Source organism: Canis lupus, chromosome 6, assembly GCF_011100685.1.
Source record: "Canis lupus familiaris isolate Mischka breed German Shepherd chromosome 6, alternate assembly UU_Cfam_GSD_1.0, whole genome shotgun sequence".
Lineage (NCBI taxonomy): Eukaryota > Metazoa > Chordata > Mammalia > Carnivora > Canidae > Canis > Canis lupus.
The window spans coordinates 69262418-69381115 of NC_049227.1; the positions used below are offsets into that span (position 1 = coordinate 69262418).

Genomic DNA, 118698 nt, shown 5'->3' on the forward strand with positions numbered 1-118698 from the left:
CCAAAATCTCAAAACTTCTTAAATTTTTCATATAATTTTTACTTGTAATAAGATTTTCTAAGTAAATATTAATTTACTGAGGATAAGTTTTAATATTAATTACTCTTTGAAATATGATTATCAATAAAAATAATATAAATTGTTTGAAATGTTCTGTGTTATTACAAAGATTACATTAATGGAATAGCCTCCACCCAAACCTATTGGCCTCAAGGTAACCACCATTAAATTGAGAAGGAAGGGCATGGCGACAAGAAAGTAAATAAGTAAGACTTGAGAAGGACATCTAAGCAAAACTTTGGATATATTTATTGGCACCTGGAACTAAGTAGACCCTACCAGATCAAAAGCCTTCTAAGTTTCTGAGTGAATTGTACTGCCAGATAAACATAATCCCAACCTGAAAAAAGCCTCAGATTATTTGAGCAGTAAAACAATCATTAGGACCTCACACATACACAAGCAGGAAGCAGGCTGTGCGAGTTGTATAGCCCTCGAGAAAAATATGCTCTGAAATGTCCTCTTCAGGTGTGGCCATGGAAAACAGGACATAGAAGACCCTCCCAGAGGATGTACCGAGGGCCTAGACAAGGGAGTTCCACCAGGAGGACAAAATTAGAATTAACTAAGGAATTCCCTACCCCACCTTATGAAAACAGAATACCTTCACAATGCCTGTTCAGGATTTCATATATACTAGCAACTAGAAATTGCTGAGTGTCTTCCGTTCTTCTGTTTTCCAAAAGAGAGCTTCGACAGCAGAGGGGAGAGGGCATTTTGGTGTTTTGCATTATCCTGTACCTGATTCACGACTGTACCTTGAACAGGAGAAAGGATGAATAACCTTTTCATTGACAGATCACCACGAGAGGCCCCATCCTGAAACCATGTCCATCATCTGATGATCTGAACTTCATGCCACTTCAATGATTTCATAGGTCTTTGGGTTGCCTCCTATGAGAAATAGGAATGGTCTATGAAAGAAAAGAGAAATGGAATAATTTGCTACCAGAAGGAAGGACTGGAGGATACTGGTTGGCAAGTCATCAAAAACCATTTCCTTTTTCTCCTGGGACACTGCTAGCTTATGCTTACCAATCTCCCTTGTGGCTAGACATGGCCATGTGTCAATTCTGACCAATAAAACGTGACAAGTAACATCTGTGGCTTCCAGGCCTGGCCTCTTTGGACCCCTGACTCATGATCCTCATGCCTTTTGCTGCCAGCAGGCTAGACTGGAGATGATAAGGACAACCTTGGGAGTCATGGTATGAACATGGTGGGGGAGGGGGTTGCCCAGGATAGAAGAAACTTGGATGCCTGAACACATGTGGAGAAAGGACACCCTCTAGGAGTGATTGTACTCTACGCTTACCTGAGCAAAAATAAATATACATTAATCCTATTAAGCCCCTGAGGTTGAGAAGTTTACTAATATACATACAGCAGAAGGAACAGCACAAAGATAGGAGGATTGAAAAAAATGACAGAGCCTGAGGAGGCTGAGGGCTTCTCTTTAGCTAAAATGCAGGCACATGAAGGAGAACAGCAAGAAACAAGAAGATCCTTTGAGCATATTGCTATGGGCCTTAGATGTCATACATTTATGATATAATGTCATTTATGAAGTCCATAAAACATGGACTTCATTCTGTAGAAATGGAGACGACCCCAAGTGGAGATATATATATATATATATCTTCTGTTTTAAATTTTTAGAGTGAATGCTGCCAGTAATCTGTCTTTTCTGAGGTAACTGAGAATCCAAATCTTTCACACACTGCTGCCCCCCAAAATTGAGAATATAAAATATATCACCAAGCTGACAACAGCTCTTCTAGTCTGTTAAAAACGGCAACTCCTATCAAAATGGATCCTGCCAAGTTCAGTGAGGAAATCGAGAATCAATAACCTTCAGAGGAAAAAGTCAACTTTCAAAATCTGCTTCTTTATGAAAGTAAAGGGGAGGGCGGACAGAGAAGGAGGGAGAAGTCTTCCAGGTAATGAATGATACTCCCACAGCAAAACAAAACTTAGGATGGGATTCAATCAATTCCACATGTACTAAGCTCCTTCCATGTGGCAGGTGTCCTGCTAGGTGTCTACAATAAAAAGATAAATGACTCACAGAATAATACAATTAGTAGGCATATAAACATTAACCATATACATTAGTACACATGCTATGAGAAAAATAAGATCCAACAGAACTACAGGGCTTGGGGAAGAATCAAGGGTCACAGAACTTTCTTAGCCTCATATAAAGATTCTTTTTTTTTTTTTTAAGATTTTATTTATTCATGAGAGACACAGAGAGAGAGACAGAGACATAGGCAGAGGAAGAAGCAGGCTCCCTGTGAGGGAACCTGATGTGGGACTCGATCCCAGGACCCCGGGATCACGCCCTGAGCCAAAGGCAGATGCTCAACCATTGAGCCACCCAGGTGCCCCTGAAGATCCTTCTTGATGAGACTCAACCTACCATTGCAGACTGAAATTTCAGTATTTTTTTTCACCCAGTCACTCTCATAGCTATCCTCCACCTTCCCACCTCCATACCTTGCCTTCTGCCTCAAATCTCTACCTGATCCACTGCTTCCACTGCTGGCCACTGTGTGAGGTGCTGCTATCTCTATTCATGAAGCCTCCTGGTTCCAGTGGGGTGGGTTCTCCCCCTTTTCAGAGTCCCCTCCCCGCCCCCCCGCCATGCCCTCTGTCTCTCAGGTTACCACTCTGCTTTGCATCGTAGCTGTTTTCTGACTGCTGCTCTTGTCTGATCTCACCTAAACTATAAGCCCCCTGAGGACCAGCAGTGTTGCTGGTATATATAGTACCTCGTATGTACACAATGGATGTTCAATAAGTATTATCTGAATATCAGAAGTTTAAACCCAAAACCCACTCCCTGCAGATGCTGCCCCTGCACACCCCAGCAATCACTGCATTCTTTGGTCCAGAGCTAAACTGTGGGGTATACGGTGTTTTCTCATGGGAGGAGAACAGTCTTGAAAGGTTCAGTGAGGACAAATAGAGGAAATAAAAATAGCACTTATACCCCTGATTCTAACTAGTGCCTAGTTATGTCACAAAAATTAAGATTGTCCAATGGGCCAAAATTTTTGCTTACTGATTAGGAGGGATTGAAATCTCCAACTTTTCTTTATGGTAAAACAATCTTTTATAGAAGAATCTCTATTAACTTTTAAAATGTCATGTCGGCATTTTCTCCCAAAACAATCCAAAGAGGAGAAAGCGGTTGCCTCCCTTTCTAATATCAATACCATTAGCAAATGGTATTGACATGAGGACAACTGGAAATATTGACTGTCTATAATATTCCCACACTGGTACCGTAAGAGAGCTGGAAGCTAAAATATGGGGACAAATCAGCACTATTCAGGATGGAATGGTCAAAGCCAAAAGTAGAAAAGATCAATGTCTATAAGATATTGAAGTATACTTAATGTGTTCACTAAGACCTGGAATGTAATAAAGGAAACATGCTTATTGTTTAAGTGGGGACAAATTTAGAGTAAATAGAAATATGTATAAGTTTTTTTAAGATTTTATTTATTTATTCATGAGAGACACAGAGAGAGAGGCAGAGACATAGACAGAGGGAGATTCTAATGAAATCTTTGCTTCTGTGTTTGCTTTGTCTTTTTGTTTTAAGAATTTTTTTTTTTAAGTAATCTCCACATCCAGAGTAGAGCTCAAACTCACAATCCCCAAGAGTTGCATGCTCTACCGTCTGAGCCAGCCAGGTACTCCTGTATTTGCTTTTTTTTTTTTTTTTTTTTTTTTCCTTTCCTCCTTTTTTGAGAAGTATTTTTTAATTTATTTATTTTTTACATTTTTTTATTTAAATTCAATTCACCAACATATAGTATAACACCCAGTATTTGCTTTCTAATGAGCTGACTCTGTGTCCACATGATTGCTGTGCCTATTCACTCAGATGGAGTACTGGAATTGGGAGGATCTCAAGGCGCTTTTCTCAGATGTAAAGCTCTGGACCCTGTGTTAATTTAGGCCAGACGTTCTAGTCTTGCTCTGAAAGCTTTGAGACAAGAGCTTTGTTGAACAGGAGCTTTACCAACTTTTATGGTTTATGAAACTTTTGGATTTCTTCCCAGGACATGTACTATACAAAGTGAAAAAGATTTTAGATAACCCTATATATATCTATGAAAGAATTCTCGTGGCTTTGAAGAATGTCTGACCTCTGATTGCATTGGAATTCCCATAATGCTGTACCTAAAGTAAAGCTGACTTTGCATTTCTAATCAGAACTGAGATTGACATAAATCCTAGTGTGTGTGTGTTTCAAAAAAAGATTTTTTAAGCTGAAAAGCAAAGCCCAAATATTTGAAGGTAGAAAGATTAGAAAGGAGAATTGGAAATGAAGATTCTTTTTTCCTAAGTAACCTACAGAAGTTACTAGCTTTTTAAGAAAAATATAAAATTTTAAAAAAAGGTCAGGTAGGTGGGGGTGTAGTGGATATTTTTAAATGACTAAGGTTTGATATGTTTTATTGCCACAAGGAAGAATGTAAGTATTTCTTGAACTAAGTAAGCATATCAGGTCTTGGGAATGTGTCTTCATGTAAATCCTATTCCTTGGATAATCCAAAGAGGTCTTGGAATCTCAGCCTTTTTACCTAATAAGCCTATAACCAAACCACATCACATGCTTGGATAGCACATGCCCTTCTTTTTTCTTTTATTCCCTTCCGCTAAATTACTTTTCTCCAAATATCTTTCTTTTTTAACTTCAAAAGATTATTGAGCACCTATTATGCAAGGCCTGTATTACACGTCATGGTGGGTGGAGGGGGAGACATAAAGAGAGTATTCCTGCCCTAGGGAACCCTAATAGTGAGACCTAGCCCTGACCCTAGCCCTAATGCTGATTTCTGCACAGCAAGAGGTAGGACTCACTGTTGGTTCTAGATATCTTTCTCATAGCTCTGAAGATTTTTTTTTAAACCAGGCATTCTATTAATTGTTGTTTGTAATTTTGTCACTTCCTGATTTAAATCACCCTTTCTGCCTCCTGAGAACTTGTTTCCCTGACTGAGCCTTTCTTCCCCCTTATCTTTATCTCTGTAGTAAGTATGCAAAATAATAAAATTTACTTAAGTAAGATTTTTACCAGAAAGGAACTTAATTCTGAAAGCATTAATTTTGAATATGTGTTTTATTAAGTTTAGGAGCTCCCTGAGGACATAGCAATTGAAAGTCTACATTTAAAATCTAATTGAAAGCTTAAAAATAAGAGATACAAATGTAAATTATATCCCTAATTGCTATAAAGGGAATTGTGGATTCTTAAGTATTTGAGAGACTAAAAAGTACTTCTATTAAATTCCAGAATAATAAAGTATGTAAATTATAAAGGTACTTTAAGGATAAGAAAGGGTTGACAGAAAGTTCATTTTGAATTTAATTGTGATGGTTAATTTTATGTGTCAATGTGATCAGGCCACAGGGTGCCCAGAATTTGGTCAAACATTATTTTGAGTGTTTCTGCAAAGGTATTTTTTTATGAGATTAACATTTTAAGAGGTAAAGCTGGTTGCCTTCTATAATGTGGGTATCATCCAATGAGTCAAAGGTCTAAATAGAATAACAAGATTGATTTTCCCTGGAGTAAGAGGAAAAAATCTCCAGTAGCCGGACTTTGGCCTTCAGACTTCATCTGGACCATCAGCTTTTCTGGGCTTGCACCTGTTTCGGACTGGAACTACACTGTTGTCTCTCTTGGATTTCAAGATCACTGCAGATTTAGACTTGTCACCCTCCATACTTATGTGAACCAATCCCTATAATCTGTGTGTGTGTGTGTGTGTGTGTGTGTACACACACATCCTACTGGTTCTGTTTCTCTGGAGAACCCTAATACAGTAAAGTACATAAAATTTGCCAATTATATGCTTATTTTAGCACTTTGCACGGTGTAGATGTCCAATAAGTAGCTAATTATTATGCTTACAGCTTTCACAGCCAAAAAGATTTGGACTCTGGCTCTGCTATTTATTAGCTGTATGACCTTGGTCAATTCTGTGCCTCGATTTCTTCATCTTTAATATTAGGATAATAATGTTCACTTCCATGTAAGATTGTTATGTGGATTAAAGAAGATAGAGCAAGGAACGGAAAGCAGAAGGTTTCCTGTTTCCTGTGACCAGCATTTCTATTTATTAAACAGTACATGGAACTGGGATGTGGTCTGTAGGTGCTTTCAGAAAAGACAAGTGGCCTACGTGGCATTTCAGGGTTCCCCAGTGGACCCCGTTCAGCTTTCCCTCTGAAAAGCTTTTTCAGAGGGATCCTCTGTCAGCTTTTTCTCTGGTAAAGCTAACAACCTCATGTTCCTCTTGGCTTCCGTCATAACAGACCAGTACTCCGAAAACAGTGGGTCTGAACTCCTGTAGTGTATTTTTTTTTAATGGAAGACTTTTCTTTTCATTATTCCATTAACCAGGGAAACACATAATGATGAAAAGCTTCTAAGTAGGGCACCTGGATGGCTCAGTGGTGGAGCATCTGCCTTTGGCTCAGGTCATAGTCCTGGGGTCCTGGGACCAAGTGCCTGCTTCTCTCTCTTCCTATGTCTCTATCTCTCTCTGTGTGTCTCTCATGAATAAATAAAATCGAAAGAAAGAAAGAAAGAAAGAAAGAAAGAAAGAAAGGAGGGAGGGAGGGAGGGAGGGAGGGAGGGAAGAAGGAAGGAAGGAAGGAAGGAAGGAAGGAATTACTGGACGGAAGGAGGAAGTACCTTAATGCTTTCCTCCTCCTTCACCCTCTCTCCTCCCTAATCCTCTCCCTCCAATCCCTCATCCCCCCTCCCGCCCTCCCTCCCTCCCCCCTCCCTCCCACTCCCTACACGACCAACAGAACAGAATCTTCTAGGGATTCAGGAACACTTTTAAGTGAATTTACGTAAGAAACTCAGATACTGCCCAAGGCCTCCACACCAGATTACATTAGGCTTGAGCTCCATTGTAGGGCCTGTAACAGGCACAGTGCTGCTCCTGTTTCCTTGAATTTCCCACTCTTTAATTCCTCAGGCATCCCTTTGTTTCCATTATTTGGCTATTTGGGATGAGCCCTGGGTCAAATCCAGAAGTTCAACCTCTTGACCATTTGCCACAAAAAAGTTTAACCATACAGAGTTTTATGAATGTGGTAATTTTCATGAAAATCTGGGAGGTTCCTTTACTTGCTACACAGCCTACACCATCTTGCTGGCTCTGCCCTCTGTTTTCTGCTCAGGGCCTTTCAAAGTCCGTACTGTTGCCAGGATCCTTCCCAATGGTCATGTGCCCTGCCTCCATGAGTAGAGTTTTCCCTCCCTCTGACAGCTCTTCTCACAAGAGAGTGTCCCTACCAGATCAGCCTGCCTCGCTTTCCCCACCTGACATTTTGTTATTCGTCACTAAAAACATCTTTGTGGTTGTGTCATATGGTCATACATATGTGTTAGGCATATTGTTTATACAATACACAGATTGGGCTTGCAGTGTGTGTGTATTTAAGGTCTCCCTGGACTAATTACAGTGGCCAAGGGGCCCCAGCACCCAACAGACTGGGGACCACTGTCACAAACATCTACTATTAATATTTTATGGAGATAGTGCCCAAGGATTTATTTATATTTTCATTCTTATCTGCTCTTGTTTCTTAAAAAAAAAAAAAAAAAAAAGAAAAAAAACTAAATATATTCTGCTTAAAAAAAAACTTGTGGGACACCTGGATGGCTCAGCTGGTTGAGCGGCTGCCTTGGGCTCAGGTCATGATCCCAGGGTGCTCAGATCAAGTCCTGCATTGGGCTCCCTGCATAGAGCCTGCTTCTCTCTATCTCTGCCTCTCTCTGTCTCCCATAAATAAATAAATAAAATATTTTTTAAAAAAGAATGGAGGTGTGGTCAGAGAAGAATGAAAATTATTAACCCAAGTGTTAAAAGTCACACATTAATTTTTTAATCACTCTTATGAAATTATAGAATCTCTAGGATAGGAGAAGGTGTTAATATATGATCTAGAGTTCAGATAAAACACTGCATCAGACATATGACTACCCATACTTTACTAATTCAATTCTTATGCTTTGTGAAATGTATTTGGAAACAAGCAAAAAAAAAAAAAAACGAACTTACTACTTTTTAAGTTATTGGCAATTTTACTTGCAAAAAAACAAAAAAAAAATTTACTTGCAGCTTGAATTTAAAAAGAATGGCCTGCCAAAGGCCAATAAAGTATGAAATATTTAGCAAGATGGTTATTTAAATTTTTTAAGTTTTAACTATTTTTAGACTGATTTTAGACAACAGAGAAAAAGGCAAGATTAAAAATTGTAAGGAAGAAGGCTGAAAAAACTTTGTGTACGACTTCTGTATTAAATGTGAAAACGTAGGGGATCCCTGGGTGGCTCAGTGGTTTAGCACCTGCCTTTGGCCCAGGGTGTGATTCTGAAGTCCCAGGATTGAGTCCCATGTCAGGCTCCTGGCATGGAGCCTGCTTCTCCCTCTGCCTGTGTCTCTGCCTCTCTCTCTTTCTATGTCTATCGTGAATACATAAATAAAATCTTTAAAAAATAATAAAAATAAATGTGAAAACATGGTCATGACATATGTCCCTGCTGCTTCTAGTGCCCACAATAGGATCTCTCTCCTACTGACATAGGTCAGCTGCTTGATCCTTCAAGTTCTGCTAAGGCCAACAAATACAGTATTTTATTATAACATTTCTGCATTTCTTTACAATAGCTATATTTCAAACAATGACTTGCTTTTCCCCTGCAGTCCAACTAAGGCTTTGTTTAAATGAGGAGGTCATAGATGTTTAACACTTCTTAAACTTATTTCCACTAGACAGTCACTGGGTTCAATTATCTCAGCTTTTTTGTTTAACACTGGACAGAAATGGCCCTGATGAGATCTTTTGGAGAATAATGTGCTGTTTGCCCAGGAGAACTAGCTTTAAAAATTATGACCCCCTTTAGCTCTGAAAATTTATCACTTATGTCTCTGCAATAAAGCACAGCATGAAACAAAACACAAATGCTATCCATATAACCTAGATTTTCTGGGATAATCGAAATTTCATGTATTAAAATATAGTATTAAGTGTCAATAGAGGTTTGGTTAAATAATTTGTAATATATCATACAATGAGCAACTATATAGACATTTAAAAGATGTGTGGAAGAATAAGAAATGGAAAACATAATATGTGTTTAGGTTAGAAACTAGATTATAAAACATTATTAAAGTATTGTCCCAATTTTGTAGAGGAGACAAAGGAGAGGAGAGGACCAAAAACCGTACACCAAAATAATAATTATAGTTCTATTGGGAATGATAAATTTATGTGTGATTTTTACTTTTTCTTTGAACCTTTCCATATTTGCTAACTTTTCTTTAGAAAATGTTGTCTTATTGAATAGCTTAAAAATAATTGTAAAAAGAAAACACAGTCACTATTATCCAGTCACTAAAAGATATCCAAAACAGTAAAAGTTGCAGTACTTTCTATTATCTTAAGATCTGCATCTTTTCCATGATCTTTGAATTTATTCCTGCCCCTTCTTTCTAATTAAATTTGTATTACTTTCTAATGCTATGTAACAACTTGCCCCCAAACTAAGAAGTTTGCAACAATCCACATTTACTATCTCACAGTTTCTGTGGGTCATGAGTGTGGGCACCGCTTATCTGGATCCTGTGCTTCATGGTCTCTCAGTCAAGGGGCTGGCCCAGGATCTAGTCTCATCTGAAGGTTCAACTGGGAAAGCATCAACTTGCCAAGCTCATTCCGTGCTTGTGGGCAGCACCCAGTTCCTCACAGGCTGTTGGGCTAAAGGCCTCATTACCTTGCTGGCTGTTGGCCAGAGATTTCTTATTTCCTTGTCACATGTGCCTCTCCCACACTGCAGCTTACTTCATCAAAGTATGCATGCCAAGAAGACAACAAAAAGGATCTTCTAGCAAGATGGAAGTCACATATTTTGTAACTAAATCACAGAAATGACAGTGCACATCTTTGCCATAGCTGTTGCTTAGAACCAAGTTATTAAGTCCAGCCCCCACTCAGGGAGAGATTATACAAGGACATGAATACCAATAGGTGGGAATCATTGAAAATCAACTTAGAAGTCTGCTACCACATTATTCTAATTAACCTGTTTGCAGTTTCTCTAATATACCTTAGAATCAGTTCTCTCAAATATCTTCCTTCACAGACTATAAATTTATAAAAATATAACAAAAATCAAGTTTTCTCTTTTACAACTTAAGGTTCTTAGAGAAAATTTAAAAATCATATTTTTCTAATGATAAATTCATGGATTTTTTTTGTATGTGTTTGTCTTTCAGGGATTTTATATTCCTTTAACAGGAAAAAGAAAAACTCTATCACCATGTTATTTATAATACTGATAAGCTATATTAAAAACCTCAATTTTCAGTGTATATAAATTATGACACGGTGATCAGAAGGAGAAATACTTAATTATTAGGACCATGTTGTGGAAAAATATTAATGACATTAGAAACACCTAGAAGGTGATATGGGATTGAGCCCTATATCAAGCTCCCCACTCAGCAGGGAGTCTGCTTCTCCCTCTGTCTGCTGCTCCCCCTGCTTGTACCACCCCCGTCTCTCTCTCTCTCTCCCTGTCAAATAAATAAATAAAATCTTAAAAAAAAGAAATGTAAAAAACACCTTCTATATTGTTAAATTAAAAAAATCAAGATCTAAAGCAATATAGAGAGCATGATCACAATTATTAAAATATATAAGTAAACACATTGGAATACTACTGGAAGTATGTACAATAAAATGTTAATGATGTTTATCTTTGAACATTAAAATCTCATTATTTTCCCTTTACAATATTTTCAGAATCTGAATATTTTATTAATGAATTTTATATTTATTAAACATTATTTAAAAGTAATAGTGTTTTCTTCTTCCCTCTCAACAAAGCAAACCCCAAAATTAATGTTTATTCCTAGTATTCAATACATGTGACCAATAGTATCCACTAATTCCTAACAGAATCTTTGAATAATCCTATAATATCAATCCTTATAATACCAAATTTTGAAACTCAAGTAATATAGATTTTTTTGAGAGAGAGAGAACAGGGTGGGTTGAGGCAGAGGGAGAGAGAAAGAGAAAATTTTTTTAAGATTTTTATTTATTTGAGGGCAGCCCAGGTGGCTCAGTGGTTTAGCGCCACGTTCAGCCCAGGGTGTGATCCTAGAGACGCAGGATCGAGTCCCACATCGGTCTCACTGCATGGAGCCTGCTTCTCTCTCTGCCTGTCTCTCTCTCTCTCTCTCTCTCTGTGTGTGTGTGTGTGTCTCATGAATAAATAAATAAAATCTTTTTTAAAAAATTTTTTATTTATTTGAGAGACAGTTCAGACAATGTGAGTAGGGGAAGGGACGGAGGTGGAGGGAGGGAGAGAGAGAACCTCAAGCAGACTCTGCATTGAGCACAAAGCCCCAGCACAGGGCTCAATCTCATTACCCTGAGATCATAACCTGAGCTGAAAGCAATAGTCAGATGCTTAACCAATTGAGCCACCCAGGTGCCCCTGGGAGAGGGAGAATCAGAGCAGGCTGTGCCCAATGAGGAACCCTACAAGGGGCTCAATATTGCAACCCTGAGACTGTGACCTGAGCTCAATCAACAGTTAGATACTTAACCAACTGAGGTGCCCTTCAAATAATATAGATTTTAAAAGTTGTAGAATACTGAAAAAGTTACAATGATCTTACACAGTAGAGAGAATGTTATCTGTTAATACTAAGAACAAAAAGGACAATAAATACTCTAGAATTCTTATGGATTAAATCTCTGGAGCATCAGGTAAATGGAGTACAAATTAATATAGCTCTCAAACAAAATTTTTTCATGTACTATTTGAGTGTCTACCATGTGCAAGCAGATACCTCTATAGCTCTATATTCAATTTGCTAGCTCAGAAACATAAAATCCAAGTTACATAAGAATTTTCTTGTTTGCTATATTAAATAATTTTAAATGTCTAACAATATATCCTAATTCAATTATTGAATGTATGTTCCTACCTAAAACTTTTGATAGAAGTTATTTGCTTTTCAATTTTAAATAAACCAGCCTTCTTCCTTTTTTGTCACTTTATGGGAAGCAGACCAAAAAATTAAAACAGAAAGCCCACTCATCACCTAGAGAACACTGTCAAATTCCAAATTCAGTTCCTCCACAACTTCAAACAGATCTGATTCATTTGCTTAAAAAATTCTTTTTAGGGGCGCCTGGGTGGCTAATCAGTTAAGCATTGGCCTTCGGCACAGGTCATAATCCCAGGGTCCTGGGATTGAGCCCCATGTGGGGCTCCCTGCTTCTCCATCTCCCTTTGCCACTCCTCCTGCTTGTGCTCTTTCTCTGTCAAATAAATATATAAATTCTTTTTTTAATTTTTTTTTAATTTTTTAAGGTGCTAAATAGAAAATGAAGAAAAAAAATTAAAAGAGAAACCTCCCAAAGCTCTATGAGGACAAAGTTAACCATGTCAAATGTCCAACCAATCTTTCATAAATATTATCAGTTTTATTATATCTCTTATGATATTTTTATATAGCCACTGACTTCTTTTTAAATAATGTTCCTTTTCTAACTATATAAATATTACATAATCATTGTTAAGATTTGGAAAATAGACAAAGGTACAAGAAAGAACAACAAAATCACTCACACTTGTATTACCCAGAGTTTACTATTATTATTATTTATATTATTACCTTTGTTTTATATTTTTGCTCTCTGTAGCAACTTTTTTCTAGATATGTCTCCTGAGGCAAGAGAAACAAAAGCAAAAATAAACTATTGGGACTTCATCATAGAAGGAAACAATTAACAAAACTAAAAGGCAGCCTATGGAATGGGAGGAGATATTTGCAAATAACATATCTGTTAAAGAGTTAGTATCCAAAATTTATAAAGACCGTATAAAACTCAACACCCAAAAAACAAATAATCCAATTTAAAAATTGACAGAAGACATGAATAGACATTTATCCAAAGAAGACATACAGACACATGAAAAGATGCTCAACATCACTCATCATCAGGAAAATACAAATCAAAACCACTGTGAGATACTATCTCACACCTGTTAGAATGGCTAAAATTAATGACACAAGAAACAACAGGTATTGGCAAGGACATGGAGAAAGGGGTACCTTCTTGTACTGTTAATGGGAATGCAAACTGGTACAGCCACTGTGGAAAACAGTCTGGAGGTTTCTTAAAAATTAAAAATAGAACTACCCTATGACCCAGCAATTCCACAACTGGGGGTTTACCCAATGAATACAAAATCACTAATTCAAAGGGATACATGCACCCCAACATGTAACAGCATTATCTACAATAGCCAAGATATGGAAGCAGCCCAAACATCCATCGATTAATGAATGGATAAAAAAGATGTGGTGTATACACACAATGGAATATTATTCAGCCATAAAAGAGAATGAAATCTTGCCATTTGCAACAACATGGATGGACCTAGAGAGTATTATGCTAAGCAAAATAAGAGAAAGACAAATACCAGAGACAGAGGAGCAGGGTCCTCACCCCACCCAGCCCCACCAACTTACCTGAATAACTTTCAAACCATCCTGAAAACCTACAAATTTGACCTGAAATTTAAAGAGAGAACAACTGGAATGCTACAGAGAGAAGGGTTTTCACTTCTAACAAGGTTGGAAGGCGGAAAAAAAGAAAATAAAAAAGAATCCAGCGGGGAGGTCCTAACAACAAGGGTTAATGAGGCAGAAGAAAGAGTGAGTGGCATAGAAGAGAAATTGATGGCAAGGAAGGAAACTGAGGAAAAAAAGAGAAAAACAAAAGATCATGAGGAAAGGTTAAGGGAAATAAATGACAGCCTCAGAAGGAAAAAATCTACATTTAATTGGGGTTCCAGAGGGCGCCAAAAGGGACAGAGGACCAGAAAGTGTATTTGAACGAATCTTAGCTGAGAACTTCCCTAATTTGGAGAGGGAAACAGGCATTCAGATCCAAGAGATAGAGAGGTTCCCCCCCCCTAAAATCAATAAAAACTGTTCAACACCTCAACATTTAATAGTGAAACTTGCAAATTCCAAAGATAAAGAGAAAATCCTTAAAGCAGCAAGAGACAAGAGATTCCTAACTTATATGGGGAGAAGCATTAGACTAAGAGCAGACCTCTCCACAGAGACCAGGCAGGCCAGAAAGGGCTGGCAGGATATATTCAGGGTCCTAAATGAGAAGAACATGCAGCCAAGAATACTTTATCCAGCAAGGCTCTCATTCAGAATAGAAGGAGAGATAAAGAGCTTCCAAAATAGGCAGAAACTGAAAGAATTTGTGACCAACAAACCCGCTTTGCAAGAAAATATTAAGGGGGACCCTGTAAAAGAAAAACGAAGCCCAAAGAAATAATCCACAAAACAGGGACTGAATAAATATTACAATGACACTAAATTCATATCCTTCAATAGTAACTCTGAATGTGAATGAGCTAAATGATCCCATCAAAAGACGCAGGGTTTCAGATTGGATAAAAAAGCAAGACCCATCTATTTGCTGTCTACAAGAGACTCATTTTAGACCTAAGGACACCTTAGATTTCAGACCTTTTCCAGCCTGAAAATGAAAGGTTGGAGAACCATTTACCATTCAAATGGTCCTCAAAAGAAAGCTGGGGTAGCAATCCTCATATCAGATAAATTAAAGTTTATCCCAAAGACTGCAGTAAGAGATGAAGAGGGACACCAGATCATACTTAAAGGGTCTATACAACAAGAAGACCTAAGAATCATGCATATTTATGCCCCTAATGTGGGAGCTGCCAAGTATATCAATTAATAACCAAAGTAAAGACATACTTAGATAATAATACATTAATAGTAAGAGACTTCAACATGGCGCTTTCTTTAAATGACAGATCTTCTAGCACAACATCACCAAAGAATCAAGGGCTTTAAATGATACACTGGACCAAATGGATTTCCCAGATATATACAGAACTTTCCATCTGAACGCAACTAAATACACATTCTTCTCAAGCGCACATAGAACTTTCTCCAGAATAGACCACATACAGGTCTCAACCAATACAAATCAGGTCATAAATCAGGTCTCAACTGATACAATAGATTGGGATTGTCCACTGCATATTTTCAGACCACAGTGCTTTGAAACTAGAACTCAATCACAAGAAGAAATTTGGAAGAAACTCAAACATGTGGAGGTTAAAGAGCATCCTACTAAAAGATGAATGAATCAACCAGGAAATTAGAAAAGAATTTAAAAGATTCATGAAAACTAATGAAAATGAAGATACAACTATTCAAAATCTTTGGGATACAGCAAAAGCTGTTCTAAGAGGGAAGTACATCTCAATACAAGCCTCCCTCAAAAAATAGGAAAAAACTCAAATACACAAGCTAACCTCGCACCTAAAGGAACTGGAGAAAGAACAGCAAATAAAAGCTACACCAAGCAGAAGAAGAGAGATAATAAAGATTCGAGCAGAACTCAATGAAATAGAGACCAGAAGAACTGTAGAACAGCAACAAAACCAGGAGTTGGTGCTTTGAAAGAATTAATAAGATTGATAAGCCATTAGCCAGCCTTATTAAAAAGAAAAAAAGACTCAAATTAATAAAATCATGAATGAAAAAGGAGAGATCACAACCAATACCAAGGAAATACAAATGATTTTAAAAATGTATTATGAGCAGCTATACGCCAATAAATTAGGCAATCTAGGAGAAATGGAGCATTTCTGGAAAGCCACAAATTACCAAAACTGAAACAGGAAGAAATAGAAAACCTGAATAGGCCAATAACCAGGGAGGAAATTGAAGCAGTCATCAAAAACCTCCCAAGACACAAAAGTTAAGGGCCAGATGGCTTCCCAGGGAACTCTATCAAAGGTTTAAAGAAGAAACAATACCTATTCTACTAAAGCTGTTCCAAAGGATAGAAAAGGACAAAATACTGCCAAACTCATTTTATGAGGTCAGCATCACCTTAATTCCAAAACCAGACATAGACCCCACCAAAAAAGGAGAATTTAGACCAATATCCCTGATGAACACTGATGCCAAAATTCTCAACAAGATACTAGCCCAATAGGATCCAACCTGTACATTAAGAAGATTATTCACCATGACCAAGTGGTGATCCCCAGGATGCAAGGTTGGTTCAACACTCATAAAACAATCAATGGGATAGATCATACCAACAAGAGAAAAGACAAGAACCATATGATCCTCTCAATAGATGCAGAGAAAGCATTTGACAAAATATACCATCCATTCCTGATCAACTCTTCAGAGTGTAGGGATAGAGGGAACATTCCTCAGCATCTTAAAAGCCATCTACAAAAAGCCCACAGCAAATATCATTCTCAATGGGGAAACACTGGGAGCCTTTCCCCTAAGATCAGGAACAAGACAGGGATGTCCACTCTCACCATTGCTATTCAACATAGTACTAGAAGTCCTAGCCTCAGCAATCAGGCAACAAAAAGAAATAAAAGGCATTCGAATTGGCAGAGAAGAAGTCAAACTCTCCTTCTTCACAGATGACATGATACTCTACATAGAAAACCCAAAAGACTCCACCCCAAGATTGCTAGAACTCATACAGCAATTCGGCAGTGTGGCAGGATACAAAATCAATGCCCAGAAGTCAGTGGCATTTCTATACACTAACAATGAGACTGAAGAAAGGGAAATTAAGGACTCAATCCCATTTACAATTGCACCCAAAAGCACCTAGGAATAAACCTAACCAAAGTGGTAAAGGATCTATACCCTAAAAACTACAGAACACTTCTGAAAGAAATTGAGGAAGACACAAAGAGATGGAAAAATATTCCATGCTCATGGATTGGAAGAATTAATACTGTGAGAGTGTCAATGCTACCCAGGGCAATTTACACACTCAATGCAATCCATATCAAAATACCATGGACTTTCTTCAGAGAGTTGGAACAAATCATCTTAAGATTTGTGTGGAATCAGAAAAGACCTCGAATAGCTAGGGGAATATTGAAAAAGAAAACCAGAGCCGAGGGCATCACAATGCCGGATTTCAGGTTGTACTACAAAGCTGTGATCATCAAGACAGTGTGGTCCTGGCACAAAAACAGACACATAGATCAATGGAACAGAATAGAGAACCCAGAAATGGGCCCTCAACTCTATGGTCAACTAATATTCGACAAAATAGGAAAGAATATCCACTGGAAAAAGGACAGTCTCTTCAATAAATGGTGCTGGGAAAATTGGACAGCCACGCGCAGAAGAATGAAACTAGACCATTCTCTTACACCAGACACAAAGATAAACTCAAAATGGATGAAAGATCTAAATGTGAGACAAGAATCCATCAAAATCCTAGAGGAGAACACAGGCAACACCCTTTTTGAACTTGGCCACAGCAACTTCTTGCAAGATACATCTGTGAAGGCAAGGGAAACAAAAGCAAAAATGAACTATTGGGACTTCATCAAGATAAAAAAAACTTCTGCCTGGCAAAAGAAACAGTCAACAAAACTAAAAGACAACCTTCAGAATGGGAGAAGATATTTGCAAATGACCTATCAGATAAAGGGCTAGTATCCAAGATCTATCAAGAACTTATTAAACTCAACACCCAAGAAACAAACAATTCAGTCATGAAATGGGCAGAAGACATGAACAGAAATTTCTCCAAGAAAGACATACACATGGCCAACAAGCACATGAGAAAATTCTCCACATCACTTGCCATCAGGGATATACATCAAAACCACAATGAGATACCACCTCACACCAGTGAGAATGTGGAAAATTAACAAGACAGGAAACAACAAATGCTGGAGACGATGTGGAGGGAATGCACTGTTGGTGGGAATGTGAACTGGTGCAGCCACTCCGGAAAACTGTGTGGAGATTCTCACAGAGTTAAAAATTAGGGCTACCCTATGACCCAGCAATTTCACTACTGGGGATTTACCCCAAAGATACAGATGCAGTGAAAAACCAAGACACCTGCACCCTAATGTTTATAGCAGCAATGTCCACAATAGCCAAATTATGGTAGAAGCCACAATGTCCTTTGACAGATGAATGGATAAAGAAGATGTGGTCTATATATACGCTGGAATATTCCTCAGCCATTAGAAACGACAAATACCCTCCATTTGCTTCGACATGGATAAAACTGGAGGGTATTATGCTGAGGGAAGTAAGTCAATCAGAGAAGGACAAACATATGGTTTCACTCATATGGGGAATATATAAATTAATGAAAGGGATTACAGGGGAAAGGAGAGAAAATCAGTGGAAAAAATCAGAGAGGGAGATAACAAAACATGAGAGACTCCTAACTCTGGGAAATGAACACGGAGTAGTGGAAGGGAAGGTGGGGGGAGCAGTATGGGTGACTGGGTGATGGGCACTGACGGGGGCACTTGATGGGATGAGCACTGGGTATTATACTATATGTTGGCAAATCGAACTCCAATAAAAAAATATACCAAAAAAAAGACAAATACCATATAATTTCACTCATATTTGGAATTTAACAAACAAAACAAATGCACAAAGCAAGAATGAGAGAGACACAAACCAAGAAACAGACTTTTAACTGTAGAGAACAAACTGACAGTTACAGTGGGGGTGGGTGCCGAGGGGCTGGGTGAAATAGGTGATAGGTGTTAAGGAGTGCACCTGTTGTGATGAACACCAGGTATTGTATGGAATTGTTGAGTCACTGTATTGTACACCTGAAACTAATATAACACTGTATTTTAACTGGAATTAAAACAAAAACTTAAGCTAAAATATGTATTTTTTAACAAAATGGATCCTGTTGAATATAAAGTTATGTGCCCTCCCTTTTAAATAAACATTTTATATTTTCTCATGACATTGCCTTTTGAATACAGTCTTTTAATGATATCCCATCTTTGTATCTAAATCTCTGTTCAAGTTCAAATCTTACCAAGTTTTGTACCAGCATTATGCTACACTTGTAACTGATAAAAATTTTAGCATGTCTCTATGCTCTGCAGTAGTTTCTATAAAATAGAAATTATCTTTTTCTAAAACAAAAAAAAAAAAACTCGCTTTTCTGTCTGCACAGAGTCATTTAGTAGGTGAAGAAAATTCCTCCAGAGTTATTGGACTATTCAGGTTTTCCACTCACATTGAATCAATCTGGGTAATTTCGTTTTCAGGAAATTATATATTTTATCTATGGTAGAAATTCCTTCTCAAGTAGAGATTGTTGCTGAATGTGCTGTTTTTCTTCCACATTCTTCAAGATCTAAATGGGAAGGTAGGAGAGGGCAAATCAGGCACTTCTAACCAGCTCCTATCTATTCAGATACTCTCCACCAGGCTTGTGAAAACTCTGCCTGGAGGTACAATAATAAGTTAATTATTAAATATTTACTGTGTTCCAGATTATACGCTAAGCAACTTAGGTATATTATCTAATGTAATCCTTACAACAACCTCACAACAAGTATTATTATTCCCATTTAATACATGAAGAAACAGAATGTTAGAGAAGTAATTTATCCAACCTATAAGTAGTGGAGCTAGTCTAGCAATCCAAGTCTATAAGACTTCAACCCATTTCCTTCTGGAATATTTCATTATGCAATATTGTCTCCTGTTATGAGCCATTTTCCTCTACTGTTCTTTAATATGTTGCTTAATTTGATATCTTTACAAGTATTAACTATTTCTCTATGTTACAGATGGTGAAAGAATCTGAACTGGAAAAGAAGGAAAAAGAATCTGATGCTATTAGATCCAAAAGATTCACCACCATGTTGCAAGAAGGATAGGCTTAGAAAACCCCAGACTTTTCTAAAAACTGAAAATGTTATACATTCTAAACATTTTCTAGCCAAAATTAAATTCTAAGTGCAGGGCTTGTTTGTAGCACATTAAAAGATATAATGATTATATTTTCTTTTTTTTTTAATTTTTATTTATTTATGATAGTCACAGAGAGAGAGAGGCAGAGACACAGGCTCCATGCACCGGGAGCCTGACGTGGGATTCGATCCCGGGTCTCCAGGATCGCGCCCTGGGCCAAAGGCAGGCGCCAAACCGCTGCGCCACCCAGGGATCCCTAATGATTATATTTTCACTCACCTTTGTATCTCAGAGCCAAGAGATTTCCAGCAGCATGAACTTCTCAGTGTTGGGAACATTTAAAACATTAATCATCTACAATTTTTTCTAAAAATTGATTTATTCATTCTAGAGACAGAGGGGGAGAGAGAGAGAGGGAAGAGGGGCAGAAGGAGAGGGAGAGAGAATTTCAAGCAGACACTGTGTCAAGTGTGGAGCCAGACACAGGGCTGATCTCATGACTCTGAGACCAGGACCTGAGCCAAAATCAAGAGTCAGATGCTTAACCAATTGAGGCACCCAGTGCCCCTAATTATCTACAATTTTTAAAGCAAAAGTAAAAATACATATTATGAGAATGGCTGACCTAGTACCTCAACAACCAATCAGGGATGGAATTATACTAATTAAGAGCCAGTGACTAAAATAATTATAGGAGAATAAGCATTCACTTAGATCAGTACTTAGCACAAATAAAAGAAAAATCACTAGAGTTTAACATTGCTTATAAATCCAATTTGGAAAGAAATATGTAATTCATTGAAAAAATGCTTTACATAGACAAGAGGGAGGCAAAAAAGCCGTTTGCTCATTTAGATCCATTAACAGTCTATTAGTTCCTTAATATGATTTGTCTATATCCTTTGCACTGAATTACTATAATAATGAAGTAAGACTAATAAAATTCTTTCAAGGGAACTGCCGTTTGTGTAGGAACAAAGGATTTTTTTAAAGGAGAAAGAAAACTGGAATATTCCAATCACTCAGTAAGAAAAGTAAAATATGAATGAAATAAAAACACAGTGGATAGTTGCCCACTGAGTCCCAGACTAATAAACAGCCATGAAATAAGCTATATCACCAAAGAGAAATGCAGAGAAAGGAGTGTACCACCAAGTTCCCTCACGCAAAACAACTCAACAATTAATCTACAAAACTCACTTTTACTTCATGTCTTTAAGAACAAAACCTTCGAACAGATTATTTTGTCTTAAGGTAATGGGACCTGCTGGGTGGTTTTATCCCGTATCAAATATTTCACCAACTTTCACAGAAACCTCAACATAAGATGTTAGCTATTTCTTATTCATTAAACTACTGATTTTATTTTTTAAAGACAAGATAGATTTTTTTAAAAAATAGTTTACCAATCTATGTAAATATTTTTCTGGCTATCTGCTTGCTATGCATCATGTCAAAAAAGGCTGGCTGTTTTTTTACCAATTAGGAAAGTAAGTTGTACTGCTTAAATAGAAGTCTGATTTAAATATAGACTATTGGTGGGGACACCTGGGTGGCTCAGTGGTTGAGCGTCTGCCTTCCTCCCAGAGTGCGATCCTGGAGACCCAGGATCGAGTCCCACATCAGGCTCCCTGCATGGATCCTGCTTCTCCCTCTGTCTGTGTCTCTGCCTCTCTCTTGTGTGTCTCTCATGGATAAATAAATAAAAGGAAGGAAGGAAGGAAGGAAGACAATTGGTAAAAGCAAATATCGTGGATTGGCTTGCTCAACATCCATTCCAATCTTATTGTGTTATCCTTCTGACTCTATAATGGATGGAGAACTTTCTCCCCGTGAGTCCCTTGCAGCTACAGATTCTGAATACGATTCAAGTTCTGCCAAGCACATGCACTCAAGATTTGAATTCAGAAGCAGGTTACCTGTAAGAGCGGCTGGGCATGTGGCATCATTTATGCTGGTGCAGATACAGCAGAGGTGGTATGGTCCTAGAGTTGTTACAGGTTTAGCAGAAATAGCTTCTGACCATGGCAGCGGCTCCATGAGCAACCCAGTTGGGGAGCAAGGCTTTGGGAATTCATTCTTGTGTCTGCCTCCAACGCTTAGAGACTTCTCTTGAGTTCTAACAATTCTGGGGCCTATCTTATAACCTACATTACATCACTTTCTGCCTAAAACAGCAGATTGTGTTCTCTGCAACTGAATCCTGACTAATAGGATGATTTACATAAAACTCAACTTAGAGAGACCCAGGGACAATGAGAGGTCCCAGGTCATCAATCAGGAGAGGCACACTCTCTTCAAGGCAATTGAGACTGAAGCTCAAAGTGGAGATTGTGCCCTTGAAGAGATGAACCACAACCCTCCAGATCTGCAGAAAATGAGGCACATAGATAGATTCCTATGAATGTCAATCAGAGACATGGTCTTTCACAGGCTAGTGAAATCCAAGTCCAACATTTGGTTTGGATATTTGGTTCCAACAATGTGGAACATGCCATATTAATAAAACACTGTGGACAGCGGAAATAAACAGAAGTGCAAAAATGAGCCACAAATCAGCTATGTTAAGGAATCTAACAATAGATGAATGGCTGACATTCACCACCTAATTGTCTGTGCTTTTCCTAGAATCAATTACTAAGCTTCAGAGATTATGAAATCCTTATTATCCAAAGCAACATGAAGAATTCGGACATTTAAAATAAGACTTATGCTTATAACAGGGCTTTTCAGGAAGTCTAATAAAGGGAAATTCTCTAGAAGCCACAGATTCCTTCCAACTTCCCCTTTGCTTTTTGACATCTCTGCTATTCCCTGTGAGCCTCTATTTTATTGTGGCCAGTTATAAAGCCCAGATAAAATATTTTGAATTGAGGGTGTTGATTTGTGATTCAGCTGCTTCTTTCATGGGCAGCTCTACTTCATACAGCAGCAGGAAATCATTCATACAGACCCTGGACCTGAATTGACAAGTATGGTCTAAGTAAGCAATTTTATATTATTATAATTATAGGAAAATTTACAATTCCAGCTTTAAAAACTCTTGTTTCTAACAAATGTCACTTAACTACAGCCAATAGGGACGCCTGGGTGGCTCAGCGGTTGAGTGTCTGTCTGCCTTTGGCTCAAGGTGCGATCCCAAATTCCGAGGATCTAGTCCTGCATGACGCTTCTTGCATGGAACCTGCTTCTCCTCCCTCTGCCTGTGTCTCTGCCTCTCTTTCTGTGTCTCTCATGAATAAATAAAATCTTTTAAAAATAATAATAATAACTATAGCCAATGAGTGTCCCGAATGACATCAGTTGATGTCATTGATAGGATTGTCATTGATAGGATGTCATTGATAGGATATACAATTAATAAGGGGTAAATATCCTGTGATAAGTACAAAGTACTGTACCTCACAAGTATTGGCAAATTACTTAAATGTAAAAAACATTAGAAAGAAGAAGTTAGTTCAAATGACAGCTGTTGAAACAGTCGTATATGAATCAATACCTGGCCAGGTTCTATCCTACTGGAAAGAAGACTTTTTCATGAGGTGAGTCATCCACACAATATTAATTGCTAAATGCAAAGAAGCTCAACCTGCTTTATTGATTCAGGCAAAAAAACAAATTTACAATTAACTGTTTGCTTGAACCTAGTTTAAAAGTTTTGAAGTCATAAATACGCTTTAAAGTTTTAAATGTGCCTATTTAATTTTATGCTTGGTATGAAGCTGTCTATAACTTTCACAGGATATTAACCATAATCACCTTCTACAAAAAAATAATAATAATAATCACCTTCTACAGTACTTCGGTGCTCAGTCATTTCTTCGCCTCTCAGATCTAGAGGAGCCTTGGTTGGTTTTGTACAATTAGTCATTTGCTCTCAACACTCCTCCAGACCACATCATATAATCCCCAGGGTTCTGAGGCGAAGCTATCCAGGTATCAAAGACACTTCCAAAGGTTATCCTTAGTGAAGTCACAAATGAGCTCAAAAATCAGGCTGGACAAGTCAGAACAGGTACAAGAAGAATATTAAAATCCCTGACTTGGCATTGAGGGTTGCAGAAAAGGCAGATAGACTAGCGGAAGCCACAAGGGAGGCAATGCCACCTACTGGTCAGAACGTGAATTTTTTTTAATTACCTAGTAAATGTCCTTCTGCCATCAGGTGACAGGATGGCAGAGAGCTGGGAGGTCTCCTTCTAAGCTCTAGATCACCTGGAGGAATATTTCTGAAGCTAATTAATTTATTTTAAAAGAATACACTAAGGTTACTAACATTGTTTATAAAAAAAGTCAGAAAGGAGAGTCGCAACACAGCCCACAGAATTTTACAATGTTCAGTACTGAAATGTCACCTATCTCTATCTCAGTCAGTACACCCTCTTCAGAATTTCCTTGGACTGCATTTTCCTTCTAAAGAAGGCTCAACAGAGGGCTTAGACTCACACCCCTCAGATCCAAACCTCAGCTGGTATCAACAGTGGATGCTTAACTGAGTCACACAGGCGCCCTATCCTTGGGCCTCATTTAAAAAGGAATTCAAAAAAAATAAAATAAAATAAAATAAAATAAAATACAATAAATTAAAAAATAAAAAGGAATTCAATAAACCTGTTCCAATTACAAATGTATATTTGATCCTCTGGAAAGGTACATGATTGATTTCATTTTTTTTAAATTACCACAGTTACAAAAGTCTTACTTTGGGTTTAATATTGAGGGAAGCTTCACAAATATTCATCAACTCATAAGTTAATATGTTGAAACCGATCACTCGTATGTATAGAAAAGAACTGAGTAGGGAATATATTCAAGGAATTTATAATCATCTCTGTAAACTCACCCCTTTGGCATACAAATTATAATTTCTGCCCAGAAATGGACCTTCTGAGCAAAATAACTTTCCAATTCATTTCTCAGAACTCAAGTATCTCAATCTTAAAAATGGTTAATGATGAGATTCCATGCTCCATGAAACCTCAATATTTTCATACAGTAAATGGTACACAGAGCATTTGATAACTAGCTGCTACTTTTTTTAAATTTGTTTAACGACATTTTTTTAAAAACTAAAGAACATAGTAATCACCCCTTAGTAGTTTTCTGAAACATAAGTAATAATGATTCCAAAAGCAAAATGCCCACAACCCAAGTCAAAACAATTAAACCGGGACATCACTCTAATCAGATTCGAAGGATTTCTAAGGCCAGAAATAGTCTAAGAAATGGTCAAGAACTTTCTTAATCTTTTTTTCTTTAGTTACACCAGCAAAAACTTATTATGCCAGTGACTAAGATCTTCTTTTTAATTCAGACTTAACCATTACCAGTTATAATTTTTTTAATCTAAAGAACAACTAAAATCTTTTAGCATATGGTTTCTAACCTAAAATCTGTCACTTAATCATTTAAGTCCCCTTCTGGGCCTGAGCTCTGAGTATCTGAGTAGCTATTCCCCTACTCAGGCAGCTAACTGAATCCATAACCTTATTCTCCAGGCTTTAATCCACTCACAGTTTTCTTCAGTTGAGTGACTCAGAACATTGCTCTGTAAAGTATTAACAGGATCAATTTGAGAGCGAGCTTAGGACCTAAACCTGAGTTCAAATCCTGTCATTGCCACTAGCCAAACATGTGCCTCAGAGCAAGTTGAATTTCTCTAGGCCTATTTCATCTTAAAAAAAAAAAAAGACTTTTATTTACTTATTCATGAGAGACAGAGACATAGGCAGAGGGAGAAGCAGGCTCCTCGCAGAGAGCCCAATACAAGACTCAATCCTGGACCTCAGGATCACGCCCTGAGCCAAAGGCAGAGGCTCAACCACTGAGCCACCCAGGCGTTCCTATTTCTTCATCTTTAAAATGAAAATAAGCATTACCTTCCTCAGAGAGTTGCTGAAGATTACGTGAATTGATCTACTTCCAGCAACTGAGCACACAGTAGGCACTCAACAGATATTCATTGAAGTTCCTCATTAACAATTATTTTGTTAGTATTTTTTTTAAAGATTTTATTTATTTATTCATGAGAGATATATAGAGAGAGAAGCAGAGACACAGGCAGAGGGAGAAGCAGGCTCCACACAGGGAGCCTGACGTGGGACTCGATCCCGGGACTCCAGGATCACACCCTGGGCCGAAGGCAGGCGCTAAACCGCTGAGCCACCCAGGGATCCCCTGTTAGTATTTAATATATACCAGGTTCCATGCCAAGTGCTCAGGATATAACAATGAGAGATATAAACAATCCCACCCCCCTCCCCAAGAAACTGATATTCCAATGGGGAATATGGAAAAAAAAACTAATAAAATAATTTAAAATAATGCTGAGTTAGGATGGAAACAAATAAGGGCTGAAATTAAAGTCAAAAATATCTTCACCAAAGAAGTGGCATTTATATTAATAACTAAAGGATGACAAGGACCTGGCCATGCAAATCAGAGGAAGGGTGTTCATGGCAGAGAAAAAAAGTGAAAAAACTCTAAGAAAGGAAGAACTTGGAAGTGAAAAACAAGTTCAATGTAACGAGAGCACAGAGTTAGGAGGAGTCTGGTGATGATGTGGCTTTGGAGGCCACTGTAAAGCTTGAAGGGGAGTGGTATGATCCCATTAGCATGTAGCAAAATGCCCATGTCTCCGTCAAAGGTCTCATGCTGGTTCAGTTCAGCTTTCCAAGTGCAAAAGCAAAGGTTACCCCCAATATTCCACTAGACATGTGCAAGGGACCACCTCTCTTTTCTAAAGTTTATATGTAGGTCATTTCATTGCCCAAACAAACAAAAAAAGGAGCCAAGATGATGGCATCTACAGGAATAAGCCAGAGGTTTGGGTTGATGTGGTAACTCTCCTTCTAGAAAATAATAAGCAAAACTGTGGACAAAAATCCTCACCACACATTGATGATAGAAACAAATAAGGCATGGGAAGTGCTATGAAGGCTGGTGGGCTCTGTTCAATGACTCAAGCGTCCACAAGGGTACTCAAGCGTCAAACACCTCCTCTCACTGTGGGTCTCACTGCCTTTGCAATGAAACACCAGGAATCTTTGGAAGGCTCTTGTTCCTGTTAGTCTAAACACTCCATATAGCCATAATGAGCCTGCAGGAAAACAAGGCACAATCTTCTTCTGTTTGGAGCTTTAAAGACATCTCTCTCCCTTTCCCAAACACACACACATACACACACACACACATACACACACACACACACACACACACACACCATAAAACCTTTAATCTCTGTGAGCCCTTTAGCAGAAGCTGAATCACCTAAACCTAGTGCCCCTTCCCTCAAAGACAAAAACAAGCATAAGGTCAAGCCCCTCCAAAGGAAAAAAAAATGAGACCCTGACATTTTCAAGAAAGCTGAACATTCATGTACTGTACAATGTTTTCAGAGCACTCCCATTACCAGGTAAAACCTAAATTGGAGGAGGGCAGGAGTGGAAGATGGGAGAGCAGTGCAGAGCCTGAAGCAGCAGCCCGGATGGAAATGAGGTATGGATTTAACAGGTGACAGCGAAACTAGAAACAAGTAGATATTTGGGAGATGTTTTCAGAGACACAACAAAAAGGACTTGCTGCTGAATTAGACGCAGTAGTTGAAGAAAGAACAGTGAGGTGAATTATGATGCCACTTCCTGTCAAAGAAAATTGAGGAAAATAAGACTTTAAAAAAAATTTTAGGGGCACCTGTGTGGTTCAGTCAAGTGAGCATCCAACTCTTGATTTCAGCTCAGGACATGATCTCAAGGCCATGAGATCAAGCCCCACATCAGGCTCCTCACTGGGAATAGAGACTGCTTAAGATTTTCTTTCTCTCCTTCTGTACCTCTCCCTGACTCCGACCCCAAAAATTTAAGTTTCATCCTGGACATGCTAAAGTTCTGACACACAAGTGGAGACGTCAAGGAAGCAGTTGAGTATCTGAGTATAGAGCTCAGAAGAGATCCAAACTGGAGATATATATTTGGGAGTTGTAACTATAAAGATACTAAAAGCCATGGGAAGAGATGAGTCATCTAAGAAGACAGAGTTGGGGACAGAACCCATGTCTGAGGCCTGAGGAACCCCATGGATGGAGGATGGTGGAGAAGAGCAAGCCAGGAAGGGATGAATGGAGAGGAGGGAAGGACATTGCAGGAAGATGGCTGCCATGTTCCCATTTTCCCCTTCCCAAAGCTAACATATCTCATGGTTCTTCCACCATTCTTTAACTTCAAAGGATTTTATTTTATTTTTCTCCAGTGCCACTGCAGAAGAGAAAGCTTTCTCTTTACTTTATGGGGAAGAAAGAGTTTGGTTTTTTTCATGTTTATATTTCTACTTACTTCTTACTGGAAAGCTATAAAAATAAAATTTAAATTATATCAAATTATTTTTATAATAATATCTGAATGAAGGGGTAGAAATTCTAACATAGAGAAACCACTTTTTCACAGCTAAATTAATTCATCAGGTCTACACTTTTTTAATCACATTATTTCCAACGTATTTTTAGATGACACATAAGGAATGAAGCATGAATCATATTCACTCGACCCCCTACATGAAGGAACCTCACTAAGAGAAAAATTCAGATGGAGACTTGAAGCAGCATTTTTACAAGCTTGGCTTCTCCATAATCAAAACCACAGTATCCCCTGAGGCTACTCCCATTGAAAAAGATTAATTTTATCATGCATGTCAATTCCACTCTAAAAACCATCCTCTAAGAGGATCCTCATCTACAAAACTAGAAGAGAATACCTAATAAGGGCAGGATAAATAGCCAATATTTATTTGTATCAATGGTAAACATCAAATATTGCCTGCAGAGGTAAAACTGTCACATGGATTAATCCATAATGCACCCATTGGGAAGTCTACTTCTCCAAGAACAAATCCTTCTAGCATACCAATTTACATTTAGAAAATCATCCACTTGGTGAAGTTAAAAGAAATCTTACTATCTTATATTGCTTCTTCCCATACTATTTTACATCCATTTTAACACTTACCTAATCATATTAGCTCTTTTAGGCTTCAGTCTACCTCGACAGATGGTGAGTTCTTGAAGTCATATCTATTGTTCCTGCCCAGTGCTAGTCCTGATTGTCGAGGACCTCTAAGTGAAAGTCTATGATTCACTTCCATTGGAATCATCTGGAAGATGTCAAAATGCAGATTCCTGGACCCCTTCCCCCAAAACATACGGAATTAGAGTATTTTTAAGAATTTCTAACAGCTCTTATAGGGCCTTCAAAATGTATCAAGGAGATAATGAATCCAAAAGGCATAACCACGTAAGAGCTATGGGCTGATATTTCTTCTACTTACACTATTGTTTGGAAACTACTGCCAATAAATTTGGTTAAATAAAGAAGAAAATCACTCTCGGTAAACCTCTATTTTATAAACAGAAACAGCTTATGACTATTTTACCTTACAGTACCCTGGCAGTACATCTCCCATGTGTTTTTACTGAATCAAAGTACATAATTTTGGAATTTTAAGACTAAGAGACCTTAGAGGTTACACCTCATACAAAATACACTGAGAAAAAATATATACCGAAGATGTATTAAAAACATAAAGAGGGATCCCTGGGTGGCGCAGCGGTTTGGCGCCTGCCTTTGGCCCGGGGCGCGATCCTGGAGACCCGGGATCAAATCCCACGTCGGGCTCCTGGTGCATGGAGCCTGCTTCTCCCTCTGCCTGTGTCTCTGCCTCTCTCTCTCTCTCTCTCTCTCTGTGACTATCATGAATAAATAAATAAAATCTTAATAAAATAAAATAATAAAATAAAATAAAATAAAATAAACATAAAGAGTAGGGCACCAGGGTGACTTAGTTAAGTGTCTGCCTTCCGCTGCAGTCATGATCAAACCCCAGGTTGGGCTCCCTGCTCAGCGGGGAGCCTACTTTTCCCTCTCCCTCTGGCCCTCCCCTGTTCCCTGCTCCCCATTCATGAGCTCTCTCTCAAATAAATAAATAAATAACCTTTAAAAATTTTTTTAAAAAGGCCTAAACAATTACATGTGTTATCCCTTGAATCATTTATTTAAACAAAACTAAAAAGTCTAACATTTAAAACCCCAAATCTTTATTTTTTCATGATAAAAACATCATTTTTTTCATGAAAAGTTTATTTTAAGAAGCGGTATTTTAAATATTATAAATTATACCTTTAAAATAATTCACTCTTTAATCAATACATAAACATTTGTACATCTATAAGTAGAAATACAGTACATAAATTTTAAATAAAATATAAGTTATAATTTCACAAATTAATAAATTTCCAAAATTCAATCTCAAAAAACATTTTAAAGTATATGCTGATTTACAAAAGACAAAAGTTTTTTTCCCCAAAAAACACAGAATATTTTATCTGCATATAGTCAATACCATTGCATAGCACAAACAGTTCAAAATACAAAGTGTTTATTTAAAACTATCAGAAAACTTTTTTAATTTCTCTTTGTCATTGATTTAAACATATCTATGGCTATACTTAAGTTTTATAGAGTCTTAATGTCTCAAATTGAAATTAAAGATGTCATATTCAATTTTTACCCTCTCAGCAGATATTAGCCATGAGTCATTTCTTAGAACTAGGTTTCCAGGTAATAAGTAGGGACAGGCTGTGCCATTTGTACACTTCACAATCTTAGAAACATTTTATAACCATGATATGATAGTATAAGGACCTGTAATTACTCTGATGTCCCTTTCAATCTGTGTCAAGAAGATAATAAATGTACGTTTTACACAGAACACTAATTCTTGGGGCTGAAAGCTGAACAGCACCTCTTATCTCTTTATTCACTCATAGCCTGAGGAAAATACAAGACTGTCCTTCTAACTCATCACCTCCACCAGAATAATAACAATGTTATTGTTATCCATATATTTTTAGATTTATCAGAGGGTGAAAAGAGTCATTATATGATCGATCTTTTACACCTTTGGCAGATAACTGTGCCTTATTGAAAAGAACCATTATTTTGAAAACTGTATTTGCAGATGAAATTCATTTTGCTACTATGCCAGATAGGCAATGATAACTGAAGGACACCAGAAAGGTTCTCTCTAGACTTGATGAAGGTCTAGCAATAACATAGACCTAAAGAAGGTGTGCTTTACTCGGAAAATCTCTATTTATTAAAGTTATGGGGGGAAATACAGCAAATTAATCATTTGGCAAAATTATCTCTCATTATCTGTTCACATTACAATATAGGATATAGCAGCCCCAATTAGAGGTTAACTGTTTATTGCTTTTATAATGGAATTCTTTTTAAAAGAGATTCACATCTTATAATTATATAATTCTTTTTTTTTTGAAACATCACAGAAACCCAAAATGTACATATTTGTAATCATCAGAAAGTGTACATGATCAGGAGCAAGCTGTGTTCAAGGCCTCAGCGAGCCCAACACTCGGTCACCACCTGCATCCTCTGCCACAAAGAAAACACAGTGTGATCTTAGTGGCTCCTGAGAGATGCAGTTTTGCATGGAGGAAAATCAAGAATAAAATAATCTTCCACTGGAGGAGAAAACTAAACAAAAGAAAACAACAGAAGTGTTCTGGAAAAGTTTAGTGGTAACGATGAAATAGCATCACTATTTCATTTAAATGAAAAGAAAAAAAGACTGGTCTTAGCACAGTAGGAGAAGGGCAGCCCACACTGTAGACAGTGACCACTAAAACGAGACTCTGATCTTTTTGTGCACTGAGAGTTACCAAAACGTACAAAGTTCACACACAAATATACATCCAGGTTAGGGAAGAAGATGACATAAAGAAACTATCCTTGTCAACAGCTTAGCAATAGAAGTGAGAGATAAAGACATTTCAAGGAAACACCTAGCGTTTTAAAGTACCTGTGCCCAGTTAAAATGATGATAACTACCAATTAACTCAACAAACGAGTCACCGCTATACATGGACATTGTTACCTTGCACATCAAAATTCTAGAAAAATCACAGTGAGCACAACTCACTTTGTGAATATGAGATTCCATAAATCACAGGAAATCAGTGTCAATCTCCCTGCATGTCCTAAACAGACGGAGAAACAGACATCCATCAACAATAAGCAGTGACTCATCATTTCAAATCTAACATCTAGTACCAAGAAATTTTGTTTAAATTAAAGTGCTCCTATGGACCTCAACTTTCCCATCTTTAAAAATATCAACTCTTTCTTTGTGTATCCTTCTGAGAGGTGTTGTTAAGAATTACTAGATATCTTAAAATAAAAATTTTGAATTTTTTAAAAACTAAAAAAAAAAAAAATTAAAAAGATATTTGGAGAGCTCCAAAAGAAATCCATGAGAAAAGTAACAACAAATTACAGCCTGAACTAGGTCCAATTTTCAAATGATGGGCAAGTCCGTTAATACAATCCATGTTCCATAAACTCCTCTAGTTACGCATTAGTGACTAAAACAGGGCTTCTGTACAGGTCTCAGATTAATGAGACAGAGTATCTGCTTCAAAGCATTAAACTTAATGTGAAAGAAGAGTGATGTCAGTAAAAGTAAAGTTGCACCAGAAAACAACAGTTATCTAAGCATTAACTCAGCATGAAAAGGGAATTACTTCTGATTTCCTGGAATACAACCCTCTCGGGTTATTATTTCTGATTACCATGGCAGCACACAGCATTTTCCATCTAACGCTTTAGAAGAATGCTTGGTCACACCATCCTCTGCCTTATTAAATGATCTATGTTGAAACCATTCATTTCCATTCTCTTACATCCATAAAATGTCAAAAAAGAGAGATAAGACAGTCATTTGCCCTCAATTTTCTCAATAATGTAAGGTTTTAGAGAAAGTATGTTAGAACTCTAAAATAATAGACTAATATATTTTCTCAATTCCTCCCATCATCCTTTATTTCCACTGGGGGAAATCGATTTCTGATTGTATCTCCTCTAAAGTTTAGGGGGCTTAAAAGCGTTGCTCTTTCACCCCCCAAAAAATGTTCTCAAACATAGTTATTTTCTGAGTAAATATCTTTCAAAAGAAAACTTCTACAAAGACTATAAAAACCTTCCCTGGAGGGCTTATAAAGGGTAACATAAAAGTGGTATCAGTGAAAAGAGAAATAATGGTCTAAGAACTGCTTTAAAAAAATCAAATATAAGAGGTTTCTACCCTTCTTCCACACAAGCAAACACATACACAGTACAATTGATTTTAACAAATTTTTTAAAAGTATTTACAAAGACGCAAAAAATAAAAGTCAATGAATCCTTGTTCTATGATTAAAGAAAGTAGGCCATAGATGTCAAGAGGCTATAGGAATCATCTTCTCCTTATTCAGTGGATTGAAAAAAACAATGCTTTCTAGACCCATAGTAGGCATAATTCAAACTTCATTTCCTGAACATATCAGGCTGGTATAACAAAATGAAGATGTTAGGAGGGAAATCATACTCTAATCCCAGTTTCACTGCATTGAGATTTTGAAAATGAGCTACAGAGCTATTGCAATCAGCTACTTATATGTGGAAAGGAAAATATGGATGTTAGTGAGGAGCAAAACTTCTCTAGAAATATTCCCTAAAACTTACTTTAAAAAGATCCTTAAATGAGTATTAAAATTGGTCATAATTTAGGTGATTTATCTCAAGCATACCACATCTGCAACTGCATTTAAAAGGGACCCAGAAACCAAAATTATATTTCAAAGAATGTATTCCATACACATAATACCAAACCAATCTGTAACAGTGTCTAAAAACAGATCTTATGGATTTTTTTTTTAAAAAGGAAGAACGGTTCATTTCTCCAGAGACGGATCATCCACGTCATAATCATTCTCGTTTCGCATCACTGATGGCTCCCCAAACATCAAAGACAAATTCGTCGGGGAATGCAAAGTCTCCAAGAGTTTCGTCAAGTGCCACAGCAAATTCATCTGGATTAACCTTGTCCTTTCCAGCTTCAAACATCGTGGTAGCTATCAAAAACAATTTTTAAAAATTAATGATACATGAGACAGCATCAGGGAATTGAGAAAAACGGCACTAGGAAAAATTACTTCCTAAATTTAACATGCATAGATATACTTCTAGTACATGTTATAATAATAACATACTATCGTATGTCAGGGTAGCAAATACATTTTTAAACAATCTGCTCACTGCACCCAGATTTGCTACCCCAGCCTCTTCTCCGCCTTGGAGCCGGTCAGTCAGGAACTACTGCTATTCCTCAGGGTGGAATGAGAGCTCCTAAGAGAAAACCCTATGGCTAAGTCAGGAAAGTCAGTACATCATCCCTCCTCCACCTGCCCAGTCACTAGCTCCCTCTGCCCCCTCTACCAGTACCCCACTCCCAGCTATGAGGGAACCTTGCTAGCACTCCTCGCCCCTCCAAAGTAAAGGATAACAGTTTGCAATGGGAAAATCAAGCTAGAGAGAAGAGGAAGGTATCTGTCCACTCATGGAATCCAGGTAACTTTTCCTGAGCCCCTTTCTAGTTTGAGATAGAAAGTGAAAGTGGTGCCCTTGTTCTGTTTTTCTAGTAAGTTGCCCGAGCCCCAGCTCTCATGTCTGGGGATCTGGTCTCTTCAGGACTACACATTCTCATGGGACCTGACCTAACTGGCTGGGAACCCATGAGGCTTGGCTGGGTTTTTTTCTCAGCCCCTTCTAAGCACCAGCAACCAGAAAAAGACAGTGTGGATGTGATCTGGAACTTGGGTGAAGAACCCCCAGGTAAAAAAAGAAACACCAAAGCTCAGTATCTCCTTTCCTCCCAGGTTAAGGTTGAACAAATCAACAGTTGTAGGATTTCTCTAAATGAGCCAAAGAGGTCTGGTCTTTCGGCTAAAATCTCCTAGGGCTCGTAAGAGCATCTGAGAACTGTGCCTTGTCTCAAGCAGATCTGTACTACCACAGGCTAAAGGGAAAGGAGGAGATGTGGCCCAAAGAGAGGCACCATAGTCAGAGCAGAAGTGGGATGTGGCTGGAGTGACTTGATTCAGGGATCAAAGCTCTAGTAAGGTGAAGGAGGCTTCCACATGGCCAAACAACCTGCTGCAGGATGAAGAGTCTGGATACGGTAAGGAGAGCACGGGGACTGGGGCCGAAGGGAGAAGACAGCAGCTACAATGATGAGAGATTGGTTACATACCTGGGGACTGATCACATAAGTACATTTATTAAGAATACTATGAACCAGGTTTGTCACTGCCAGAGAAAGTTAAATGGGAAGGGAGAAAATGAGAATGAATCCTGCAGAATTAGAATTGAAGGGATCAGTGGAGATATCTTTCAATACAGAGAGATTAAACACTAGGTAAATACATGCACATATACATTCCTCAGTCCACTGTAGGGGCCTGGGAGCAGGGACACGCACACAGCAATGAGCACACAAAGCCCCAGATCTTGGCTCTTAAACACCATTCTCCACTAAGAAGAATCAGAGTTCTCAGGAGAAATGGCTGATTCCAGGGCTAGAGAAGGCAAAGTAAAATATGACCAAGAACATCTCATCTTCTGCCAGAAAGTAAGAAACGGTCAAAAAATGGTGGGAACATGTAAAAAGACACAGAAGTTAAGGTGAAAGAGCTCCCACTGACCAAATCAGGATAATTTTTTTAAGATTTTATTTATTTATTCATGAGAGACACAAAGAAAGAGGCAGAGACATAGGCAGAGGGAGAAGCAAGTAGCCTGATGCAGGACTGGATCCCAGGACCCCAGGATCACGACCTGAGCCGAAGGCAGACGCTCAACCGTGGAGCCATCCGGGTTGAGCCATCCCCTGCAAATCAGGGATAATTTAAGCAACAAATTAAGTAGTGATAGTAATAGATTATAAGCCCATTGAAGAAAAAAAGGAAAAAGAAAGAAACCATGAATCCATAATGGAATGATTGAACAACAAATGGACAGAAGGAGAGAAGGTAGGTAAGATCATAAACAACAGGATATTTACATAGTTTCAAAATCTCTCTCCACCAAATACTTACTACAAAGAGAATAACTTCATAGTGGAGACAACTAGCAAATACCACTTTAAGTCATCAACACGAACAATATTAAAAATAGAACAAATCAAATTCTATGCCTCCCACTAAGATGTAATGAAAAAAACACAGCATCATATCTGATATTTCTGCCAGGGATATCACCTAAAGGTAATTCTTAAAAAAATTAGACAATTAGACAAACCAGAATTGAGGGACATTCTATAAAATAACAGCTCGTATGCATCAAGGTCACTAAAATCAAGAGTGGAAAACCATTCCAAATTGATATAAATAAAAGTAACAGATGATTTCGAACATGCTCTTCTGCTATAATGGATATTAGGATATTAAGCAAAACTTAACATATGAATATTAGCTAACAGTAATGTATCAATATTAATTTCATGATTCCTGGCTATATTGTGTTTAGATAGAATATCTTTGTTCATAGGAAATATGCGCTAAAGTATTTGGGGGCAACTAATACCATAAGTTTATTCCCAAGGGAGTAATTATTTCCCAAGGGAAAAAAGGTTTTGTACTGTATTTATAACCTTTCTCAAGGTTTAAAATTGCTTCAAAAATACTTATAAAAAGCAAGTGAGGAGAAATTTGGGACCCCTGGGTGCCTCAGTGGTTGAGCTCAGGTCGTGATCCTGGGGTCCTAGGGATCGAGTTCTGCACGGGGTTCCCTGCAGGGAGCCTGCTTCTCCCTCTGACGATGTCTCTGCCTCTATGTCTCTGATTAATAAGTAAATAAAATCTTTAAAAAAAAAGTGAAGAGGAATTGTATCTCTTCTCATCATTGTCCCCCTCACTCTTACCTTGCCTCAGGCCTCAGCCCTGACTCAAAAATCTTTTGCATTTACAGTCAATCCAGAAACTAACAATAGGAAGAAGGACCTTCTGCTCCAGCCAAAGGATTTGGAAATATATGAAAAATATATGAAACTTCTACATATATTTTAAATGTCACGCCAGTGCTAGCCAGGATATTAGGAAGCAAACATTCACATACACAGGCTTGACTTCATAAATTTGGCTTTTGAAAAACAATTTGGCAACCAGTACAATCAAAATCCTTATGAATGTTCACATCATAGAGCACCTGGGTGGTTCAGTCAGTTGAGCGTCCGCCTCTTGATTTCAGCTCAGGTCATGATCTCAGGGTCGTGGGATGGGGCTCCCGCATCCAGCTCTGTGCTCAGCAGGGAGTCTGCTTGAGATTCTCTCTCCCCTCTGCCTTTGCCTCTCCCCACCCCATGCTCACTCTAAAATAATACATCTTTTTTTAAAACATTCACATCCTTATCTAACATTTTCCACTTCTGGGAGTCTATACCTTTTTTCTTCCAGTCCCATTGAGATATAATTGACATATATCACTATATAAGTTTAAGATGTACAGTATAATGACCTGACTTACATATAATCTGAAATAATTACAATAAGTTAACACTCATCACCTCATATAAATATTTTTAAAAAGGGAAAAAATTTTCCTTATGATGAGAACTTCCAGGATTTACTTTTTTTTAAGAATTTATTTATTTGACAGAGAGAGAGAGAAAGCGCACACGCAGGGGGAGCAGCAGAGGGAGAAGGAGAACCAGGCTCCCCTCGGAGCAGGGAGCCTGATGCGGGGCTCTACCCCAGGACTCTGGGATCATGACCTGAGCCAAAGGCAGGTGGCTTAAATGACTGAGCCACCTAGGCACCCAGGACTTACTCTCTTAATAGCGTTCCTATACGCCAAACATCCTGGTTAACTACAGTTATTATGCTGTATACTATATCCCTAGTACTCAATTATCTTATAACTGGAATTTTATACCTTTTGACCACCTTCTCCAATTCCCACTCCCCTCTCCCTGTCTCTAGTAACCACAAATGTAGTCTCTTTTTCTAGGAGTATGAGAGAGGATTTTTTTGGGGGGGGAGGGGTGCTTTTTTTGTGCTGAACAAGGAGTCTGCTCCACATATAAGTAGGATCATACACTATGTGTCTTTCTCTGTATCACTGTTTCACTTAGCATAATGCCTCAAGATCCATCCATGTCGCCCAAATGGCAGGATTTCCTCCTTTTTTACAGCTGAACATATATATGGTACATATATACCACAGCTTCTTTATCCAGGTCTTGACAACTGCCTTAGATTGTTGGCTACTGTGAATAATGCTGCTATGAACATGCGAGTCCAGACATCTCTTCAACACAGTGTTTTTATTTCCTTTGGTTATAAGGGAATCTAATTTTTCTTTAAATCTTAAAAACAGAAAAGAAGTTAACATAAAAATGGACGTAACAGTATTAAATACAAAACCTAAGATGCAGAATCATTACCAATAAATTAGATGAAAAATTTTTTTAAGATTGTATTTATTTATTCATGAGAGACAGAGAAAGGCAGAGAGACATAGGCAGAGAGAGAAGCAGGCTCCCTTCGGGGAGCCTAATGCGGGACTCAATCCCAGGACCCCGGGATCACACCCTGAGCCAAAGGCAGATGCTCACCCACTGAGCCACTCAGGTGTCCCTAGATGAAATATTTAATGAAATATTTTGAAATCATTTGAAACAATATGAATAACTAATAAACTGAGGAAATCTTTTAATATTTAGTGAGAAAGTAGTATATAAATTTTATATTACAATCATAGCTGTTTCTACAAAAATCTCTAAATAGGATGGATAAGTGGAGAAGTAGGTGATGAAGAGATTATAGTAAAATATTAAGAGAATCTTTCAACTCTATTATATGTTTGAAAATTATTGTAATAAAATATTAGAAAGAGAAACCTCCACACAGACAATGGAAAAAGGCTTAAAATATAGTAGACATGTTCACTTGGAGACAAAGTTTCTGGTTTTTAAGTTAATCAAAAAAAGAGGGAAGCTGTCCTCGGTGTGCATTTTCACACAAGGAGATAAGAAGCCAAGGGCTCAGGAAACAGTACTCTGTTGATATTCCTCAAAAACCCAGACACTGGAACCCCTGGGTGGCTCAGCGGTTTAGTGCCTTCCTTTGGCCCAGGGCGTGATCCTGGAGTCCCAGGATCGAGTCCCATGTTGGGCTCCCTGCATGGGGCCTGCTTCTCCTTCTGCCTGTGTCTCTGCCTCTCTCTCTCTCTCTCTCTCTCTCTCTGTGTGTCTCTCATAAATAAATAAATAAAATCTTTAAAAAATAAAATAAAATAAATAAATAAAATAAAATAAACCCAGATGCCTGGGTTTATGAGGAAACCTGCCTGTGATCCTCCTCTCCCTATTTCCAACAACTCTCAGGTAACGCCAGTCCTCAGACCACACTTTTAAGTGCTAAGGTCTCACTGTGCATATTTAACATTGCTCTGTATTGTCATTATTTTCATCTATATATTTCTCTCCCTATTAATAGAATAAACTCCCAACAGATCTTGAATAGCCTACTCAGTCCTTTACGCCCATGGGAACGAGCTCAGTGTCTTATGCATACTGGTAGATGCCCAGGAGGCAGCTTTGTAATTACACTTTAATAATCTTTACACTGACAGGATTAACATGCATTGGAGAATGCAAACCCCAGAGCCTGGTCCTGCAGCCTGGCTGTGAAAGGAGAGTAACTCAAATTTAAAATTAAGTACTGCCTCACTAGGACACGAGTTCAGAATTTTGCTAAGTCTACCCTTTTAAATATTTCTCATGGACTCTATAGAGAGCACTTGTTGAGACAGCTACCTAGAGATTATTCTAACACATGGGTGCTATACAATCTGGTTGAAGAAGAAATAAGATGCACACGGAAGGTATAAGAAAATCTGGGGATCCCTGGGTGGCGCAGCGGTTTAGCGCCTGCCTTTGGCCCAGGGCGCGATCCTGGAGACCCGGGATCGAATCCCACATCGGGCTCCCGGTGCATGGAGCCTGCTTCTCCCTCTGCCTGTGTCTCTGCCTCTCTCTCTCTCTCTCTCTCTGTGACTATCATAAATAAATAAATAAATAAATAAATAAATAAATAAATAAATAAATAAATTAAAAAAAAAGAAAATCTGCAGACCATTCAGAAGCAGAAACTAACAGTACAGACGAATGATGCTCTTAAATGCTGGAGGGAATCAGATGTTCACTGATGGACAGGGAAAGCCAATCTCTCCCTCACACACATACACGTACCTACTGCCCTCTAAGAAATAACCTGGTACATGGCTGGGTGGTACCTCAGGAAGCTCAGTAGCATCGTCCCATGCACTGAGCCCAGGACAATACATTCCAGACCTTGCCTACTCTGACTTGCAATTTCTGGCTTGAGTTCCTTAGTTATAAAATGAGAAACAAGGATGGTCTAAGGTGCTCAAACCACAACCTCACAATCCAAACTGCATAATCTCACTCATGCGCTCGTGCTGACACAGAGAAAAGGAGAACTTCCATACTCACGACAGTCCCAGAGTGGGTCAGTCCTCCAGGTAGAAGTCCTCCCTCTACCACCACTACCATTATTACTAGTAATAATTATTAGTGATCATTGATAAAAATAATAGCTGTACCTATTATTTATGATGTGACAGGAACTTTATACATAGTATTCAATTGAATGTGTTGGCCACCCAGTAAGACTTTTATTATACCCTTTTCACAAAGATGTAGAAATTAAGGCTCAAAGTTTAATGATTTGTCCAAGGGCTAAATCTTCAAACTAATGAAGTTAGGACCCACACTCCCTGTGAATTCACTATTTTTGTGCCTCTCAACACACAGTCAGTCAACAAACATTTACCAAATATTTACTTTAGGAGAAATACTGTAGTAGGAGCAATATAGTATCTGCCCTCAAAGAACCCTTGGTCTGGTAGAAGTAACAAAAATACCAATTAGGCAGCTTCATTATGGGATTAGAAATACTATATGTAACAGTGTGCCATAAATCTTTAAAAAAAAAAAACAGTAATTTGCCATATGAATTTTTAAAGAAATTAAGAATGGCACATGCACTAAAACATTAAAACATGTACGAATTTTTGCTAAGTTGAACATTCTTAGAGGAGAAGTAAATGTGAATGATTTTATCCTTTTTGTTTAAAGACTTTATCTCTGATTTAAGAGGAAAGCAAAATGAAACTTTAGCAAATTGAAGAACTTTTTATAAAATTATATCACGTTAATATGACAGCTACTAAAATACTTCTTCACCTATAGTAGATCTGCAATACACTGCAATAATATTTAACACCCAAATGCAATCTGGCAAAAAATAATAAATAAATAAATTTTTTAAAAGTCCACTTAAAGAATTGTTATACCACATATGGCAGCTAAGTGCTGACCTCTAGTGTCCACCTTGAAAATATCTTTATATCATTACCAGAACTAAACCACTTTTACGTCATTTATTAACAAACTTATTTTGGTGAATTAGGTCTATTTATATTTCCCACTAAATTTTTAAATACTTAAACAGAACTTTTAAAGCATAAGATACTACTGCAGATGAAAAATCTGGGTATTAACGATCCCAGAATTGAATCTTGGTTTGTTAGCTGACTTGAGGCAAGTTACTAAACTTCTCTGTTTTCAAATCTATAACATGACAAGTAGCAGGATTAAATAAAGATTAGTCCTAAACATTGTTAACCATTAAATCTGTAGTTGTATCTCCTTCCAAGGGAGGTCTTTAGCACTTATTTCTCTAAGACTTTTCATAAATAATCTATTTCAAGCAACTCAGACATGAGTCAAACATCAAAAATATAAAAAACATCAAAAATATGACCAATGTTGAATATGGTTTTTTGTTAATGAAAATCTATTTCCAAAATCATTGGCTTTATCTGAGAAGGATGACTTTCTATCCTATTCACTGTTTGGAATTCACCAAAGAAAGAAAATCTTCCTAAGAAATGTAATTATCTCATTAAAACAACATTATTGTATTCTTTAAAGGAGCTAAAAAAGATTTTATAGTAAAACATTACTTAGAATCTATCATTCAAATTTCTTTTCCAAACATTTCTGGATCTCTTAAGTAAATTAGAAATCCTAAAATTTTGACGTGGCTAGGACGATCTCCAAACTCCTAAACTGGTATCATCAGGACACTTATAGTTCTATACATATAATTTACACATTTGCCTTAAATTTTCATGAGGAAACTTATATGATACAACTTTTTTTTCTGATACAACTTTTCATTAAGTTAGGTCAATCTCATACAAGATGTTACAGGACTCAAAATCTTCCAGAATCCATTTTTCCCCATGGATAACATTCCAAGGCACATATGTTGGCATTAGGTCAGTTGAAAAGCCATAGTTCACAGCTTACCTTTACAACCAAAGAAAGCACTGTCACCTCCAGGGTTACTTCCTAAACTCATTTCAGTTATTTTCCTATTTCAAGTGGTAAATACATCCCAATGCTTTGTGATGATAGTGTTTTGGTTTTAGTCATTTTATGGTCATATTCCTTTTTTTCACTCTTTATGTAAATTTATATTAACAACTCCAGAATAACATGATTTCACTGCAATCTGCCTTAAGACTTAACATTTCTGAAAGCTAAGAACACTGAGAATAAAAACAAGCAAATATATTCATCTGTTGAATCAGTGTCACATTTGTGATTTATATTTCATGCTAATCAGATCTGAATAATGACAGAAATTCCTAATTTAACAATGGTTGATATTTTTCAAATAATTACTTTCATTAAACTTTACCTCCCTAGATGACTGATCACATTGCTAATCACGTCTAATGATAATGGCTTTCCATGTCATTGGAGGAATTTGCTACAGATGATTAATTAACTTTACAATGGGATTACGAATTAATTTACAAAGAATTTGTGAGGAATGTTTAGTGCTCTGAATTTGTCAGAGTGGGAGAAATGGATTCCCAAAGAACTACTTCTTAATTCATTAGAATTACTCCACTGTCCATTGTTCTTCTATGTATACTTGTATATATTTAATAACAAAAGAACTAATTTATTTAACTATTCCAAATTTATACTTAATTAACTATAAGACCTATACCCAAAATTAAGTTCTAATGACTGTTTTAAGTTCTTCCCTTTGAAGTATGGTTCTCCTTGAGTTCATCAAGATCGCACATGGATAGGCTAGTTTCTCAAATGTGTAATATTCAGTTACACTGTTTGAGAACTTCTCAACTAGAGGTATATGTTATTTTTCCAACCAATACTGCCTAACCTGAGTTTAAGAGCACTGCCATTCAGAAATTCCTTTTGCTTTCATTTGCATCATTTTCACAGGCCCACCTCACTTATGCAAATCTGTTTTTCCAAACACGAATGAGTTGAGGAGAAAAGTTCTAAAACAATGGCTTTCTATAGGATAATCTCAGCTTTAACTTCTTGTCTGTGTGGAAGCAAGTATCCATTACATGCAAATTTTATATTTCGAATCAAGAAAATATAAAAAGGAAAGGAAAAAAGTATTAATTTTTCTTCAATTACAGGCAGCACCTGTATGTCCCTCACAGAAATTTTATTTTAAAAGTTCAGACAAAAATAAATTAATTAATTAATTAATTAATGTTCAGACAACCAAGAAAAACACAAGAATAGACTCTATAAGAAAAAAAAAGGAAGAATGAGCGGAAATAGAAAAGGAATAATGATTTTCAAATATCCTACCTGGGCCAGAGTAAAATACTTTACCTGGTAGCAGGGAAACAAAACAGTCCAAGTCTTTGGCTTAAAAAAATGTATTGAGTACCTAATCCAAACACACACACTCTATGCACACACACGGATGCATGCAGACACAAACCCCACCGTGACAGTGCACTGTTACTCTCCCCACCCAGCATCCATCTGCCCTTCTCAAGGGCACTTTTTTCTGACTCTATGTGGGAGGCACCAGGACTTTTCACCAGCTCAGCCCTAGTATTTCAGTCACTCTCGGCTTCAGAGGTAGAGCATTTGACCCAGACCTAACCATCCCCCAGCCTCAGTGATTGGCTCCAGGAGCCAATCAGACCAGTCAGAGTCAACCCTAAGCATTTTGTTTGAATGACGTGGAAAAGGCCCTCCCCTTTTCCCATCACACTTGACAGCAAAGTGTAGAGGATGGAGCCAATGGCCATCAATTCGACTCCGTGAGGGAGGGCCTGAAGATACCAGGGGACATTGCAGAGGCCTAAAGTACAGCCTGAATGGAAAGAAGAGAAACCACATCCTGATGACAGCATGGGAACTCTGTATCTAGCCATTTTTGAACACATGATCTACCTCTGAACTTTTCAATTATAAGAACCAAAACATTTCCCCTCTTTTAACATGTCAGTTGAAATTTGGTTGCTATTGTTTCGTATAAATCAAGAACCCGACATCCTAATGGCGACATGAGAAATATCCAGAAATTCAACTGCTCAACTGCCCTTATCAATCACACAACAGGTGCCTCCTTTTCCTTCCTATTTCTGATTCATTGCTCCCAGGGTCTCATTAATCCTATAAGGGCACGTAACTTCAATATCATAACATGTAACTTAATCAATGTAGATCTGATGTATCAAATATATTTCATAGGTGTCATTTACAAAATTTGTTCATATGTAATCCTTAAATCCATAAACAAGCCTATGAAGAAAAGCTATTCTTATAGTTTATACTCTGTAGATTAAAAACTGAAGTTTAGAAAAGTTGACTTGACTCACAGCTAGTGAATGGTAAGGGCAAGGTCTTTTCATTATTCTTTTATTATCTCTATTTTCATTATGCTTTTCTCATCACTCTACACATAGTTTTTATCTTGAAAAGTATCATTGGGTATAAATGCAAGCAAGACATAAAGAAGCACTAAATTCCATCAAATTAAGAAATATAAGACTTTTAAAAATAGTATAATCTTACCTAAATCAGTATCTTGGATTCCCATATACAATTCAAGAAGACCATCAATCTTTTCAATTGCTTTTGTTTTTACTTCAGAGGGCTTTATCAAAGAAAAGAAAAATAAGATATTATTTTTACTTGAAACCTCCTGAATGTTAAGCCTAAGGATAAAGGAAAATCTGGCAAGGAGCCATTTCAGGGTTGTGTACATCAGCTCATTTGAATGGAAATAGATGTACAATGTGCTCTGTAACTCAATACAAATCAATACGGTAAATACTTATTTTTAGTGTCAGCTTTAAGTGCTACAGATTCAAAGAAGAAGAGTGAGAACACAGTCTCCAGGTAGCTAACAATCTAGAAGAGGAAACAAAAGTATGAAAATAGATAATAAGAAAAAATTTTAAAGGAATATGAAGAGCCATCACAGGCAAAGTAAGTTTAAATCTCTTAAGAGTCACTGAAGACTTGAGAAAAAGACTTAAAAACTGTGTTTTCATGGGGCAGCTGGGTGGCTCAGTTGTTGAGCTTCTGCCTTTGGCTCAGGTCATGCTCCTGGGGTCCTGGGATCAAGTCCTGCATCAGGATCCCTGCGGGGAGCCTGCCTCTCCCCTCTGCCTGTGTCCCTGCCTCTCTGTGTGTGTGTCTATCATGAATAAATAAACTGGTGGAAGATAAGCAGGAGAAGACAGTACAAATAGAAATATTGCAACAAGGGTGGCTGGCTCACCTACTTGGTGGAGCCTGGGGCTCTTACTCTCAGGGTTGTGAGTTTGAGCCCCACATTGGGCATAGAAATTACCTAAAATAAAATCTTTAAAAAAAAAAGTATCACAATTGATACACAAAGTCTATGTGAGGTCACAGAGTCTGATAAAGAGTATAGCCAGACAGGACTAGATCTTAAGGGGTCTTATGTACCATGAAAAGGGCTTTGGCCTTCATCATGTAGATGAAGGGTCTCCAAACCTTTGAAGGGATCACCCTACTGGTAAAATATATCTGAACATATACTTTTATTACTTATTTTTTATTTAATTTTCATATATAGTATATATATGTAATTTTCTAGGCCCAAGACGGAGGGAGCCACACTGTCCAAGGTGTCATATTATCTAATTTTCTTGTCCCTGTAAACACTCTGCTTAATAGAAACACAGTATAACCTAGTCAGCCAATATCCAAACATAAGCCAATTCTGGGACTTCTTACCCCAAACAAGATTCAGTATGTGGCCCCAGCCAATCGAAAAATTTCTATTTTTCTGTTACTTGTTCTTTAATCTTTATCCTGTCAAGTTTCTTGACTTCTACCTTTTGCAATTCTCTGAAAGGGGATTGTCCACTTCTTGAGTAAAGTTTGTATCATGTAAATTGTCTCCTTTAATGATTTTAATTCTAATAATATTTTATTATATTTTTATTTTTTGAAGTAAGTTCTATGCCCAACATGGGGCTTGAACTCACAACCCTGAGATCAAGAATTGCATGCTCTATTGAATGAGCCAGCCAGGCACCCTTTCTTTAATCATTTTTAACAGCATGTATCTTTCATAGATTACACACATCTATTACCATATTAATATATACATTATAAAAACATACAAAAATAGAAATGTTATAAGGATGAAATGATGAAACAATCATTTTGTTGTTATTTTTAATATTTTATTAATTTGAGAGAGACAGCAGAGGGGGAGATAAAGGGACAAGCAGATTCCCTGCTGAGCTTGGAGCCCACCACGGGGCTTGAACTCACAACCCTGAGCTCATGATTGGAGCAGAAATCAAGAGTCAGATGCTCAACCAACTGAGCCACTCACTTGCCCCAACCACCACTTTTAAGTAATTTTTGTGCATTAACGGTACCAAAATATTTCGTTCTTCCTAAAACAATTATTAAAGGTTTCAGTGATAAAACATGATTGGATACATTTTATTATTCTTTGAAAATCTTGGCTTAATGTTGGTAAAGTCTGGTTCTACATTCAGTTTATTTCAATACTTGTTTTTAAATGGCTGAAAAAAAATTACCTAGCTGAAAAAAAAATTACCCAAAGATGTGAAATAATCAACTATCGGTACAAATGTAGAATTCAAGATTAAACTGTAAGAAACTCATAATATTTTTAATGCTGCTATAAATAAATATATGTTGCTTTGTGTTCTCCAAACTTATTAGGAATATCCCTTTTATTATGAATATCAATTTTTATTTCCTTGAGAACATTATTACAACTTTCTCATGTTCTTACTTATATGAACTAAGCCTTAAAAACAGTAACATTTATGACATACCACTCTTGCCTTCTTTATGGTGTATTTTGGATGTACTGTGTCAAGCAACAGGCTCTTGATCTCATCACCTTTTCTCTACTCACATTCTGACTGCCTGGGTTCAGCTCTCATTTTCTGGTATTTGGAGAAGTTTTCTAATTTTTGTCTCTGCCTGCAATCTTCACCCTCTCAAATATACCCTGCTCAACAATCCATCCACTAGAATCCAAGGGATTTTTCTAAAATGTAAAATTATGTTGTTCTCCTCACAATTCTTAAATGGCTCCCGCATTCCCACAGACTTTTCACGTTCTGACCCTGGTCTCCTCACCCCCAGCAGGTCCCACCAGCAGCCCACACTCAAATCCCAAGGTCCCCAAGCCCATTGTTGTTTCAAGCCTAGAACACTCTTTTTCCCATCTTTAACCAACTCAATCATTTCTTCAGGAAATATATTCCACCCCCCACCCGTCCCTCTCTCCCCATCCCTGACAGCAACTGATTAGCCCTCTTTTGTGACACTAAACCTATTCCCTGGTTTTCAACAGCTTCTTTCAACACCTCTCCCCCTTCCCTTCAAGGAGAAATAAGGTCTTTATTCATTTTTGTATCACCAACCTGGACTGCACCTGTCTCAAGAAACACATACTGAATAATTTTATGAGGTATGCAGGTGAAATATCTTCCACAGTTTTCAGAATGTGTGCTGGGTTGTAAGGGGGGGTGATTTGTTTCCAATCTATAAATCCTTTAGATGATAAGTCATTTGCACCAAATTTAATAAAAGTACCAAACTAGCTTTTTCTTTTTTTTTTTTTTAGCTTTTTCTTTTTATTACGAGCTACTTTCAATTACCCTATTTAATGAAACAGGCTATGCAAATAGGAATCGAATTTTAGATGTTTATCCTCAAATGAATCTTTCTTACTTCCCCAGATAGATCTTCAGCTGCTCTTTTTCATCCCGGCACCTTATGCATAGCAGGTGCTCAACACAAATGAATTATGTTAACTATTCGAAGGTGACCCCCCTCCCCCCACCCCAAGCAACATAGAGTTTTCCTGCTGCCTCTGCCTGCTTTGTAAGCAGTTTTAAGATCTGGCCTTTGTTCCTCACAGCCTAGACTGGAAAGCAGTTGTCATTCTCCTGGCTTTCCCTGCCAGCCTCCTCATTATTCTTCCATTCTCTTCCAGATTCCTTTCTTCCACTCCAGTTTGTTCATTCACCTAATAAACACTTCCTGGTCTGCAGCAATATGCCTGCGAGTGTGCAGGACACTAGGAAAGTTAAAGACTCAGAATGACCAGATGTCACTGCCCTGAGTTTTTCACATACCTCACCCTATCTCATTTGCAAAATGCTTCTGGTTCCCCCAGGTCTCTTCCTTGTCATTTGCATCCACATCAATCCTTGCACTCACTACCCAGTACCAAGGTACCGAACTCAGAATCTTCCTCTGGATTCCCCTGAACCGACAACATCCTGGATGACTCGAACATTCAAAAGCATAACCTTGGCCTCATGGTTCCTTGAGTGTCTGCTCCAACAAACCACCCCCATGACTGACCTGGACATCATCACCCAGCAAGCTCTGGGATCCCATTCTGTGAACACAGCTTCCTAACTGTTCACCTGTCTCACTCGTCTGCTCTTCAAACACATGGGGAATCCTAGAACAATATGAACACACAACTAGCCCCCTGCCTGCAGGAGCTCCCCAGCCTCAGACACATGCCTGACCTCCCCTCTGCCTACAGGAGGACTTCATTATCTCTGTCTTCACTGGATGAGCAGACCACCACTTGCCACCTTGAGTCCTTATCCCTGCCTCTCTTCACCCCTGCTGTTCTCTCCTCCCTCCATTTCTCTCCTCTCCTTTCGGTATTTTTTCACTCAAAGACTGACCGAGTCTATCAGCAAAACCCTACTCTTTGGGACCTCTCGGTGGCTCAGCGGTTGAGCGTCTGCCCTTGGCCCAGGTCATGATCCTGGAGACCCAGGATCGAGTCCCACATCGGGCTCCCTGCATGGAGCCTGCTTCTCCCTCTGCCTGTGTCTCTGCCTCTCTTTCTCTCTCTCTCTCTCTCTCTCTCTCTCTCTCTCTCTCTCCCTCTCTCTGTATCTCTCATGAGTAAATGAATAAAGTCTTAAAAAAAAAAGAAAGAAAGAAAAATGTTGAAGCCTTAAAAAAAAAAATCCTACTCTTCTCAAGTTTAAATGCATCATTTATTAATTAATTCAGCAAAGATCTGAACTCCTTTGATGTGTCAGGTACTGTTCTAGGCGCTGGGGTAGCAGCAGTGAACAAAACACATGAGCAAAGGAACTAAACAGATAGGCAAGAAACAAAGATACAATGTGTCCTTTAGTGGTTAGGGCTCTAAAGATAACTAAGGGCAAGGAAGATTGGGCAGGAGGAGGGGTGATAGGAGTTGCTCTTCATGCAAGATACTCAAAGAAGGCCTTTTAGATAAGGTGATATGTGGACAGAAACATGAAGAAGTCAGGAGAGTGAGCCATGCCCATAAATGGGCAAGGCATTCAGGGAGAGGTGAGAGCAACACAGAGACCCTGAAGTGTGATGCATCTGGAGTATATGAGGACAGCCAGGAAACCCATGTGGCTGAAGCAGGGAGAGCCAGGAGGAGAGTGGTGGGAAACAAGAGCAGAGAAGAAGTGCAGAGTCAAATCACACTGGTCAATCTGAGGGCTTTAGTTTTTATTCTAAGTGGCATGGAAAACCCCTAGAGTCTCTGGAACAGAAGAGGAACCACCTGTGTTTTTAATTCTGGCTGTTGTGCCGAGCAGAGAGGGAAAGAGGGCAAGGGTGAACATGGAAGACTTAATACAAGGTAACTGCAATATTCAGGATAAGTTGTAGGTACCCTGGGACAGAGTAATAAGGGCACAGGTAGTGAGAAGTTGCTGGATTCTGGTCTATTAGGGAGGTAGATCCACCAGGGCTTGCTAATGGGAGGGACGTGGGACATGAAAGAGAAGAGTCAAAGATGACTGTAAAATGTTTTACCTGAGGAGACTAAAGTTCATGAATAATGATATTTATTAGTATGAATAATAATATTTAAGTTTTCAAGCCAGTCCAGGTGTCTACAGACTCTAGCAAATGCTGTCTGCAGGTAGCTGAAGATGGCTATAGATGGCAATTTCTTCTCTTACACTTACTTTCTACATTTCCTTCTTAAATGCTTTCAATAATTTTCATACTGTTTAAGTAGGCAATGAATTAAATAAAGTCCATGCTTTAATTAGAGTATGTGGTATTTTGTTTAACTTTGTGGCTTTACCTTTATTTCCAGCTCTAATGAACATGAGTAGCCACACATTTCCAAGCAGAATGAGAATTAAAGAAACGTAACCTACCATTTCTTCCACGGTGGCAGGACCCTTTGATCTCAGGCGAAGTGTCCCTCTTTCGGTACCAATTTTTTCTGCTGATGACTTTCCAGGCTTTGACCTGGGTCCTATTTCTGTAAACAAACAACGGAGGGAGAAAGGTGTATATATTCAGAAAGAATTTCAACAGACTGCTATAAAAGCAAATGTAGTTTCTATCATAAAACTATATACACAATTAGGGATCTGATGGGAGATACGCCTTCTTATACAATTTCCTAAACAAAATAAATTCACCTACCATCATTATTCTTATATTCTACACATAGTGTGGCTACAAAAAGAAAACGGAAATATTTGAAGTGTACAGTTGGGAAAGACTGGAAGTTGTAAGGAATAAAAAATAAAACAGCTTTATTATAAGAAAAAAGGGGTCTAAGTAACAGAGGAGCAGAGGCAGAGGTTTAGCCAGACTTCTACATGATGCTCTATATACGGAATCTCAGTTAATACTCCTATCAACCCATGAGATGAGTTACAGCCCTCATTTTACAGAAAAGGAAACAGAACGCAGTAAGGAGCAGAGCTGGGGTTCAAACCCAGGTCTTGTGACCCCAAAGTTTAGATGCTTTCCCCAATGACATTCCAACACCACACCTCTTACAAGCACAAGGCATATATTCAGTGGTGTCACACTGAGAGAAGCAGGATTCTACAAAGGCTAGGAACAAGTTTCAAGGAAGGAATTCCCCTCAGAAGGCAGGCAAACAAACAGTGAGCAAAAAATCCAAGGAAAACCACTGCTTTCCTTAGGCTTGATGTGTCTTATTTTTCTTTTGCTTTTCCTATGCACCAAGAGTCACTCCTTTCCCAATACCAAGCAGTAACATAAATGAGTGAAAGGGTAGGGTGGGGCCTGAGGATAACTCCAAGGTACATGCCCTCTCTAGGCCACTCCAATAACTTAACTGCCCTGTGGAAATGCGTGGCATAGCTGAAAAGAAACTAGATACTCAGATACTCAGAGTTCTCTATGAATCTCCTCATTTTTAAGTTTTGTCAATTAAGCCAAACTCATAAAAACAACATACTGGCAAAAGTAAAAGATCTGTGGATCCGATTCTAGTCACAGGCTACCAATTTACAACTTTGCAAATATCCCCCGAGTACCCTTGGCTGAGGACCCTATACGACAGCAGTTTGGGACAAGGGACAGAGGTGGGGGCAGGGAGAGGCCATACCAAGAACTGGAGATATCGGAGCTCCAATGAGGAACTACAGGACAGGCTGGTATATGCAAGTAGGTTGTGAGGTCTATACAATGCTCTCAAGACAGACATCAAGTGGACTGCAGAAATGGATTCTAATTGACTTAGAATCTAGAATAATTCCTATCAGCAAGTACTGTTTTGCTATTGGGAATCTACTACCTAGGTGATTAGGATTTTATATATTAATTTTAACCCACATCTTGGGACATGATCACTAAAACATAAAACAAGTCTTTTTCTGAGAATGAAACTAAAAATTATCATGCAATAAAGAGACCAGTTCTCCCAAGCAAAAGCCTATAAATGGTGGCTGAAGAAGCTAATGCTAATCATGGTGACCAGAGAGATTCTCCAAGACTAGAGCTTTATCAGCAAGTCTATAGCATTTGCCTTATCAGTCATACTGGCTCTGTCTGGGGGAAGAATGAATTAATGAATTCATACTGGCTCTGTCTGAGGGAAGAATGAATTAAAACTCTCAGCACAAAAAAAAAAAAAAAAAAAAAAACTCTCAGCACAGAGTTTCCAAAAGAGTGCCCAAAGAGAAAGATGAAGTCAGTCTGTCATCAGCACCACCCTGCAACGTGTTCCCAGCTCTGAGTCACATACAGACCTAAAGTGCTCAAGATAGTCTCAGCCTTGGGCACCTGTGTGGGTCAGTCTGTTAAGCGTCTGCCTTCAGCTCGGGTCATGATTCCAGGGTCCTGGGATTAAGTGTTCGGGTCCCTACTAAGCAAGGATTTTGCTTCTCTCTCTCCCCACTCATTCATTCGTTCATTCATTCATTCATTCTCTCTCTCTCTCTCCTCTTCTATCTCAAATAAATAACTAAAATCTTTAAAAAATAATAATAAAAAGGGGTGGCTCAGGTGTTTAGCCTGAAAGCTCAGCAGTTTAGCACTGCCTTCAGCCCAGGGTGTGATCCTGGAGACCCAGGATCGAGTCCCACGTCGGGCTTCCTGCATGGAGCCTACTTCTCCCTTTGCCTGTGTCTCTGCCTCTCTCTCTCTTTTTCTGTGTCTCTCATGAGCAAATAAATAAAATCTTTTAAAAAATAATTTAATTTAATTTAAAAGTTTAAATTTTTAAATAAAATAATAAATAAATAACATTTTTAAAAATTAAAAATAATAAATAAAATAAAATAAATTTTTAAAAATAAATAAAATAAAATAAAATAAAATAAAATAAAATAAAATAAAATAAAATAAAAATGAAGCCTGGGTGGCTCAGTTAGTTAAGCATCTGCGTTTGGCTCACGTCATGATCTTAGAGTCCTGGGGTCGAGACCCACATCAGGCTCCTTGCTTAGTAAAGAGTCTGTTTTACCCTCTTCCTCTGTCTCTCTCCCCTAGTTGTTCTCTCTCTCACCCTCCGCCCCACCCCCACACTCTCTTATGCACAAATTAAATTTTCAAAAAGACAGTCTCAGCTTAATGATACTAACCTTCAAGATAAACAACCTCACACCTCCCACTCCATCTACCACACGTGTGTGCGCACACACACCCCAGTGTGATTTCACCAAGCAGCCTACTCAGTATAATCTGTCTTCCCATATAAATTTCCTACAGGACAGTAAATGCATTGCTCAGCTAACACATGTGTTTTGGTCTACCAGACACTTACATTTCTAATTGTAAAGTACTACACTAGCATTCTGACTTAACAAGTCTCTTAGAAGTTTAGTGAGTATGATATAACCCTAGAAAATGGAACAACTCTGGAGACAGCAAAAAAATTAAGTTTCTAAGATTTACAAAGCTAAAGACTCTGAAATGTGGGAACTTTATCAAGGGATTGTCATCCATGCTGGAGAAGTCAGCCAGCCCCCCTAGATGATGTCTCTATCTTACCTTGATCTTACTTGCAACACTGGTAGCTAAAAGGGAAAAATGTAGGTAGAATGGAAGATTTTTTTAATAAGCTTTATTTTTTAAAGCAATTGTAGGTTCACAGCAAAACTTCAGACAGATATCCCATATGCCTCCTGCCCCCACAATGTACAGCCTCCCCCATCATCATCACCCACCACCACAGTGTACATTTGTTACAATCAACAGACCTACACTGACACATCACTGCCTAAAGTCTATGGTTTACATTAGGGTTCACTCTTGGTGCTGTACATTCTGTGGATTTGGAAAATTTAATGACATATATCCACCATTACAGTAGCATAGAGAGTAGTTTCACTGTCCTAAAAATCCTATGTGCTTCGCCAATTCACCCCAGGTTTTTTTTAAGTCATTATTTGTCAAACTGTTCTCCATGAGAATAGTCATCTCAAAGCCAACCACTTGGTGGCACCAAAAGTTAAAATTTAAGTTCTGGCTTGGCCCGGCCACCAGAAAGGCAGCCTTTCAGCTGAGGAAACAGAAGCCATGTTTCCCTATGATCCTATGATTCAGGGACCTAAATCAACCAGTTTATATATGAAAACAAGCAGGATGGTCCTGTTCACCCACTGGGGCCGGGGGAGGGGCGGAGGGGCGGTGGGGAGGACAAGTTCTGTGCTTCCGTGATGAATGTTTTAATGTGGAGAATGTTTCTTATCTGGCCTACTTTTGGTTGTGCTGGCCCTAAGCATGTCTAACCAACCAGGCCAAGAGCCCTAAATCAGTCCCTTCACTTCCCATGAACAAATTTATATGAGGCCTCTCTTGGGGCTGAGGAGAGGGATGCAGTTCCAGCCCGCAGCTAGCTGGAGTCACTAGATTCAGGGTTCCTCACTCCTGTGAAGCACACAGACTATCCACCTGCAGCAGGTCTCATAGGACACAGGACACTCACAGCTTGTGTGTGCACAGCTGCTCCCACTGTTGAGTAGATGGCACCAAAAAGCAGTCACATTTGTTCCCAAGTTCCTTTTGTGGCAATTGTATCTGTTACTCTAATTATGTAATTTAATTTAAAAGTACGTGCCCTAATGAAGTTAGTGTGAACCAAGGAGTTATTATGGCTAGGAAAAGTAGGTTAACTGCTTTGGAAAGATTCCATGAGGGCAAGATACAAAAAAAAAAAAAAAAAAATTAGGTGTGGGCAAGACAACACTAGATTAGGAAAAATATCTTTAAACATTCAGCATTTCACGTATCTAGTTTTTTAAAATGAAACAGAACCTATAAGCATGCATTAAGGTTGTAATTATATAGGACTTTACAGAACTCCAATTTGTGTCCTCCACTCAAAGAAAGTGGTTTTTACATTAAAAAAAAAAAAATAGTAAGGAAGCCTGGGTAGCTCAGTGGCTGAGCATCTGCCTTTGGCTTAGGTTGTGATCCTGGGATCCTGGGATCGAGGCCCACATTGGGCTCCCCATAGCAAGCCTGCTTCTCCTTCTGCCTATGTCTCTGCCTCTGTGTGTCTCTCATGAATAAATAAAATCTTTTTTAAAAAATAGTAAAAGAATATACAGGTTTTAAAATGAGACATTTATATACACTTGTATCACTCTTTATGATACTCCATTTTAAGTGGTATTTTCAATAAACAGACCAACCTCCAGTCTCTGCTATACCATGAAGGTCAAGTGGAGAAAATGGGAAACAGAGAAGACAGAAAAAGGTCTGTCTCTAGTCCCACCCCCACCTCTAGAGAAATAAGAGGGGCTGACAGAAACCAAAGCCCTATTTTCAGAATAAACACATATAATATGGCTAGATCCCCAACTGAGAGAGTGACACAGTGGGGGAAATGAGCATTCTCCTCACTTCTAACAGCACAAAGTCTGTTCTGGTCCCATGAGGGCCCTCACTGGGTAGTAGAACAGGGATCATCCCTTTCCTGAGCAGAGACAGAGCCATGATTTCAACAGGAGGTGGGTATAGACAGACACAGCTACATCCAACACTTGCTCAGTGAACAAGACGGACTTCAGAATCAGAAAACCTGAGTTTAAACCCCAGCTCTGTTTGCAAATTGTGTGAACTTGAAGAGAATAAACTCTCATCCATAAAATGTGAAAAACACCAAAATATGATGCTGTTTTAAACATTTACGTGGCTCATGTATAAAATGCGCTCAGCCCAGCAGCCTGGTTCATATCAAAGAATGCTTCTGCTGGCACATTTCAACGTGGAGAGAAGAAATCTGCTCCTTTCAAACTCCCCATCAGAAATATTTGCGATAGTTTTCCGAGAATGTTCAGAAATTTGTCACCTCGGATATAGAGGTCTCTTTTTGGCTCTATCTTTTCCATGAAACTATGATTCCCAACCCCCTACAACACACACACACACACACACACACACACACCTTCAGTTTACAGGAGGGTGGAGACAACACATGACCCTCCCATTGCTCTACTCAGATTCTCCAAAGTGGCTGAATTTAAACCCAAGCCCTCAGGGCAGCCATGTGGCTCAGTGGCTGAGCATCTGCCTTTAGCTCAGGTCGTGATCCTGGGGTCATGGAATCGAGTCCCTCATCAGGCTCCCTGCATGGAGCCTGCTTCTCCCTCTGCCTATGTCTCTGCCTCTCTCTGTGTATGTCTCTCATGAATAAATAAATAAAATCTTTTAAAAAATAAATAAATAAACCCAACCCCTCGTGGGGGCACTCAGCAGTGGAGGCCCTCCATCACACTCATTGTCTTCTCAGACCCATCAGTCATTTGAGGATCACTGTGGTTCAGGAGAAGGGGGCCACTCCCAGCTTCAGGGATGGGAAACCTGATGGATTCCCTTCACCACAAGTGACTATTTCAGAGGTGGCCATGTGAGTGAAATTAGAATGAACCTAAGGACTTCTGCTAGAAATTCTGAGACAAGGACTCTCCTTTTCTGTTCTACATGAATAAGGAAGCACACAGTCCCAATAGTTGTAGTTGCTGATGCCCATCTTGGGACACAGGGTCAAGCTAACCTTAACATGATATGTGAATAATGAAGCTGATGCCTCAGCAGCAGAGCAAAAAGAAAGAGTAAGAAACTGAGTCCTGATCACATTATACAAGCCCTACATGGAGTTTTGCTAATGCCAGCATCACTCAAGGACGCTTGATTCAGAAGATTCCCTTTTCTGTGCAAGCCAGTTTGGTAAGGTCTTCTACAGTCTCCAACTACAAGACATCTCACAACACAGAATTTTGTTTAAGCAGTGAAGCGATTTCTATAGAGGCCTTCCAGTGCTTGGACATACACGAATGGAACTGTCTCTAAACACCACTCAAACGCTCCCTACCCTACGTCTAGCCCCCTACACACACACACACACACACACACACACACACACACACACACTTCTCAGAACAGCTGACCTAAAACCTAGCTTGTGCCCCAGGATCTAAAATGTTAACTGCACATTTTCTTCTTTTCCACGTGCCCTTCCTCTCATCAACATCTCTCAGACGCCTTTAGAATAGCCATGAGTTTTTGTTTGTTTGTTTGTTTTTAATTCAGCTGGTAGGACGTTGGGGCAGATAAAAAAAAGAAGTGGATGCCACATGTACAAGGCGTCAGTTGTCCTTTGGATCAAAAGGGCTGGCAACACGCGAACCAACCCCACAAAACACACACATAAGCAGCTGCTCTTAACTGTTCCTTTGATGAGACTGAACGGTGCATGACGTTTATGGGAAGTGGAGTAACTGTGACCCAAATCTTGTTCTTCAGTTAAGATGTCATTGCAGAAAAACTCAGCCATTTTTATGACTCCTTGAAATCACAGGCAAAAGTTAATGTGCACCTCTGGGAAGAAGGTCTGTAGCTTTAATCCAGAGGAGACCGTGTTACAAAAAAAGATTATGAACCTCGGGATGCCTATATGAAAGCAAAAATGTTTTAATTACTGGCTAAAATAGTTTTACCCTTTCATAAACTTATTTTATATTAAAAATAAATAAATAAAATAAAAATGAACTTATTTTATTCCACATGATTTTATCATAAGAGTTCAAGAAATCAAGAGTCATTGTTCACTTGTATTATTGGTTTACTGTTACATATTTTTATATCAGCCTTCAAAAAGGTATGAAAAGTACTTACAAAAACAATCTTAAAGAGGTGATACAATGGAATTATACCCTATTTCTAACACAGAACCATTTATAATATTAAAGAAAACTGCTTAAAATGAGAATAATCATATAGGTAAAAACTATAAAGCCACTAAAAGTAGATGATTCAGTTTCTCTACTTCCTAGCCTAGAAACGCTAGCCTCTTTTTATAAATAATTATTTTCTGGTTATGAAAGTGAGTATGTTCATTTTATATTGAAAATGCAAAAAAAAAAAAAAAAAAAAAAGAAAGTGTCACCTGGGTGGCTCAGGGGTTGAGCTTTTGCCTTTGGCTCAGGGCATGATCCCCGAGTCCTGGGATCGAGTCCCACATCGCACTCCCTGTGAGGAGCCTGCTTCTCCCTCTGCCTGTGTCTCTGCCTCTCTCTCTCTGTCCCTCATGAATAAATAAATAAAATCTTTAAAGAATACATAAATTAAAAAAAGAATACATAAATAAAAAATAAAATAAATTAAAAATAAAAATGCAAAAAAATACAGGAAGCCTAGAGAAAGAACTCACTCATAACTCACCTAAACAACTATTAAATGTCAGTATACCTATACCATAAGTCATTTTTCTTCTACATTTAAAAGATTGTTTTTACAGAAATGGGGTATTACCACACGTTGTTTTATAATCTGCCTTTTCACTTCATATGCCATCTTCCATACACAAAAGGAATAATCTCTTACCACAGTTTTGAGCACAATGTGTTAGACCCATTTTCCTATAACTATATGACAACTCCCATTGTACAAATACTCAGGCAAAATATGTGTTATTGACATAATTGCTGTTTCTCTAATAAGTTATATTATGTTCATCCTATTGAGCCATATTAGGGAAGCCACTTGTATATTGTAGCATCATTTTTGCCCCCCTTCCTCCTACACTGCTATTACAAAGCTTAAGAACAGTTGAAAACTGTTACCCGTCTTCTATTCACGGTTGTCACTAATTCCAAATGCTCCTGAAACATTATAGTTCTAAGAAACCAATCACTGCCTTAAGGTAAGCGTCTTGGGAAACATAGATTACAAAATTCTTAGTCTTACGGATTATAGTTCCACTTTTCTCACCTAATTAAAAACGTCAGCCTTTAATAAATTTTCTTTTTAACGACACTTTCTCAACTAGAATAGGAAAAGAGTGCATGTTTAGCCTGGGTCTTTATTCGGCTGGGGTTTTACACTGAAGACACATTTATCAATTACAGTCAGTATTCATCTAACACACCTGCCACACTCCACAAAAAAGAACTTCACTCTTCATTTATCTCCTCCCACAGGATCTTTGTGGTAAATGCCACACCGGCATCTAGCTGGATAGAAGGGCTGAGCAAACTGGGACATTAAAAGATGACAAAGTGGCACGTTCTACCCCCAAAATTCATCATTGTGAACACTTTAAACCTTTGCCAAAAAATACATGAGAGTCACCTGGGTGGCTCAGCGGTTGAGCACCGGCCTTCGGCCCAGGGTGTGGTCCTGGAGATCCAGGATCGAGTCCCGCGTTGGGCTCCCTGCAGGGAGCCTGCTTCTCCCTCTGCCTGTGTCTCTGCCTCTCTCTCTGTACGTCTCTCATGAATAAATAAGTAAAATCTTTTTAAAAAATACATGAAAGAGAGTGCCACTGTCAGACAAAATATCTAGAACTGAACATCTCTCCCTGACTTTCCCACAAACAATTTCTACCTCTAAACCACCTCATTTCTAATCACTCTTCTCATAGAGGCTCCAAGGATAGACATCTTGGGAGTGACATTTGCTTTTTCTGAACTTTCCCTTCTCTCTTCTCCTTTGAGCATCAGTCCACCCCCTAACCACCATTTCTGCCTTGGCAATATTACTCAGGCTTTTTTCTCTACTTCAAATGCCTGCAGCTGCCCCCGACCCCAGCCCTTCTCACTCACTCAGGTATGGCTACAGCAGCCTCCTACAGTTTCTCCTCTATAAAATACGGCCACGTTGTATTTCCAGGCTTAGTTCCCCCAAATCTATTTTATCATGTCATCCTTCAGTTATAATACCTCAATGACTCCATATTATCCTCAAAAACAAGCTCAGAGGGGCACCTGGGTGGCTCAGCAGTTGAGTATCTGCCTTGGGTTCAAGTCATGATCCCAGAGTCCTGGGATCAAGACCCGCAGGGGCTCCCCGCAGGGAGCCTGCTTCTGCCTCTGCCTGTGTCTCTGCCTCTCTCATGAATAACTAAATAAAATCTTTAAAAACAAACAAACAAGCTCAGATTCCCCCACCTAGTTTTCAGAGCTCTTCTTAGAAGAGCCCAACCATCCCATCCCCCCCCACCAACCTCCCCTCTAGCAGCCCTCAGTCTGTTTATAGCTTAGAGTCTCCCATGATTTGTCTCCCTCCTGTTTTCATCAGGAGGGCACTTGAAGTGATAAGTGCTGGGTGTTGTATGCAACTGATGAATCACTGGATTCTACCTCTGAAACTAATAATACAGTATTTGTTAATTAAATTGAGTTTAAATTTAAAAATCCAAAACAAAAAAAAAAAAAAAGAAGAAGAAGAAGAACCCAGAAACTGCTTTTGCGACCTGATTTGTTGCAATTCCTACAAGCCTGGGCTCTTCACAGTCCTGAACACTTTCCGTAGAAAACCCTCCTTGTCTATACTTTTCTTTCCATCTGCTAAGCTCAAGTTCAAATGCAATCTTCTCTAGGAAATTTTCTCACCTAGTCCAGCTTACTCATCTTTCCCTTCTCTGAACACCAATTTAAATTTCTGAAATGAATTTAAAATTTTAATCCATAATTCTGGGTATAAGAAATTTCAGGTTGAACCAGACTTGGAGCCCCCTACTCCAGAAGCTTGGTGAGAAACCAACTCTTAGTTTTCTAGGTAAGTCTGTCTTCCCCTCTGAGGATCAAGAGGGCTAATGTGCTCAGTCCAACACAAACTCTACCCTGAAACTCTATTGTCCAAGTCAGTGGGTCCACTTGCAGCCCAAGCCCAGGATACAGGGTGTTCTGCGCCTAGATTGATTGCAAGGCCACAGTTCTTAAGATTCTAATACCCTATGCAACTCCTTCAAGTGTCCTGTCACTTCTCATGGTGAGTGGCATGGAAATAGCATACTGGTCCCTGATTCTATTGGGACCTACCAAAAACCATGGCTTTCTCTTTGGGGAAGTTCTTCTTCCCAATCTTACCATTTCTCCCAGCCCCCATCACTCTCTAAGCTTTAGAACCTTCACAGTCACGGACGAGTCAGCTCTCAGCTGAACTGCACTTTGTTTGAATCCATATCACAGCACATGTCACAGTTCATGCTGTATTCTAGAGAGGCAGTAACTACACTGGGAAGAACACAAGCCTCAGGAGCAAACAGGAATGAGGTACTGTACTTGCACTTCCCGTCCACCACTGGGTGACCTCAGTAAGGCATTTAACTGCCCAAAGTTTCAGTTTACTTATCTGAAAAACCCTCTCAGGAATGGCATGCGGATTAAACCAGGCCATAAGAGTAGTCCTATTAGGAATGACTTTCATTTGCGTAGCACTACATGGCAAGCACTATTTTATGTGCTTTACATACATTAACTCATTTAATCCTCACAGTACTTTATGGATAAGTAAACAGGAACAGAGGGAGTAAGTGGCCCAAAAATCACATAGGTAATAAGCAGCAAAGACAGGAATTACACCCAAGCAATTTGCCTCAGAGTCTATGTTCTTTATTGCTTCTTAGAAGCATTCAGTAAATGATAGCTATTACTACCATTAATAGAATTATTTGATTCTTAATGTATCCACCTCCTCATATAAATTGCAAGCTCCTTGAGGACAGCAAACACGGACTTGTCCAATAATAATTGTTAGAGAGCTGGCTCTGAAAGTTCACTGCATGTGTTAGAAGCCTGCCTCCATCATGGACACACTAGCTGGCCCTATAAACCTTGAACAAATCGCTTAATCTTTTAGCATGGTTGAAAGGATTAAGTGATTTGCTACTTAGAAAGTACTTAGAAAAGTGAATGGCAGGCAGTTACTATAAAGATATATGGATATATCTCATTATTTGATATGAGATGTAATATCATCTGTCTTTCCAAGATCTGGAACCATACCAGAGTTCCCAAAAAAAACTTGCTAACCAACTCACCTGCATTGCTTTCCATGTTTCACATGGGTTTGTCTTGGGTTTTTTGTTTGTTTGTTTGTTTAATATTTGTTTATTTGAGAAGGAGTGAAAGCATGAGCAGGGAGAGGAACAAAGGGAGAAGCAGACTCCCTACTGAACAGGGAACCCAATTTGGGGGTGGGGGGCGTGCTCAATCCCAGGACCCTGGGATCATGACCTAAACCCAAGGCAGATGCTTAATCATCTGAGCCCACCCAGAAGACATTGAGTTTTTCTTGTTTCTAAAATTACTCCTTACAGGAAGGCTATACCTTCATCATAATAATAATACTTTTATTGAACACTTACTATGTGTCAGGAACTATGACTTTTTTCATGTGTTTAATCATTTAATCCTCAATGTGATAAATATTATTCATTATCTTCACTTTTTATATGAGGAAACCAAGCTACAGAAAGCGTAATTCATCTAATGCCACATTATCACACAGCCCATATATGACAGTCTCTATACTTAACTACTTGGCCTTTCTTCATCTTTAGTAACTTCTATTCTATTCCCCAGTATATTTTATAGAATTAGGTATACATGAAAAGGCACCAAAAGCATTTGTTGATTGAAACTTTCTCACTAGAAGTAGCATGAAAAATAGACTTTTCAAATACTTAAAAAAAATACTTTCTATCTAAAAAGTCATCTAAAACTTAAAAGCCAAAGTTTCTCTCTTAATATCAAATAGACTTAGTCTTTGAAAATGAGTACATCAGTGAAGCTGAATCACAGAGATGAGGTCCGAGTTTTCCAGCTGTGAATGACTCAAAGGACTCAGACGTACTTCACATACTGAACATCCTATTCTGATAGACACATAGCACAGAAATGAAGCCTCTAAAAGAAGACATAGCCCAGAGATCTATTACAAAATCTAGCCCCAAAATAAAGACTATCAATACTTTAGGAGGTAAACTTTTTCTTTCAACTCCCTGATTTTGGAAACTATTTACAAAAACATTTCAGGCTCCCTTCTACAAACATCTTTCCATAAAGGGCAACAATTACAAATTCAAGAACTTCTCCAGGATAAATACAAACTCATCCAAGGAAAACAATCTAAGTTTTACAGATTTAACAGTTATTTTTCTGCAATTAAAAGGCATCACAGGAAACGAATCAGTTGAACTAGTCTGGTCCTAGAGCCAGTTAAGAAGAGTGGGCTTTCATAGCCTTGGGAAAGTCTGGTTTACAGGGCAAACCCTGCAGGGTTGAGCTCATTGTGGAGACATGTTCCTTTTCATTGGCAAAAAGGGAAAGGAAGTGAGCCATGCCCTAAAAAAAATACCACCAGAGACATTCCACCCGATACTTGATAAGGACTGGGAAGGCTGCCATCAACTCATGGCTAAAAGGAGGAGAATTTGGATCAGAAAGCAACTGACCAAGAGAAACCATGTTAGGCATGGGAGAGATTTCTCAAACTACAAATTTTTAACAAGGGAACCATTTAAACTAGCAGCTTCCAATTTTTTATTTTTTGCTATGACCCACAGTGAGAAATACACACATATCATAACACAATTATACACACACATATACATATATATACCTGAGACACAAATATAGAAAAACGCATGTAACTGATATGTACAATATAACCTATCCTTACTAGGCACAAAGCACCACAAAGTTTTTGATTCTATTCTACTCCCTGTTCTAAACACACTGGATAAAAATAGTGTGAGACCCACTAGATGAAAAATAGTGAGACCCACTAGATGAAAAATAGTGACTTAAACTCTGATCAACACAGGAGAATTTGAGGTTATGTTTTAAAGAAGCCACTATTTCTCCCTCAGAAAAAGGAGCACCTGCTCTTGTGACAAGTAATGGGTTCTTGAATGCTTTGGAAAAGGCCATCCAGAGTCTGTCTCTTCCATATCTGGCCTTTCCTTGCTTTGCTGGCTCCTCCTCTTTCTACTCCCTAAATGCTGGGCTCCCCCTACAGCTCTCTGGTCTTTTTCTTACTACTCTCAGTGATCAGATTTCCACAGCTTCAAAATATCCCATTCCCTAGGCTCCCGTTCTTAACACGTGTCTACCTCTTACACATTGCCAGCTGAATTCTCCCACAGGTTTCAAACTTATCAGGCCTAAAATCATACTGTAAGTACAGTCTCTCTTCTCTAAGTCCTTACCCAAATCTATTTCTCTTCCTATTTTCCTCATGTTAAAGAAAGTCACTACATTCCATTTCTCATGCAAAGCCACAAATCTGTGGGTCATCATCTGCAATCTTTTTTCTTTAACCTCTACATTCATTGAGTTTCCAGGTCTACCTTCTTAATATACAGTGGTATGCAGGTAAATGTTTAACCATCAGCTCTCCAGGCTAAAAATTAAAATCCAAACTTGCACCACAGCCATTTTCAAGCCACCAACATGATGTCACTAACACGGAGTTTGGGAGAAATGTGCACAAGTGGCTCCAGCGCACCACTGTCTAGTCCTTAGAACTATTTCTCACCTCCATACCTACCAGAACTGCCTTCATCCAGGATTTCATCTTCTCTCTCCTTAACCTATACAACATAATCTTCATGGTATTCCTTGACCACACTAGCTTATAAATCACCACCCCCATTTGATACAGTCTCCAAACTGTCTAAAAGCCATGTCTCATCATGTTACTCCCCTGCTTAAGCCCCTTCATTGCCCACTCTTTATCTTCACATAGAAGGCTCTTGATAATGTGGTCTCTACTGACCCTTGAGAACTTTCATCTCTTGCCACACAACCACCTAGAACCTCCATTCCAATCATACAGACATACATGGTATTCCCAAACATAGGATACTGCTCTATACCTCTACATCTTTGCTTATTCTATTTCTACTCCCTAGGACAATCTTCCCTAATTTGTTCACAGATTACATCTTGTTTTAAGATTCAGCTCAAATCTTTTATCCAGGAAGCTTTTCCTCAACTCCTTAGGTAGACTTGATATCGCCCATTTTTATGCCTCTAGTACATGTTAGCACCTCTAACTCTCTTTGTTGAATTCATCTCCTCCCACTAGATAGGAATTTCCTGAAGGCAAGAACAATATCTTATTCATGTGATATACCAAGCAGGTAGTATGGTGATGGAATACAGTGGATGCTCAAGAAACTATTATTATCCCAGCAACTCATAGTCTAACACAGCATGTACTAACTGCTCAAATACCTGCTGAATGAAAACATCAGTATGTGCCTGCCATCTACCCAAGACCAAAGGACAGCTAAGATATTCCACCAATACCTTCTAGATTATTAGGGCACTCATATTGTCTCAAAGAATTTGCACTGTAATTTTTCTTTAAGCCTATTGGCTTCTGTGTTCCTTTCCTAGAGCTGTCACAAAGGACCACCCAGCTTAAACAAAAGACATCTATTTCCTCAGTTCTGAGGAAGTTGGAGATCAGGCCATTACCAGGATTGCTTTCTCCTAAGACCTCTCTTCTTGATCTATAGAGGTCTTCATGGTCACATGGCATTCTCCTGCTATGTGCATTTGTGTCCCAATTTTCTCCTCTTAGATCAGTCACATTGGCTCAGGGCCCACCCTAATGATCTCATTTTAACTTAATTGCCTCCTTAAAGACCTTATCTCCAAATACAGTCACATTCTGAGCTAATGGAGATTAGGACAGCAACACATGAATTTTAGAGGGACACAATTCAGTCAATAACAGTCTTCTGCTAAACTGTGAGCTCCTCAAAAGGAGGGGCTGTAGCTTAGTCTTCTTTCTTAGTATCTACCGTACCTAATGGAGTACCTCAAACACGGAAGATTCTCAATAAATTATTTGTGGGAGACATAAATGAAGGACCTTCCCAGAAGTATAGTCCAAATCTGGATTGCTGTCCTTTCCAAATCTAGTGGCCAGCACCATGAAGAATGTGGCTTTTACTCTTTCCCTTGAAAGCTTGATGCAGCCTGGCTGGCCCAGAAGGTAGAACATGCAACTCTTGATCTCAGAGTTGTAAGTTCAAGTCCCACATTGGGTGTAGTGACTACTTAAAATCTTTATTAAAAAAAAAAAAAAAAAAAAAAAAGCTCTATGCTATCATGAGCTCTAGAGTACACTGCCAAACTGCCATTCACACAGCACCCAACACCAATAGACTGACAGTATCATGCATGGATAGAATCAGATTCAAAGTCAAGATAAAACCAGGGATTCCTGGGTGGCTCAGCAGTTTGGCGCCTGCCTTCAGCCCAAGGTGTGATCCTGGAGTCCCAGGATCAAGTCCCATCGTTGGGCTCCTTGCATGGGGTCTGCTTCTCCCTCTGCCTATGTCTCTGCCTCTTTCTCTCTCTCTCTCTCTCTCTCTCTCTCTCTGTGTGTGTGGGGGGGGTCATGAATAAAATCTTAAAAAAAAAATAAAAGTCAAGATAAAACCAGCTAATGGCAAAACGGACATCTGCTACTTTTTTCCCTATCCAAAAGGAAACTTCTCCCTCACTGTTCTGCAGGATTTGGGTGGGCCTATTAACCATGTAGCCTGTCTCCCCACTATCAAGATGGGACATAACCTAATGTTTCCCCCGCTCTCCCAGGAATTTGAATCCTGAGTGGAGTAACATGAAGATAGGAAATAACTAGAGAGAGTTAATTAGGCCAGTTCCATGAGAGGTGTCTGGTTCATACATACCTGAAATGGCCTTAGTTCCTGACCTTCCCAAGGCATTACTGACACAGTCTTTTTTTCTGAGACCTACTTGATAGTCTTCCCCCCAAAAAATAAATAAAAAAGCCTTTTCATTAAACTAGAAAGTGTCTATTCTATGGTTCTCAAAGAATCTTGGCACATATAATGGCCCCTAGAAGTGGGATGTGAATATTGGTGGACCTAAAATATGAAAATGGGAGGGGGATCCCTGGGTGGCGCAGCAGTTTAGCGCCTGCCTTTGGCCCAGGGCGCGATCCTGGAGATCCAGGATCGAATCCCACGTCAGGCTCCCGGTGCATGGAGCCTGCTTCTCCCTCTGCCTGTGTCTCTGCCTCTCTCTCTCTCTCTGTGACTATCATAAAAAAAAAAAGAAAAGAAAAAAAGAAAATGGGAGCAGGCTGTAAAGATTTCCTTATCCATGGCTGAAAGTTGTGTTCATCATCCTTGTTATACCATTGCAAAGTAACCAACTACACTCCTTCTTGCATTTTAGTACACAGTCTACATGACTCCCCGCAGGGTAAATCTTTAGGGAAGTTGGTAAGGAAATGTCAAAATACTAGACTGTATGGCTATTTCAACAGCTTTTAGTAAAATCCTAGAAATGACTTCATTTCAGCATAGGTGGCCTGATTGCAGAAATCAGAACATTCTGCTTCACCTATATTGACCCTTTTCTCCTAGGAACCCAAGACAACAAAGTCAGATAATTATGAAGGACTATGAATTTGAATCAATTCATCAATGACAATGCTAAAAGACACAGGAAAGAAGGAAACAGGAAAACATGAGATTAGAACAAAGAGATCTGGGGGAAACTAGATCCCTATTTCTAAGAGAAATCCCCGGGATCCCTGGGTGGCGCAGCGGTTTGGCGCCTGCCTTTGGCCCAGGGCGCGATCCTGGAGACCCGGGATCGAATCCCACGTCGGGCTCCCGGTGCATGGAGCCTGCTTCTCCCTCTGCCTGTGTGTCTCTGCCTCTCTCTCTCTCTCTCTCTCTCTCTCTGACTATCATAAATAAATAAAAATTAAAAAAAAATAAAATAAAATATTAAGAGAAATCCCCAAGCGATGGCCCAAAATCAAGTATCAACCCAGAGTGGAAAATGCATATAGTCCAGCAGATTTAAGTTAGGTTAAGCTATCATAGGAACTTTAGAAGATAACAACTTATCATTGCTCCAAAATCAATTTCCACATATCCTAACCCACAGCACCACCAGCATTTGGGATGCTAAAGTAATAGACCCCCACTAGGAAAATCCTACCCAGTGTCCTTCTCAAATGTGTACAGAGAATTCACATGAGGCAACAAGGAGCAGGTTCAAAAGCAGCCAGGCACATAAGGCAGTGCAGTACACCAGCCAGTTACACATGTGTCTCGGGTACTGAAGGAAAAAAATCCAACCACAGAGCAATAATAGCTAAATGCAATGAAATATGTAACATCCAAGACTAACAACAACCAAGCATCCAAGTTAAAGTGTATCGCAACTTTCTATAAAGATACAGGGACAGGGGGAATCCCTGGGTAGCTCAGCTGTTTAGCGCCAGCCTTCCACCCAGGGCGTGATCCTGGGGACCGGGGATCGAGTCCCACGTCGGGCTCCCTGCATGGAGCCTGCTTCTCCCTCTGCCTGTGTGTGTGTGTGTGTGTGTGTGTGTGTGTGTGTGTGTCTATGTTTCTCATGAATAAATAAATCTTAAAAAAAAATACAGGGACAATAGGTAAAAATAGGAAAAAGTTAACTCTGAAAAACAGATTATGTGGTGGTGATCTAAGGTGGAAAAATACTATACCCCCTTGAGTTGTACTGAGAGAATGACTGATTTACAAAGAGTCTAAATCAAATAAAAATATCTCAAACTGCTTACATCCTATCCATTTCTATGTTATAATACCCAGGGAGTTGGTTAGCAAACGAAGCCACTTCAAAAGGAATGCTGGATAGAAACCTGAGTGCTGCCCACCTTCTTCTGTGATGGGGGAGGGGGGGGTTAAAGCTGGGTTGTACACCATTCAGAATCACAGCATCTAGTATTGCTTCCAGGAGCAGCAGTGGCATAAGGCATTCTTCCTCCCCCTTCCTCATGCCACCCAGTATTTTGTTTTGGGTTTTTTTAATTCCAATATAGTTAACATACAGTGTTACATTAGCTCCAGGTGTGCAGTATAGTGATTCAACAATTCTATACATTGCTCAGTTCAAGGCATTCTTTTCTCACATCTTCTATTGAACTCTTTCTCCCACAAGTAATATAACCTACACTGTATTTCTATAAATGGCACAGAAATCACTTGGAAGCAGAGAATTTCCATTTCCATATGGCTAGTATCTGTCGCTTACTTGCTAAGAGAGGGGAAATGTAATTCCCCAGATCCATTGCAGTCCCCCACCATTTTTATTAACTGCCCTGAGAAAACAACCATTAGAGACCAATTGTAAGGAGTATTTATGTACTGTGAGCAAAGGAAAGAACATAAGTTGGGTGGGGTCATGGATGAGTAAGGGCAGCCTAGAATGATTCTGCTGAAGATATTTCAACACTGATGAACACTAGGCCGTCATTTGGCTTATTAAAATAGTGCTGGGTAGTGAGAGAGAAGCTGGCACATTTTCCTATAGATGAGATGGCCCTGGGGGGTTGAACAGTTGGGAAACAGCTGCCATGGCTAAAACCAAGCAAGTACAGATGTCACACCAAAGTGGAAGTAATTTCATACCATCTCATGCTGCCAAATTCAAAATGCCAATGGAGGAAAGGGATTGAAGGAAGTCTTTAAAATAGACTAGATAACTATTTTAAATACCGATTCTTTGTGTAACTAAAGTTGTTGCTGCTGAAGTCCATGAACAATAGATATTGTGGCTTAGAGAGCTTAATCAAGAATTTTACTGCTCAGCAAGATGATTATAATACAATGTGATCTTCTTGGAGTTTGGAACAGCCACAGAGTCACTAGACATTAGACTTTGTAACTCCAAAGGTCTTTCAGAAATGTCCTTTTAGACAACTTTTTTCTCCTTGAAGAGTTGTTGCCCTTGACAACAGTGCTATCATTCCCTATATCCTTAATGGATATACTGTAACACATGGCATCACATCTAAGTATTTACTACCCTTAGAAAGACGAGCCACGGGATAAAACACTTCACACACATACACACCCATACCCGACTTACCAAATGCCTTCTTGGGTTCTATTAACTTCAAGGTAAAGGATTCATCTTTTTTTAATTCCTTTAATTTTTTTGCAATATCATAGTGACGCCACCCAACGATATTTTCTCCATTTATGGATTCAATATGATCCCCCACACAGATTGTTTTAATGGAGTCAATTAGGCTGCCATCTTTAATTCTCTGAAAGAAAGAAAATTAAGGATAACACATAATACAGAGTGGAACTGCATAACATTACTTTTTGTGCTCCTGAGACATTATATATAATACACTGACATGTTAACAATGCAGCTTAATGCCCAGTTAAAGATGAAAAGACCAAGCAACAAAGGACAACCATCTTACCTCATTCAGAGTTCTGCTCCATCGGTCATCATACCTCCTCTGAGAAACTTCTGACATCCCCTGGGGTACTCCTCCAGGACTGATCAAGGTGTCACTCTCATGTTTTTATAGTAGGTTTTGCTACATATCCTGAGCTCTAAGCTGAGCACTTTACATTTGCCATCTCATTTAATTTTAACAACCTTTATGAAAGTCTCATGTCATAGAGCAGAAAAATTGAAGCTTGGGAAAATCAAGTAATTTGCCAGTTCAGCATACTATAGTACAATTGTCCATTCACCTCTCAGTCTCCATTACTGAACTGCAATATCCTTAGAGACAGAGATGGTGTTATTCACCATCATATGCTCTGTGTCTAGCACAGTACTACACAGTGAAGTCCCTCCAAAAATTATTGTTGAATCATTTCAAAACGAAACCCATTACATAAGAGTAGAGCTTCAGCTTTTTTTACAAACTACATTTTTAAACCTCAGTTACAAATGTAATGATTTAAGAATTGGTACAACGTCAGCTAAGAACATTGGTAACTAATAAGGAAGCCAGTAAGAGTGATTTTATACTATCATTTTTCATTTATAAAATTTAAGTCAAGAGAACTTAAGACTCACAGGAAATTTTCACATTGGTCTTTCTTAAATTTATCTTACTTCTATACAAAAATCTGTAGTGCAGAGTCTCAAAAGGAGACCGAAGACTCCCTAAGATAGTATTAATATTTTATGGAAGGATTTTAGGGCTGGGGGCCCAGAAAATCCCACACAGATAACAGCCTTGCAAGTTCAGTTCTTCCACAGTAGTGAGGAACGGGGCAAAAGGAAGGCCACTCGGCCTCATGAGTCACAAATCCTTCCTAGGAGTGGAAGGATAGAAATATTAGGGGCCGCTAAATGTATAATAAAAGCATGTGCATTCCCCACTCTTACCAGGTGGAGGAATAACATCTTTTTTTAAGACTTTATTTATTTATTCATGAAAGACAACAGAGAGAAAAAGAGGCAGAGACACGGGCAGAGGGAGAAGCAGGCTCCATGCAGGGAGCCTGATGTGGGACTCGATGCCGGGTCTCCAGGATCACGCCCTGAGCCAAAGGCAGACAGACGCTCAACCACTGAGCCACCCAGGCATCCCTGGAATAACATCTTTTGAATCAGCAGGGTGACCACTGTGGCTAAGAGTTAAGATGAAAACTGAGCTCATGTACCCCAGCATCTCCACAATGTCACAAAAAAAAAAAAAAGAAAAAAAGAAGGAAAGAAAATAGTAAAAGACTATTCTGGAAAGGTTGGGCTTTAAGTTTTATTACTATATATCAAAACTCACAGTAGGTTTCTTTTTTACTCCCATATTTTAAGATATTCCTATATTCATTATAGTAGTAACTATTCATACGCTTTATGCAAATGAAATAATGCCAATTCAGAGATCATTATCATTACAAAAAGTGAATTATAAAAAATGAGAGAAATTTCATAATCTGACTGGCACTGTTTTATTAGGAGTCCATATTAGCATTATAAGTTAACAGAATTAAGAGTAACTATAACGAACAAAAAAAAAAAAGAGTAACTATAACATACCACCTAGTGCAACTGGAGTTTCTAAAGGGTCACAGAAAAATAAGCAAGATTTAAAAGAAGAGCAGGGGCAGCCTGGGTGGCTCAATGGTTTAGCGCCGCCTTCAGCCCGGGGTATGATCCTGGAGACCTGGGATCGAGTACCGAGTACCGCCTCGGGCTCCCTCCATGGAGCCTGCTTCTCCCTCTGCCTGTGTCTCTGCCTCTCTCTCTCTCTCTCTCTCTCTCTGTGTGTGTGTGTGTGTATGTGTGTGTGTCTCATGAATAAATAAATAAAATCTTAAAAAAAAAAAGAAGGGTAGAATCTAAAGAAACAAAAAAAACTATTAAATACCCATCCCTAAGCCATTTGAGAATGTGAACATCTATACATAACTTTTACTTCCTTAATTTTTATTCTAATTTATCTCTTAATACCTTCTGATCCTATTTTTTTTCTTTTGATCAACAACAGCATACAAATTTCAGTGTCCCTCCACATATTTTTAAGACTTGTCACAATTTTATTAAAAATAAGCATTGGGATCCCTGGGTGGCGCAGCGGTTTAGCGCCTGCCTTTGGCCCGGGGCGTGATCCTGGAGACCAAGGATCGAATCCCACGTCGGGCTCCCGGTGCATGGAGCCTGCTTCTCCCTCTGCCTATGTCTCTGCTTCTCTCTCTCTCTGTGTGCCTATCATAAATAAATAAAAATTAAAAAAAAAAAAAATAAAAAATAAAAAAAATAAAAAAAATAAAAATAAGCATTGTATAAAATTAATTAAATGTAAAACTTTACGGGGTACATGGCTGTGTCAGAAAAATACGCAGCTCTTGATCTTGGAGTCTTGAGTTCAAGCCCCATATGGGGAGTAGAGATTACTTAAATAAAACTTTTTCTAAAAAATGAAAAACTTTATAGACACAGGTATAAATCTTACCAGTAAAGGTCAGAGTAACAAAAATCTAGGTTGTCCTGGATCTGTGAATAGAAGAGTGTCCAGACAGAAGGAAGAAAGGCAGCTACCAGAAGTCAGAACAAGTTGCAAGGCAAGGATCCAGGCAGTCAAGAAAAAAGTCAAAGCATAGGTCAGAAGCATCAGATAAGGATCTAGGATGAATAATAGGAAAATCAGTTTAAGAAACTTGAACCTCATAAGGGGAATCAGATGCAGAAGCAAAGGGCACACTTGGGTGGTTCAGTTGGTTAAGCGTCTGACTCTTGTTTTTGGCTCAGGTACTGATCTCAAGATTGTGGGATCAAACCCCATGTTGGGCTCTGCGCTCAGCTCAGAGTTTGCTTCAGAGCCTCCCTACCTCTCTTTCTCATTTTTTCTCTTTCAAATAAATAAATAAAATCTTAAAAAAAAAAAAAAGATACAGACGCAAAGTGGAAGACACTGATTATATATGTTGTGGGTTACTTAAGCCTTAGCCTCTTAAGTCATAAAGAATGAGGTAGCCATTGAGACAAGTTTCTAGAATCTATTCTTTGATAATCATAACATGATAGAGATTAATAGTATTGCTTAAAGTGCCACTCAATTGCAAAGGACTGGATAAAAAATAAGTTATCAGTTCTAGGCTTATATTTACTGAGTCACTTAGTATCATTATCTAGGACACTTAGAACTTTGTCTCATCTGGCTTTAGATGATGATATTGCAAAATGCAGAGAAGACAATTTTTTTAAATGAGATTTACTACATTATTCAACTTAGAAGCTCCCAACCATTTCAGACCATTATTATAGTATTTTCCATTATTTCGTTGCATATAATCCAGAACTCAGTCTGCTCATCACAGATATCAGCAGAAACTTGAGGGCAGCACACCGCTCTCCACAAAGCTTAGGCATCAGATTTAAGGTTGTTTGAGCCACATGCCCTGCTGCCATAGTCAGCAACTCTGGGATGTGTGCTGCTGATCCTCCCAACACTGTTTGTTCTCAAACCTCATTCATAAAAAAGTAACATTCATAACAACTGTAAACAGTTAACTCATTTAGTCTTCAAAACAAGCCTCATTTTATTAACAGAGGGGGATATTTGATATACAGTGATTACATGGCTCAATCAAAAGAACACAACAAACAACAGAATTGGGATTCAAACAGAGGTGGTACCAACATGGTATGGCATGATCCTAAATTATGACGAAACCTAAAATACTACCCATCCCTTTATATAAATGTTTGCCAACTCATCTTAAATCATTCTAGAAATTTCTGGCTTTAAGTACACTCTGAATTTTCTGATTAGGTTATTTATATACTCTGATTCTGGAAAACTGACGCTTATAAAATCTAAAATCATAAATGTTTAAAGTCTGTTGTCTCTTCACCTGAAAAGTTTTATCTGTGAGAACCATGCAGTACTTTCTTTTAATTCAAAAGTTTTCGAATCACATAGATATTTTAACTTCCACATAGAAGAGAGATCATACGGTATAGGTGTTTCTCTGGTATTTCCCTTAGCATAAAGCCCTTAAGGTCCATCCATATTGCCACAAATGGGAAGATTTCATTCTTTTATACAGCTAATACTCCACTCTGTGTGTCTGTGTGTATGCGTGTGTGTGTGTGTGTGTGTGTGTACACACATCTTTATCCATTCATCAGTGGATGGGCACTTAGGTTGTTTCTACAGCTTGACTATTGTAAACAATGCTGCAAGGAACACCATATACAAATACACAGTGCATTTGTCTTTTTTTTTTTTTTTTTTTTTTTTTAAGATTTTATTTTAGGGCAGCCCCGGTGGCTCAGCAGTTTAGCGCCACCTTCAGCCCAGGGTGTGATCCTGGAGTCCCACGTCAGGCTCCCTGCATGGAGCCTGCTTCTTTCTCTGCCTGTGTCTCTGCCTCTCCCTCTGTCTCTGTGTCTCTCATGAATAAATAAAATCTTTATTTAAAAAAAAAAAGATTTTATTTATTTTAGAGAGAGAGAGCAGGGTGAGGAGCAGAGGGAGAGGGACACGCAGACTGCACTGAGCACAAAGCCACACATAGGGGCTCTATCCCACTACCCTGAGATCATGACCTGAGCCAAAATCAAAAGTCAGAAGCTTAACCGACTGAGCCACCCAGGTGCTCCTTGGTACATTGAGCTTTCTGAATTAGTATTTTCATTTTCTTCATATAAATACCCAGAAGTGGAATTGCTGAATTTTATGGTAGTTCTATTTTTAATTTTTTGAGGAAACTCCATATTGTCTTCCCTTCCTTTTTTTTTTTTTTTTTTTGAGAGCATGGTATTATCTTTACTTATAATATTTAAAGTATTCACATTGCTTTCCTTTAGTGATAGGTTCTAGATGTATGTTTTTTGTTTTTTCTTTCAGATTTTATTTATTTATTCATGAGAGACACAGAAAAGAGAGGCAGAGACACAGGCAGAGGAGAAGCAGGCTCCACGCAGGGAGCCTGATGTAGGACTCGATCCCAAGACTCCAGGATCACGCCCTGCACCGAAGGCAGGTGCTCAACACTGAGCCACCCAGGCATTCCTCGATATACATGTTTTTAAGTCAGCCTTGGATTTCATGCAATACTGGGTGAAAAGAAAATTGGGATATTTATTCAGGTTAAAAATCAAGATAAAATGGCATCTGATCTAAATATATGTATATAAAATGAAAAAAATAAATATATGTGTATAAGAATTTTTGTCAGCATTATTTAGATGAGCGCATTATTTTTTTCCATATTGTTTTCCATAATGGTTGTACCAGTTTACACTCCTACCAACAGTGCACGAGGTTTTGCTTTTTTCCACATCCTCACCAACATTTGTTATTTCTAGTCTTTTTGATAATAGCCATTCTAACAGGTGCAAGGTAGTAGCTCATTGTGGTTTTGATTTGCATTTCCCTGATCATTAATAACTTAGAACATCTTTTCATGTACCTGTTAACCATCTGTAGGCCTTATCTGGAAAAATGTCTCATCAGATCTTCTGTCCATTTTTTTTAAAACAGGGTGTATTCTTGTTTGATATAGTCCCACTTTTTACTTTGATTTTGCTTTTATTTTCAGGTTCAAAAATCATCACCAAAATCTGTGTCGGTAAGCTTACTGCCTTGCTTTTCTTCTAGGAGTTTTGTGGCTTCAGTTTTAAAATTAAGTCTTTTATCCATTCTGGATTAACTTCTGTGTATGGTATGAGATAATGGTCCAGTTTCACTCTTTTCCATGTGGCTATCCAATTCTTCCAGCACCATTTTTTGAATAGAGTGTCCCTTCCCCATTGTGTATTCTTGGTTCCTTTGTTATAAATTGGCCATATATGCAGGAGTTTATTTCTGTGCGCTCTATTCTGGCCCATTGATCAATGCTTATTTTTATGCCAATACCACAGTTTTAATTACCACAGTTTTGTAATATAACTTGAAATCAAGCAGTGTGACACCTCCAGCTTTGTTCTTCTCAACCTTGTTTGGCTATTCAGGGTCTCCTATGGTTGTTTCCATATAAATTTTAGGACTATTTGTTCTATTTCTATGAAAAATATCATTGAATTTTGATATAGATTGTAGTGCTTCTGTAATATTACTTTGGGTAGTATGGACATGTTAACAATATTGATTCTTCCAATCCATGAGCATGGAATATCCTTTCATTTGTTTGTCTTCAATTTCTTACATTAACATCTTGTAGTTTTCAATATGCTGTTCTCCTCCCTGGTTAAATTTATTCCTCGGTACTTTATTCTTTTTGATGCAATTGGAAATGGAATTGTTTTAATTTTTCCAATACATTTCTATATGCTAATAATGAACTAAGATTTTTGCATATTAGTTTTATATTCTTCAACTTTACTGAATTAGTTCTAACAGTTTTCTAGATAGTCTTTAGAGTTTCTTGTATATGCCATCTTCAAACAGTAACCATTTTACTTCTTCCTCTCCAGTTTGGATACCTTTTATTTTATTTTTCTTGCCTAATTGCTCTGGCTGGAGATTCCAATACTGTGTTGAATAGAAGTGGCAAGAGTGGGCATATTTGCCGTGTTCCTGATCTTACTGGTGGAAAGCTGAAAGCTTTTCCTGTAAGTATGATGTTAGCTGTGGGCTTATCCTATAGAACCTTTATTATGTTGAAATTTGTTTCCTCTAAACCCACTTTGTTGAAAGTTTTTACCATAAATGGATGTTGAATTCTATCAAATGTTTTTTCTGCATCTACTGAAATAACCATAATTTTTATCCTTCACTTTGTTAATGTAATATATCATATTGATTTGTGAATGTTGAACCATCCCTGCAATAAAACTCCACTTGGTCATGAGGTATGACCCTTTTAATGTATTGCTGAAGATTATTGCTAATGTTTTGTTGAGGATTTTTGCATTTATGTTATTAGGAATGCTGGCTCTTCTTGTGGCATTCCTGTCTGGTTTTGGTATCACGGTAATGCTGGCTTCATAAAATGGGTTTGGAAGAATTTATTCTTCTAATTTTTGGAAGAATTTGAAAAGGATTGGTATTTATTCTTCTCTTTGAATGGATGGTAAAATTTGCCAGTGAAGCCATTTGGTCCTAAACTTTTGTTGTTAGAAAGTTTTTCATTACTGTCAAGAAGATTAAATCCATCTGTTCAGATTTTTTATTTCATCATCAGTCTTGGTGGGTTGTAGGTTTCGAGGAATTTACCCATTTCTTATGCATTGTCCAATATGTTAGGTATAACTGCTCATAGTAGTCTTTTATGATCCTCTGCATTTCTATGGTATCCAGTGTAACATCTCTTCCATTTCTGATTTTCTTTGAGTCCTTTTTGGCGAGTCTAGCTAAATGTCTGTCAGTTGTTTTTCAAAAAACCAGCTCTTAGTTTCATTGATAGTTTCTACTGTCTTTTTGGCCTCTCCCCTTTTTTTTTTTTTTTTTTTTTTTGAGAGTGGGGTATGCTAGAGGGCAGAGGGGGGGAGGAGAGAGAGAGAGAGAGAATCACAAGCTGGGCCTCTGACATGGGACTTGATCTCACAACCCTGAGATCATGGCCTGAACTGAAATCAAGAGTGAGATGTTTAACTGACTGAGCCACCCAGGTGCCCCAGTCTCAATTTTTGCTCTAATCTTTGTTATTTCCTTCCTTCTACTCACTCTGGGCTTCATTTGTTCTTTTTCTAGTTTCTTGAGGTATAAAGTTAGGTTGAGACTTGTTTCTTGAGATAGGTATTTATCTCTATGACCTTCCTCTTCTTGAAACTGCTTTTGGGGGCACCTGGGTGGCTCAGTCTGTTGAGCACTGGATCCTTGATTTTGACAATGGCCTGATCTTGGGGTCATAAGTTCAAGCCCCACATTGGGCTCCACATTGGGGATGGAACCTACTTTTTTAAAAAAAGGTGAGAGACCAAAAAAAGCATGGAGCCCAGGACACTTGGGTGGTTCAGTCAATTAAGCATCTGCCTTCAGGTCATGATCTGGGGGTCCTGGGATCCAGCCCTGCATCCAGCTCCCTGCTCAGCTGGGAGTCTGCTTCTCACTCTCTCTCAAATGAATAAATTTTAAAAATCTAAAAAAAAAAAAAAAAAAAGTATGAGCCCAACACAGGGCTTGGTCCCAGGATCTTGAGATCATGCCTGATTGACTGAGCTACCCAGGTGCCCCAGCCCCCTGTACTTCTAAAGCCCATGCTCCTATGCATCACAGTGCACTACCTACTTAATCATGGAACCCTTCCTCCTTACCTTTGTCTGAATCTATATCACACTGTCCTGCTCTAAACTACTCTAACTTCTAGCCACCACTGAAAGGATACCAAGTACTCACTTCAGCAGCACATACACTAAAATTGGAACCATACAGAAAAGATTAACACAGTCCCTGAACAAGAATGACATACAAACTCTTGGAATGTTTCATTTCTTTTTCTGCTTATCTTGGCAAAAATAAGCACTGAAAGGGTGAGCCAGAAATTAATGAAAATGATTACTTATAAGGAGTGGGAAAAATGAGTAATGGGATAGAGGACCGGGGGAAAGAGTGACAGATCTCTGAATGTCTTTTAATACAGTTTTAACTTTTGAATTGTGTTAATATTTTATGTATTCAGAAAAAATTAAACAAAGATGAGGGGGGAAAACTCAATCCAAAGAGAAGCAAATGGATTCAACAGTATTTCCAATAAATAATAACACCTAGTGGGGAAAGGGGCAGGAAAGACCTATTCCAAGTAACCTCTGAATAGGATACTTTGTTTATACATGTACATTTAGTTTAAAGAAGATATAAAGTAAATGATAAAATAATATTAAACTAATGTCCATATGGCAGTTTTATTAATATTAGATTTTCTGAAGTTCACAATTGTATTATAGTTATGTAGAGAAAAACCCTATGCTTAGTAACTACATTCTGAAATAGTAAGGGCTAAATGGGCATAATCCACTTTTTCAAATAGTTCAGAAAAGTTTTATGTATTTGTATATATGTTTATACACACATATACATATGCATAAGATTACAAAATAGCAAATGTGGCAAATGATAAAAACTGGAAGAAATGGGTAAAGGGTGTTATGGAAATCCTCTGTATTATTATAATCTTTCAATAAGTTTGAAATTATCCCCCTCAATTTTTAAAAAGTCATATTAACCATGTACACAATAGGATATTCATTTCTCTTCTAAGTTGAATTATCTATCAGCAGTTTGACTTATGCTTCACTTTCTTTTTTGCCATCATGTTCTGTCTCCACAGGACTACTAACTAGTACAGAGGCAGACACACATTCAAGGAGACATTAAAAAACTAAGGAAAGAAAGAACACAAGCTCTGAACATCAGAGTTTAGATCTTAAAAATCCACACGTGCTTGCAAAACTCCTAAGCTCTTCCCTGCTGACATTAGAAAGGCATTGCTGCATGTGCCTCATGTCCTGAGCTTCCCCCAGATAATCCCACATGACTTTCCCAACTCACGATTTTCCATTTGATCACCCACTCAACCTTCAGCACAGTCATATCTTTTGCAGAGCTAAAAATAGCCATTCTATCAAATGGGAAGTTAAATAAAGTACTATTTACAGTTAAGAAGACAGCTTTCCTAAGATATTTTTTATGACAATGGATCAGCAAAACAAATATTTGGACAAAATGAAAATATGAAACATGCTCTGTTTATGAAGTTTATAACTAATTCTTAGTGAAGTGGATAGGAATGTCTGCTCTGGAGTCCGATCCCTTGAATTCAAATCCTGAATTTTTCAGCTACCTACCTTTGAAGCAAGCTACTTAACCCTCGCTGATACTGTTTCTACATCTGCAGAATAGAGGTTAATAATAGTGCCTACCCACAGGTGAATCTCCCACACGTCATATTGAGCAAAAGAAGCCAGAAACAATAGAGTACGTAATATATGATTCTACTTAATGAAGTTCAAGAACAAGCAAAACTATGGTGATAGAGGTCAGAATAGTGGCTACCTTTGTGGAGGGAAGCATATTGACTGGAAAGAGGTAAAGGGAGACTTCTGGGTGGTAGAAATGAAGTTTCCTCTTGCTCTGGGTGGTGGTTACACATGTAAGAGTACAGTAAGCTATACATTAAAATTTTGTTATACATCAACCAGAAAAAACATAGTATCAAATATAATTGTTGTGAGGATTAAGTGAGAAAATGTATGTAAAGTGCCTAGTACATGAAAAGCATTCAATATAAGTCAGCTGTTACACAATTGCTTAATAGAACTGTTTAAGAGATGGGACGCCTGGGGGGCTCAACAGTTGAGCGTCTGCCTTTGGCCCAGGGCATGACCCTGGGATCCGGGATGAGTCCTACATCAGGCTACTTGCAGGGAGCCTGCTTCCCACTCAGCCTCAGTCTCTGTCTCTGTCTCTCTTTCTCACTGTGTCTCTCATGAATAAATAAATAAATTAAAAAAAAATAACTGTTTAAGAGATGAGTCTACTTTTCTTTTTACCATTCCTTGGTTCTTAGCTTTCAATACTATTCCAAACATCTCTTGTCTTTGCAGCTCTATACTGCTTTCTTTGTATCTAAATAATTATATAGTTTAAACATGTACAAAAATGTTGAAAAACATTTTTTAAGAAGTAAATAAGTTTCAAAAAATGTGTAAACTTGTGGTGCCTGGGTGGCTTGGTAGAGCATGCAACTCTTGATCTCAGGGTAGTGAGTTCGAGCCCTACACTGAGCATAGAGATTACTTATTTTTTTAAAACATTTATATAGGGATCCCTGGGTGGCACAGTGGTTTAGCGCCTGCCTTTGGCCCAGGGCCCGATCCTGGAGACCCAGGATCGAGTCTCACGTCGGGCTCCCGGTGCATGGAGCCTGTTTCTCCCTCTGCCTATGTCTCTGCCTCTCTCTCTCTCTCTGTGTGTGACTATCATAAATAAAAAATAATAATAATAATAAAAGAAAATAAATAAATAAATAAAACATTTTATATATATGCTACAGACCTATAAGAGCTCACATGGATAATGAGTGGGCACCAAGACCAGGCTTTCCTTTTCAGTAAGTTTTAAATTCTAGAGGAAGTCTAAAGTGAAAGAAAGAAATTCAAGGAAAGGGTAAACAGAAAATGAGGTTTTGAAACATTCTTTAAATGAAATCTTATCAAACCGTCCCTGCTAAGCCAGCTTTCACTCGGAAGATCATTTCTTTGACCTGGTAGCCTTTCTTAAATATTACCCTCAGTTAGGTCATGTAGTTATTTTTTAAAACTTACCTTTATAAAAGCATAGCCAATACCATTATCTGTAATAGTGAGACCAAGTGAATCCTCAGATTTATATACTTCCACTTCTTTTTGGATCCCTTTCACATGGGCAAATATGAAATCTTCAAGGCCTAGATGTGATCCTAAGAGTTTTTCCATATCAACTTTAGGTGTGTTTAAAGTGCAATATAAGATCTGTAAGGAAGAAAGAAATAGGTTAGTTCAGTTTCCATCAGGAAAACATTCTGGTCATTAGTTTATTTAAAATTTAGTCCTCAATTTATTATATAAGAAGTTTTATCATTAAGATTAGGTAATATATACTATTTCCTATAGACAAGACTCTGTACTAAACAATTTATAGCCATGATCTTATTTAATCCTCACAATGACTTTATAAATACATTATCACCTCCAAATCACAGATGAGGAAATTAAGGCTAATAAAAGGAAGTAATTTGCCTACAGTCACAAAGCCAGTATTTGTCAAAAGCAAGATTCTGAGTTCAGATCATATCAACCTTGAAGTGATTTAAACACCTACATTACCTGCCATTTACAAAGCTAAACCCAAAAGTTGTGTATCCAAAGGCAAGGCTAGGCCATGTACACCACAATGAAAATATAGGCACAATGAAAATATATAAGACTATTTTTGAAAACTGGTAATTTTTTTAAATGAGGAAAATTTTTTATCTTGCATTATGGTACTTTGAGAAAAGCAAATTAATGAATGAAGTACTAAAATGAAGAGGTCTAAAACAGACCTTAAAGACTCATTAATCTAATCCCTTAATTTTCAAGATAAAGGAACTGAGGTCTGGAGAGGTTAATGCAATATGGTCAAATTCACATGATGGTAGAAACAGCATGAAAAACCAGAATAGTGAACAGTTGTATAGAGATTTTTAAGAGACTTATGCCACCAAGTCTTCACTGAACTACATTCTCCTTCAAAAATTGGATTCAGGGACATCTGGGGGGCTCAGTTAAGCATCTGCCTTTGACTCAGGTCGTGATGGCAGGGTTCTGGGATCCAGTCCTGCATCGGGCTCCCTGCTCAGTTGGGGAGTCTGCTTCTCCCTCTCCCTGCATGTTCTCTCTCCCTCTCCCTCTCTCTCTCAAATAAATAAATAAAATCTTTCCTAAAAAATAGGATTCATTTCCTAAAATCTGCAGTGCAACTCTTAAGTTTGTCCACCATAATCTGAGTAATTTCTGGGACCCAAATAAAAAACTATAGAACAGGAAAAGGAGGGTTGAAAACACATCATTGGGTCAAAAATTAAGTTCAACAAGCATCTGTTGAGTACATACATCCCAAAGAAAAACATTTTTAAAAAGCTGTTTTACACCAAAATGGCTAAATGAATTTTTTTTCCTCTATTACCAAGTAATTTTGCCATAGATGTTGTCAGCCCTTCCTCCAAACCTGAGCCTTGCTTCAGTTCTCACCTTCAACCCTCTCTCTCTATCCCTGGGTTTCCACCATTCCTGATTCCCACCAGAACTTAAGCCTTAATGCACCCATAAGCCTCATGAAGTTCAGAAATGGCACAACTACTACTTATTAAATGGCTCTTTGGGATGGATGCTTGTGTGGCTCAGTGGTTGAGCATCTACCTTCGATTCAGGTCGTGATCCCAGAGTCCAAGAATCAAGTCCCACATCAGGCTCCCCGCAGGAAGCCTGCTTCTTCCTCTGCCTGTCTCTGCCTCTCTCTCTGTTTCTCTCATGAATAAATAAAATCTTTTAAAAAATAAAAAAATTAATGGCTCTTTAAGCCCCATCACAATGTGTCTGAATTAGAAGAGCTCTCTCTGTTCTACAGCTAAAAGGCCCAGCATGGTCAGCAAACTCTGATCAAATCTCAGAAGTGTATGAAAGGAGCTAGTGATGAGGACAAGAGGCAACTGGGTACCAAAGAATAAAGGCTTAAAGAAAAACTGCTCTCCCCACCCTTTTCCTTTTTCAAGCTGTGGTGAGCTGTGCTAACTGGTGGATCTTTGATTTATCCTTTGTTTTCCTCGGCAGGGCATAATATATTTGGCTTTTCCATTATAAGTTTTTGCAAATACAGTACTAGCATAAAAATTGTATTATTCACGGGGGAGTTTTGGCTTCAATTCCTTATTCTAATTGTAAATCAATGGTATAATTAGCCCACTGACAAAAATCATTAATAGTGTGGGTATAGGGGCAAGGGAATATGCATAGTAACAGCTTTTCTGGTTTCTTTTCTCGAAAATGATAGGAAGTAGAAGAAACAGTTTTGCTTTATACTGTTTTAAACAGTGAATATGTTAATGGTGTTCACAGTGGATCCCAAACACCATTGATATAAAAGCAACTTATCAGTTAAGAACTGAAACACTACAACATAATGATGATGTAACAGGGCAAGAGAAAAGCCCCAAAAAGGAAATCCCACACAAAGTGGACTTCTAGTCACTAAGCCCTTTCCTTTCCTTCAATTTTTCACGTTTCACTGCAGAGCAAATATTCGATTTCCTGTAGGTCTGACCCTTTTTCATTGTGCTTCCTCTCCTGCAGAATAACGTTCCATTCCAGACAGCCGAAAGTTTGCAGGCAAGGCATCATTTTTTTTTTTTTTTCTGGAAGGACCAGAGCTAGTTATGGAGCTCCACAAGAAGTTGTGTTGAAAACCCGCAGGAATGTAATGGTCACTGAGAGATAGAGTGCAAGCCCTCTGTAACAGTGAGCAACTAAAACTCCCTGACTTCGGGTCAGTTCTCCATGGGAGAATAAAAACCTAACACTTATATGATCTCAATGCACAACTATCAGCAAATATATCTGTAAGTATATGATAAAGGGCTAGAAATTCAAACACATCCTCGCTGAAAAATAAGGAAGTGATATAGCACTTTCTGAATGCGGCAACATTCTTGCTCATCCATCCATCCACCAATTATCTATTAAATATCTTTTTGCCAAGTTCTGTGCTGCACAGAGATGGACAGTGGTACAACAAGGAAATCCCAGGCTCGTCTACTCCACTGAGGTATAGTAAGGCAACATGAGTCAACTGGAATAGATCAAAAGCCATGAACATTTAAACCAAAAGGAACCTCAAATACACATCTTGAGCTTTCCTACCTTCATTCGTACATTCCCCTCAACCAAACTCTAAAATGCCTGCCCGCCCATTCCACCCCTATGCCTTTGCCTATTGAGACTATGGGCAAATGTGACTGACCAGGTGGAATCAATCTCTCCATTTTGCCCACATCATTTAAGTCTAATACCTCATTCAAGTGTCTGAGTCACCTTGCTTTGAAGTCCTATTGGTTTAATACGTGTATTTGTCATTCTCACTCTGAGAAGATAGCTTAGTTCTCTTCCTCCTACAATGTCTAAGAAGCACCCTGCTCAGTTTGTATCTGAGTGGTGTTTACAGCACATGTTCACTTACTTCAGTTGATAGAATATACACGTATACTAGGTCTTATTAACCTCATTTTGCAGATGAGAAAGTTATGACCTTATCCAATTAACACAGCTAGTAAATGTTTACTATCAGGATAGAAAAAAAAAAATGATGCACTGTTCAGGTCATATCAGTCACTAAGAAATACTTGCTTCCACTGTAAGCATACTAGATAAAGAACAGTAAAACATACTATTTAACATTTTTTATACCTTCTGGTGAACAAACTAAATCAAAAGAAAGTAAACTCATGGCTAGGTATCCTATATTATAAGGTGAGTCATCCATTAGATAAAACTTTCCTGATGCTTTTTACTATAAAATGAAATCCTTAACATCTTTTGAGGTATCCATATTTAGTGCTTTACTACCAATCATTGCCCATTTTTATAAGATAAATGGAATATTCTAGTTGCAGCTGTGCTCTCCAAGTCTCTGTCTCCCTGACCAAACACCAGATGGCCTCCCAGACCTGCCACCCAACTGCTGCCAGCCATCACCACCCACAAAGGAGCCGCCCAAGAAGGGTGCTGCACAGGGCCCCAAGAGGCTACATCAGGAGTTGATGACCCTTATGACCTCTTCTTCTGCCTTACCTGAATCTGCCAACCTTCCTAATGGGCGGGGACAATCCATGCAGCACCTGGCACAGTACATAAAAACCTGAGAAGAAGTTCTCCTTAGAGTTTGCCAGTGGTCCCTGCTACAACTTGCCCACAGTGAAGTTCCTCACACACTCTGCTATCACCCCAATGTTACACCCAGGGTAACATCTGTCTAGACATCCTGAAGGACAAGTGGTCTGTCCTGTAAGACATCAGGACCATCCTGTCGTCCATCCCAAACCTGCTAGGAGAACCCAACACCGATAGTCCTTTGAACACACATGCCACAGAGCTCTGGAAAGTCCCCACAAGCTTTTAAGAAATGTCTGCAAGAAACCTACTCAAAGCAGATCTCCAGCCAAGAACCCTGACTGTCTAGTTTCTCTTCTAGTGTTGTCTTTTTTTCCCTTTGCTTCATTTCTATAGAGAAGTCTGTAGCTTAAGCTGCAGTGTCATTTTTGTTTTGTTTCTGTTTTTTAAGTCTGATTGAGCCCTTGTGATGAATATGTTAAATACACTGGGTTTTAAAAAAGATAAATAGAATATTCATGACTATTTTCTAAAGCAGCTGTACCCAGCAGATATGTAACAAGTCACATAATTTTAAATTTTCTAATAGTTGCATTAACAAAAGTAAAAATAGATATTAATTTATTCAAATTATATAACCCATATATTTCAAAAATATGATCAATATGAAAATTGAGATAAATATAAATCTTCAAAAAAATTTTAATGTAAACTCTTCATGAGAGGCAGAGACATGACCTAAGCCAAAAGCAGACTCAACCACTGAGCCACCCAGGTGCCCTACATTTTTTAAGATCTTATTCAGCTTGAGGCAGCCCAGGTGGCTCAGCAGTTTAAGCAACGCCTTCAGCCCAGGGCGTAATCCTGAAGTCCCAGGATCAAGTCCCACGTCGGGCTCCCTGCATGGAGCCTGCTTCTCCCTCTGCCTCTCTCTCCTCCTCTCTCTCTCTCTCTCTCTCTCTGTGTGTGTCTCATGAATAAATAAATAAAAATCTTAAAAAAATATATCTTATTCAGCTTGAACCAGCCAGAGTGTCCAGTACCCATATTTGGCTACTAACTACCAAACTGAGCAGCTCAGTTCTAGAATCTCCGGTTTTTATCAGTTTTATACTTTATACTTTTCCCATCTCCATATATCTGTACATGGCATTTCCTTGGCCAAAAAATGTATAGCTAAAATCCAACTTCTAAATCCAGTCTATGTCAAAATCTTCCCCAACCAATAAAGTCTACTACATTTTCTATTATCATCATCCTAAGCTAACTTTTTTTTAATATTTTGAAGTAATCTCTATACCCAATGTAGGGCTCAAACTCATGACCCCAAGATCAAGAGTTGTATGCTCCACCACCTTGGCCAGCCAGGTGCCCCTAACATCATTTCTTTATCTTCTACACACCTATTAAATTTAATAGGTCTTTTGTAGGACTCACCATATGTGGCTTTGTAAATTTTTAGTAGGTAAGGATTTATTTTATTGTCTTATTTGTCTTATTGTGTGCCTATATACTTGTGCCCTATCTATAGGGAAAGATGGATTACTTGTAGAAAGCTATTGCCCTTTGGGGCCTGATGGTGGAGATCCCTAAGTTGCCATTGTGCTTGATCTACAGTATACACTCCCCTTTCCCCCAAAAGTTTCTTTTGGACACTTCTCTTTCCCCATCTTAATCCATATGAAAACTAGGGTAGGAGTGACCCTATCCTCAGTTCCATGGGGAATGAATCATGATTAGGCTTAAACTGATGACCAATTCATTCATTATCCAATTTAGGCCAACAAGATCCAGGAAATAATTTGTTAGGATTTCTGGGAAAGAATCTTCTCTTTTCCATAGAAGCTACTGTAAAGATGGCACTCACACATACTCTCTCTCTCTAAATAATGTGAAATCTAAAGCTACACAGCCTCAATGCAAACACTAGATGAGTGACCTGGGGGACATGGAGAAGGGAGAGCCTCTGGATCCAGCCTTCCCAAAGACAGTCAGTAGTGGACACTGGAAGTCATTCCACTCTTTTCTCCTCTTAACATATGTTCATGTGTTGGGTATCTATACCTCCTGTGTACTTTGGAGGAAAAGGACTCATATACCCTATTCTAGGCATGAGATATAAACTAGTCCAGGTGGTAATTTAGGAGAGGCAGGTATCCCAATCCTGGCCAACTAGACATGGAAGGAAGATGCCCAAGAATGTCCTGGAAAATAGTTTTTTCACTCTTAATAAATGTGCTTAAATACAATTTCCTCCTTCCCCTGGATGTTGCCTTATCTGTACATGGTCTGGGAACTACCCCTATCATCTTACTACCAACAGAGGACGAGTTCACTGCCAAGAAAGACAAAGTAAAGAGTTGGAGTAAACCTAGATCCCTGGCATTGGTGAGTTGCTCTGTTCAACCCTGGAGCCCACTCTACCCCTTTTATATAAAATAATTATTTTGGACAATTTTAGCAAGTAGTTTTACATTATTTGCAGCTGAAAATATCCTGATACACAGTCCTATCCCAGAATATTTAGTTACACAAGCCAATAATTTCACCAACCCATTCTAGGTTATTTTTCAACTAAAAAAATTCCTGAAAGAATCACTCAAATATTTTGAATATTTATAATTCTTCAGTTTTAAAAGTTCTTTCAACCTACTATTTCATTTCATCCTTAAACTCAGTAAGGCAGATAGCGAATTGTGTTTAACGCACTGAGGTACTCTGCATCCTTATTGTAATTTCATGTCCTATTCTTCTATCAAAAATTTCAGGCACAGAAAAGTGGCTCCCCCTTCCAATAGGAGCAAAAAATAAAAAGATAGGGCATGCCTGGATGGCTCAGTTGGTTAAGTGTTTGACTCTTGATTTTGGCTCAGGTCATGATTTCACGGTTGTGAGATTGGGCTCCATGCTGTGTGTAAAACCTGCTTAAGATTCTCTCTCCCTCTGCCCCTACCCACCCCCCGTGTGTGTGTGTGTGTGTGTGTGTGTGTGTGTTAAAAAAAAAAACAGTGAATTAAGAGGTAAGAGAACTGAGGTGCTGATTGATTGGCTGGCTGAGCTGGAAGAGGATGCAATTCTTGATCTCAGTGTCATGAGTTCAAGCCCCACACTAGGAAAGATTATTTTAAGATTTTATTTATTTATTTACTTACTTATTTGACAGAGACAGAGTGAGCAACTGAGCACAAGCAAGGAGAGTGGGAGGGAGGAGAAGCAGGCTCCCCATTAAGCAGAGAGCCTGATGTGGGGCTCAATCTCAGGACCCTAGGATCATGACCTGAGCCTAAGGCAGACACTTAACTAAGCCACACAAGCACCCAAGATTTTTATTTAAAAAATAAAAAAGAAGAAGAAGAAGTAAGAGACTTGGATCTAGTCCCGATTCCATACTCTCAGTGAGCTCAGTCAAGTCATTTGACCTCCACAGTCCTCATGTACATCATGGCATTATTAAAGCTTGGTCTACATCATCCAGTTGTTATAAAAATTTCAATAAGAGACTATATATAAAGTATGTTTTAAACTAAAAAGCTCTTTTTGAAGTTATTATTATTCCTGGAATATAAGTGCTTCTTGAACAGTAATATTTACACCTATGCTTAAAAGCTGCTTAAATTGCAAGAGTTTTCCTAAAGAGATCAGATTTTGCTCCTTTTTAATATAACCACCAAGATGGGCTTCATTTTCTCCCATAAATTACATTATGGGAGGCAACTCCATTGTTGAAGAATAACTCGTGGACAGTGTTCTTACCATGCATTATATTTGAATTGCTATCTTCCAGTTCTCATCATGTGGTTATGACTATTCACCCTTAAAACTTAATATGGTTACAATGATAAGTCTGAAGGACTAGAGTCATTAGTATAAATTAATATTGCTTTTTCTCTCCATTATATACTTTACAATGTGCTTTGTGAATAAGGTTAAATCATTTGTCGTTTGTGTTTCAAAAGATATTCTGGCCCATAAAGAGGTCACAAATCTCTCCAAAAACACATCAAATGCATTTAAAAAAAAAAAATCCAGGAAGTCCATTTCCAACTTTCTTTTGTTTAATGCCTTCCTTAAACAGGAACTGACTTGGCCAAAGATTCCATGTGTCCCAAAGCCCTCTGAAAGAAATTATGGGCTTGTGTAGTTGGCATTACATTATTTGTGGGTGTGATTTTAAATATAAGCAACTGGAATGTAACCTCTTGGGGTTATTTAAAGTAGCAGTATTAATAAATATTTTAATGCAACTACTTTCTTCTCAACCTACCCCAAGAATTTTGCTAACTTTTTATGTTTTCTATAATAAACATTATAGAAATATCAATGTTATTATAGAAAAAGTATATAATAACAAATCTAGGGGCGCCTGAGTGGTTCAGTGGTTTAGCACCACCTTCGACTCAGGTTGTGATCCTGAGACCCGGGATTTAGTCCCATGTCAGGCTCCCTGCATGGAGCCTGCTTCTCCCTCTGCCTGTGTCCCAGCCTCTCTGTGTGTGTGTCTCTCATGAATAAATAAAATATATTCTTTTAAAAAAAAAAAAAAAACCTAATAATTAACTACACCATGTTTCCTTTTTTTTTTTTCCCCCCCCCCCCCAGTAGTGGCCTTAAGTTATCTCTACACCCAACATGGGGCTCAAACTCATGACTCTGAGATCAAGAGTCATGTGCTCTACAGAATGAGCCAGCCAGGTACCTCAACTAAACTATACTTTCATCAGGAGTTAATACCTTATCTTTATGCATAAGAACACCACTTGGATTGTTTCCTTTGTTAATGACTGTGGCATTATCTGGGTTGTTCTCATGCTCTAAGTCTCAAAGACTTTTTCCTCAATAAGAGAAAAAAAGATAATTTTATCTCCACCTAGTTAATTGCTCTTGAAACAGCAGGAATTAAACTAAGAAACTAAGAACAAAATAATTATGAGGGGAAAAAAATAATTATGAGGGGCATGGTAGGTTACCCACTTGCCCTAAGTGTCTGAACAGAAGGGAGTAGCTCTAGCCAAGCCAGTGACAAAGCTGTTACTCATTACCCTTCTGGGGTACCAGGCTGGCTCAGTCAGTAGAGCATGACTCTTGATCTCAGAGTTGTGAGTTCAAGCCCCATCTTAGGCACAGAGCCTACTAAAAATTAACAACTTTTTAAAAGCCCTGAGTTTCTTATGCTACATGGTTCCCAAAAAATATGTGGTAAATATATTGTACCAAATAACTTCTAAAACTCAAATAATTCTTCAATTATAGTCATAAACTGGAGCACCTGCTCATCCCTCTCAGCTGTACACAGTTTGAATACTGGCTCCCACTTCCAGGAAAGTAGTGGGAAAGTGAAGCAACTGAGAAGTCTGAAAGAATGGAAAAATAAAATCAAAATTACAGGTCCAAGAAACATGATGTACATCAGGTGCTTTCACAAATTACTTCCTTTATTGCCTACAGTAATTCTAGGTGAGAGGTGTTATATTAGCACCACCATTACCCCCACACACACTTTTTTTATAACAGATTAAAAAATAAAGACTTACAAATGGCACCATTTGCAACAATATGGATGGACCTTGGGAGCATTATACTAAGTGAAATAAATCTGACCAAGAAAGTCAAATACTCACTTATATGTAGAATCTAAAAAAACAAACCTCAAAGATACAGAATAGATTGGTGGCTGCCAGCAGGGAGGAAGGGGGGGGCACACGGACAGGGTAGGCAAAATAGGTGAAGGTAGTCAAACCTACAAACTTCCAGTTATAAAATAAACAAGTCCTGGGGAGGCGATGTACAGTATGACAACTATAGTTAATACTGTATTGTATATTTGAAAGTTGCTAAGAAAGATCTTATAAGTTCTCATCACAAGAAATTATAACTGTGTTGGTTGATGTTAACGGGATATTGTGGTGATCATTTCTTAATATATACAAATATTGAATCATTATACTGTAACCTGAAACTAGCAATATATATATTACATCTCAAAAGAGGAAAGAAGAAAGAAAGAAAAGAAAGAAAAGAAAGAAAAGAAAGAAAAAAAGAAAGAAAGAAAGAAAGAAAGAAAGAAAGAAAGAAAGAAAGAAAGAAAGAAAGAAAGAAAGAAAGAAAGAAAAGAAAGAAAGAAAGAAAGAAAGAAAGAAAGAAAGAAAGAACGGGCTTAGAGCCCGCTCTAAGTAGTAGTATTTGGTGCAAATAAGATTCCAACTCTGGATGTCCAAGTTCTTTTCCCTACAATGTTACTTCTCTTAACATCTAATATCTGCAGAGAGAGACACACATAAGTTACTGATCACTTCCTAAGGCATTAGTTCAACTAATCCTTGTGAGTCAGGTCATGAGGGCAGGCATCAATCACTACACCCTGTGCGGAGAGGAGAAAACCAGCTCAGACCCATTAATGATTTATCTAAGATCACATAAGCTTATGAATGACAAAACAAGAATTCAAACTTCTGGACTTTTTCTAACCCATGATGCTATAACTGTGATGTAAACATAAATTCAGCTTTGAATTTAAAACAAAGAAAAAAAATTAAAAAATAAAATTAAATAAAAATACATTAAAAAATAAAAAACAAAGGCAGAAACTACACAGTTTTTGCTCTACACAGAGTCAAATAATACTGTTTATCTAATAAACCACTCACTTCCTAAAAGGAGTTAAAATAGATTGCAAAAGGGAGCTATTTGTAAGTGGACTTTAAAAATCAAATTCATAAATAAATAAAAATTAAAAAAAATAAAAAAAAAAAAATATTTAAAAAAAAAAAATCAAATGTATTAGATGATTAGTAAATATCAAAATACTAACACATTGTTTGATTTACTTTTATTATAAAATTATAGTGATTTACTACAATTTTAAAATTATTTCTTCCAGTTAAAAAAATCTTGAAACTGACTAGTGCATTTGTTTCTTTGTATTATAAAGTCACTTAAAATCTCAAGCCAATTATTTTCCCAGCATAATACGTGTACTAAATTTTTAAGATTTGTTTTTAAAATATACATTATATATTTATATATATATATATATAGTGCCCCTACCTTCACCTTATCAACAACTACAGTCATCTAGAAACAAGTTTCACTTGCAAAAGATAAAACTGGCAACAAGACAGATATTTAGAAACCTGATACTGTATGTTCTATTTAGACCTTCATGAGGATATTGTACAAAGCCCTGCCTCGAACTGTGTAGAACTTTCTATAAATGATTCACGTCTAAATTAGCTGCCCTGGGTCAGCAGTGGCCAGTCTTAAATAAAAGGTGAATCATCCTTTGTACTCTTCCTTCTTCAGTACAACCACTTTTTTAGTGAGCAAAATAATAGGACAAAAATAATTTCATCCAAAAAAGGGGGGGGGCAGATTTAGATTTGTTAATCTACCAAATGACTTCCCACAGTAACCAAGAGAACATTTTCTATTGCTAATGAAAGCTAAGCAAAGCAACTAAGTGTCCGAGAACGTCAGAATTCTCAAAGCAATTCTTGAAACATAAGGTTAAAAGGATAGGGACGGTTTCAGTCTTGCCTTTGTGGACATTACAGAAACACTAAGCCGAGTAAGATAAATCAAATGTGTATAGCTATATATATCATCCTTTTCCACAATATTCTTCCAGTCAGAACTTTATCCTAGTCTAATAATGCTGCACGGTTACGTGCCAACTTTAAAGACATCATAAATCACTGCGATTCCCCTGGTCAGGTGCTGTCTCAAATTTTCCAGCTTTCTAAACCTACTTATCTTCTTTAAAGCCTCCTCTTATTTGACACCCAAAATGGAAAAGAACATAAAAAGACAAAGAAACTATAACAAGGAGACATTTTACATCTAAGAACAAGGTAGTAGGGTGGCTTGTGAAATTTTATAAATTATATTAACGGAGAGATTTAGGATTCAAATTTCTAGTTTACCAAATACACAAATACAATGTATAAAAGATGGCCATTATATCCTAAAAGGGCCCCTAATAAAAATGTTTAAATGTGCTCATCATATCAGCCCAGGCAGCAGACAAAAGCCTGACGATGAAATGGGTACAAGCATGTGGTATTTAAAAACCATCCAAATAGGGGCACCTGGCTGGTTCTGTTGGTAGAGCATCCAACACTTGGTCTTGGGGTTGTGAGCGTGAGCCCTACATTGGGTGCATATTACTTAAAAAAAATACTAAAAAACAAAAACCACCCAAATGGATCATGGAAAGCAAGCATCATGAGCCACTGAGGAGTCAAGTGGGAGGGACAGGGGAAGGTGGTCTATTCTTTACTATTTTCTAGAACAGAAATTCTGAAAGAGATGAGCACTTCATGAAAAAAGTGGGCCATTTGAGGAACTATAAACATCTTGACAGAAAAAGGTTGAAACTGATCTTTATTCTAAACTAGGGCACCTGAAAAGGCAGGAAAATGTACAAGGTGATAAAGTGAGTGGTGACAGAAGAAAATGTGCTGCAGGGTTCCCTAGATGAGAGGCCGCAAAGGAGGAGGGCAAGGCAAACTCAGGGACCACCTCAGACACTTAGATTGTTCGTTGCAACATTTCAGAAACATCGAAAGAAAAAAACAAAAACTCCTATGGGTAGGGCCAGTGTGACACAAGTAAGGGCAGCCCTGAATTTGGAGTGTGAGTGCGTGTGTGTGTGTGTGTGTGTGTGTGTGTATAGACTGTTCTAGGCTCAGGTTGCTTAATTCTGAACCATCTCCCACCCCAGAAATAGAGAGCCCCAAGAACAGAGACTGGGAAGAGGCGGAAAGGAGCTGCCAAGACCAGAATTATGTCACAGGCTCAGAGACACTTAGGCACAACCCTGGCTGGAGGACTCTCCCCTCTGCTTGCAGTGGCTGACGACTAGTTCCTGCACCCCTGGCTCTACGGAGCATCTTCCCCCCACCCCGCTGGCCAACATTACTGCCATTCCTGCCTATAAAACCCCTGGGACTGGAGCAAGCAGAACAGTTAAAGGGGAGAACCCAGCAGGGTCAGGAGGCTTCCCGAAGAAGCTGGCAGGCTACCACAGGGTTCCGTCCTCGACTCCCAGGAATGTGTCACCACGCCAGAGCCAGGACGAGCAGTACCAGCATCTCCTGGCTCCAGGCCTGGTGCTGATGCTGCGTCCTCACTATCTGCTTCTATTTTTGTAACCACACTATCCTCTCCCCACCCCCTCCCCAAATGGCTATAATTCAAAAACGTCCTTACTGCCCAGGAAACCAGATTGTATTTTGTTGGTGTTTAATTGGTAAATGTATGAAACTTTCTCACATATTTTTCTTCTTCTTCTTCTTTTTTTTTTTTTAGGAGGCAATTTGGTTACAGTTAGGCCGACTCCAGATTCCAGTTTACCACCGTTGTCCCAGAGTTTTGTTTTTTGAGTAGGCTGCCTGCCCAATGTAGGGCTTGAACTCACAACCCTATGATCAAGAATCTTATGCTCTACCAACTGTGCCAGCCAGGCACCCTCCCACCATCCCATCATTCCACCACCCCACTAGGGTAGTTCTTAACACCATCCCTGTCACTCTCTGAAGTGTCTGGATTTGGGGTATAAATTATACAGCCATCTATTTATAATACGCCTTCTACTAAGCTGATCAAATAAGCATATTTCCATTTCAGAATGGCATGGCTAAAGACAGCATGAGATAAAAGGAAAAACATAAATTTGGACGTTGAGGTAAAACAGTAGTAGAGTTCTTCCTCTATCTTTCAACATTTAAGTAATTTCCCCAAAAGCTTCTTGGAAGCAAGTATCAGTGTCTAGGACTTAAGCACAATTTAGATCCTAGGAGACTTGAGTGTGGGGAGAGTTGAAAATGAGCTCTGCATGTTCAATGAGAGAAGAGAGTAAAATATAATTATATGCGGAGACAAATTCTGTCGCAGGTATTCTCTATGTCTAGAAACGGGCCACAAAGAAATATGGATTTTATTAATGAGTTATTTTTGGCACATGAGAAATAAACATTGACAAGTACAATGCAAAGCAATTCTGAATAAATTGGTATATTTAATATTTCTCAAGTTTATTTTATTTTTTTTAAGATTTTATTTATTTATTCATGAGAGACACAGAGAGAGAGAGAGAGGCAGAGACATAGGCAGAGGGAGAAGCAGGCTCCATGCAGGGAGCCAATGTGGGACTCGATCCCAGGTCTCCAGGATCACACCCCAGGCCATAGGCGGTGCTAAACTGCTGCACCACTGGGGCTACCCTATTTCTCAAGTTTAGCTGAGATCTTCAATTTTGTTTATTTAAATCGTTTATTAGGTTTATACTAAACTTTACTGAAGAAACCCTCATTGAAAAGGTCTAGATTAGTTACTATAACACAGAATTCCACACTGAGATAACTTAGTTTGAGGATCACATATAGGGATACACTTTTAAATGTGTTTTCCTTATGTGGGGGGGATTTGGCCAAGGGTAGGAGAATGAAAACTGTACAGATCTAGAAGAGAAAAATAAAGGGGGAAAATGCAAAAAAAAAAAAAAAAAAGTATCCAGAGTTGAAAAAACAAAAAAAAAAGCATCTTGTTCAAGGAAAAGAAAGAAGGGAACTAACATTTATTGAATCATTATTCTAGATACTGAACATGCTATTTCATTCAATTCTTACAATAAATTCCATAAAGCAAATATCATTTGTATGTTTTCCCAGTGAGAAAAAAAAAAATGGGCTAGAAGGTGGTATCTCTAGGATTGAAACACAGGGCATGCCACTCTCCCTGAAATCCCACTCCCCACAGCAAACTGACCTGAAAGCCTTTCTATCATGCCACCCTGACTCCCCACCTGTCATAGGACGCTGTGAACCTGTCAAATAGCCACAGCAACATGTGTTACTTTGAGATATTATAAAAGTCTAAAACATCACAAATTTAACAAATTAATGATATGCTCCACTCTGTTTAATTACAATCCCATAAGATTAATCCTAAAATTGAATATATAAGGTCTTTCTGCTTCTTGCTTTCCCTTCTTGCTTTCCTTTACTACCAAACTTTACAGTGTAGAGCAAGTACTTAATTTCAAGCAACTGGTTTATAAAGCTACGTTGGGGCGTGGGGGGTTGGCCTCTAATGAAAAAAAATGAAATTTTGTGGAGGCTTTTCTGATTGTTAGAATGACTGTGTGACACCACTGGCATTTGGGAGACAGGGGACGATGTAGGGATATTGTATGAACTCTAACACAGAAGCCCAGCTCAGTGAAGGACTGTGTGGCATACCATATGATTTTCAAATGTCCTACCAGATATTCACACTGGGAAGAGGAAAACAAAAGGATTTATGTAAGCCTAAACCCTAGCTGTGTTATAAAGTATTTTTGGTTATCAATTTCCTGGGTTGTGATTACCATGTAAATCAAGGAAAAGACTTGCCTGTCTATGCAGAGCAATTACCAACAATGGTTTACCATTTTAAAAAATCAAGCCACTCATGAGAATAACTATTCAGGTTATGTTTTATGTTGAAAGTTCAAATATTGGGATGTCTGGGTGGCTCAGAGGTTTAGCATCTGTCTTTGGCTCAGGGCATGATCCCAGAGTCCCGGGATCGAGTCCCACATCGGGCTCCCTGCATGGAGCCTGCTTCTCCCTCTGCCTGTGTCTCTGCCTCTCTCTGTGTCTTTCATGAATAAATATTTTTTTAATTTATTTTTGTTTATTTATGATAGTCATACAGAGAGAGAGAGAGGCAGAGACACAGGCAGAGGGAGAAGCAGGCTCCATGCACCGGGAGCCCGACGTGGGATTCGATCCCGGGTCTCCAGAATCGCGCCCTGGGCCAAAGGCAGGCGCCAAACCGCTGCACCACCCAGGGATCCCAATAAATATTTTTTTAATAAAAGAAAATTCAAATATCAATCTGCTATTGTTGTTATAGTAATTCTATAAACATCTACAAATATTATTTATCTCTTATTTCTTTACAAGCCAACAACATTCAGTTGAATATGGTCTTATTCTTTAAATCTAAACTTATTCACTACAAGTAGGTACAACCACCTAACTGTGTCATTAGGTCATCTAAGATACTTTTCCCATTTTAAAATCCATACTTGTTTCTAATATTAGAGTTAAGGGGCATCTGTGTGGCTCAGTCAATTAAGCGTCTGATTCTTGATTTCGGCTCAGGTCATGATCTCAAGGTCATAAGATCAAGCCCTCCAAGGGGCTCCATGCTCAGCGGGGAGTCTGCTGGAGATTCTCTCTCTCCCTCAGTCCCTCCCCCCCCCCCCCAGCGTGTACCCATGCACTCTCTATAAATAAAAAACAATATTAGACTTAAGGAATATTTTTTTCAATTATGTATATAGTTAAATGTTTATTTCAGTATAATAAACATGCTGTTACTTTGAGCCCAATAAGCCTAGGAACCACTTGTGTAAAGGAAAATGTATGGGCTTTGAGGCCAGACAAACCTAAGGTCAAACACCTCCCTTTAGACTGCATGACTTGAATAATTTACTTTTGCTCTGAGCGCCAGTTGCCCCATCAATAGACCGTAGTCATTTCTGGGGCTTTGGGTAGGAACTGTGGTTTCAGAGAAGATGGTGTGGGTTAAGTGGTAAGGGTAGATATTCAACAACAGTTCCCTTCCTCTTAGTTCAAGATACCTTTCCCTTTCCCCACTCACCTCCACATAAAGACAGGAAAATTAAGAGAGGAAGGGGGAAGTATAAAGAAAACAGAAGAATGGGAGTAACAGAAATCATGACCAGCACCTAACACCTAACCACACCCGGAGCTGGGGTTTCTAAGATGAGCAAAGAAGGACAGTTCTTTTTTCTTTTTTCCTTTTTTTTTTTTTTTTTTAAGATTTGATCTATTCATGAGAGACACAGAGAGAAGCAGAGTATCGAATGTGAGAAGCTGCAAGAGGTTAAGATCCTGGCCCTGAATCGTGAAGGATACAGTGTTAATGCCAATCACAGAAACTGCTACTATTATTAGTGTCCTATGTGGATATGTGAATTGTTTCAAAAATAGATACAGATTTATCATTTCCTCAACCCTGTTACTGTGTATCCCTTTAAGGCCACATAAAGTTAACACTGCAATTTAAGAATCTGTGACTTTTACAGATGGAGGATCTACAGGACCATCCTGGATTTTATCCATTGAAGAAAAAATGAGGGGTGCCTGGCTGGCTCAGTCAGTAGAGCAAGGACTTGATCTCATGGGTCATGAGTTCAAGCCGCATGCTGGGGAGAGAGTTTACTTAATAAAATAATAATAAAAATAATAGTAGTGGAAGGAGGAGGAGGAGGGGAAGAGAGAAGAGGAAGAGAAGGAAAAGAAGAATTGAAACTGTTCCTATATATGTGCTTGAACTGCAGGGAGATTTTTTTTTTTAAGATTTTATTTATTTATTCATGAGAGATACACAGAGAGAGAGAGAGGCAGAGGAAGAAGCAGGCTCCATGCAGGGAGCCCGATGTGGGACTCGATCCCAGGACTCCAGGCTCACGCCCTGGGCCGAAGGCAGGCGCTAAACCACTGAGCCACCCAGGGATCCCCAGATTTTTTTTTTTTAATAGAATAGCAAAAAGTTTCTAAATGCTTGAGTTCTTAATCCTCTTAACCACAATTTATGGATGGCCATAAGTTTCTAAAAACAAATATTCTATTACTGATAAGGTCTAAGTCCCTTCTTACCTTTCACGTATCTATAGTAACCACAAGACCTCCTTGCTGTTAATCATGCCCAAGCTTCAACTTCCTAGTCTGCCTTTTAAGCATCAAAACCTCAGAATACTCTGTGCACCCAAAACAGCAGGGCTGGGGGTTTTGGTTTTGTTTTGTTTTAGGGCTGGGGTTCCTAAGATGTGCGAGGAAGGCCAGTTTTTTGTTTTTTGTTTTTTGTTTTTAAGATCTGATCTATTCATGAGAGACACACACAGAGAGAGGCAGAGACACAGGCAGAGGGAGAAGCAGGCTCCCTGCGAGGACCCCGATGCGGGACTCGATTCCAGGACCCCGGGATCATGCCCTAAGCCAAAGGCAGATGCTCAACCACTGAGCCACCCAGGCATCCCAGGCCAGTTCTTTTAGATCCCAATCCAGAGAAGCAGTGACAGTCATCCCACCTCGGTTGTCTTCCTCTGTTGTCTAACTCAGCAAGAAACTAGCCCAACGGTATTTATTCACTTCTATTTTAATAAGTAGTTTGAAGGAACAACTTTAGTCACCTCAGGTGATGGGCATTTCTCATAAGGAGACACGGGGAAGCAAAGAACACACAGGAAACCTTTCAAAAGACACACAGACTTCTTAGAAGTTATTTAAAACTTGACTCATCACCATTAAAGACACAATATCAGCTCTCCTGGCAAGAAGGACCCTCTGAACCTTTCTTATGTCACATCTTTGCTTCTGCTACACCAGCTGTAGAGAACAGATATATAGTAGCTTAAAAGTGAAAGGGGAGGGGGCCTCTAGGGAGCTCAGTCAGCTAAGCATCAGACTTTTTTAAAAGACTTTATGATTATTATGTATTTGACAGACTGAGAGTGCAAGACAGCACAGGCAGGTGCAGCAGAGGAGAGGGAGCCCAATGCTCATCTTGATCCCAGCACCCCCCCCCCAATCATGACCCAAGCCAAAGGCAGATGCTTAACTGACCCAGTGAACCAGGCGCCCCAAGCATTAGACTCTTGATCTCAACTCAGGTCTTGATCTCATAGTTGTGAGTCCAAGCCCTACATTGGGCTCTATGCCCAGCATAGAATCTACTTTAAAACAAATTTTTTTTTAATAAATAGTAATTCTATGATTTGGGGGCACCTGTGTGGCTCAGTCAGTTAAGCGTCGAACTCTTGATTTCCGCCTAGGTCATGATCTCAGGGTTGTGAGATCGAGCCCTGCACTGTGCGTGGAGCCTGCTTAAGATCCTCTCTTCCAGGGCACCTGGGTGGCTCAGTGGTTGGGCATCTGCCTCTGGCTCAGGGCGTGACCCCGGGGTCCTGGGATCGAGTCCCACATCAGGCTCCCTACAAGAAGCCTGCTTCTCCTTCAGCCTGTGTCTCTGCCTCTCTCTCTGTGTCTCTCATGAATAAAATCTTAAAAATAAAAATAAAAATAGGGATCCCTGGGTGGCGCAGCAGTTTGGCGCCTGCCTTTGGCCCGGGGCGTGATCCTGGAGACCCGGGATCAAATCCCACGTCGGGCTCCCGGTGCATGGAGCCTGGTTCTCCCTCTGCCTGTGTCTCTGCCTCTCTCTCTCTCTGTGTGTGACTATCATAAATAAATTAATTAATTAAAAAAAAAATAAAATAAAAATAAAAATAAAGATCCTCTCTTCCCCTCCCCTGACCACACAGGTACACACATATGTGCTCTCCCAAAAAAAAAAAAAAAAAAAGTGAAAGGAGATGTTTATAACTCAGAGATGTGCATGTACTTTCACACATACAGACTTAAAAAATTCATACCGTATTTTTCTGGAAGGATGGTCAAGAAAGTGACCACAACAGACGCTTCTGAAGAAAGGTTAAGGAATGGTGGTTCAGAGTGACCCACTTTTTTTTTCCTAATTTTTTATCATGTGCATCTATTATTTTTCAATTAAATTAAAAATCAGTTTTATTTTAAGATTTTTTTTTTAAGTAATCTCTACACCCAGTTTGGGGCTCAAGCCCACAACCATGACATGAGAAGTTGCAGGCTCCACTGGTTGAGGCAGCCAGGGATCTCTAAAAAGTGGTTTTAAATAATATCATTTACTATGTAGCTGCACCATGGACTTCTGCTTTACAGAGAATAATTTCTGCTAGTAGATTCAGTCTACTAGAATGAAACAAAAGAGACCACTTTCCTTTGGTCAAACCTTATGGATACTCTTAACTGAGAGCCAACAGGTGGATGGGAAGAGGATGACCTGAGAGGTAGGGTGTAATTAATAACACTAAGAGGAAGTCAAGAGACTAGATATGTTGTATTAGTTATCAGTTCGTATGATCTATTACTATCAGTTATCCAAACAGTTTTGAGGCAAATACAAAAGAAGTCTGGGGGGTGCCTGGGTGGCTCAGCAGTTGAGCATCTACCTTTGGCTCAGGGTGTGATCCCAGGGTCCTGAAATCGAGTCCCACATTGGGCTCCCTGCAGGAGTCCGCCTCTCCCTCTGCCTGTGTCTCTGCCTCTCTCTCTTGCTGTGTCTCTCATGAATAAATAAATAAAAATTAAAAAAAAAGAACTTGTGTGATACCACCATCCCAAATTTCCAAGCAACATATTTGGTGTCACAAAAGCAGAAAATACACCCTGACGTCTAAAATTTTATTTCAAGTTTATATTACTGCACCTTACTGAATCATATACATGGAATCCTGTTTTCCAAAACTGAGTTCAAAACACTTTTTTATTTATTTGAGAGGTGGCACTATTAGTGTTTCTGTCTTGTGCTCTCTGTCCAGAATTTCTTTAACGAGAAGGAAATGATCTCTAAATGATCATTTAAATAGACCAGTGTCCCTACAATTTCAAGGATTTCTATAGTCCAACCACTTGCAAAGCAGACAGAACATTTGCTGTTCTGTTTAGCATTTTAGAAGTGTAAAAAATAAAAATAAAAAATAATAAAATTTTAAAAGCCTCTGTTTGGCGTCTTATTTTTAGCTTCATTACTGTACTTTGCTATGTAGCTAGAGTTTTGCATTTAAGGAATCCAAAATTATATGCTAGGTATACACACTGAGTAGGAAACGTATACATAACTCAATACTCTGGGGACCCTGCCATAACTTTTCTAGCCAGATTCCATCTCACCTTTCTTTGATCTCTGCCTACCTTATCCCCATCTGTATATTTGGTATCTTCATTCTCCACCTTGTATTATCAGCACACGTCTGTTTGCCCTAGTTGGCCTTGTTACCACCACACCTATACATTGTTACCTCCAGGAGATGGGCATTTAGTAACCTTTGTGTGTATTTTAATACCTTGTACATAAAGATGACACTCCTATTTTTAATTGAGTACACACGCTGTGGAGAAACATTCAAGCTGAAAAGTACTTTGGATCTCATTTAACCCAGTGGTTCCCAAATACCTATCTACCAATAACAGATGGCAGGCCAGCTGCCCAGGGATACCAGCAACTCAAAAAAAAAAAAAAAAAAAAAATCACAATATTTAGGCCCTAGCCCAAATCCATAGAGGTGGTTCTTTTAAAAGGGTGCCAAGTGATTCTGGGATGCAACCAGGTTTGGGAACCACTGCTCTAGTCTACCCAGCCCATATTACATATGAAGAAACTGAAGCCCAATGAGATGAAAGACTTCTCCAAAGTTGAATAGCAAAGTGAACAGAACAGCAAAAAGGTCAGCAGAAGACGATGAAAGTGGTGCCTGAGTTGTTCAGAATGAAATAAAAGATAAGCATTAACTAGATTATCATCATAGAGAACCTTTCTACCACTAAATACAAAAACTGATGAATAGCTTTTTTATTTAAAAAAATGTAATTTTTTTAAGTATGTACTTTAGAATATTGGCCTAATGAGTACACTGTAGAGGGAAAGGGGTGGGGGAAGTGTTGCACAGTCAAATAAATGTAGAGAAGGAAAAACATCAAGCTTTTTAAATTTTTAGTGGACTTCTTAGAGCCTTTAACGTGTAATTATGATTATACATGTCCCAAAGTTATCTGACAACTGAAGGCATTTTCTATATTACTTCAAGAGATTAATATTTGTTGGAACACATTTTTAGAAAATTCTAGTTTAACCAGATACTAGATAAGTTTGTTATCTTTGAACTGAACTCAACTGGAGGAAGGGGCTATGTATTTTTCACCTTTATGTTCCCAAAGTCAAGCACAATACTGGACTCATAGTAAGTGCTCAGGTAAGTAGACTCCTTCTGCAAAAATTGGTTAAAAGTTGTCAGGCATGGGTTGTTTAGTTGATAGGTAAACAGGTTAAAAAGTTGGAATACAATAAAGCCCCACACAACTTCAGAATTATAAAAAACATTTGATAAATACCTGGTATTGATATATACGTTTACATAAATTATTTCACTTATACTTTGCAGTCTTTTATGGTGGCTACTATCAACCCTATTTTACAGATAAGAAAAAGAGCAGCCAGTAAGTTACCCAAAGTCTCACAGATAATAAGTGGCACCCTCAAACACTGAGCTATATTGTTAGTCAATGCTTCTAGACAGAAACTTTAAGAGTATAGACACAAAGGATGACAACCTCACAGAGGGTTGTCCAGATAAAAGTATATATATATGCTTGTATTTTCATCCTGTTAACAAAGCTTCTAGGTCCTTTTTTCTTAAAATGCAAGAAATATGTAAAAAAGAACCCTACTTTGTAAGAGCTCAGAGAATAGTCCAACAAATGCCCAATGTACTCAATCTGGCTGGTATTGGTCATTGACTCAAGAATGAGTCAATGACCTATCCATCTCACGGATAGGATGGAGGAGTCAAGAATGACCTATCCATCTCATAGGCAGGAGGACAAGAATATAGCTCCAAAAAGGCAAAGATTATGATCTGCTTGTGCTCATTTAAGTATCTCAAGATTTGGAGCAGTGACTGGTAAAGTCAATAATCAAAAAGTCTTGGGTGGCCCAGTGGCTCAGCAGTTTAGCGCCGCCTTCAGCCCAGAGTCTGATCCTGGAGACCCGGGATCGAGTACCACATCGGGCTCCCTGTGTGGACCCTGCTTCTCCCTCTGCCTGTGTCTCTGCCTCTCTCTTTGTATGTCTCTCATTAATAAATAAATAAAATCTTAAAAAAAAAAAAAGTCTTCTAATGAGATTGAACAGGCCTAATATGTAAGTCTTCCATTTTAAAACTATTATAATTAATTTCTTGCTATAAATTCATAACATGTACAAATGATAAAAAATATACATTTTTACATGATAAACACCTCTCATTAAAGAGCATCAATCTTTTCCCATACTTGGTTCTCTATTCACACAGCAGGAAGAAGTCTCTCCCCAACAGTTTCCTTTGAAGAATTAAAATTCTTGCTAGCATTCCAATGTAGGAAGGAGTCCATCTAGCTCTGCCAAGTGTATGGCTAGCAGGATTTATCTGGGATAAAGGGTCCCCAAATAGTTCTAGCCATATATTCATAGAGCCATATTCTATATGGCTATAGAGCTGTATAGATAACAGAAACAGAACACAGAAGGGGCTTTTCAAAATGGGCTAGATTCTATCCCAGGAAGAATCCTGAAACCATTCCAAAAGGTAAAAATTTACCTATTTTCCATGTGGATTCTATTAGTTCAAGCAGTAAAAATTTTAACTAAACTTTTGATTGGAGTGGAGGAGGGAGGAGACACTGGGAATCAAACCTCATCTACTTAAGCCTTAAAGATACAACTATCAATTTACAAGACATACAATGACGGGATGATAAGCTACACAACAGGGATGCAATTAGCAAAATACACATAGAAAAACTATACAGAATAAATTATCTGGCTTCTTCAACAAATACATTGGAAAGGGGAAAAAAAAACAGACATTAAAAACGACTCAAAAGACATTTAAAAGCAGCCAAAATCAGATTATGGTGTTTAGGAAAGCACATTTGGGGGCTAAAACTTTTTTTTTTTTTTTTTTTTTTTTAGGGTTTAATTATAGTAAGTCAGGATAGTGGTGACTTATGGGAGACAGATGGAAAGAGATATTTTGAAGGTTCTGGGTTGGCTGACAAGGACTATCTTCTGACATGAGTGTGGTTACAAGGATGTTCAATGTATCCATGAAATTGTACTTTCGTTTTATGTGCCTTGTCTTTTGCTCTATATTTAATTTAAAAGTTTTTAAATGGGGATTTAAAAATTATTGACAAGCATTGATTATTGTTGAAGCTAGGCGCCTGGGAGGTATCACACTATTTTCTTTTGCATGTATTTAAGTTTTCCACAACAAAAAGTTAAAAAATGAAAAAGAAAAAAATGTGCTGCATACTAACTACTAGTACCTGCCTAGAGCAGCTCTCAATCTTACGGAAAGGATAGGCAGGAAATGAACAGTTATCATTCAGTCTAAGACTTATGGAAGCTCAGAGGAGAGGTAGGGAACCTTGTGAGGGTGCAGATGGGGGGAAGCTCTGGGTTGTTGATTCCTGAGTGTGATTAAAAGTTCTTTAATTAAACAAGGAGGCTCTTAGCCTGACGTGGTTCTAATACCTCAGCAGCCTTACATAAGCAAACCAAAATCTAAACTGAAAAAATGCCTCAGGGTTAAGAATACAAAAATCTACAGATAAACAATCGCAAACAGTGAACTAGGCTTTCCTAAAAAAAGGCAAATAAAAATTTGCTTTGCTTTGTTTCCACATCTCCCCTATAAAACCTTGCCTCTAGCTCCTGTCTGTGGAACACTCCTAATCACTTCTGGTTTGACACTACTCAATTCCAATCGATTCTGCTCAAATAAACTCAAGATTTTTAACATGCCTCAGTTTATCTTTTAACACAGTTAACAGAGAGAAAGAAGGGGAAAGACTCTCAGGTACAGGGAAGAACAATGCATAAATATGGGGGGGTGGGGGTGGCAGGTGTTAGGCAGGGGGGCACCTGGCTGGCTTAGTTGGTAAAGCATGCAACTCTTGATCTCAGGGTTGTGAGTTCAAACCCCATGTTGGGTGTAAAGCTTACTTTAAAAATATATGTGCTTTAAAAAGTCATAGGGAACTGAAAATAGTTGCATAGTCTGGACATGCCATGGAAGATAGCTACGATGCTGCTAATTAACGAAGTCTTCAGGGGATCCCTGGGTGGCTCAGCGGTTTAGCACCTGCCTTCAGCCCAGGGCCTGATCCTGGGGTCCTGGGATCGAGTCCCACGTCGGGCTCCCTGCATGGAGCCTGCTTCTCCCTCTGCCTGTGTCTCTGCCTCTCTCTCTCTCTCTCTCTCTCATCATGAATAAATAAGTAAAATCGAAAGAAGAAAGAAAGAAAGAAAGAAAGAAAGAAAGAAAGAAAGAAAGAAAGAAAGAAAGAGAAAGAAAGAAGAAAGAAAGAAAGAAAGAAAGAAAGAAAGAAAGAAAGAAAGAAAGAAAGAAAGAAGAAAAGAAAAGAAAGAAAGGTCTTCAGAATACTTGTCATGCCCATAAACCTCGCATTTGCCAGCAGAGAAGTAGGGAGAGAGAGACAGGCTGAAATGGAAGGTGAAGGACAGACTTGTTTTTGGTTTACCAAAGTCTAAAGCTACTGCTTTCACCTGGACAGCATGAATGATTCTACAGTTGTCCATGGAACCTGACTACCCAGCTGCAGAGACTGTCCTGAGCTTCTTCACCTCCCTGTATATCCTAATATAAACAAATATATACATAAAAACTGCCTAAGGTAATCTGAATGGCTCCATCGCCTGCCATCTGAGACCCTTTCATGTCCACTCAGGATGGGAGTGGTGGGAGTGAAGGCAAAGGACCAGCCTTCACCTCTGAAGGAGCAGGCTAGGAGAGTGGTTGCCTAGTCTAGATTCGATGTAATGTCCACTCTCTCTCCCTACTTCTCTTCTTGACTGATTAATGCCTCTCAGCCTTTGGGTTTGCTCCTTTGGGGTTCTTATTATTTATTCTTTTTTAAAAAATATTTTATTTATTCATGAGAGACATACAGAGAGAGGCAGAGGCCCAGGCAGAGGGAGAAGCAGGCTCCCTGCAGGGAGCCCAATGTGGTGCTCAATCCCAGGACCCCAGGATCATGACCTGAGCCAAAGGCAGATGCTCAACCACTGAGCCACCCAGGAGTCCCTCCTTTAGGGTTCTTTTGCCTCATCTCTGTGTTTTTGTTACCTATTTATTGTGCCCCATTCTGTCTCAAATTCAGACTCCCTGAAAGTGAGTCTCTATGCTGGCAAGTCTATATAGAACAGATGGGACAGGACCTGCGAATCTGTGAACTAGGGGCTCATCTCTGGTCCAGCCTGTAGGGCACATGGTACAAAGGCAGGTCAATGGTAGTTAAGGGGTCCTGTTGGAGAGTTTTGTGGGCATGACAGGTATTCTGAAGACTTCTTTAATTAGGGGCATGGTAACTATCTTCCAATAGTTGCATGTCCAGACTACGCAACTATTTTCAGTTCCCTATGACTTTTTAAAGCACATTTATTTTTTTAAGTAAGCTTTACACCCAACATGGGGTTTGAACTCACAACCTTAAGATCAAGAGTTGCATGCTCTACCAACTATATTTCCTCACAAGGAAGACTTCTTGGAGAAGTGACAGTTGAGACTGGAGAGTTGAATAGGAGATATCAGAAATGAGAACAGCATGGGGTACCTAGGTGCCTAAGTCAGTTAAACATCTGATTCTTGATCTCAGGGTCATGAGTTCAAAACCCATGTTGGACTCCACCCTAGGTGTTGAGTCTACTTAAAAAAGAGAGAAGGCAGCCCAGGTGGCTCAGTGGTTCAGCGCTGCCTTCGGCCCAGGGCCTGATCCTGGAGACCCGGGATCAAGTCCCATGTCAGGTTCCCTGCATGCAGCCTGCTTCTCCCTCTGCCTCTCTCTCTCTCTCTCTGCATAAATAAATAAATAAATAAATAAATAAATAAATAAATAAATAAATAAATAAATAAATAAATAAAAAGAGAGAGAGAGAGAGAGAACAGCTGAGAAAAGGCATCAAGAAATGAACAGTTAAGTATTCTGGAGTAGAGAGGAAATGGTTAGGAGAGAAGTCTGGAGCCGTAGACACAGGACAGGACTCAATAGGGAGGAAGGAATAGGAGGCATTTAGCTGATGGAGGTTATTTGTAAGTGCTTTTGTCTGAATACTTGTGCTTCCCCTTCAAAATCAAATGTTGAATCCCCAAAGGGGACAGCATTAATCCTTTGCTTGAGGCCTTTGGAAGTTGCTTAAACTTTAAGGGTAGACCCTGTGAATGGGATTAGTTCCTTATCAGAGGTTCCAGAAAGATGACTAGCCCCTCCCCACCATGTGGGGACACAGCAAGAAAGTGCCAGCAATGAACCAGGAAGGGGGCCCTCACCAGAAGGTGTCATGCACCAGCCTCTAGAACTGTAAGCAATCAATTTGTGTTGTTTAAAAGCTACCCAGACAAGGGACGCCTGGGTGGCTGAGTGTCTGCCTTTGGCCCAGGGCATGGTTCCGGGATCCTAGATCAAGCCCCGCACTGGGCTCCTTGCAGGGAGCCTGCTTCTACCTCTGCCTGCCTCTCTCTCTCTCTCTCTCTCTCTCTCTCTCTCATGAGTAAATAAATAAATAAAATCTTAAAAAAAAAAAAAAAAGCTACCCAATGATATGGTTATTGTAGCCAACAAGGAATAAGAAAGGAAGTAACTGGGAGCCCTGAAAGTTTCTAATAGGTAAAATTAGGCCATTAAAATATTAAAATAGAAGGTGGGCAGGATCAGAAAAATCATATTCAGGGTGCCTCTTTAGACTCAGCATTGTAATAATCCAGCAGTAACAACTGTCAATGCCTTCTAGGCAAAGACCACCAAGATTTCTCACCTCAAGCTTGTTCCTTGCATCAAAGGAGACAGCATGCCATGGGGAACCATAGAAGGGTCTCAATAAGAGGCTAGAAAGGATTTGGGTTCATTTTAGGGAATTTGGGAGCAGGTGCAAGGAAATACAGGTTTGTTCTGCATAGGGTGCCATCAGGAGGTGGGACAATTTTAGGACTATCTTAGTAAACCTATCTCTAAGGTGGGAGAAGTTATTAAAACTAAAGCTATGATTACTAAAGGAGCAGCAATCATTTGTATTAGTCATGTGGTACGGGATGGGGCAGGGGGACATCTGGTCATTTTTGTGGTTTGAACAATGTTCAAGTTTTGGTTTCTGTCTGGACAGGATTACAGAGTAGTTTTGTTTGTTTGTTTGTTTGTTTGTTTGTTTGTTTTTTAAGTTTTTAAGGGCAGCCCAGGTGGCTCAGCGGTTGAGCACCGCCTTCAGCCCAGGGCGGGATCCTGGAGACCCAGGATCGAGTCCCACATCGGGCTTCCTGCATGGAGCCTGCTTCTCCCTCTGCTTGTGTCTCTGCCTCTCTCTGTGTGTCTCTCATGAATAAATAAATAAAATCTTCTAAAAATATTTTATTTAAGTTTTACTTAAGTAATCTCTACACCCAATGTGGGGCTCAAACTCACAACCCTGAGATCAAGAGTTGCATGCTCTTCCAACTGAGCCAGACAGGTGCTCCCAGAGTAGTCTTATTTCTGACTTGACCCATCAGTTACAGAAGAGTCTTAACCAATTTTGATGTTCTGTGAAATCATTTATGCCCAAAAGGAGAATGCCAAGGCCTACCTGTGACTGTCAAGCCAGCTCCCAGATGGCAGGGGCTGCTTTTCACATTCTTACACTCTATTTAGTTCTATTGGGCTTGCTTCATAGTCTTCACAACTCAATGGTAAAACTCACGCTGGATCCCCAAATTCCTTTATTTTATGTATTTGTTGTTGTTCCTAGGAAGGACCATATGCCAGTCAGTGAACATCATTTTGCTCTAGTCTTCCTGGATTTCCCATTTGTGAAACAGAAAGACACAGTTCCATTTGCCAGTTATCTGCATTGCTAGGAAATGATAAAGTCTGCAGTGCAGTTTATATTCTCCAGAAGTGCCACATAAATACAGAATATTGACTTTCACAAGAGCTCAGCACTGATGCCAGCAACTTGAAAAAAAAAAAAAAGGAAGCAGTTTCTGGGAAGCTTTACAAGGCAGCTCCCCATACACAAATTCAGCTAGGAAGCAATTCTGCTTCTAAACAGAACCTCCAACTTCATAATTTCTGGAATTCTTAGAGACACAAGAATTGCATACAAACAAATCTTAGCTTCCCAGTGTCCTACTTCACCCTCTTTTGCCCCACCTCCTTCAAGGTATGAGTGATGCCCCTCACTCCTACCTCCATCAAAAGCTAGTCTTTCTTCACACTGCAGTAGGAAAAGTTAACATCTACATAAGATATTACCAGTACTAAAGCTGCATACTAAAGCTATAGGATTTAATATGAAGATTCTTTTATTTGGGACGCCTGGGTGGCTCAGCAGTTGAGCATCTGCCTTTGGCTCAGGGCATGATCCTGGATTCCTGGGATCGAGTCCCACAGTGGGCTCCTTGCATGGAGCCTGCTTCTCCCTCTGCCTGTGTCTCTGTCTCTCATGAATAAATAAAATCTTAAAAAAAAAAAGATTCTTTTATTCAATGACTATTTGAGTTCCAATTATGTTTTAGGTACAGCTCTAGGCCCTTTGGGACTATATTCGTAAACAAAAAGACAAACTCCTTGCCTTTGCAGAGCTTATATTCTACTACATGGGAGAGGAAAAAGACAAATAATTTAAATATGCATAGGATGTTAGTAGGCTACGGAGGAAAATTAAGTGAAGAGGGTAATTTTAAGTGGGATGATCAGTACAAGCCTCACTGAGGTGGTGACATTTGAGTAGACTTGAAGAAGGAACAATGTTCTGCAGGAAGGGGTTCTGGTAAAGACAACAGCCCTAAGGCTCCAGAGTTCAAGGAATAAGCTAGGAGGCCAGACTGGCTGGAGAAAGAATAATGATGTTAGAGAGGTAACAGGGCGTGTAGCTCATCATAAGATTTTGGCTTTTACCGTCAGTGAGATGGCAAGCTATCAGAGAGTTTCGATCAGATAGAGGAAATACAGGATATGTTTCACTGGAGACAGCAACTTTGGAGATTTGCTAGAAAAGAGAAATAGGGTAACAGCAGGAAATGGGCAGGTGAAAAGGGAAGGTTTGTTGAGAGAAGTAACAGCATAATTGTTATTTATAAAATGTTGTATATAAAGCTTGAAACTAAAATCACAATTCTCAAAATTAAAATCTGATCTTCCCAAGAACACTGCTTTGTTAGACTGCTTTATGTACTGAGAAAGAAAAGACTATATTTGTTTGACCCGTTCATTCAATGAACTATTTGGTATTTTATAGAAAGAGACAGATCGACAGGTAGAAATATAGATACATATGAACAAATGCAACGAACTCAAAGGAAATAATTTCTGAAATCTATAAAGAAACTGAGCTTTCAGTTCCTGGGCATGTAAAGTATGTAACTACAAAATTGATTTCCTTAAAAGCGTGTTTGAATTACCTTTTTCTACAATCTTTCCACACAATAAAGAAAACATGTCATGCCACAAACTACTGCCAAACAATCACAGTGGTCAAATACTCAAAATGCCCCTTCAACAAATTTTATGACCAAAGCTCAAGAGTTTAACGACCAACTCCTTTAGATAACCTGAATATTTTAAAAGATAGTATTAAACGTTTTGTAAAAGTGTCCCTGCATTTATAGAAGTTAACTGCTCTTTTAAGCAAGATTTACTTTTTTCTTTTTACTGCTCATTTAGCTGTTTAGAAAAAAAATATCAGCTCAAAGAGATTTCTGCATAATTGGCCATCTGTTTCAAGGTAATGATCACAGACTGCACCCTGAAAGTGATTCACAGCTTAGATTCATAGTTTCCTTAGCTTCCTCCTTCAGGGACCTTGAAATACGTGAAATCCAAATTAGAATCACCACAGTATTTTTTCTTTTTTTTTCTTTCTTTTTTTTTTTTTTTTTAACCACAGTATTTTTTTGAGGCAATATTTCTGTGGTGGGGTCTGAGGCTTTCATTGAAAAGACCCTGTTTAAAAAAAAAAAAAGTTTTTCTGGGTTTGTATTTGAAGTTTGAATGCAGTTACCAAGAACCTCTTAGCTGCTATGTAATGGCCATGGAACCAGGAACCCTGTATTCAAATCCTGTCTCTGCCCAATTCCAGCTCAGTGACCCTGAGCAAGCTGCTTAACTTCTCAGAGCCTCACTTAGCTTTATAAAATGAAAAGAACCCTTACCTAAGTGCTCCGGTGAGGCTGGAACACCGCGCTAGATGGACTGACTTACATGCCCAGCACAGCCATGGGCATATTATGAGCTCCCACTAAATCTGCCACACCTGAAATCAGGTCAGGCCAAGTCCTTCCCTCCCCCTCCCCTTAGTAAAGGAAGTTCAACTCTTCATGCTGAGCTATTTATAACCTTTATAGCCACCTCTCTATAAAAAAAAAGGCAGGGCTTCTGAGCTAACGATCTATTGAACCTATTAAGGGAGAGGATGGGATTTTTCTTTTGCTCCCACTGACAGCTCACAATTCCCTTTGCTGGGCGAGTGAGACTAGAAATGGGATCTCACCACAGTGCATTTTAATAAGTTACTTGTTTCAAAATTAACTACTGAGATACTCAGGACATACTCTACTATGATGACCAATACTTTATCCTGGATATACTTAACTATTTTTTTAAAGATTTTATTTATTTATTCATGAGAGACACAGATGCAGAGACACAGGCAGAGAGAGAAGCAGGCTCCCTGCGGGGAGCCCGATTCGAGACTCGATCCCAGGACCCCGGGGATCACCACCTGAGCTAAAGGCAGCCGCTCAACCACTGAGCCACCCAGGAGTCCCAACTATTCTTAATCCAAAGAGAAAACTCACATTAATGTTGGGTATATGCATAAGTAAACAGATATATATGTTTGGAGTTATAAAAAATACATGAACCTTGATACAGCAGGATTATGTTATCTTGGAATTTCTATCTCCTAATTCAGTGTGTTGGAAACTGAAAACACTGACAATGGCTGCCAAAGGTATCACAGACACCCTGGAAAACTTGGGAAGCAATACAAAATAGAAGTTCATGGAATTTGGAGTCAGGGAAAGCAAAAAAATACATAAATAAATAAACAAATACACCTGGGTTTAAACCAGGCTCTGCTACTCACTATGTAATTTTGAAAAGTTTGTGAACCTCAAAGCCCATTTCCTCTCTGAAGCAGTGATATCAATAATATTTTTTCAGGAATTAAGTGGATTGAATAAAGTCCCACACGCCATGGCTTCAGAATGAGGAAAGCTATTAATGCAAAGCATCTAAATCTGGAGCCGTTGGTTACAGGAGAAACATTTCAAGTTGTCAGTTAAGTATGCTAACAAACTCCCTTAGCTTAGAAACCAGAAGATCCAAGTTTAAATAACATCCCAGATTTTTTCTTGCTAGTTATGTGACCTTGGCCAAGGCCCAATCCCTTTGTGCCTCAGCTCCTCACTTAACTGTTAGATATTAGTAATACAAGTTACAATTTGTGAGGCAGGACCATGTACCATGCAATCTGATAAGTTTATATATGAACTCCAGTCTTCACAACCCTTCAAGGTAGATGTTCTCGTCTGGGTTCGTTTTTGTTTTGTTTTGTTTTGTTTGTTTCTTGAAGATTTGTATTTTCATGGAATGCCCACATCCAATATGGGTCTCGAACTCGCCACCCTGAAATCAAGAGTCACAGGCTCTACCAACTGAGCCAGCCAGGCACCCCCTTTCTTGTCCGTTTTATATTTGTCTGAAAATGAGGGAAGTTAAACTTGTTCAAGACCCCACAGCCAGTGGGTAGAACCTGGACTCCCATCCAGGCTTAAGCGTCTCCAAATGCTTTCCTTAGGTCCCCAATGAACTACACGCCACCTGCCTCTCCTAGAGGGAAGGACGTTATTCCTGTGAAAGTGCTTTTTGAATCTAAACGTCCATATGAACGCGAATTATTGTTACTTCTCTAGGTCAATATAAATAATTCACAAAATGCGGTTGTGCTTTGCTCCTCAGTGCCTGGGAACCCTGAAAGAACAAAAGGTTACGCTTCAGGCTCTCGTTCATCTCCCCTTGGAATTTTGCCGTGACCTCAATTTTACTTGAACAGGCCTGAAAAACAACATTAAAGATCAGAAACCCAAAGGCAGCTCTGTGCCCTCCCCGCAGTCCAGGGCAGCATCTCCTGCTTTTCCTTGAAAGGTGGACAAAATATTTCCTCGGGCCAACTTCTCTTAGGCTGGCAGGTCGCGGGGGAAAGCGTAGATGGAGCAGCCCCATAAACAGCCATAAAACTAGCGCTTTCCAGACCGCACCGCGCAGGCACGCAGGCAGCCAATCTAATGAGAAGTTCAGCCCCTTTTGACAGGAAAGGGGGTAAAACTCAGAGCCGATTTTCCCCCTGAAAGTTTTGTCAGCGAATCCCACGGTGCTAGCTCTACCTCTCTCCAGTCTTAGTCCTGCCCCCGCGGTGTAGACAACTTCCCGGGAACTCAACCAAAGGGATGCTGGAGCTCGGCGCGGACAAGCCACCTGCGGGGCTACGGACTCGGACTCCGCGATCCCGGCCTAAATCCCGGAGATGCTCGCCCCCCACCCCCCACCCCCCACCCCCCCGCTGAGGAGGGAGAGTAAAGTCCAGGAGAAGTGGCGGCTGCTACGAGCCCCGCCGGGTCCCCACTCCCGGGAGGCGCTCCGGCCCGGAAGGCACACGCGTGTGCAGGAGGAAGAAAGGCCGCCCCCGGCTCCCCGGAGGACAGGCCCAGGGAACGCGGCTCCCGGTCCCGGGCTCAGCCTTCCGCTCCCCCGAGGCCTCCCGCTCCCCCCGGGCGCCGTGGGCGGGCTCCGCGCGCCAGCACCCCTGCGCCTCGGCCCGTGGTAGCGCCGCCCGTGGGAGAGGAGGGGGGCGCGCCGGAGGGGAGGGGAGGAGGGGGGGAGGGGGGGAGCGGGCACGGAGGGGAGAGGAGGGGAGAGGAGGGAGGGGAAAGGAGGGGAGGGGAGACGAGGGAGAGGAGGGGAGGGAGGGGAGGGGAGGCAGGGGAGAGAGAGGAGGGGGGAGGGGAGGGGGCGCCGGGAAGAGGGGGCCGGGAGGGGAGAGGAGGGAAGGGGAGGAAGGGGAGGGGAGGGGGCGCGGGCACGAAGGGGCGCGCGTCCAAGCGAAGGGGAACGGAGGGGTGCGCATGGGGGGAGGGGGCACGGGAACGGAGGGGCGCGAGCCGGAGGGGAGGGGAGGGGAGAGGAGGGGAGGCAGGGGAGGGAGAGGAGGGGGGAGGGGAGGGAGGGAGAGAGGAGGGGAGGGGAGAGGAAAGGAGAGGGGGAGGGGGAAAGTAGGGGAGGGAGGGGAGAGGAAAGGAGAGGGGGAGGGGGAAAGTAGGGGAGGGAGGGGAGAGGAAAGGAGAGGGGGAGGGGGAGAGTAGGGGAGGCAGGGGAGAGAGAGGAGGGGGAGGGGAGGGAGGGGGAGAGGAGGGAAGGAAGAGGAGAGGAGGGAGAGAGGAGGGGAGGGGAGAGGAAAGGAGAGGGGGAGGGGGAGAGTAGGGGAGGGAGGGGAGGGGAGGCAGGGGAGAGAGAGGAGGGGAGGGAGGGGAGGGGGCGCGGGGGGGGGGTGCCGGGAGGGGAGGAGAGAGGAGGGGAGGGAGAGGAGACGAGCGAGAGGGGAGAGAAGGGGAGGGGAAGGAGAGGAGGGAGGGGAGGGGGGGAGGAGGAGGGGAGGGGAGAGGAAGGGAGGAGGGGAGAGGAGGGGGCCCCGGGAGGGGAAGGGAGAGGAGGGGAGAGAGAGGAGGGGAGGGGAGGGAGAGGAGGGGAGAGAGAGGAGGGGAGGGAGGGGAGGGGGTGAGGGGAGGGGGCGCGGGAGGGGAGAGGAGGGGAGGGGAGGGAGAGGAGGGGAGGGGAGAGAAGGGGAAGGGGCGCGGGCACGGAGGGGAGAGCAGGGAGGGAGGGGAGGGGCGGGAGGGGCGCGCGGGGCTGGGGCGGCGCACCTGGCGCTCACCTCGGCGGCGGCGATGTCGAACACGGCGGCGATCTTGGCGTAGAGCTCCTGGATGTTGGCGAAGTCCTCCACGCGGCCCGTGGGGCTGCCGTGGGCCAGCTGCGTGTGGAAGACCAGCCTGCGCTGGGCGGCCGGGGGCGCCGGGGGCGCCGGGGGGGCGGGGGGGGCCGAGGGGCCGCCGCCGCCGCCCGCGCCCACCGGCTCGACCTTCACGAGCCGGGCGGCCTCCTTGGGCTTATTGCCCCGCAGCCTCCGCCGCAGCCCCAGGGGCATCTCGCCGGGCCGAGGGGGCCACCTGCGCGCCCGCCGCCGCCTCTGCCGCTGCCGCCGCGGACTTTGCGCTGGGCCGGGGCTCGGGCAGGTGACAGCCGCCGCTCGGCCAATGGAGAGGTGCCCCCCCCCCCCCCCCCCCCGGGAGCGGCACCTGCAGCGCCGCGGCCACCTGCCTCCGGGAGCGCGGCGGGGCGGGAGGCTGGGCCCGTTCCAGCCTCCAGCTCCCGGGCTCCCCTCCCCACTTTTTTTTTTTTTTAATGGCCCGATTTCCGTCGGAGCCCTGAGATGCTGAAGCTGCCGAACCACACGTCTTCGAATCCAAGCACCCCGGCCCCTCCGGTGCTTTTCACGCGCCGAGGAAGGCGCCCCGGGGCCGGGCCCTGGGGACGGGATCCAAGGGGAGGCCCGGGGCTCGGCCTCCCCGCGGCGCGCAGGGCCCCGTTGGAAGGGGAAGGGGAAGGGGAAGGGGCTGGTGCGCGCTCAGGCCACAGCCAAACGCTCTAAGCCTCGGGGACCCTGCTTACTTCGTCCCTGGGCACTGTTGGCCCCCGGAGGCTCAGTGCTCTCCCCAAGTCCTGCGCGCCACCCGCGCCCACCTGGGCCCCTGCCGGGGACTCTCCTGCCCCTTAACCTACGGAGCAGATTGAAGCCCTTCTGTGCCAGGTGTCAGTTCCCCCCAATTCCCCGCCCCTCCGAGTAACTCCACTCCCCTCTGGTCTCCAAACTCCTAAGAAATCTCTTCCTTATATTTTTGACCCTTGCACTTGATCTCTGCGCCCTTCTGCGAACTTTTTTTTTTTTTCCAATTCCAGTATAATTAACGTATAGTGTTATGTGTCAGGTACAACATGGTGATTGAACAACTCTTAGGATCTCTATTTCTAAGCTACTTGCTAAGTCCTGTCCTGCTCTCCATCCTGTGCCACTCACTGGTGGTCGGAAGCCCAAGTCCTTTCCACGGTTTCCAAGGCCTACCTTTGCAGTAGCCTGGAGCTAGCTACATCCTCACAACAAAGCAAAAATAATCTCGACTGCTAGGTTGCTTTTCCTCACTTTCCCCTTAGCTCTTAAGACTGCCGGTGATCAGACTTTGCCCCCACACGCCACTGAAATTGCTTGTACTCTGATCACTTCTTAAACATCAGATATGATTAACTCTTTTCAATCTTTATCTTACTTGACCTTTTAGAGTATCTGACTGCACATTGACCATCTTATTCTTAAAACATGCCTCTGTTTTGACTTACCTCTCACGCTCCTTGCTAACTGCTACTTTCCAGGAACTGTTTGCTCTAAGGCTGTTATTTTTCTTGGCCATCTTTTTTTACTCTACGTGCTTTCCCTGAATGACCACATCTGTTCTCTTGGTTTCATAGATATTGTTGACCTCCAAATTTATATCTGCAGCTCAGTCTACCACAAAGGGAAGCAGGAGCCTCAAAGTGGGATTTTACAAACTCATCCTTTAACTCAAAGCATCTTTTTTTTTAACTCTTGATTTCAGAAAATAGGATAATGTACTCAGTAACACAAACCAGACATCCTTGACTCATCACACCAAACTTTTTTTCCTTTTCCCCCATTCTCACATCAGTTCAGTTCTGAAAATCCATGTTTCTCAAATTAAGGTTAGCAGATGTCCTGAAGGAGAGAGGGGATCTATTAATTCTTTAGGTTAATTTTAATATTTTTGTTTTATGTTTTGTTCTATGGCTGAAAATTTAGTATAAACATATTCCAGTTCATGTGGGCTTTAGAAATTAATATAAACGTAGTCTATTTCATACTCCCTGAAAATGGAATATTGCTACATGATCTCAGGACCTGAATTTGCCTCTGTGTTTATGATTGCTATAGCAACAAATAATATTACTTTCTTTTATGCTGGGAAAAGAGTGGAGAAAACCTAGTGTGTAAGGATGCATTCCCATCAAGTGAAAACCAAATAACTTCGTAATATGTTGTATGAATAGAGAGCTCACGGAAGTTTGATTAAAGAAAAGTAGGAAGAGAAGTGAGTCACCATGGGATATATGGCCAGTCCATTCTCCATATCCAAGCACTGTGTGGGAAAACAAGAGGGTGTGATATTAAGAAAAGCTTCACAGAATGCTTTTAAGCCATTTCAAATAAAATATCAAGCAGAGCAAAAGTGTTGGATAGGAAGGTTGGGTTCTACAGCCTTTGAGTTCCCTTTAATTTCTAAATCCATCTTTGCCTAGAAAGAGGCCTACATTAACTTCACCTTCATGTAGAATCTCACTTAAGGAACCAGCTATATTAGCCAGAGTCCCAGGAGAAAACAGATGGTACACTCAAATTAAGAATATTTGGTGATGGTATGACAAAGGGACTGTGCAGGTGGTGGTCAAGATATACTCATGACACATAGTATTGTATCCCAGGGCCATTTCTATCCCAAAGTCCAAAGTGGTGAGGAATGAAAAAGTTCC

The 118698-nt window shown here is 39.5% G+C and overlaps 1 protein-coding gene, 1 non-coding gene and 1 pseudogene across 2 annotated transcripts; 2 read left to right on the forward strand and 1 right to left on the reverse strand.

Annotated features, from left to right (window-relative positions):
- Positions 1–30040: 30040 nt before the first annotated feature.
- Positions 30041–116245, reverse strand: GIPC2 (GIPC PDZ domain containing family member 2). The gene is made up of 6 exons (XM_038541584.1): positions 115973–116245; positions 81269–81454; positions 69668–69848; positions 50411–50517; positions 44772–44853; positions 30041–33891 (listed from the first exon to the last, which is right to left on the reverse strand). The coding sequence occupies exons 1-6, from the start codon at positions 116243–116245 to the stop codon at positions 33746–33748; spliced, it is 975 nt and encodes a 324-aa protein (XP_038397512.1). The 3' UTR covers positions 30041–33745.
- On the forward strand, positions 78334–78440 carry LOC119872392. Its single transcript, XR_005361486.1, has one exon. It is a non-coding gene; the product is annotated as a U6 spliceosomal RNA (small nuclear RNA).
- LOC100684524 lies at positions 85276–85686 on the forward strand (annotated as a pseudogene).
- Positions 116246–118698: the final 2453 nt, after the last annotated feature.

What these genes read in the sequence shown, in the direction of transcription:
- GIPC2 (XM_038541584.1), bottom strand. Translation starts at nt 116,245, where the DNA reads ATGCCCCTGGGGCTGCGGCGGAGGCTGCGGGGCAATAAGCCCAAGGAG. An exon ending in TCGACATCGCCGCCGCCGAG is followed by an intron (nt 81,455 to 115,972) that starts GTGAGCGCCAGG and finishes TCTTCCTTACAG; the next exon opens with ATCTTATATTGCACTTTAAA. An exon ending in AATCCAAGATACTGATTTAG is followed by an intron (nt 33,892 to 44,771) that starts GTAAGATTATAC and finishes TGTTTTTGATAG; the next exon opens with CTACCACGATGTTTGAAGCT.